We start from the raw sequence: 144,179 nt of genomic DNA, 5'->3' as shown, positions 1-144,179 counted from the left end.
GTCTATTACGTTATAGTTTCCCAGTTTAGTTTGTATGGTTTTGCTCTCCAGCAATAAAGCTGTGAATTTTGAGTTCATTCCTGTCTCTGTGAGTTTGCGATTGGGTCCTAAGAGTAGTGATGGCCAAATGAAGCTTTCCGAAGCACTGAAGCTTGTATTGAAAAACGGTTCATTACTCGAAGCTTTTCAACACAGTCCTCTCCGGTGACATCTGGTGGTGAAAATTTTGAAGAGCAGCTTGAATCTGCAAAATAAAACGGACTGCTCAATTATCACTGCTCACTCAAGAGTGGAGTTCTCTCTGATATTGGGCCACCGTTCCGTTGCTTTGAACATGTAATTGGTTTTGTTTTCTCGATTGGGGGGCTGAAAAAAATGTAATGCGTATCTGCGTAATACATTTTGATCAATAAACTTTCCCTATTTAAACATGCACTATGGTGGCCTTTCTTTGCTCATAACTCCTTGATGTTGGTAAATACAATAAGTGAGCAATATATATAATATACATATGAGAATGCACAGCACATTATGGAGTATGCCCCTGCTGTGAAGTCCTGCCTCCATCTACTTGTCGTTTAATCACTGGACAGCTGGACAGGTTCATACAAAATATTAGATGAGGCCAATTGTCCTATACATATTTTTGACCTAGGGGTGGGATTGATTGTGAACTGGAAAGGGAAAATGCTTAGGGAGCTGAGTACGGCTGCATCGTCACTGATTTGTAGAATCATTTTGATTCGATACAGGATCCGATTCAATTTGATTGGAATCTGGAAAGTTTTGCCTCAGTCAGAAATATTACAAGTCTGATCATTTAACAGTATATATCCATAATTTCGTATCTATTAAAAGAAAGCTGACACATGTGAGACTTAATTAGAGATGTAAACAGAGAGTTATGAAACCTGCAGCTGCAGAAGCCAGCGAAAAAAAAAGAGGCAAACACAGCGCGGACCCGACGACGCACCAAAATCTGACTCTGACGCGTCGGGTCCGCGCTCTGTGTTCACGTTTGTATGCAGAATCCGTAAACCTGCTCCCAGTTACTGTTTTAGCTGTATGGTGTTTGACGACATGTTGTGAGGTTTAACCTGAGATGCTGGCGTTTCAGGCATGATAACGTTAATTTACAAATCGACACGGGATTGTAATGAATCAATATCACTTTATTCAATTTAGCATGGATTGTAATCAGAAAGGCGATAATCAAAACCCACCCCTAATCAAGAACTTGCAAAGTAAAAACATGATCAATGTAAGGTAGCCCTTTTGTTATTTACATTTAAAAAGAGGATTAGTGTTACTGTGCGCTGGCTGAGTCTGTTTCTTTTCTTAGAAATAGTTTCTCCTGCCCTGGAGAAAATCCACTTGCATGGAACAGAAGAGGCTGTGGAGTGCAGGAACTACACTGCAAGTTGGTAGATATGCAGGTATTCCTGGGTCCTGCAGACTATCACCTAAAAACAATAAACAAAATGATTTTCTAAACTGTAGCAATGTAATGTACGTATAGTGCCAAATACATTGTTGTAGTCTTCATTAGCTTTAATTCACATGGAAGTGTTCCTAAAGTCATATGCTGTAATGATATTTCCATTATGAAAAAATGATTTTGGACATTTCAAGTTTTTCACTTCGGCAGATAAAATGAATTGAGCAAAATCAACTCAAAATATTCCCACACGCCAGAACGTCCTCTCTTCCTCGCTGGCTCCATATCTGTCAGTGGAATGATCACCTCGTCGCTATCTGTCACCATCAACACACTCCACGAATCCCGTGGATGATTCACTTCCTTATATCCGTTTGAATCAGGTACCGAAGCAGTTACGTGCGTAATGAAGCTTCGGACGTCACTGGTCACGTGACTTTTGCCAAATGAAGCAAGCCTCGACACAGTGCTTCTGAACCAGTGTGTTGTTTTTTTCGACACACGCTCCGGAGCGTCAGCTTCAAGCGGGCCATCACTACCTAAGAGTAATGTTCAAAGCAAATCTGCATCTGTCATTCATGCCTTTCTATCAGGATATGGAGTGTGTGATGCTTGGCGTACCCTAAATCCTCATGAAAGAGATTACTCCTATTTTTCACATGTGCACCATACATACTCAAGAATTGATTACTTTATCATTGACACTAATTATCTGCAGCAGGTCCACTCCTGTGCCTACCATAGCATAGTTATTTCAGATCACGCCCCTCTTACTCTCTCTTCCACATCCTCCTGTTAAAGCTGCACAGTGGCACTTCAACTCGACCCTTCTGTCAGATGAAAATTTTGTAAAGGATGAGATACGCTTTTACTTTGCCACCAGCTCTCCCCCAGAGACTTCCAGCCTTGTCGTATGGGATGCCTTTAAGGCGTATATCAGAGGCCAGATTATTGCTTATTCAGCAAGAATTAAAAAAACAGTCCACCTATGAAAAAAAAAAAAAAAGAGCTAATGCAGTGGTTCCCAAACTTTTTTTTTTGCTAGGCCCCTTTTTGTTTTACAAGAAAAATGTAAAACAAGAAAAATTGGAACGAATCCTGGCAGGATCAGCCTGATATTATTTGTATCCCGCTGTAACTTTACTGTATAAAGCGCAAACATCTCCAAAAAGTCAGGAGTAGTTGGTCATTACAAGAAGTGTTTGTGAACTAAAAATCAAGAATGTGGGATCCCGTTTGCCCGTGATTTGAACAGCCCAGCGCTGCTCCCGACGAAGGGAAAAGCAATTCTGCAGGGGAGACCTACCTCGGCACTTGTGCAGGTGAAACCAAAGGGAAGATTTGCTTCACCATATTTTCTAGTCTTTGGCTTAGAATGAAGTTGCTTTGGAAACATTCAGTGATGCTTCATCTCCTGCTTTGTGTTTGTGTGGGCGCCTGTGCTAGCAGTGTCCAAGCGTTGTTGTGTTTTTTTTTGTTTGTTTTTTTCCTTTTCATACCACACTCCCCCTGCAATGGCTTTGCCCCCCTCCCCCCTAGGGGGCGGGCCCCACACTTTGGGAAGCTCTGAGTCAACTTAAGGAGACTGATGAACAGTATGCTCTCAAACAGAATCATGAAATATTTTAAAAGCGCTAGTTCACTCTAGTACAAGGTACTAGACTGAATGCCTATTCATACATAAAATCCAATTTTTATGTGCATGGTGACAAACCCGATAAATTACTGCGGAGCCTTCCAAAAGGTTCTAGGGAAAGGCAAAGTATTCTTAAAATTCGACAAGATATCAACATAGTCACAGATCATGAAAAATAAATGAAGTATTCAGGGATCTTCTTTTTTTTACTCACAGCTTTACACCTCAGAGTCCCAAACTGACTCGCACTGAGAAACTGCTCTCTCTCTCTCTCTCTCTCTCTCTCTCTCTCTCTCTCTCTCTCTCTCTCTGTGTGTGTGTGTGTGTGTGTGTGTGTGTGTGTGTGTGTGTGTGTGTGTGTGTGTGTGTGTGTGTGTGTACTGACTACTAAGTACAATTTTCCATTGACACCACCAGATCTCTTCCTCAGTCATTCTGTGAAGCCTGTATTACACTTAATGAAAAGAAAGGAAAAGATCTGTTGGAATGTGCCTCCTATAGACCCATTTCTCTATTGAACACAAATGGTAAATGGCCTGTATTTGTATGGCGCTTTACTCAGTCCCTAAGGGACCCCAAAGCGCTTTACACCACATTCAGTCTTTCACCCATTCACACACACATTCACACACAAAGTGAGCTCTTCCCGTTAAGTAGCAAAGCAAGTATGTTAGACTTCACGAGTTTTCCCTTCAAATTTGAAAGGAAAAATGTACATATTTGGGAATCACAATGACAAAAAAAACAGAAACCTTTTCAAAGAAAATGTGAGTGCATTGCTGAACCAAGTGAAGCCGTCCCTCACCCACTGGACATCACTCTCTCTGTCTCTGGTAGGATGTATCAATTCAATTTTCAATGAGCTGGACTCTGTCATCTCATCTTACTTATGGCAGGGTAAACGTCCAAGGCGATCGTGGCTCAAGAGTTGGGAGTTCGCCTTGTAATCGGAAGGTTGCCGGTTTGAGCCCCGGCTTGGACAGTCTCTGTCGTTGTGTCCTTGGGCAAGACACTTCACCCATTGCCTACTGGTGGTGGTCAGAGGGCCCGGTGGCGCCAGTGTCCGGCAGCCTCGCCTCTGTCAGTGCGCCCCAGGGTGGCTGTGGCTACAATGTAGCTTGCCATCACCAGTGTGTGAATGTGTGCGTGAATGGGTGGATGACTGGATATGTAAAGCGCTTTGGGGTCCTTAGGGACTAGTAAAGCGCTATATAAATACAGGCCATTTACCATTTAATAAGGTGCATCTTCAAAAATCTAAAATTGAAGGTGGGTTTGCACGTCCCAACTTTCGTTTCTATTATTGGGCTGCTAACATACGATGTTTGGTGTTCTGGTATTTTTACCAAGATCGGAGTGGTTGTCCTGACTGGGTGACTATGGAATTGCATAGTGACAATATTATATCCTTACCAGCAGCACTTTGCTCTCCACTCTTATCCTCTTCATTCAACTCCATCCACAACCCTGTAATGGTATACTCATTAAAAATATGGGGCCAGTTTAGGAAATACTTTAAACGCTGTGACTTCTCCCTTCTCAGCCCCATTGCATCTAACTATCTCTTTAAACCTTCTATCCAGGACGCTGGGTTTGTGGCACAGAAGTGGAATAACTTGCTTCAAGACCTATTCATAGCCAACAAACTGGCATCATTTGAACAACTTGCCATTAAATATAGTCTACCACCATCACACTTTTTCAGATACTTGCAAGTCAAGCACTTTATTTGTTCCCAGACTTCAGGCTCAAGCCCTCCACCAGAGCCTACACTACTAGAAACTATCCTACAACTCTATCCAACCAACACAGGGCTGATTTCCCTGCTTTACAATAAAATGTTAAATTTGACACATACCTCTCCATCCAAGCTCAAGACAGTGTGGGAAGAAGACTTAAACATGACATTTTCTGACGAAACATGGGCCTCTATACTAAAACATGTCAACACAACATCATTATGTGCCCGCCACTGTTAAATCCAGTTCAAAGTGGTGCATAGAGCCCACTTCTCAAAATCCAGATTATCTATCCTGAAATCACTCCATATTGTGACAGATGCAAAACTGCTGAAGCCTCACTGATCCACATGTACTGGTCTTGTCCCAATCTCGTTCAGTTCTGGACAGACGTTTTTCATACCCTGTGCTGGACTCTGAGTGTGACGCTGGCCCCCTTCTTGCTGTGTTTGGCATCAGTGGGAATGATGTGCTTCTACTGGCCTCTAAAACAGGCATTATCATTCTGTTCCCTGTTGGCCAGGAGGGCAATCCTACTGAGGTAGTGGGATGCTGCCCCCCCCCCCCACTCTCAAACAGTGGTTATGTGACCTCATGGCGTGTCTAAAACTAGAAAAAAATAAGACACTCGCTCCAGAACTCTACTGGAAAGTGTGCAGGGTCCTTTCATTGATGCATTTCAAAATCTATAAGAATTTTTCAGCAAACTCTCTTATGTCAGATGTGGAAATACAGTGGACAGGTCTATGGCAGTGACCTGGGTGGGAATGAATGGGATTATTTTGCAGGGATTATGTTACCTTGGCAAATATCATACATATGTTTATATTTCGCTTTTTTTCTTCTCTTTATTTCCCTTTTTTCTCCCCCCCCCCCCTTTTATTTCAAAGCCTAAATGTACGGGCTACTTAAACCGAATGTACAGATCATCTGTAATCCTTCTCTTTTCTTTCTGTTTATATAAAAGGAAAAACATTTAATAAAAAGACATTGTTTAAAAATGCATGAAGGTTTACAGTGGGGCAAAAAAGTATTTAGTCAGCCACCGATTGTGCAAGTTCCCCCACTTAAAATGATGACAGAGGTCAGTAATTTGCACCAGAGGTACACTTCAACTGTGAGAGACAGAATGTGAAAGAAAAATCCATGAATCCACATGGTAGGATTTGTAAAGAATTTATTCGTAAATCAGGGTGGAAAATAAGTATTTGGTCAATAACAAAAATACAACTCAATACTTTGTAACATAACCTTTGTTGGCAATAACAGAGGTCAAACGTTTACTATAGGTCTTTACCAGGTTTGCACACACAGTAGCTGGTATTTTGGCCCATTCCTCCATGCAGATCTTCTCGAGAGCAGTGATGTTTTGGGGCTGTCGCCGAGCAACACGGACTTTCAACTCCCGCCACAGATTTTCTATGGGGTTGAGGTCTGGAGACTGGCTAGGCCACTCCAGGACTTTCAAATGCTTCTTACGGAGCCACTCCTTTGTTTCCCGGGCGGTGTGTTTTGGATCATTGTCATGTTGGAAGACCCAGCCTCGTTTCATCTTCAAAGTTCTCACTGATGGAAGGAGGTTTTGGCTCAAAATCTCACGATACATGGCCCCATTCATTCTGTCCTTAACACGGATCAGTCGTCCTGTCCCCTTGGCAGAAAAACAGCCCCATAGCATGATGTTTCCACCCCCATGCTTCACAGTAGGTATGGTGTTCTTGGGATGCAACTCAGTATTCTTCTTCCTCCAAACACGACGAGTTGAGTTTATACCAAAAAGTTCTACTTTGGTTTCATCTGACCACATGAAATTCTCCCAATCCTCTGCTGTATCATCCATGTGCTCTCTGGCAAACTTCAGACGGGCCTGGACATGCACTGGCTTCAGCAGCGGAACACGTCTGGCACTGCGGGATTTGATTCCCTGCCGTTGTAGTGTGTTACTGATGGTGACCTTTGTTACTTTGGTCCCAGCTCTCTGCAGGTCATTCACCAGGTCCCCCCGTGTGGTTCTGGGATCTTTGCTCACCGTTCTCATGATCATTTTGACCCCACGGGATGAGATCTTGCGTGGAGCCCCAGATCGAGGGAGATTATCAGTGGTCTTGTATGTCTTCCATTTTCTGATGATTGCTCCCACAGTTGATTTTTTCACACCAAGCTGCTTGCCTATTGTAGATTCACTCTTCCCAGTCTGGTGCAGGTCTACAATACTTTTCCTGGTGTCCTTCGAGAGCTCTTTGGTCTTGGCCATGGCGGAGTTTGGAGTCTGACTGTTTGAGGCTGTGGACAGGTGTCTTTTATACAGATGATGAGTTCAAACAGGTGCCATTCATACAGGTAACGAGTGGGGGACAGAAAAGCTTCTTACAGAAGACGTTACAGGTCTGTGAGAGCCAGAGATTTTCCTTGTTTGAGGTGACCAAATACTTATTTTCCACCCTAATTTACCAATAAATTCTTTACAAATCCTACCATGTGGATTCATGGATTTTTTTTTCACATTCTGTCTCTCACAGTTGAAGTGTACCTCTGGTGCAAATTACTGATCTCTGTCATCATTTTAGGTGGGGGAACTTGCACAATCGGTGGCTGACTAAATACTTTTTTGCCCCACTGTATGAGTGAAGTGTAAGGAGAAACTGTTATGGGAACCAAAGTGACCGGCGCTGAATTTTTCTTTTCCCCAATAGTAAGACGTAACATTACGCCTTTCAGTCCTGCTTACAATGTGACAGTAGTCCTAGATATTTGGATCTGATTAGCTGCACAGAAAGCAGCTGCAGCATGGAGGCACATATTCTCTAAAATCCACTCCAGGGGAGGAAAAGATTAAACAAACAAAAAAACCAAGCAGTGGTTAATAGCCACAGGACAGCCTGACAAACACTGATGAAAATGTGGTGGAGGAGGTGTCATATTTGTATGTACAGTACATGTGTAATTGGTTTTCAGTGTCTGTATTGGTTAGTGGAAATATTGGTCGGGCATGCTGCTAGCTAAGCAAATACCCATGCTCTCATTCTGGGGACTGAGGTGTTTTCCTGTATTGGAAAAGTCCCACCGATGCCAAGTGAGAGTGACCCAGTTATGAAAGTTTTAAGGGAACAGGCGGGGATTTTCTTTATCTCCCTTCCACTCTGTTCTTTCATGTCACAATACCACAAGTTTAGACAACTCTGAAGTGTCTTTTTCTGTGGAAGCCACAACTTGTATATAATATCTGAGCCTTTCCCCATGATTTTGGTTTCGTTTTGGATATGGAAAGTGTAGTTAGTCTTTTTTTCTTGTAAGAATTATGTGGTAGTTTGGATATTTTATCATATGGTGAGTAGTTCTGGTTAAACTCCAACCTCAAAGCTTCACTCATTTGACTTTCTGATTTTATTTTATTTTATTTTTTTTTACTATTTTCTCAGTGGGAGAGAAAATAATCATGGTGACAAACTTCCTTTCTGTAGCATACAGATCAAAGATCCAGTTACTTTACACCATTACATCATTACATGAAAACACCCCAGCTGTAGTCGAGCAACAATAAGTATCAGGTGATACCAGCATGTCATTTTCTGAGATAGTCTGTTGGCACACAGTCTTCATTTGGACTGGTACTTTTTTGCTGACATTCCTTTTAATCTAAAAATAAAATTTGAAATGCAAATGAAAAAGAATTATTACCAGCTTACCTATTTACAGGGTTTGGACACGGACAGAGTGTTAAAACCACAGTGGTTTTCTGAGATTTATTGAAAGAAAAACCCTTTTACAAAGGTTAATATGGCATGGATAAACAGGGGGAAAATAATGGCTCCTTTATATCCACTGTGTGGATTCTTTGTTTGTTGATAATGCAGAACAAAGTGTATCCTGACCTTTATTGTTGCCATTGCATCCCATTTTTGCACACATGCTCTTTGCACAGGATTTTACTTAGTCACAGTACACAGATGTTAGATTAGTCAAAACACACCTTCCTCTACATTTAATGTAGTACTGATATTGGTCCCTGAGTTTAGTATAATGAGGAGAAAAGTTCGCGTAGACATGTTTTTGTTTTGTTTTTTCTATGAGGGCCATACTATGCCTCACCTGTTCTGCAAGTCCCTGCTGTTTTCCCCACATTCCTAGTCTGTGGCAGCTTTCTGTTGTGCTCTTTTGATGTTAAAGATATGGTCTGGTTTCATATTCTGTCCAACTCTATCTTTAAAAATGGCTGTAGTTTATAACATATTACAGGTTTGATGTGCAGTGATTCCCTGCATCATTTAGCATTCAGCTTAAGCAAATCAGTTGATTTGCCAGCTAAACTCAGTGTCTGGGTTGTGTGATGCTGAGCAGTTCGCAAAGACCACCTGGTCTGAGCTGACCAGACCTGTTATTCTATAGGTCAGAGGAGGCTGCCATACAGTCATGTGTCTTTGCTGTAGATGGATCAGTGATACACAATATGGTACCAAAAGTCTTGAGTCGGAGTAGCTCACAAGGTCACATGAAGCTAGAATGTCTTTTTTGGCTGCTGATTCTGTTTTGGATGAGAACTACATCACTGGCCTTTGCTGTCGCCCCGTGCTCCAGTGATAAAACAGAGGCTACTTTCATCCACTGTCTGGGCCTATGATTTGCTAGGATTGATGATGGATAATCCATAACTTGGTGCAGTCTGCAGTGTCAGTTTTAGGTCTGTGAAAGCACGTGTCATTAGTCACATGTTGTCTGTTGTGTGCAGTTGGTCCACCTCCCATGTATCATTGTTGACAGTGGAGCCACTCACGTTGCATAGTTTGGTATGCATTTACAGCAAAATGTCGTGCAAAGAAATGTCATCATTGTCTGTTTGTGGTTTGGAATAGATTAAATCACAGCAGTCCTTCTTAGTGAGAGGGACTTGCCGTCTGACGTGATCACGTGTCCCAGGTGAATTTGGAGAGTCTGACCATGTGAACCCTGCTCAGTAAGCTGTTTCAGCAGCACTTTTGTGTTGTTCTCAAAGGTCTGCTTACCAGTCACAAAACTTCAATCATCAACGTGTTGCAACAATGTTGAACGTCCCTGAGGACTGAAACTTGACAGGTGTTCTGTTAGTGACTTTTCCAAAGCCCTGAGAGCAGTGAAGCCCATGGGGCATTGCATCCACGTGGAGTTTTTTGCATTAACCTTTATCATGCAATTAGCCAAATCACAGAGATGGATTTTCTACACCACAGAGATGAATACAGGAGTAATACCTCCAAGCTTTAGATTTCATTGGACTCTAATGACTTCACAAAAGGAGCAGTGCCCACAGGGACTCTGTGGTGTCACCATTTTCAGGAGCGTCTGGGGTCAGCTCTGTCAGTACAGAGAAGCCTTTGCTATTCTTACAACACATTTGGCTTCTGTCCTGCTTCCTCAACCAGCCTGTTGCAGTGTTTTAGATGGCTTATTTTAAACAGGTAATACAGGATGCATGATGTTGGTATAAGATATACAGAAACCCATGATGGTGTAAATAAATGTTTTAAGTGCAACAGGGAGTAGGTAGGCATTTAATGCTTTAAGACCTGGCCCTCATTGGGCTTTCTGTACTCTCATTAGCTATAAATTGTGTGCATACATCCAGATGAGTTGGGTGAGAACTCGACTGAACAGAAAAGGCAAATGCCTTATTTGCAGGATATACTGTAAGTCCAAAGTTTTATTGTCTCTGGTGTGTCATTTCATGTACTGGGTGAAAGTAGAGAGGACCGAGGACAGGGTGCATGCAATCTTGATGTGGCAGACCTCAATGATGTTTAAGTTTAAGCGTCAAATCTCCATCAACCAAAACACAGAAATCAGTGTTTTAATATGTCACTATTTAGTGTTTTCATATTGGGAATCTCTTGTGTATCATTCAGTGGAAATCCCCCTGCTCCTACAGTTTTGATATATATGCCAAGGTTTGGTTTTGGATTCTGTTTGTTATCACTGACTGAGAGGAGGGGCATTTGTAAGGAGTGCAGGAGTGCTTTGCATCAGCTTTGGCTTTCATATTTTTCAGTCTCCTTTTGTTTTCCCTTCTCTCTCTCTCTCTTCTCCGTGTGTGTCAAATCTCTCAACCTTAGTCTTGTCAAGTCCCTTCATGTGCATGTGTGTGTGCATGTGTTTGTACTTTTGCTTCCTTCACCCACATCCTCCTGTCTGCATGTAATGGAACTAAATACTTTCAATTTCACATTTGCCTTTTCCTTGGCTTCACTTTCTTTTTTCCAGTCATTGTTTAAATGCATTTCTTTTTTTTATTTTAGATTATATTTTTATTCAATTTTTCCTATTCTGGAAGATTATTTATGTGGCAGCTCAAGAGCTCCTACCTAACTGTGTACTAGTACATGGAGAAGATGCAAGAGATGTGGGAAGGGAAAAACAACTACAAAAACACAGACCACTGTGATTCCCTGAAAGAATGGATCAGGGAGAAAATCCAGAGGAAGGAAATGCTCTGTTTTTCGGGATATTGTCATTAGAATAAAAAAAGATCAGTGTTTATGCATTTATTCATCTATCTATCTATCTATCTATCTATCTATCTATCTATCTATCTATCTATCTATCTATCTATCTATCTATCTATCTATCTATCTATCTATCTATCTATCTATCTATCTATCTATCTATCTATCTATCTATCTATCTATCTATCTATCTATCTATCTATCTATAAGCTTGGGTTTCTTTTTTCTTTTCTTTTTTCCCCTGTATGCTCTAAAAATATCTCAGCAGGAAATGTAAAGGACATGAGAGCATGTCGTGTCAACTTTTTAGTTTTGTGAAATAAACTTCCCAGCACCTCCCCCCACCCTCCACCTGATAATGCTTACAGTTTTTCTCAGTCGCTTTGGTGCGTTCCTCAGAACACCATTAACATTTGCACAGCAGTTAGTGCATTTCCCAAAACAATTAGTGCAAACTGAAAAACCTAGTGGATAGCCTGCAAAAGCACGTCACATGCACAGAATTGATTATCCATACCTCAAAAGCAAGTATCCATGTCAATGAAACTGTCAGTGCCATCAAAATGAAAAGTCTTGACACCATCTTTATGAACAAGATAGTCAAATGGCATTGTCATGTTTCCACTTTGACAGTTTATAATTTCAGTGTTTCCCATTGCAAAAACAATTGGTGACACCTGAAAATGCTGACGACAGCACTATGGCCTACCTGTACAGCCATCTGAAATGTGCAGTAAAGTCACTGTAGATGTTATGGGAGTCTTGGGAGTAACTGAGACACTGAATACGTACGTTTCACATTTCCATTGTGTAGAAGTGTTTGTAATCCTACAGAATTGTGCAAAAGAAAAATATGCTACAGTCACTTGTTCACTGTAGAATACATGTAAACATAAAATCACCCATTTGGTAGAGCCTCCTCATGAGTGACAGCTGTAATTCACCTGAGATCAATTGTTCAATTTCGGAGACATTTCCAGGAAAAATGATACAGAAAGGTATAGGATTTGCTTGACAGATGGCCAATATTTGGCATGTGATAACTAGTTCAACAATTTTGTGTGTGATGACTTAAGCAATGGATGTATGACTATTCGTTTTATTGGGAATGACTATTCAGCATCCATAGGTATGATTACTTTTGACTGACATGACATAAGCAAATGGAAATGTCAGAAAGCAGCAGGGAAATGTATGGAAGCAACTGATTCATGTCCAAAATCATTTGCAGTTTGTTCAGAGAGAGGAGAAATTGCTACTATGATGTGCACAAATGACTGAGTGTTGTGGAGGTTGAACTAATAGTTATGAGAATTTCAATTCTGATCTGAGAAACGCACCAAAGCGACTGAGAAAAACTGTAATCGACTTCAATTTAATACACATGCATTAAATTGATTATGGATTTCTATTGATTTTTTTGATTTTTTTTATACGTTTTTTTCTCTTTTTTCTTCGTGCTTACAGTTCACAAAATGTTAACTGTAGTAATTGTTCACAATTAAATCTGTTGTGTTTAATTTTAAAAGCAAAAATAAAATATAAAGTAAATTAAAAAAAAATGCACATAAATAATTTTTCTACAATAATTAAATAGATTCAACATCTTTCTTTCTTCAACAGAATTGACTGCACAGATGGTATCTGCCCAAAGGAAAAAGTACTTTACTAGGTCATAAATTTGACTTAATATTTATTGTATACAATAATGGGTTTCTATACATTTTACATCAGATGAAAACTTTGGTTGTAAGATTCAGATAATTATTTATTAAAATTAGAAAGAAAAGTATGTCTTTGTGCCCCCCTTTCCATTGTTAATGCCCTATCGGCCCCCCTGGCTAAACTTTGCTAGACCCGCCCCTGCACAGTTACAGCTGTCAGCTACGTAGAAAAAGATCCTGGTGTAGAAAGTAATATTAAATAAATTCTAACAACAGCTGATCAAGCTTAAACGTGCTGCTGTTGTTCAGCCGCTGGTTTCCTCTTTCTGGTGCAAAGTGGGCGATAAACAAACAAGAGAGACGGACTCACGACAGAAAAGCCGATCAGCTGATCATTGATTAGTTTCATGATTGAAGTAGCAGCAGGAGAGAGAGGGATAACTAGATAATGTACATCTGGTGGCGTTGATACGAAACCTCGTGTCTTCACTGTCATGTCAGGTCACTGATGATGGTTATGGGGTTTCATGCATCATCGTGGGTGAAGATATGGTCAACTCCCACGTCTCTTCCAAATACTCCTGCAGTCAGACTGTAAGTAACGTCTCTGTGTCTTGAAGTTCAGAGTCCCAGTGTTATATAACGCACTGTTGTAGGTAAGCTTATTTACACCAGACAATCCTCTGGAGCTTTTCACAACTGGCATACTCTGGCCTATTAGGTACTACATTGGAAGCATTTCCTCCCTTGGTGGGAACAACATAATATTGTTTGCTTTTTGTGACTCGGTTTTCTTCACTTGGTCAGCTTTGCCCTAACTGATGCAATTAAATGATGCAATGATGAAAGCAGAAACTGTGAACGCAGAAAAACCAAATACTGACCCAGTAAAGTCAGGATGTTTATTTTGGCTCTGTCAATCTTAAAATGTTGGTCGTATCCTAACGAGTCTTTAAGAGTGTTTCTTGGCTCAGATGGCTCTTTGGATGAGTCACTACAGTACAATCGAGAAGTTTATCAGTGTAGTAAGACAGGTTACTCTGTAAATACTACCAAAACAGGGCCTGCTTCAGACTTTCATTTTAAGTCCTTTAAATTCCTGAAATTTCCTGTTTGAAGCCCCCTTGACTTTTGTGCACCGCACAGCTTAACATCACAAATCAGCAGGACCACAAACGGTGCAGGATTCTAAGTGTTTAGGGTGGAATTGTGGTTTTAAATGACACATAAATGTTGTTGAATTTTCCCTGAATTATTTCTTAATACAGGCTATAATGTCATGTGGACAAGATATGTGGCATAACCCTTGTTCCACGAAAGGACAGAATGTACTGTTTCACACATTTTCACTTCCATTTCAATCATCTGCTCTTCTTAGTAAACACATTCATCTAAAATTAAAAAATAAAAATTCTGAAAAAATGCCAAAGTCAGCCCTTTGATTTATCAGATGATCCTCTTAATTCTAAACCTCAATAGCTAATATTTTTACATACAAACAGCTAATCTTTGGAGTTGTTTCCAAGTTTGCAGAAAGTTTCGCTTTGTCAGCAGCAAGAAAATAGTTAGAAATCAAAGTAAAGATGAATTGTTTTTTCAGAGAAAAAACACATTTGATTTCCAGTAAAGTATTCATGTGAGCATCAGAAAGGGGAACAGTCTGCAAATTGATGACATCAGTTTAGCTACAGCATTACTAAGTTGCTGCTTGTTTATTTATCATCACTATAGACAATTTTATACATTTGGAAAAAAACACAGGCAGGCCTAAATGTTAGTTCCTCCTTGTCAGGATGCCTGGGTCGTTGACCCAGGGTTTTTGAGTTTATTATATTATTTATAATTTCTAGTCTTTGGGTTTTTGTTAGAGTCATGTCTTATGGTTTGTCTCTGTGTATTCCTTAGTTGCTGTCTCCCCTGTCTGCTACATCCCCATGTCCTGTCTGTGTCTGTGTCTGTCCTGGTCCCACGTCTCTGTTCCCTCTGTTGTAGTGCCTGCCTGTGAGTCTGTGTCTGTAAGTTCAGTCTGTGTTATGTTTCCTGTTTTATTTTGAAGGTCCACGTCTCATGTTAATGTATCTGGTTTTGCTTCCCCTGTGTTGTTAGGCCTGATTTGCCCCAGCTGTGTTTCCCTCCTGTCACTCATTCCCTGATTGCTCCCTCTGTGTATTTAAGCCCTGTGTTTTCTTCCATCATTGTCGCGATCTACTCTCGTCTTGCTGTGTCGTGCGTGCGTGCGTGCGTGCGTGCGTGCGTGCGTGCGTGCGTGCGTGCGTGCGTGCGTGCGTGCGTGCGTGCGTGCGTGCGTGCGTGCGTGCGTGCGTATCAGTTTTGAGTTTAGCATTAAAGCTGTTTTGAAGTACACTCTTGCCTCCGAGCGTCTGCACTTTGGGTCCTCCTTACCACCACTCCTGCTTGCACACAGCCCTAACCTGACACTCCTGGCTGAAAATGGGCCTTTAGGGCTGAGCATGTGTGCAAGCACAGCTAATACAAAAGTACAGACAATTTGTGTTACCTGGAATTAAGAAAAATCCTAGTTTTTGGCTTTTGTTCGTCAAATTGCAAAAAACAAAAATGTATTTTAAGTTTGCATCTAAGCTCAAATTAAACCCAACTCACATAAGAATAAAAATGCCAGAGTTGCATTTTTTTATTGCCAAGTTTCCTTTGAAAATTCAAAACTTTTTGACATTTACATTTTTGTTATTTTAGCTCTATATTTCCTCAAATGAGGCAAATACATCATGACACTGTAAAGATGAACTGAACTACATATTATTCAATGGCCCGCAGCAGAGCAGTGTAGGGTACTTCAATTCAATTCAGTTTTATTTATATAGCGCCAAATCACAACAAAAGTCACCTCAAGGCGCTTTATATTGTACTTACACCTGATAGTCATGCTGATAGACTAATTGGTGCTTTAATCGGTGCTGCCTTCATTGTAAATCTTGAGTGTGTTCTTGGAGCTCTGTGTGTTTTTAGCCAAAAATGACTCTTTTTGAAAAGAGATTGCAGGCCGCTGGTCTAGAGAATTTGAGTCTTAAGAATCATGAGATGATTCTTGCAACGATAACTTATCCAGCCTGCTGACAGGGAAACGAGAAGTGAGAAAAGTTGGGGACAACTATGTAAATAAGCTGACTGTGTATTTACTATGTACATAAGTTTTTGCATTCAAAAGCTAAACACAATTATAGCATGGTGTTTGAAAATACATGATGGTAAATAAAAACTAATTTTGTCCAGAGTGATTGTACTTTTATGTTCGTCAACAGCTCAGGAAGTCCTCAATCCACACTGACTTCATGGTTCATTACGGGTGAAATGTCAACTCAGGAAGGACACACACACACACACACACACACACACACACACACACAGGAAGAGAGAGTGAGATCATTAATACGAAGGATTGCAGCAGCTTTTGGATTTCATATTCAGTCATAAATTTCATTCCAAATTTTAACAGTTGCTTCTATTGAGATGTGTTTTTAATTCTACGATACCTTTCCTGTTCAAATAGTTTATTCACATAGTAAAGAAGTAGCTAAGCAGCTCAGTAAGTATGAACAAAATTAATTTAAGCACATTTTTCATCATCTGCAGTTCATGAAAAAAAGGTGCCACATTAAAAAAACAAATCAGTAGATCACCAAATGATGGATAAAGACTCTTCTCAGCTATTGAGGTACAGGTACACTTCATGTACTTATTAACATACAGTTCAAAGGCCTGCACTGGGGTGCATTGTTTACAACTGTACCAAATGACTCACGTTTTAAACACTGTTTGAATAATCAGCAGCGGCATCAGAAATCTCCACACCCACGCTCAGTTTCACAAATAAACAAAAAACTTGCACCAGCCACACTCTTCATAGTCACAGGAGAGACAATTGAAAACTTCCCAGAAATTGAAATAGTAATAATCACGCTAAAGCTGGCTTTTTATGCCATTTTGGAAAAGTCCAGAGCCTTTATACATAGCATATGCCAAGCAGACTCATTGGGAGATGAATAACATGTAGCCTAGAATTAAACATCTACAACTTAAAGAGACAGACAGGTCAGTACCTCACTATTGTCTCTAAACATTTAGATCCATAAAATATTCAGTTTCATTAACAGGAGCAAAGTTCTGAGGGCGGTGCACGCTCTCATTTCACATGTTGGCCTGTGTTTTCCCAGAAAGACAGAAAGGCCTCACAGTTCAAACCTGTGGAAAAGCTGATCAAAGAAAAAGATTCACACTTAAAACAAATCCAGCAAAGCTGCTTCTAACACACACATTTACCTTTCAGATCAGTGTCTTAAAAACAAACAAAAGAAAACATAAAAATAATTTTTTTAAAAATCCCATCCATCTGTGCAGTTTTAAAAAATATCTTCGTCCACATGTAAACGCCAAAAACCTGTGAAACATTGTTAAGAACAAGCCAAATCCCAGCCCTGTAGAAGTGTTGGCCAATTAGAAGTCTAGAAGCCTCGGAGGGAAAGATCCAACCCTTCAGTACTTATGAAAAGTTTTTGTTTTTCTGGAAAGGCAGCTAATTTTGTGTTACTTTTCAAGTGCCTTCATCATTTCAAATGTTAAAAACTGAAAACAGAGTTTTTTGGCTGATGTAGACTCTCAACTTAGGAATTAAAAAAATGCATACAGCATGCATAACTTTTAATTAAGAAAAAATACATTTATTCAAAACCAGGATTTTGGTTGTGAGAGCGTCTGTGTTGAACGGAGAAGTTCACTCTGACACCTCCAACTTTCTAAATGGAGGGACAGTAACTGCGTGTGAATATGTAAGCGCGTAAAAACTGCAGATAGATTAACAGCAACAGCATTTTGTCTCCGCGATTGTAGAAATGAATCTCATGTAAACATCATGCGGCACGCAGTGTCACGTCAAAAAAGGCGCACACCTTTGATGTTGCGTGAGTAAATCTCCATTTGAAAGCATGAAAGTCGTTTGAGTTTCAAAACAGAACAAAAAATGACTCTTACTCAAGAAAATGACACAATACTTCCTGTTTTTTCTGTGATTGTTTAGATTTGACTGATTCACTTTATGCAAAGATAAATGTAATAACAGACATTTTTGCATTTTCTGATAGTTTTTGGAAAGAGAGCTCGGTCCTATTTTAAAGCAGTCGTTTATGTCCTTGAGTTCATGGAGTTGAGCATATTTCAGCCCTATACGGACACTGTTTGATATGCCACACTTTCTGTATTTCAGTCCGGTCCTTGGCCAAAATGTTCCTCAGATGAGCCTCTGCTTTTGCAGAAAGCTGTCATTGTGCAGTCAGACTGGAATCTGGGGAAATTCAAATTTGAGAGTGGGTTAATACCTCACACGTTGTGTCCTGTTCTCAGAGCTTTTAATGGGTCTTTTGGTGGCAAGAGTGTATAGATGGGTCTAATGGTTTTTAAGAAGGGCCCACACGAATGCCTGAACCCAAGGCTTACACTGAATTTAATATATTTTAACGAGATGAATGTCTATAAATATTTTGTTCTTTTCATTTTGAAACTCTCCAAAAATCCCTTCTTCATTATAAAGAGGGGTTGACTTCTCACTTCTGTCCATGTTCTCTTTCTTCCCTCTTCTGTCTCTGTGGTTTTAATTGTCTTCCCAGTAACACATTTGTCTGCTTTTTACACTTCCCTTTCACTTCTCAATACTTACTTTTTCGTTTTTTCCCCTCCCAGGACTCTGGAGTTCAGATAAGTAAGGCTATGCAGGACATCATGGCTCTTCTCTCAGCTGATCCCAAAACCTCTTCGTCATCCGAAGGCACAGGCCATCCACAGTCCAAGAAGCTCCAGTAAAAACAAATGTCGGCCGAATATTTCTTTAATGATTCAGAACCCACAATGTTGAAAGCACAGCTCAACAAGACATTAATTGACAAAGTTAAAGTCAGAGGCAAACAACAGAGAGCTTGTTTCATAGATGCAGATGTACAGCAGCCTTTTACAGGCCAACACATAAACTACTGTTCTTTTTTTAAACCTCCCACTCAGTGACAAAAGATAAGCCTCAACGCTACCAAACCCCAGTTATTTGGAAGGCTGTTGTGCATCAGCACTCGGAAAATCTGTGTTCTTCAACATACATACTTAGAGTGAAAGTGAGACAAATGTCCCTGATAACTGGTGGAAAGCATTAAGACACCCTTAATCTCACTAAAAGTGAAGAGCGCACTGACACCATTCATTTCAATTTGATGTTGGAGGTTAGAGTGCATGTTGTATGGCTTCGCTAAAGTCAGTGTTCAGGAAAAAGGAAGTTCTGGCCAAATTGCACTCATTTATTTCTTTATGTGCCATTTGTGTTGACGGATGGAAGTGGTGTAGTCTCCATAAACCCGGTGTAATCGTTTGATCACCTGAACTCCAGACAAGAGCAGTACATCAGCCTGACTTAATAATTTACTTAGCTGGAGAGAGAACGTTGGCCACTGTTGTCAGGAATGACTTATGCATCCATAGGAAAGCAGGATGGCGTCATCATCACAGCCAGACTGTGGAATCTCCACTAGTGACCAACTGTTCAGCCATACATCGCTTTGCATGTGGATGAGTTTAAGGGAAGCCATCAAAGCCATGCAAAGCTGCATTTTAAAATGATTATCATCACATTTAAAATAACAAATGCTGTGTTTTTAGTTTATTTGCTAACTTTTGAGCTTTTTCTTCGCTCTCGTTGCTGATGCTTAGCCACACTCTGCTAAGGCTTGCGACGCGCTGCTCATAGTAGTGCAAGTAAGAGTCCTGCATTCAAAGAGTTGCACAAGTATTATCAGTAAATGTACCTAAACTGTCAAAGCAAGCCTTTCTGTTGTGCTTCTGGTGTTTAATATATGATTAACATGGAAGATTCATTTGAATCGTAGAATTCATTAAAGCGTGTAAAGTAGCGAGTAAATCTACTAGTAAAGTAAAGGAAGAACTGTGGCTCAGACCTCCAAGCAACAAGTTTCAAACGTCTCTTATCATTTGAAGCCTGTTTGAATTGTTAAATTGAAGTTTGACTCTCCTCACGTTCACAGGCCATCCACTCCAAGAAGCTCGAGTAAAACAGCAAAATAAAGTTGGACAAACATTATCCAAAAACGCAACTTGGGCAATGCAATGTAATTAGATCAAACATTACTGTGATGTATTTGGCCCAGCTGAAAGGTTGTGACTCAGTTCTCCTTTCTTTACTGGGAAACTGCTGAGAACGCCAGAAACAAACTGCACAACAGATGTAATAATGGATGAGATATCGCTGTGGATGACCTAGTGGTCATTTACCTGTTGCTCACAACATCAAGCTGCAGCTTTTACGTGTGTTTAAAATGGGAACAGAACAGTAACGTTCTTTTGTCGTGTGCTTAGTGCGGTGATTAAAAAGGGGAATCTTGTTTTTGATAAGTTTGTGTAGCAACAGTTGCTAAGGGGTTATGGAAAGGGGGGAATGGCAGTGTGATGTCCAGATGTTGGCAGCTGGGAATACAGCTGTGTTTGTTTTTTTGACTCATTACATTTGTAATTTTTTAAAAATTATTTATTGTTAATCTGTTTCATTTAATGTTGTCTCTTGCTCTGGGTAATGACTCGTTTGGGTACTTGGGTTCATGTCACTTCCAAAGTTGTATCTGTTGTCTGTACATGCCAGACATGAGCTGCTTACCAGTTAAGGGCAGAGTGAAGGAAGTATGAAGAGCCAACTTGTTGACATGCTTCTATTTTCCAGGGGCAATGAAGTGGTTCCTTCCCACAGAGCCACATGTGTCTGACATAAGTGCTCACCAAGAAAAAACTGTTTCAACGCTATTTTTTTATTTTATTTTTTTTTAATTGGTGCACTTCCTACAGCAAACCTTGCACGTGTGGCATGCCTGCTGACTTTTACAAAGTGTACGACTGTAGTGCAGCTGGCATCTGTTAAATGTGCCAGGATATGTTTACATGTCCAAAGCAAAAGTGCGTCTCTTATTATTGACAAAATATTCAGACAGACGTTTGCCGTGTTTCCACTGACTGTATTTCTAACTTCAAAGGCTGTAAAGATTCTGGTTTTGATATTGTAATGAGTTCAAACCGGAGTGGCCTCTGCTTCTGTTTAACTAGCTCATATTTCAGACTGCCGTCTGTCAGAGCAGCCTAGCTGTCCTCCTCTTTTCATGAAGCTGCATGTCCCTTTTACAGTTTAGTAAAATGCTTGCAATTTACAGCTACAATGTCTCTACCTCTCTATACTTATGGAAGTCATTCTAATAACTTCATAAATTATTTTCCAAACCAACAATAGAAAATGAAACCTTAAGGAGACAGCTTGGTGTCATCACTGGTTTCAGTTTCCTTTCTTGTTTTAAATGCTTTGTGGTTGATTCAATGAATTTACAAAAGAAAAAACAGTTTGTTTTTGCTTTCTAGAAACACTGAAACAAAAATATTTTTTAATTTTATAATAGGAATAGTTTCCATAAATGTATTTGGGGAAATGGGTAATGTTGGTATTTAGAGATCGCTTTGCTGCTGCAGCTTCTGTTAAATAAAACCAAACCTAAAGTTTGACGCCACAACCTGCCTGAAAATCCATCATCCGTGTGCCGTGATGACTTCGCTGCAGCATAGACAGAATTGGTCTTGTTTTAAGAAGTAATGTCGCTAGGAAAGAAAGGTTTTCGTTGTGGCCAGGCTTCTCACAGTTTGGATGACGATCCTGTAAAACGGAAAGCAAAGTCGTAGCAGTTGGCTTCCTGTTAGGATCAGAATACTTTTGTTTTCTTGTCTTGTTGGTTAGTGTGTGTGTGTGTGTGTGTGTGTGTGTGTAAACTGGTAAATGGTTCTGTCTCTACTCGTGTTGTTTCCTCAGTTTCTTGTGTTGCTGGAGGTTTGTTTTTGTTTTTTCTCGGTATGTTGTTTTCTTTCTAAAATTAATTTAAATCTAGCATGTGGACTCTGACGACCTTCAGCAGAAGGATGTGGTGTGTTGTGTAAAATAAAACATTTACTGTCCACACTGGTGTGTGTGTCTGTGTGTGATGTCTTAATATCATGAATGTATCATAAATGATCAAACTGCTTGCTCCCACCTGTTCTCTGGACAAGAAGCCCAGAATTGCTATAATTAGAACCAGGTGTTTATTACTCAGAAGTCACATGACATTTGATAAAGATTTAAACAGTAACTAGAGATGAAAGACCATCTCTACCAGCACAACACAAAGACCTGAAGTTGAAGGCAGAAGCTAATTCACTGTTGTGAACAAGTATTCTTATTGATTTTTAAACATTTCAGATCAGGCAAATTTTATTATTCAAGGGCATCCAAGTAAATACAAACGGCAGATTTTAAAACTATTATTTCATTTGTGAAATCAAACAAGTTCTGTACAAACATACCAGGTCGTATGTGGAAAAGTAGGTAACCCTCTAGATCAAAAAACAAAAACAAAGTTTCAGTGCGTTTTTGAAAAACTGATCAATCAGAAATGAGCTCATTAACCACATCTTTGGAAATCTCCGTTCAGTTTTGCCAATTCACGCCTGATTGCGTTTTTTTGGTATTCATTTTGCACAACGTATGCCACGTTATTGATAGGTATATTATTATTATTTTTATTGTATTCTATTTTATTCTATTCTTGTGCACTCTTTTTTCTTCTTTTCATCTTGCTGCTGTGAGCATGCTCATGATAAAAGAATTTCCCTCAAGATAAATAAAGTGGGCTAAAAAAGCCATTGTCATCCGTTTGCCTTTTCTGCGTCACACACACACACGGCAGGTGGAACCAAACTTATCAAACATACCATATATATTTGATGTTTTCAGTAAGTATCTACAATGTAGAAAGTAGTAAAAATAAAGAAAAAGCATTAAAAGAGAAGGTGTGTCCAAACATTTGACTGGTGGTGGTGGTGGTGTGTGTGTGTGTGTGTGTGTGTGTGTGTGTGTGAGAGAGAGAGAGCGAGAGAGAGAGAATTGTGAAGATAAAGGACCGAGGCACGTCCTTTATCTGTGCGCTTTTTACGGTCCAGTTTTCCAGCTGCACTCCCAGCTCAGAACCACACACTGCTCTCCTCTCTGGCCTCGGAAACAACCTCAGAAGGGGGAGACACTGGATGGAGGCCAGGTGTGTGGGTCAAGCTGCCCTGACACCAAACTTCTCACCCACTCCTCCGTCCCTCACTTGCAGCTGAGCAAATGACCAAATAAGCTGCATCTGGAGTGAATGGAAATGGATGTGGGCCAGCCTACATAAATAACTTCAAGAAGACATCAAAAAACTCACCAAGGAGGTCACAAAAGGAGGCTGGGGCAAACAATGGGAAGAAACCAACCATCCTAGTACTGATTATCCTGCAGGGACGTCTCATGGGAGTCTGGGGTAGTTTAAACACATCACCAAACGATCACAGGGAAACACCAGGGACACTTTTTAAAAATATTTCTTTTTAGCTTTTATTATTCTCGTCATCATCACATGGGCATTGTACAGTAAATTTGGAGCAGTGTATGTTTCAACTAGTGGATTAGCATAGACACACATTCTTAAGGTCTTTCCCTCATCATTCATTCCACAGAATCAAATAGAAAATATAATAAGATAGCAAGTATACTAAAAAGTACAGATTTATTCTGATTTTATTGTTTGTTTCTTACTGGCACAAATGTTCCTACATACATAAGGCTCAGCTCCTCCATGGAGGGAAGAGTGCACATTGCTGTGACATAAAGAATAACTAAAGGAGTCTTTGGGCCACATTAAGAAAAAATATCGATAATTTTTAGAATAAAGTCGAAACTTCGAGATTAAAGTCGTAATTTTATTTCAAAAAGAAGTTTGAAACGTTGAAGTAGTTGTTTCAAGACAAACTGCCACAGCTGCTCTGACTTGGCGAAATCATTCTTCAGAGTCTGTTTTAGTGACAAGGACACGTGAACACAGTGATAAACACAGATACGTTAAAAAGAGCTGCATCCAGAGCTGCATCTGGTCAGAAGGAAAAACACAAACTTGGAAGAGTTGATTTGTATAAAATCTCTAGTAGTGTTCGGGCCGTGATCTTATAGAGATGATGGAGCCAAGTAAGTATTTGGAAGTTCCATAACTTTCCAAAAGCTCATCCCCATTAACTGGTAAAAATAAATGTATACACACATAATTAGGTAGTCTATTTAAATAGACCCCGGGTAGTAGTGTGGAAACTCCGGAGGATGACGACATCTAAGACTACATAAGCTGAAAGTGAAAGTAAAGATGCCAGAATGGATCAGCACCTCTCCAAGGCGAGGTAGGCTGCAGAGAGCATTCTGCATTCTAAATGTGTGTTCACTGTGTGTCGCTGAAATGTGCCGTCTTTAGCTTTTCTGAGAAATCGCTTTTGCATGTCTTAGTTGGACTGTGGTGACAGAGGACAGAAATGTGCTTGATCTGTGGTACAGAGGTGCTGTCAAGTTATCTTGTGCTCAGCGTGACGGACCAAAGTAATGTGGAATTTGCGCAAAGGGGAGACTCAGACATACAATGTGTGCGCTGTCAGCAGACCATACCTGTGTTCAAGGTCAGCTGTTTCTCATGTATGACACACACACACGGGAGCGCGAGGAGCAGGGGAGCAGGAGGGGAAGGGGTAAATCCCGTTGCCGTTCACCGTCAATGATAGAAAACACGTAGAAAGGATATAGGCGGGTATCATGACTACCAGCATGATTATCGCTTCCCACGTGACGCACATACGTGGTGAACTTGGTCACCAGCATTCATGCTTCTGCTGCATGTTTCCCGTGTTCGAACAATCAGTTTGGGGTCATATCCAAGCGGTTAAAGCAGTAAAATCCTGGCACCTCAGCCCCGTTTGTGCCGCGAGTTTCCCCACGTCCTTTCCATTCTTGTTGTTTCGGTGGTCTCCCTGGAGGAATTTGCTGGCCGCTTTGAGTCCTCATGTCAAGACAATGATTAACAATCACTCAGTGATACATTAAATACGAGCAGGGAAAAGTACTTTTCTCTTGTTGCCGAAACTTGGTCATCAGCCAAATTGGTGGCATTGGTGGTGAAACTGGGTGCGATGGAGTTTGTCAAACGCATATCAACTGATTAGCTGCAGTCCCTTTGGCAATGAGAGTTACGGCCAGGAGCTCAAATTGCTAGGAACAGTAATAAAAACATATTCTTAGTGACCAAACAGGATTGGGTTGATTACAGTGTTGCACACAGAACAGGTATGATAACACAGAACAAACAATTGCGTTATTATTTATAATAATATTTATTTAACAGCTGATTTTTTTCCCTTTGTGAATGGAAATGATCTTTAGACAGATATCTGGCATGTCCAGGGTAACGTCCCCCCTCCTTTCGTTATGGTGCGGTCTGTGTCACACAGCACACAGTTTTTCTTCCTGTTGCAGCCTTGTAGGAACTGACTACTGCTGTTTACAGAGTGCTCTGCTGTAATTAACGTGCTAAGCATTTGAAGGAAGGCTCCTCGACTACTCTGCGTATATTCAATTATCTGTAGAAAAGCACAGTGAAGACCATTTTTAGTTATCAGCAAAAGGTCAAAATTCACCATATAGTAGAGCTGCAGGCTATGCTGGTGGGGAGGAAAAGGGATTTTTAGATTTCAGTCATTGCTTCTGAAATTTTTTTAAACGCCGTAACCAAGTAAGAAATTTCAAAATAAAGTACAGCTGTTGTGAAACAAGGTTTAATTTTAATATTCTGTCCCAAGTAAATTTTATGTAGGTGTAAATGAGGATTCTTCAGCTGATCTTTGCTTGTTTAAGAACAAAAGTTTATGTGATGATCGTTTAAAACCCCTCAAACCAAAGTTGGGACTGATCTTTGCCAGTTACCGATCTGATTTACACAACAGAACAAGGAAAAAAATGTTTAAACTGAGACATTTCACTCATTTTATTTATATAGAAAAAAGAGCTCATTTGGAAATCGATAACTACAGCGTGTCTCAAAATTGTTTGGACAGTGTCACATTTACCAGAGTATAGCATCTGCTCCTCTTGTAACAACAGGCTGGGAACAGAGGAAGCAGATGCTGGAGATGAATGTTTGAGGAGTCCTGGAGGATTCTAGCTGCTCAGGAGTCCTGGGTCTGCTTTTATACATTTTTGGTTTTATGACGCTTCAAATGTTTTGAGGTGGTAAAAAGTCTGGACTGCAGACAGGCTGTTCTTCTACTATGATGTCATGCTGCTGTAACAGATGCAGTGTGTGTGGTCTAGCATTATCTTGCTGAAATATTCAAAGCCTTCCCAGGCGTCACTGGATGGGAGGAGATGTTGTTCTGAAAACCTGCATATATAGCTTTCAGCATTTGTTCATTTATAAGGAACCCCATTAGCTTCCACAACAGTGGTTGCCAGTCTTCCTGGGGCCCAAGCCATGAAATAGAATCAAATAAAATATTAAGCAAAACAGTGGATGCAAAATATCCACATAATTTGGCTCTTACATCCACAGTGAGGTTTTACAATTTGGAAAATGTGAGCATATAAATATTAATAACTCTGAGACAAAATACACAAATTTCTATTACAAATCACATCTCCCTCTTACAATATTTACAACAATTAAAAGCTGCCTAAATAGGCTTTTAAGTGCCATCCATCCATCCATTCACTTCCACTTATCCTTTTCAGGGTCGCGGGGGGCGCTGGAGCCTATCCCAGCTGTCATAGGGCGAGAGGCGGGGTACACCCTGGATAGGTCGCCAGTCTGTCGCAGGGCTTTTAAGTGATTTTTGAAATTATGAATAGAAGCTAATTCTCTAATTGCATTAAATATAACAGAGTTTTTCAAAAAGTTGCTTTTAACTCGAGGAATTACTAAATTGCAGTTTGTTAATAATCAGTATGATTATGTATTTTATCTGGATGCTGCAACTGAGCAGAAAAAAATGTGGTGTGTTTAACAGTATTGCTTTCTTTAAAAATACAACTAAGCCACAGTATAATTTAGCTTGTACAGGAAGCCAGGAAAGTTTATCATGCATTTTATTTGATATTTGTATAGTATGAACACCTTAACACTAATCTGGTCGCCTTGTTCTCGACTAACTGAAGTCTGTTCAGATCTGTCTTATTAGCTGCTGACCAAATGATGGAACAGCTATGGAAAGATTTAGTTGTGGGCTGTTGACTAAGCGTAATCTACTTCCAATTAACATAGATTTGGATTTAGATACATTTAAGATCATGTTGTTTTTACTTATCCAGCCAAACACATTCAACAAATCTTCTTGTGATACGTCTATGGTGCCATTCAACCCCCACACCCCATCAGAGATGCAGACTCGTGATGTGTGGAGTGCAGAAACAATAAAAACAGCCTTTAGTCAAAACCCTGACAGTGAGGACATTTGTAGCACAGTAACACATTGATGCTAAGTAAAACAAACGCATTAACATTTAGTGGCGCGTGGTGCCGTGGATCCCAATAATGAATGCCTTGATTTACTCTGTCATTAATTTGTATGCAGTGATTTACCAGCACAGAGACAAACGTTAGAGCTGTTCATGAACTAATTAACACTGATGAAAGGGGGACATGGATCACCTTATTATACTGAGCACAGGGGCGGTCCTAGCCTTCAGTGAGAGACTGAGGCCGTATCCCAATTCAGGGTCTGCAGCCTTAAAGGCCGCATTTTAAGGCCGATTACGTCACAGCGACGCGACGAAGGCTGTCCCAATACAAAGGCTGCTCGAAATGCGTCCTTCATTTCTTTAGTCTCAGATGACTTTAGTCTCATGAACAACATTAGCTGATTGTTATTTACTAGCTAATCTTAAATGAGTGTTCAGTACAGAAATGAAGCCCAACAATCATGTTTACAGTCCTGTGGTCTCAGCCTCAGATACTTATCAAATCAAAGCTCATGTAGAAACAAACAAACAAATGAACAAAAGATTTTCTCCTTTATTTCTGTCAAACACAGCTGTATGAAACGTTTCCAGCTGTTAGTATCATGGTTGCTAGGCAACCTGGGCAGCGCGACGGAGGCTAGACCATCCCATTTCACAAGCCTCGCACTTCCGGCCTTAGTGGTCTTTGAGTACGCGGCCCTTGTGGACCGTCAAGGCTGCGTACTTTAAGGCTGCAGACCCTGAATTGGGATACAGCCAGAGATTACCACCGAACGACACAGGAAGTCATTCCTGCCCGTGGCCATCTCCCTGTACAGCTCCTCCATCTAACACACTGTAAACACTGCAATGGTTACATCCTTTTTACACACGCTCTTTTCTACTCTGTAATATTCTTGTCAATTTTCTTGATCTTTATTTATAATCCCCTCTGTTAATCCTTCATAATTATAATTGAGTTATCTGCGTATATTAGTGCTATTTCTTAAATGTGTAACATCTGTAACATAATGTATTGGTTGGAGTTCAGTCTGTTACTGTTACTATTTTTAGAATTTCTTCTTGGAGCAACTGTAACCCACATTATTTCCTTCGGGATTAATAAAGTATTCTGATTCTGATTGTTTCAGGATGACCTGCCATTATCTAATCACACATCTGCTTACCTGCATCTTTTGCTCGTTTCTCCTCCTCTTCTTTTCTCTTTTTTCTAAACTGAGCACCTGATGGCTTTGAACTTTTCTTGTCCATCTTCCATTGGTTTTAATTTTGCACTCCAGTATGAACACAAATCCCCCAACCCGAGGATCACCACAACATAACCTAACAACCCTACACCTTAGTTCACAGATTCACTTTGTCTTTATTTCTGGTATTTTGCACAAATCAGGATTCAAATCATGAATACATGATGGGCTTGGATTTACATTATAAATGAAATGTGCTCTGTTTGGAAGCAGCCGGCCCCTCCCCTTTCGACGGGTTGTGTGTGAGACTTTAAATCATCAAACTGTAAATTATAAATTTTAAATTGTTATTGATCCTTTACCCCGAGTCCTGAAGTATATATTTATTTTCTTACTCTTCTTATATTTATTGTTTGTTTACTTGCACTGCTGTAACTGGAGCCTCGTCGTCTCGTCTCTCTATATACTGGACTGTATGTAGCGGAGATGACAATAAAGTTTACTTTGACTTCAGCAGCGAGCAGGCACACCGAGGGTTGCCGATGCCTGTGATGCCGCCCTGGGCAACCGCCCATGTCGCCAATATCAAAAAGCACTACTGATTGAGCAAACTACAAGTAACCACAAGTATGTTTCACATATCTGCTTTTTTATGTGTGTAAAAACAAAGATAAACTATCATTATAAAGTGTTGTGAAAGCAAGAGTCCTGCCAGAGCGCGTCGGCTGCTTGGCAAAGTACTTAGAAGCCAGTCCTGTCATGTGACATAAAACAATGATAATAATGTACAGTCATGGCCAGAAGTTTTGAGAATGACACAAATATTAGTTTTCACAAAGTTTGCTGCTAAACTGCGTTTAGATCTTTGTTTCAGTTGTTTCTGTGATGTACTGAAATATAATTACAAGCACTTCATACGTTTCAAAGGCTTTTATCGACAATTACATGACATTTATGCAAAGAGTCAGTATTTGCAGTGTTGGCCCTTCTTTTTCAGGACCTCTGCAATTCGACTGGGCATGCTCTCAATCAACTTCTGGGCCAAATCCTGACTGATAGCAACCCATTCTTTCATAATCACTTCTTGGAGTTTGTCAGAATTCGTGGGTTTTTGTTTGTCCACCCGCCACTTGAGGATTGACCGCAAGTTCTCAATGGGATTAAGATCTGGGGAGTTTCCAGGCCATGGACCCAAAATTTCAATGTTCTGTTCCCTGAGCCACTTAGTTATCACCTTTGCCTTATGGCACGGTGCTCCACCGTGCTGGAAAATGCTTTGTTCTTCACCAAACTGTTGTTGGATGGTTGGAAGAAGTTGCTGTTGGAGGGTGTTTTGGTGCCATTCTTTATTCGTGGCTGTGTTTTTGGGCTCAAAAGCTCCAATGAGACCATGAGACCACAAGGTTTAATCCTGGGTGCGTTCTTTTTTTTGTCAACGTTATTCCTTCTGCTTTGATCCTTCAATCTTTTAATGACATTTTCTCATCATTTTTATGCAGACAACACTTAGTTACACGTCTTTTAAGCCTTGCCGGCTGGATTGGCTGTCCATTGTTGTCCACTTTTGCCATGTTTTAAACTCCAACAAGGCTGTGATTGTCGATCCTCCTGAATTACATACTAAAATCAATTTAGCACTTGCTTCTGTTTAGTCTACTGTTTGAAATCTTTAATAATATTTGAGTCCTCTTAGGCTTTGACTTGCATTTAAATTCTAAATTCTAAATGTCTTTCATATAAGGAAGGAGTGTAGACTTATTGGATAGTCTGTCCTCAGTCACTGTTCATCGCAAATGACTTTTGATTATCCTTTCAGCAGAAAAGGGCCTTTCATAAGATGCACTGCTGACAGGCAATGCCACAGTTAGGGGAGCTTGAACTGTTCGAACAACATGATCTGAAAAACTCCCACACTGTGGGAGAGCGGTAGGAACCATCACTCTTTGCAAGTCTGAGACTTGTCAGCTCTGAGGTATTTCAGATGTCAAGTTAGGAATAAGAGTAGAAGTAAGGAGGCAATCTTTAAGTTTTGTTGCTTCCTGCGTGGACTGTTTTGAGATGGCATGATACCACTTTTTAATGTCCGAAACCGATATCATAAATTTGGATGTCTGCCGATACCGATATAAATCCAATATAGCCTTTTTTATAATCAATAAAATGTTGTTGTTGTTTTTTAAATATCTTGCGGCACTTTGTATAAGTTCATACTGAAGATTAAAAAAACAAAACAAAACAAAACTAAAGCTTTTCTGTTATACCTGTATGCAAAAAACACACTGCACCCAAAATATTTCATAGTTCAGCAAAACTGATCAATCCAATAAACTTAAACCTGCTCCATCCTCCCTATTCTGGTATAGGGAGCCACCCTCCACCTCATAATGCTTAATTGACGTAATCAACTTTAATTTAATGCATGTGTAAAAAAATAAAAATAAAAAAATAAAAAATTCACAGAAATCAATCATTTTTCTACAATAATTCAACAGAATTGACTGCACAGATGGTACCTTCCCAAAGGAAAAAGTACTATCGCTTACTAGGTCATAAATTTGACTTAATATTTACTATATACAATAATGGACTTTTATACATTTTACATCAGATGAAAACTTTGGTTGTAAGATTCAGATAATTATGTATTAAAAGCTAGACATTTTAAATGAGAATAAGAAAGAAAAGTATGTCTTTGTGCCCCCCGTTCCCTGTTAATGCCCTATCGGCCCCCTTGGCAAAACTTTGCTAGATCCGCCCCTGCACAGTTACCAGCCGTCAGCTACGTAGAAAAAGATCCTGGTGTAGAAAGCAAATAAATTCTAACAACAGCTGATCAAGGTTAAACGTGCTGCTGTTGTTCAGCTGCTGGTTTCCTCTTTCTGGTGCAAAGTGGACCAAAAACAAAGAAGAGAGACGGACTCATGACAGAAAAGCCGATCAGCTGATCATTGATCAGTTTCACGACTGGGGCAGCAGTCGTGTGGTGTATTGAGAAAAAGGATCCAAAATGCAGGTACTGGCCAGGGTGCGAGTGAGTGTTTATTTACAGAAGTGACAAAGTGGCAAAAACAGGAAGAGCAGAGCGGGGAGTAAACAAACCTAAACTGGGGAAAACTAAAGACCTAACCTGAAACCAAACACACACGGGAGAAGGAGCAAAATGCACGGAGAATGTTGGCAGAGAGACGTGGAATAAATACCAGTTAACACAGAGGAAAGACACAGGTAGGGATGATAAAACACTAAACACCAAAACCAACCCACACATACAAAATCAGAATTAACACAAAACACAAGGCGATACAAAAGGAAACACAAACGCTGGGTCAAAATGACCATGACAGATCAGTTTCATGATTGAAGTAGCAACAGGAGACGGAGGGAGAGAGAGGCAGTCGCTCCATATATCGGTTGTTAAGCTTAACGTGGGAATGCTTTACAAACATTCAGAGATGAACTTACACACTCGCTTTACTTCTCTGGATTAGCTTTCTCCAAGATGAAATGCCGGTTTGGAAGCACGTAGCGAGGCTCCGTGGAGTGACCGCTGACAGGTCTCGCACGCCACAGCCGCTCTATCACGTGAGGCTGTTGCGTTGGGCTCTTTTAATAAAACTCCTCATTTAGGCGATAACGTGGAATCCCACCATCTTTATTCCAGCTCACTCTATGTTCATGACATAGCATCACCTCCTGTCTAGAAGGGTAAGTACTGCCCCCTAGTGGTGCATGATATTCACCAATATAGATTACACCACATCCCCCTTACTGAAGTCAGACTGGTACATTCTTTTGTTCTTCAAACAAAACATAACTGCATATAGCTTTTTCAATACAGGCATACCCCAACATTTCAGGAAACATAAAGTCAGTATTGTCATAAACACTTTTTCTTTTCCTCCTGTAACAGAATAAACACTTTCTCTTTTCTTTTCCTCCTGTAACAGAATAAACACTTTCTCTTTTCTTTTCAACCTGTAACAGAATAAACACTTTTTTTCTTTTCAACATGCTACTCTTAAAACCACAACTTAGCATTTGAAACACACTTTTCCGTTTTCAAACAATCAGCGTCACAGATCAAGTCTTTTCGGTTTAATCACCTCCCTACCAGACCGGGTTCTAACCACACCTGGTGTATGGGGTGCGCTTGGCTCAGAAACTGTCTCTGTAGGAGTAGCTTGGATCTGTGTGGCTTCGGTTTGAGCCTCTGTTTGCGGGATCGGCACAAGATGACTGCGGTTCCTTCTAATTGTCCCTTGGGGCCCACTGATGACGTACGATCGTGGAGTCGGGTGGACTGCTGTCACTGTGCCCTGTGCTCTTGCGTCCGTGATCCAGACTGGTTGTCCTGGCACCAATTTATCCAGTTCTCTTGTTCTATGTCTCTTGTTAAAACTTTCGGTTTGTCTCAGCCGTTTCTCTCTCTCCGAACAACTAACCTGCTGAAAATCAGGCAGACGGGGCTGTAAGGTTTCAGGAAGCATTGGCAAGGTAGTACGAAGCCTGCGCCCCATGAGAAGTTGAGCCGGGCTGTAGCCATTTGCCAGTGCTGTTGTTCTGTATGCCAGCAACGCCTTGTATGGATCGCTAGCCTTTTTGAGGAGATTCTTGACGGTCTGGACGCCTCTCTCCGCTTCGCCGTTGCTCTGCGGGTACCTGGGACTACTGGTAACATGCTCAAAACAGTAGTCCTTTGCAAAGTCTCTGATTTCTTGACATGCAAATTGTGGCCCATTATCGGTGATCAATACTTCAGGGATTCCATGGCGTGCAAATATTGACTTTAAATGCACAATCACATTGGCTGAACGAGTTGGACTGAGTTGAGCAATCTCGACATATCTCGAGAAGTAATCCACTACTAACAGATAGTTTTTGTCTTTTAGTGTGAACAGATCAGCTCCTAAGTTCTGCCATGGCCTCTCAGGTAAACGTGTGGGCATAAGAGGTTCCCTCACATTGACTCTCTCCTGAATGCACAGCCTGCACTTAAGGACAAGTTCACCGATCTGGTTACTCAGGCCTGGCCACCACACTGCTTGTCGCGCACGTTCTCTACACTTGACTACTCCTTGGTGTCCCTCGTGTATTTTGTCCAGAACTGCGTTTCGCATGTTTGCAGGTATGACCAACCTTGTACCTCTCAGTAGTAGTCCATTGTGTACACTCAAAACTGCTCTTTCAGACCAGTAGTGCTTTACCACTCCCTGCAGCTGGTTCCTGTCCGGCCAGCCCTCTGCACAGTACTTCATGACTTGCGAACAGACGCTGTCAGACTGCAGCTGCTCACGGAGATCTGAAAGGTATTTGCTGCTAGTAGGAAGGCCCTCCAGCACTGTGTCAACGTAGATATCAGTGTCCTCCATAAGGTCATTGTCTCTGGGAATCACGTTGCCTGCCAACGGCAACCGTGACAGCGTGTCGGCTGTGGTGAGGCTTTTGCCTGGAATGTGCCTTATAGTGTAAGAATACCTCATCAGGCGCATGCGGAATCTCTGTATCCGCGGTGGAAGCAAATCCAGGGCTTGTCCTCCGAGTAGGCTCACTAACACCTGTTATAATGAAGTGCTTTGAGAAACTGGTCCGACGTCACATCATGTCCTGCCTGCCACCCACACTCGACCCGCTCCAGTTTGCATACAGAGCTAACAGATCAACTGAAGATGCCATTGCTACAACGCTCCACACCACCATCTCTCACCTGGAAGTGCAGGGCCGTTACGCCAGGCTGCTCTTTGTTGACTTTAGCTCTGCTTTCAATACGATACTCCCGGACAGACTAATAGATAAACTGCTGGAAATTGGACTTCCTTCCACCACCTGCCGCTGGATCAGAGACTTCCTCTCAGACCGTGTACAGAGAGTTAGAGTGGGGCCTCATCTTTCCTCAGCCCTCAGCCTCAACACCGGCTCTCCACAAGGCTGTGTACTGAGTCCCCTACTGTACACTCTGTACACACATGACTGTGTTAGTTCCCACCCAGACAACACAGTCATCAAGTTTGCAGATGATACCACTGTGGTGGGGCTCATCTCAGGGGGAGATGAGACTGCATACAGAGCTGAAGTTCAGAGGCTGTCAGATTGGTGTGCAGACAACAACCTGGACCTCAATACCACCAAAACAAAAGAACTGGTAGTTGACTTCAGAAGGAGGAAGTCCGAGCTGCAGCCTGTCAGCATCAACGGGGAGTGCGTGGAAAGGGTCTCCAGTTTCAAGTTTCTGGGTGTGCACATAGACACAGACCTCCAATGGAGCTCTAACACCTCTGCGGTCTTAAAGAAGGCCCAACAGCGTCTCCACTTTCTGAGAATCCTCAGAAAAATGGACCTGAAGAAGGAGCTGCTGACCGTCTTCTACCGCTGCTCCATTGAAAGTGTGCTGACATATTGCATCGGTGTGTGGTTCTCCAGCTGCACCACAGCACACAGAAAGGCACTCCAGAGGGTCATCAACATGGCCCAAAAAATCATTGGACATCCTCTTCCCTCCCTGAAGGACCTGTACAGCACTCGCTGTCTCAAGAGGGCACGCAGCATCCTACGGGACTGCACACACCCAGGACACCGGGTGTTTAAGCTGCTGCCGTCTGGCAGGAGGTTCAGGCTGCTGAGGTCCCGAACAAATAGACTCAAGGACAGCTTTTACAACAGGGCAATAGCCCTGATCAATGTAAATAGCTGACCTGACTGGATACCTCCCTGGACTTTTTAGGGGGAGGTAACAATGTTTAAAACGATAACAATAATATTTATATTTATAACAAGGTGCAATAATAATTAATGTGCAATAATAACAGTGTGCAATACACATACACTTATTCTTCTTTTTTATACTAAGTTAATATACTGTGTTGTGTTGTTTGTTACGTTGTGATGTGTCATATCGTGTCGTGTTGTGTTATATGTAGTGCCGACGTAGGACAGTTTTTCCAATTTCATTGTACTACTGTACTATGTATGACTGTGCAATGACAATAAAGAGTTATCTTATCTTATCTTATCTTAGTGGCTTATGGTCGGTCTCAAGCTCAAAGTGTAGCCCTAGAATAAAGTCACTGAATCTTTCACAGGCCCAGGTGAGCGCTAGCGCTTCTTTTTCCAGCTGAGCATAGCGCTGCTCTGTGGCTGTCAATGATCGCGAGGCATACGCGACAGGTGACCACACGTCATTGTCTTTCTGTAGTAAGACTGCCCCCAACCCGTATGAAGAAGCATCTGCTGAGATCTTCTGGGGTTTGTTTGGGTTGTAGAGCTGTAGCACTGGTGCAGATGACAGTTCTTGTTTTAAACTGTTAAAGGCGTTTTGTTGCTCATGCCCCCAGTACCACATGTTTTTAGTTGAAAGCAAGTCTCTCAGTGGTTTGTCTTTTTCAGAAAGGTTTGGGATGAATTTCCCCAGCTGGTTCACCATTCCTAAGAAGCTCCTAAGCTCACTCACAGTGCTTGGCTCTTTCATCTTCTGCACCACGCTAGTTTTGTCAGGGTCGGGGCTCATGCCTTCAGATGACACAATGAATCCTAAGAATTTCACTGCTCTTTTGCCAAACTCACATTTTGACATGTTCAGGGTGACGCCTGCCTTCTCTGCACGGTCGAGGACAGCGTGGAGTCTCATGTCGTGCTCCTCTCTCGTAGATCCCCAGACCAGGATGTCGTCCATGTGGCATACGACTCCCGCGAGGCCGGCTGTCACTTCTGTCACCATCATGTTTTGGAAATGCTCTGGTGCACTGGAAATACCAAATGGCAGACGGTTGAAATGGTACCTCCCAAATGGCGTAATAAACGTGGTGAGGAGAGCAGATTCTTTGGACAGCGGTATTTGCCAAAAGCCCATGTTAGCATCGAGCTTGGAGAAATACTGCGCCCCTGTGAGCATGCCTAGTGTTTGGTCGACAGAGGGAAGAATATATCTTTCACGACACACCGACCCATTTAAAGGTGTCATGTCCACGCAGATGCGGACTGTCTCTTTGTCCTTTTTAGGGGCTACGACCATGCCGCAACACCAGTCTGTGGGCCCCTCCACACGACTGATCACCCCCAACTGTTCCATCCTCTGTAGCTCTGCTTTGACTTTGCCCAGTAGTGGGAGCGGAACACGCCTGGGCACTTTCAGTGAATAAGGTTTAGCGTCGGGCTTCAGCTTAATCGTGTACGGTTTTTGAACAAGCCCGAGCCCATCCCATAGCTTCGGGTACGCTTTCTTCACTGTCTCAAGGTCAACATTGTCCATTCGGGCAATTAGTTTCAGTCTCACAGAAGCTGTCCTGCTTAAGAGAGCTACACGCAGATTTCTGACTACATAGATTGTCTCTGCAGTGCTCCTGTCACTGTAGGAAATGTCCTCCTTTGTGGACCCAAGCACGGTCAGTGCTGCACCTCCTGGTCCATACAGTGGCTTTTCAGCTTTTTGCAGATGCTCATTTGGCTGCTTAATGTCTTTGAATGTCTCTTCTGAGATAGCTGTGACATCTGCCCCCGAGTCTAATTTGAAGGTCATGCTTTTGCCTCTCACGCAGATGTTAGCAAGCCACGGGTCTTCTCCTGAATCCAGTTCACCTAGGAAGAGTCCATCTGCACAGTCTGCCACCTCATGCACAGCTGTAGACCTACAAACTCTCCCGTAGTGTCCACGTTTCCCGCAGTTGTGGCATTCTGCATTTTTAGCTGGGCACTGTGCTGCTGGGTGCATCTGTGTTTTTCCACATTTAAAACACGTTTTATTTTCTTGTTTTGTTATTTGTGGTTTTCGTGGCTTGAACTGCTTTTGCTCTCTGCTTCTGAATTTATTGGGCTGTGACTTTCTGACATGCACGGCATCCATGGCTGTTTTGCCTGTGCTGCTTTCGCCTCTGAGGTCAGTTTGCTGTCTTTTTATTTCCTCAGATTGTCTCGCCATTGTGATAGCTTTGGTTAGCGTCAAATCTTTGTTGAGCTGCATTCTCTCCGACAGTGATGAATCTTTAAGACCCACAACGAGCCTATCCCTCAAAAGTTCATCGTGGAGTTCACCATATTCACAGTTTTCAGCGAGAGCATATAGAGCTGTTATGAAGGAGTCAACTGTTTCCGCTGGCTGTTGTACTCGCTTATTAAACTTTGCTCTTTCATAAATCACATTCTTTCTGGGGACAAAATGTCTGTCAAATGCGTTTCTGACCGCATCGTACTGCTGGCGCTGCCCGTCTGTTAGGTCTAGTCCCCTTAGCACGTCGTCAGCCTCGTCTCCCATGCAGTATACTAATGTGTTCACTTGGTTAGCATCAGTTGAACCATTCAGATTACTTGCCATTCTGAAACGCTCGAAACGTCTGATCCACTTCTCCCATTCTTGGGGCTTTGCGAAGTCGAACGGTTCCGGTGGCTTGATGGTGAAAGTAGCCGCTGGTGGAGCTGCCGTAACCGGGCCAGGAGTCGCCGGTAATGCTGCTGCTTGCTCCGTCATTTTCGTCACTAGCCGTTCGCCAAGCTGACGGTTATTTTTTTCCACTGTCTCTCTTCGCCGCTTAGAGCGAGTGCACTTCTGACACCATGTTGCGTTGGGCTCTTTTAATAAAACTCCTCATTTAGGCGATAACGTGGAATCCCACCATCTTTATTCCAGCTCACTCTATGTTCATGACATAGCATCACCTCCTGTCTAGAAGGGTAAGTACTGCCCCCTAGTGGCGCATGATATTCACCAATATAGATTACACCACAAGGCATCCTGCTCTGACGTGCTATGGTCATGAGCTTTTTGTTTTGTGAGGTTTTGTGAGGTGCTTTTGTGAAATTTAATGGATCAGTTTACATTTTTTATTTCTCTGTGATATCTGATCCAGTAATTTAGGTCAGTATCGGACAGATACCAATAGCTAATATCGGATCAGTCCATCTCTAGTGCCATGAGACGCCACTGTTTTCACTTCTGCACAATATCTGTCGGCAGATCATCAAAACAATGATAATTTTCTGTGTCTTGACACCCCCAGGAAACTCATGTATTGTATTAGTCTCTGCTCAGATTTACTGACCTTTAAACTGACTGATTCTTTATATGACCGAGTGAAAACTATATTTTCTGAAGAGGTCAAGACTAACATTTCTGAGATTGTGTTAATATTTATATATTGTGTTTGTTTACCTTAACTGTTGTGCAACCCTTTATATCGTCTATATTTTCTGTAAATTTTAGCCTTTGTGTACAGATATACTTCAACTATAAGTTAATAACATATAATGAAAAACTTAAAAACACATATTACCAAAAGGTGCTTCTTCAGTAGTCATGGTAAGCAGTGGGACTGATGAGGACGCTGAGTGAATATTAAGTTGGCCAGACTTTTAGAAGTTCCTTCATGTCACTTTAAAAACAAAGAGGTCACTTATCAGTTTATGTAGTTAGTTTTAAATCATGGGCCTGCTGGAAAATTGCAAAAGACATGTGGAATATGCTTTGAGGACACTGCATACTCACAGCCTACTGTCCAAGTGCATGGTGAATTCATTGATCCACTTCTGGAGTTGGAGATAAAGTCTCTCACGTTTATTTCCTGCTTCACCTCTGCAGTCTCAGATATTTTTGCACATGTGGCTACATTTTCCTGGGCGTGTACTATATTTATGTGGTACTGAACAAGAAAACAATCCATGATGCAAAATTAAACCAAAACATAATAAACTCAAAATACTGGGTCCAACAGGCCCAGAACCGTGACAATTAAGGCAAGGCAAGGCAAGGCAAGGCAAGTTTATTTGTATAGCACAATTCAACAACAAGGTGATTCAAAGTGCTTTACAGAGACATTAGAAACAAGAACAAATAAAAAGCATGATTTAAAATTGATTAAAACAAGCAAATAAACTAACTAATTAACAAACAAACAAACAAACAAACAAAACAGTATATAAAATCAAAACAGATAAAATCAGAACAGTAGATAAAATCAGTAGTTAAATGTAAGTTTTGAAATTTAAGCTTAAAGTGTGGATTTGGTGCTTTATTCAAATGCAGCTGAGAACAGGTGAGTCTTCAACCTGGATTTAAATAAACTGAGTGTTTCAGCTGATCTGAGGCTTTCTGGGAGTTTGTTCCAGATATAAGGAGCATAAAAGCTGAATGCAGCTTCTCCATGTCTGGTTCTGACTCTGGGAACTGATAAAAGACCGGATCCAGATGACCTGAGGGATCTGGATGGTTCATACTGGGTCAGGAGGTCATTGATGTATTTTGGTCCTAAACCATTCAGAGCTTTATAGGCCAGCATCAGAACTTTAAAGTCTATCCTCTGACGGACAGGCAGCCAGTGTAAAGACCTCAGAGCTGGACTGATGTGGTCCACTTTTTTGGTCTTAGTGAGGACTCGAGCAGCAGAGTTCTGAATGAGCTGTAGTTGTCTGACTGATTTTTTAGGTAGACCTGTAAAGATGCTGTTACAGTAATCAAGCCTACTAAAGATGAATGCATGGACTAGTTTTTCCAGGTCCTGTTGAGACATCAGATCTTTTATCCTTGAAATATTCTTGAGGTGATAGTAAGCTGATTTTGTTATTGTCTTAATGTGTTTTTCTAAGTTTAGGTCTGCATCCATCACTACACCCAAATTTCTCGCCTGGTTTGTGGTTTTTAGATGTATAGATTGAAGTTCTCTGGTGACCTGTAATCGTTTTTCTTTGGCGCCAAAGACTATTACCTCAGTTTTGTTTTTGTTTAGCTGGAGAAAATTGTGGCACAACCAGTCATTGATTTCCTCAATGCATTTACCAAGAGCCTGTACAGGGCCTCGGTCTCCTGGTGACATTGTGATATATATTTGTGTGTCATCTGCATAGCTGTGATAGTTTATTTTGTTGTTGTTTATAATCTGTGCCAGTGGGAGCATGTAGATGTTAAACAGAAGGGGTCCCAAGATGGAACCTTGGGGAACTCCACATGTGATACTTGTCTGCTCAGATGTGAAGTTACCTATTGATACAAAGTATTTCCTGTTTTCTAAGTATGTTTTGAACCAGTTTAGTACAGTTCCTGAAAGACCTGCCCAGTTCTCCAGTCGTTTGAGTAATATGTTGTGGTCAACTGTATCAAATGCTGCACTGAGATCCAGTAAAACTAAGACTGACATTTTTCCACTGTCTGTATTCAGACATATGTCATTAAACACTTTGGTCAGAGTGGTTTCAGTGCTGTGGTTCTGTCTAAAACCTGACTGGAAGGCATCGTAGCAATTATTCTGTTTTAAGAAGTAACTGAGCTGTTGACAAACTGCTTTTTCAATGATCTTACTTAAAAACGGGAGATTTGAGATCGGCCTGTAGTTGTTCATTTGTGTCTTGTCAAGATTGTCCTTTTTCAGTATAGGTTTGATTACAGCAGTTTTTAGTGGTTCTGGAAACACACCTGATAATAAAGAAAAGTTGACGATCTGTAACAGGTCTGACTCTAAAGTCTTTGAGACCTTTTTGAAAAAACTTGTTGGCAGGACATCTAAACAGCAGGAGGAGGAGTTCAGTTGACCTAAGATGTCCTCCAGGTCTTTGCTGTTAATAGGTTGAAACTGTTTCATGGTGTTTAAACAGTTTTTTGGTGGACACAGTACATATCCTGGATCTGCTGTTGATGTACCAATTGCTTGTCTAATTTTTTGGATTTTTTCAGTGAAAAATTTGGCAAAGTCATTGCAGGCCATGGTCGAATGAAGTTCAGCTGCCACTGACACAGGAGGGTTTGTTAGCCTGTCAACTGTAGAAAATAAGACCCGAGCATTATGGCTGTTTTTAGTGATGATGTCAGAGAAGTAGGACCTCCTTGCATTCCTCAGTTGTAAATTATAATTGTGAAGTTTCTCTTTATAAATGTCATAATGAACCTGGAGTTTTGTTTTTCTCCATCTGCGCTCAGCTTTCCTACACTCTCTTTTTTCTTTTTTCACCAGTGTGGAGTTTCTCCATGGAGACTTTTTCCTTCCAGAGATAACCTTCACCTTAATGGGAGCAATAGTGTCCATTACATTTAACATGTTAGCATTGAAGCTATTGACGAGCTCATTGACTGACCCTCTGGGCAGGTCAGGTGTTAATGGGAAGACCTGGTTAAAAATTGAATGGTAAATGGCCTGTATTTATATAGCGCTTTTCTAGTCCCTAAGGACCCCAAAGCACTTTACACAACCTGTCATCCACCCATTCACACACACACATTCACACACTGGTGATGGCAAGCTACAATGTAGCCACAGCCACCCTGGGGCGCACTGACAGAGGCGAGGCTGCCAGACACTGGCGCCACCGGGCCCTCTGACCACCACCAGTAGGCAACGGGTGAAGTGTCTTGCCCAAGGACACAACGACCGAGACTGTCCAAGCCGGGGCTCGAACCGGCAACCTTCCGATTACAAGGCGAACTCCCAACTCTTGAGCCACGATCGCCCCTTATGCCCCTTATTACATCAGGACTTAGTGTAGCACAGATAAGTCAAAAGATGTAGACCAAAAACAAACACCCATTACAGAGGACATAAATGAATTGGCTGGTTTTCAGGAGTCTATCCCACAAATCAAGTCAAAATAACTTTGAAGGCATCAAAGAAGAAAACACAAAAAAAGTCTTTACTCAGGTAATATTCATTCTGTGTGAACGCCGCTCATGCAGCTGTGCTGAATTTGTCTAAATGCACATACAAAAAAAATTGCATGAAGTTCAACAGTGCACTGGAAAAAAATCCTCTTTGCTAAATTAAATCTGATAAGCACAAGTTAGTTCATTGCATTTTTAAAGCGACATTGCTCAATACTCATTCAAAAGATTATTATCATTTTTACATGACACAGCATTTTCTTTTCCAACTTTTATTGAACTTCTGACATTTTAATATGGGTACCACTGGGAATAATCTCAGGGAAGTGTCTCCTCCCCTCTCTCGTCCTGGCTGTATCGTCTCTTTGGCTCAGGATTGTACGCCTGTTTCTTCTTCTTCTGCTTGCCTCGGTTCAACTTGGACTCCTTCTTTTGCCTTATCCCCTCTTCCTGGTACACCATCCATACTCACATCTGTCCAGCCTTCCTGATCACTCGTTCTTGGATAAATTCAGATTGAACATGTGTTTTATGCTTATATGATTAAATGATTATATGATTTAGTTTTGGATGTTAACCGCAGGTTTCAGCCTATACTACAGCCCAATACAACGTGAAATGATACACATGAACTGATTGTTTCTCTGCCCTTCATGTACATTTATGTAAATGCTATTTTTCATGATTTGTGGAGCTGACTACACTTACCTTTAAGCCATTCTCAGAGTGTGACAGTCAGCTGTCTGTGCTAAAACAAGAAATGCCTGCAGTGCATAGCTTTCACAGTGTATACTTAAAAGATGCTCTTGCAGAGCACTCAGAGTCACTTGCTGTTCACAAAAAGAGAACGCAGTTTGGAGAAAAGCTGTGTTGATAACATCATGGGACATATTTAGAGATCATATCAGTGTTATAGCTACTTGGTCAAAGCCCTAAGCTTTAGCTTCTTTTAATAAACAATATTTATCATGTCCAAGACCAGCGGAGATCCTCCCTGCGATGGGATGGTGGGAGAGGGAGAAGGCCTCAGATATTGTTGACCTGCCTGTTGATTGTGTCATCTGAGCTTTTGTCTATTAACTGCTGACATTTTACTTTCATGAAATCAGCATCCTCAAAGACAACTAGTTTTCATAATGGACTTCGTATGGCACATCAAATCCTACTTCTTCTCTCAACGACTTTCTAAATGGAAGTCGTTACAACACTGATCTAACCCTGAAGCCTTAACATGTCATCAAGATGATGTTTAAAATGTGAACACTTTGCTTTTGCAAAGCACTGGCCACGGAAACAAGTTTTATCGGTTTTGTTTTATTATTGTTTATTATTTAAATCTGTTTAAATCTTCTGTGCGTCTGTGTCCATAATATACCTTTCTCCTGCTTTTTTTTGTTTCACTGTAGTTTGCAAAGATCACAGAGGGCATCATGACGTCACACGGCTGTTTTCTCTGCCTGTTGCTTTTTAGTGTGAGTGTTCTCTTTGCAGTTTTACTCTATTTGCTTTTATATAAGTGCTGTAAAATGTGCTCTTGGTGATCCGAACTTAATAGTTTCGAGAGGAGCGCGAATGTTTTTAGTTTTAATGTTTTGTTGATTACTGTAACTTCTGGTTTTATTAAAAAGCTATGAGACCTAAAGTACTCATTAGTAATTTTTTTGGTAGCCTGTCCTCCTTAAATTTACATCTGCATTAGTTTAGTTTATATAGTGTTATACAAGTTATGTTCATTATATGGTGGTAATTCTGTCCGTCTAATTAAACAACCTTTTGTCTACCAGGTAATCCCGATCGAGCCATCAAAAGCAGGTTGTATGGACCACTTCACAAAAAAAGGATTGGTAAGAAAAAAACATGTTCTTTTCCCTAATTATTATAATTTCTTAATAGGCTGATCTCTAATGCTGGATGACAAGGCTGCTAAGATAAAAGGTAATATGAGGATGATATAAATCAGATTTGGGTTTTGGGATCAGGCTTTTGACAACCTGCAGCCCTCTGGGAGCCTCTAACCCCAGCAGATTTGTGTGTTTGTATATTTAACTCTCTTTGGACATGTTGCAGTTTTAGTTGTGATGATCACTCACTAATAATAAACAAATATATAACTAATGATGTCTTTTGCTTCTTTACCATCTCTCTGTACTTGGAAGGCAAACGCATCAAGTGAGCTGCCAGAGAATATTCCTGTCAAAATAATGAACAAGTCTGAGGTAACTTTGTGAAACATTGTTTAAAAACTAGAAAATGTCCAAATGTATTTAAGTTTATGTTGGAGTGACTTATATTTGGTTAATGATAAATGTGCCCTTCTTTCATTGCAGGACATCATTGTATGTAGTTTAACGGAAGCTGAAGACTGTGATAACAGCAAAACAGAAAATACCTGCTTTCTACGGGACTGTTTTAAGGACGAGAATAACATGGCAAGGAAAAAAATCTCTTCTTCTTCAAGTTTTGTTTGTTTTTTCCTGCTCAGGTTAAACAAGGATTATATCTGATAAACATGTTGTTTGTCCTGCAGGACTATAAACCGCCATGTAACGAGGCGGATGAGAACATCAGTGTCCCTTTCTACCACTTCATGTGCTTGACAAATATAGCCAAGGGTCTACGAGGTATCGCCTAATTTTGATACTTGTCTAACATTCAGCTGTGGTTAGTTTAAAGACTTGCTGCTTGAATGTCTTTGTGAGAAGCAACACTGTGACACCAACTGTTGTAACGAGCTTAGACGTTTTAGAAATTCAGAGAAAGAAAAGGAGCAGGTCTTCCTCAAACCGTAAAATGTGGATCTCCTACAATAAACCTAAAATGAACTTCTGGTTCTTACCGCTAACATTTTTCTTCTTTTCACCAAAGATAAAACAAAACCACCTGAAGTCTGTGAAGTGTACAGTAAGTACACACACACACACACACACACACACACACACACACACACACACACACACACACACACCATGAACAGAGACATTCAAAACATCAAGACTTTGTGTGTGGGTGTGTGTGATGTGTATCCATGCTGCTATTGTGTCTGTCAGTGTGGATGTGTGTACAGGTACTGAGACCTACATCCACATTTCCTCTTGTTTTGTTTCGGTGTGCTGATTTTAAAATTCACAACTTGTTGCTTGTATTTTTCTTTCTTTTTTTCTTTTTTTGTTTAGAAAAAGTCTGTGGGGAAGATTCTGCCACCCCAGGTAGGAAACACATTTTATTTATAGTTTTGTCACAGTTTTACTTTTCTCATTGTTTTTTACTGGAAAGCACTTTGGTCAAAGATGATTTTAAAGTGCTCCAGAAATAAAGTTGGCTTGGACTGGATATTAATGCTGAAACAGTACATGTTTGTGTTTTGCTTCTAGCTGATGTTAGATCTTATAAATCACGCCGACTGCCGCACTACTGCTGTTTCCCATCTTAAAATATACTTCAGCTCTTTTTGTGTAATAGCTTTTGCATCTTATTTATTTCCCCACTTTCTTGAATCAGGCTTTCACTCAACATTTTTTTGCTACTTCATGCATTCTCTCTGACTTCCACGTTGTGGACAGACTGCTGCTCTTAGTGCAGCTTTTCAAGTAAATATCACTTTAAAGGTACAGGACAGAAGATATACAGATATACAGAGAGATGTTTTCTCAAAGAAGTCAGGACAATTTACTTTACAAAAACAAAAAACGCCCAAATGACCCTCATATGGCCATAAATGTTAAATTCGACCAAGATTAGTCATTAAAAGCAGAAAAACTAAAACACATCTAAAAGAGGACACACATACACGTACAGTGCTACTGACTGTCAGGTTAAAATTGTTAAATAATGTCATTGTGTCACTTAAATTTGTAAGACTTAAATTTGTAAGTCTTAGTTCGAACTATATGATTAAAGGCATTCTCTTGTTTCTGACTCCCCCCCCCCCCCACACACACACACAGTTTTTTTAACCTTTTGTGACCATGGGGGGATTTACAATGGGTGTTTGTGTAAACTGTGTGTAACAGAATAAAAGGCTGCTATGGGGTGATGGTTCTTTGAAGTGGTCTGAGACTGAGGGCAGAAGGGCTGCTCTGAGATCCTTCCCTTACTAGCATGTGAAAAACCGGTTGAACTGTTCGTCTTGCTTCCTTACTTCGTTAACGGGAATAAGTTTCAAAACCAGTGGGGCCTGTGGAAGCGCAGACCAGACACTGACATTTTATTGCAAAAGACGAATATTTCACCTTTTTTTTCAGTGCTTGACAGCTGCTGTTGTCTTTCTATTCTTTGCCCAAAAATGAGATTAAACGCAGTCAGACTCCATCCATTCAAGAAAAATGTTTAAAGAAACCTCCAAGGGTTTTTTTTTTTCGTAAAAAATATTTTGACTTTAAAGAAGCTTTGAGTTTCACACATGGACAAAATACATATTTGATCATATTTACTAAGTATTATCTGTTCAGATTAACATTTCAATGACAATTCAAGTTTTGTTAGTAAGTTTTTCTTTGTTTTGTGCTAGAGAACACCAAACTGTTGTCAAATAGCTAAATAAGCATTTTGTAACAGAAAGTTCTAGTTTTTTAAGGATCTGGTCTCTTCGAGTGGACAACAGTCATTTGTAAAACAGTGTCATGTTTTAAATGTACTGGTCAGTGTGCAACCCTTCACAGAAGGGTCCTCTCTGTGATCCCTACAGACAGTTACAGTGGGGCAAAAAAGTATTTAGTCAGCCACCGATTGTGCAAGTTCCCCCACCTAAAATGATGACAGAGGTCAGTAATTTGCACCAGAGGTACACTTCAACTGTGAGAGACAGAATGTGAAAAAAAAATCCATGAATTCACATGGTAGGATTTGTAAAGAATTTATTCGTAAATTAGGGTGGAAAATAAGTATTTGGTCAATAACAAAAATACAACTCAATACTTTGTAACATAACCTTTGTTGGCAATAACAGAGGTCAAACGTTTACTATAGGTCTTTACCAGGTTTGCACACACAGTAGCTGGTATTTCGGCCCATTCCTCCATGCAGATCTTCTCGAGAGCAGTGATGTTTTGGGGCTGTCGCCGAGCAACATGGACTTTCAACTCCCGCCACAGATTTTCTATGGGGTTGAGGTCTGGAGACTGGCTAGGCCACTCCAGGACTTTCAAATGCTTCTTACGGAGCCACTCCTTTGTTGCCCGGGCGGTGTGTTTTGGATCATTGTCATGTTGGAAGACCCAGCCTCGTTTCATCTTCAAAGTTCTCACTGATGGAAGGAGGTTTTGGCTCAAAATCTCACGATACATGGCCCCATTCATTCTGTCCTTAACACGGGTCAGTCGTCCTGTCCCCTTGGCAGAAAAACAGCCCCATAGCATGATGTTTCCACCCCCATGCTTCACAGTAGGTATGGTGTTCTTGGGATGCAACTCAGTATTCTTCTTCCTCCAAACACGACGAGTTGAGTTTATACCAAAAAGTTCTACTTTGGTTTCATCTGACCACATGACATTCTCCCAATCCTCTGCTGTATCATCCATGTGCTCTCTGGCAAACTTCAGACGGGCCTGGACATGCACTGGCTTCAGCAGCGGAACACGTCTGGCACTGCGGGATTTGATTCCCTGCCGTTGTAGTGTGTTACTGATGGTGACCTTTGTTACTTTGGTCCCAGCTCTCTGCAGGTCATTCACCAGGTCCCCCCGTGTGGTTCTGGGATCTTTGCTCACCGTTCTCATGATCATTTTGACCCCACGGGATGAGATCTTGCGTGGAGCCCCAGATCGAGGGAGATTATCAGTGGTCTTGTATGTCTTCCATTTTCTGATGATTGCTCCCACAGTTGATTTTTTCACACCAAGCTGCTTGCCTATTGTAGATTCACTCTTCCCAGTCTGGTGCAGGTCTACAATACTTTTCCTGGTGTCCTTCGAAAGCTCTTTGGTCTTGGCCATGGTGGAGTTTGGAGTCTGACTGTTTGAGGCTGTGGACAGGTGTCTTTTATACAGATGATGAGTTCAAACAGGTGCCATTCATACAGGTAACGAGTGGGGGACAGAAAAGCTTCTTACAGAAGACGTTACAGGTCTGTGAGAGCCAGAGATTTTCCTTGTTTGAGGTGACCAAATACTTATTTTCCACCCTAATTTACGAATAAATTCTTTACAAATCCTACCATGTGGATTCATGGATTTTTTTTCACATTCTGTCTCTCACAGTTGAAGTGTACCTCTGGTGCAAATTACTGACCTCTGTCATCATTTTAAGTGGGGAAACTTGCACAATCGGTGGCTGACTAAATACTTTTTTGCCCCACTGTATAGATGCAAATCCCAGGAGATCAGCAGTTTCTGTAGTACTTACACCAGCCTTTTAAATTACCCTTCTATTCAAACTAAATATAAGTAGTGATATTGAATTTTAAATAATTAATTTGGAAACAGTCTAGAATTTCCCCAAAAATGTAATTTTATGACCGCTAACATAATTAACACATGAAAAAAAAATAGCTACAAACTCTTGTGTTTACTCAATCCACCTCCACCAACAGCACCACCAAAACCTTCACCGACAACACCAACCATTGAAGCAACACCATCAACAGCACCAGCCATTGAAGCAACACCATCAACAGCACCAGCCATTGAAGCAACACCATCAACAGCACCAACCATTGAAGCAACACCATCAATAGCACCAGCCATTGAAGCAACACCATCAACAGCACCAACCATTGAAGCAACACCATCAACACCACTGCCAACAACACCAACCACTAAAGCAACACCACCAACAGGACCAGCCATCGACGCAACATCATCAACAGCACCAGCCATCGAAGCAACACCAACCATTGAAGTAACAACAAAAAACCCAAGCACAGCATCAACAACAAAAACAACAGCACCATCAACGACATCGTCAACAACAAGTACAACAGCAGCATCATTCCTGGTGAATTCACGTAAGTTACGTTAATAGAACTTTATTTGATGTGTCATGGAAAATATATTGTAATAGTTTTAGTTCAAATAAATAACTTAAGTTTAACAATGATCCTGAAAAACTCTCCACATGCACGAGTAGAGAGTCTAATCTGATAGGCCAGCCACCTTTGGAGCAAGCTCATTACCACTGCTTGTATTCGGAGTCTCGATCTTCCAGTCACAATCCAAAGCTCATGACTGTAGGTGAGGGTAGGGACTTAGATTCGCTTTTGTGTTCAAGTCCTGGTCCAGGTTCTGGGTGCAAACTACACAGTGTTCAACAAGACTATTTTCTTTTTAACAGGCCTTGAAAAATAGTCAGTAATCACTGTTGGCCTCTGAGGTTTTATTACAACTATTCATCTGCAGCATGTTTTAAAGCTCCGTTTTTGAAACCTTAACGGCAGCTGAGGATCAGGAATTATATTATATCCAAAACCATGCAGCAGTATATTAATGACTAACCTCGTATTGTGGATAGATTATATCAGGTATTCTCCTGGCTGAAGTTTGGTCGTCTTTCATCCTTTTTCTGTTATGTGATTGGGATCAGGGACCCGATGTTTTGTATTGTTTTTTTCACTTTTATTGGGGGGGGATTGTTCATCCTCCAGCATTACTGTGATAATGTGTTTATATTATGCTATCCATAGGCTTGCTGGCATATAACGGTGGCTGGCTACAGAGCTAACTTCAGTAACCCTACAAACTTTACTGCTGTTTATTTTACTGTCTTTATATATGTCTGAAGCGACAGCAGAGCTGTACATTTTAATTTTTCAAAAATCCCTCAGTAAGAACCTGGTGTATCATCTTTAGATGGAAACTAACCATCTACCCTAACCCTAACTCCCTGCTAACTTCTAACTCTGTTAAATTTCATATTTCATAAATTTCATAAATCCTGTTTTTAAGGGATGCCTGGATGTTAAGCTTTATTGTTTCATCTAGTAGAGCAGCCACACTGATCATTATATTGAAGATGAAATAATTTAGACAGATTTTAACTCTCAGTGAAGCCCGCAGTATTTGTTTGAGTTTGGCAGCTGAAGAGAAGTTTGGACCTGGAAACATCTAATGATGTGAGATCTTATAGGAGGATATGATGATTAGTCTCCGGAGTGTCGGCCAGTGAGCACAGCGCCCACTAGAGAACTTCAAGCCACCCTCATGAAGTCTGTTCCTGATTTTGTGGTCAGAGACATTCACACCAGTGACCTGCTGGAGGTCATTTTGTAGCTCTGGCAGTGCTCATCTTGTTCTTCCTGGCACAAAGAAGCCGATACCTGCCCTGCTGATGAGTTAAGGATCTTCTCTGTCCCTGTCCAGCTCTTCTAGAGTAAAAACCTATCTCCCGGATTCTCCTCCATGCTCTTGAGATTGTGCTGGGACACAGCAAACCTTCTGACAATAACACGTATCCTGGATGAGATGAACTGCCTGTGCAACCTCTGTATCCATATCGCCTCATGCTACCAGCAGCCAAATGCAAAACTAGTGAACAAACAGTAAGAAAAGATGAGAAGGGAAAAGTGTCCCCCACATGTGAAACCATTATCTCTCATTGCTGCCCTTGTAGTGCACCAGTCGTCAATTTCTTTAACACTAAAGCAGATGAAACTGATCCACATCCCCCCTCTGGGACTTACAGCTGAACAGATCAGTTTAACTAACTTGATGCTGTACTCTGATTTAAAAACCGTTCCTTGCGATTGTACTCATAGTCTTTCCTTTCTCCCATAGGTTCACAGGGAGGAATTTGTAAGTTTTTTGAATATACTTTTGATACTGAAATTAAGAGTTACTTTAATTTGCAGTTGTACTTGTATAGTTTTATCCATCCATCCATCTTCATCCGCTTTGTCCGGGGCCGGGTCGCGGGGGCAGCAGCCTAAGCAAAGAGGCCCAGACCTCCCTCTCCCCAGCCACCTCCTCCAGCTTATCCGGGGGAACACCAAGGCGTTCCCAGGCCAGCCGAGAGATATAATCTCTCCAGCGTGTCCTGGGTCTGCCCCGGGGCCTCCTCCCGGTGGGACATGCCTGGAACACCTCACCCAGGAGGCGCCCAGGGGGAATCCTTGTCAGATGCCCGAACCACCTCAGCTGGCTCCTTTCGATGTGGAGCAGCAGCGGCTCTACTCTGAGCCCCTCCCGGATGGCCAAATTTCTCACCCTATCTCTAAGGGAGAGGCCAGCCACCCTTCGGAGGAAGCTCATTTCTGCCGCTTGTATCCGCGATCTCGTTCTTTCGGTCACTACCCACAGCTCGTGGCCATAGGTGATGGTAGGGACGTAGATCGACCGGTAAATTGAGAGCTTCGCTTTTACACTCAGCTCCCTCTTCACCACGACGGACCGGTGCAGCGTCCGCATTACTGCAGCTGCAGCCCCAATCCGTCTGTCAATCTCCGGCTCCCTTCTCCCATCACTTGCGAACAAGACCCCGAGATACTTGAACTCCTCCACTTGGGGCAGGAACTCACCCCCGACCCGGAGTGCTGATCCTCATTCCCGCTGCTTCACACTCGGCTGCGAACCACTCCAGTGCGAGCTGGAGGCCCTCACCCGATGAAGCCAACAGAACCACATCATCTGCAAAAATCAGAGATGAGATTCTGAGGCCACCAAAGCGAAAGCCCTCCGCCACTTGGCTGCGCCTAGAAATCCTGTCCATAAAAATTATGAACAGAACCGGAGACAAAGGGCAGCCCTGCCGGAGCCCATCACCCACCAGGAACGAGTCCGACTTATTGCCGGCAATGCGAACCAAGCTCTTGCAACGGTTGTATAGGGATCGAATGGCCCGTAGCAATGGGCCAGGCACACCATACTCCCGCAACACCTCCCACAGGACACCCCGAGGGACACGGTCGAATGCCTTCTCCAAGTCCACTTGTATAGTTTTAGTTCATTTTTATTGTTTATTAATATTTTAGTGTTTATTTGGGTTGATACAATTATATATATATATTAACAAGATTGCACTGGCATTATAATTAACATTCTATAACAAGCTATGTACTGAAAGAAACAAACCGCAATACTCTCGACACACGTTTAGTTTGCAGATGTTCTCATACAGTCTTTCCTGTTTTTTCATAGGTTCAGAAAAAGAAACGGGTAAGCTTGTGTTTTTTGTTTATTTATTTATTCTTTGCTTCAGTAAAATGTATATTGACAAGTTTGTTGTAGTACCGACATTCCAAAAGAGCCCAAGTCCTCATTTTCTTTTTCAGGTTCCAAAAACTGATAAAACAAATACAGAATTCAACATAATTGTTTTAAAACAACCATATAGCATGTACGATATTTATTAAATGTGTGAATCTTACAGATTGGCCACACTATAGAAAACAAGACAAAAATTAATAGTTCATGCACTTTAAAAACTTTATTCATGCATAAATATGTGTTATCAAGGGAGTGTTACTTTGAAAATTAATACATGTTCAACTTCTTCTCAAACAGGAAGTGACATCCAAAAGATTTTAATAGGAGTTCTTATCATGACGAACATCATTGTCCCCATGGCAATTTATCTGTACATGCGTAACCAGATTCAGCAGGTGAGTGGCAGCTCAGATGTGAATGTTGCTTAATGCAGGGATGTAAGGATGTTCAACTACACATTTAATTTAATACAATAAAGCAGGACAGCAAATGCTGATAAAAATAAATAAATGTGTAAAATTCCAGATAAAAGAGGGTAATTCCATAAATTTACCAACATTTCCTGTTTAAAAAAACAAAAAACAAAAAAACCCCACTGAAAAACAAAATGATTGAAGACTCCGGTTAGAGTCTTTGCCAGACTGATTCTGGGCCCTGGGCCGTGTGTGTGATACATGTGGCTTAAAGAATGGCGTAGCAGCATGTACCCAGACATATATGGGCTCACATTGTGGTCATAAATATTTTGTACTTGTAAATCACAATGTGTAGTTGTGGACTGAGTACTTTGTAAACCAAAATATCTGAAAATTTTATGTTTGTGATAGATGAGAATTTATGAGTTTGTAAAAACTATTTACACAAGTTACAAATATTTTTGTTGAGGTCTGGCTACAGATACAAAGCAAAAAACTATGTGTAAAACTCTGCTCTCAAGGCTGTGTGTGACTTTCAACTTGCAGTTATGAAGTTTGACCCGGTTCCTTTCAGCAGATCGGTCAATGTCATGTAACAAATTTAACAATCCAATCAGATAACAGATGGGTGGGCTTTACTTAGCCTCAGGCCCTTGAAGGGTAAATGCCCTTTCATGTGCCAGTGTTTTCCTTCATCACCACGAATGAAAACATTTTGTGCGTGTCTGAGTTCGGTAAATTTTTTGAGTCACAGGTTTATGTGTTTATACAGACCCAGAGCCTTTTCAACTGCTCAGTTCAGGGGGAGAGCAGTGCTGTGGAAACAACAGACTCCTCACTAGTCGGGACAGTTACAAAGCTTTCTTCATTATGAATGAGCGATACGTGTTTTATTGAACATTTCAACATAATACAACACAAATTCTTGTAGAGGATATAAAGTAAGAGAGGTACATGTTTTGAAACGACAAGGAGCAGGCGCATCTAGTACACGAAGAGCTGCTGCAAAAAAACGACAGCGGCCAGCGCAACAAATGTTGGATCCTTCACTCTTAGTTAGCGATGAGTGCAGCGCATGCCGTATCTGTTGTAAAAGGGCCTTTATGCTGCACCGTGTGACTCACAGCAAAGGTCCCGGGTGAGCCCTGACTTTGTGTTAACGTAATACTAAAGTAATAATGGTATTTCTGACTGGTATAGCACAACTTTATCTTTCCAACAGCTACCGAAAGTTAAGGGACCTAGCTTGTATGAGCCTCATGGGATATTAATATAGAGATCCTCCAGCTTCAAACTGTATCACCCTTCCAGGACCTGAAGCTCAGTAAAGCTGAGTAAGCCAAACTCATCTGATTTCTGATTGTCATGGCAACCACAAATTTAACAATCCAAAGACCAATCGACTTAAACGAATTTGTACTTGCAAGTTGAAAGTCACACGCAAGCGAGGGAACTTGAGAGTTTTACACGTAGATTTTTGATTTGAATCAGTTTCTGTGAGAACATGAGTATGACAGAGTGTTAAACCTTTTATGTAATAGCACAAATTTGTCACATTGATGCGGAAATGAAGGTTGACCATGGCTTCTGTTTCATTTCTGCTTCAGATTCCAAACTTGAGGGAAGAAGTAAGAATGACAGAGATGCAGGTATTTTTGTAGAATGTGGATGCTAACTCACTGTAACTGAAGCACAGAGGATTAGGATACAACTAAACTTGCAGTTATTTGATAGTCTTACTTAGATATTACATTTCATTAATAAGAACAACAGAAGTGATTTATCTGTTTCTTAACATTGGTAGAGAGTCAACTTTGTGTTAAACCCTGGTCTGCGTGTTTTTGCTTTAACAGTATTATTTTCTTCTCTTTTTAGCAAAACACATTTCCCAGGGATGTTGAAGAGGGTCCCATTTTATTAACGGTAATTTTTACTGTACTACTACTTTCATAAACGGTGCCTGTAAAAGACTTAATGTTTCAAACACGTGGTTTCCTTGACTGATGAGACCAGACAAGACCCGAATGGAAACACAGCCTTGACTGATTTGATATTTGTTCCCACTAAGTGTGCTTTTTTTTTTTTTTTTTGTCAGCAGAGGTCCAGCTGTAACTACAAAAATCTATTTTTCCAACAACTGTAGGTAAAAAAACAAAACAAAACAAAACAAAACTGTGTCTGCTTATGTGCTCGATACTGGACTTCTCTCAGCTGGGAAGAAACGCACAGATCACTGGGTTAAGTTTCCTTTGTGAGGAGCTGATTAAAAAAACGTTAGACAAAAGTAGCATTTTCTTATTTTTTGTGACTAACAATTTCATGTTGAAAAATAATCTACCTGTTTTATTTTGCATTATTGTGAAATTCAGCAATACACCATTCAGAAATTATCACCAGCTGACTTTTGCAAGTCTTTCTATTGAGTCTGTTCAAATATGGGTTTCTGCAGGAGTCCCCAAATTTCCACAACATCTTTGCCAACGACGTGAAAAAAGATTTAGGCCACATGACACAACACGGATATTTTGTTTGATGCGTGTCTTTTGGACTTCACATTCATTTTAACTGGCTTTTTATTTTTTTGTAACTTGACTCTCACCTCTGTTTCTATTGTAACTGGTCTTTAAGTGATGACATGATGAATCCTGCTAATGGGCCCAAACTACTCTGCATTTAATAAGGCTGTTGATCAGAGATGATCACAAGCTGACTTTTACTATTATTTTTTACTAGTGTCTGTTTAAATATCTTTCTTTTACATATTTTCAACTAGCAAGCACGCAGACATTTTTTTAAATGTCCCAAATTACAGATCCAGGTTTATTTTGATGGCAAGAAAGGCCACTGAAAATGTCAGTATGTAGTATGTAAAGTATGTGTGATATTTAAAGCTAAAATTCTACAGAATTTGACACGAATGACTCTACCAGTTTGGTCAAGGAGAGGGTTCAGATATCCAGCCATAAGACCGTTCTTGGCTATGAAAAGCACTTGGTTGATGTGGCTAAAGGACATTTACATTAATATTAATGAGGGTGGCTGATCTATATATTGGAGCACGCATGTATAATTCTGACACAGTGCGGATTAGAGAAAGTCCAAAATAAATTCAAACTTGTGCACCAAATACTTGTTTTCATAAAGTTATAAAAGATGTACGCTTTTATAACAGTCCAAAGAAATCACGGTGTGAAAAAGACTTTCAACGCAGTCATTTAGTTTGAAGCATGTCTTTTGGACTTTTTATTTTAAATGTACTTTCACTTACTGACTACCTCTATCTCTATTGTATTGTCTGATACATGGAGGTCTAAGCAAGAAAACTACTCAGGTTTTGGGAAAAGATCACAGTTCAAATACACAGCCCAGGATGCTCCATTTGAAAGCTTACCCAAAGATATGGACTACTCAGTCAGATCTTTGGGACTGATAAGAGCTGACTACAGTCACTCTGCCACAGAAACCTCCATTAAAAATTATCAGCCATGCGTTTCGCCAGTCAAGCACACACTTGACTAAGTGCTTTTCTCTTTCTCTTTGTCATACAGACGCCCGAGAGTTCCATCATCATAAATTCACCTGAAAACACCATAATTTAAAGCCCTTGCCCAAATAGAACACACCATTAGAAGTTCTGAGCTGCTGAGAATCTGGATAAATCTGGATACGAGGATCTGCCTTACACAGATCTGGACTTACACAGTCCAGGTGAAGTAAAGGTGGTCTGTGAAGGCCTCTGCGCCCAAAGGTGGATAAGCTTCCAATGTGAAGAAGAGTGGGACCAAACAAGCCGCAGCATGCCTGTTCATGTAACTGCTCTGCAGTCGCACATCAAGATTGTTTTCTGTCCGCCTCATGCAAAATGTTTTACTGCTGTGCTGGTTTTAAGTGCCCAAAGTCTTACCAGAAGAAGTGCACTGCAGAAAATCTGTTTTAACACGAACAATAACGAGTTGGTTTTTTGTCATATTTAGAATAATTTTAAACACAAAGACACAGATTATGCATGTAGTCAGTAAACATATATATGTGTGTGTCTCTGTGTGTTCAAGTGTTCCACTGTGCAGACTACTATATTTAGTGCGACTGCAAAAGAAAAAAGTTACGTTTTTATGGCTAATGGACTAATTGCCTCTGTTCATGTGTGCATATTTGGGGAAAGGTTTGGTGGCTTTTTTTCTATTCCTTGTATGTATTAAGTATGTTGTGATAAAGCTTCAGCTGAAAAGCTAAAAGTGCCTAAAAAAAATTAAATATTATTATTTTTTTATTGCACAATGCACATTAAGCGAAGCCACCATAAAAAATTGAACTTTTACCTTTTTCTAAGCCAGCTGTGCTAGCTTTACCCCTAAAATGTGATCTTATCTGTTAACAGTTGTTCTAGATAAGTTCTCACTGTACAGTCCTCATACATCCATCGAATGTGTTTGTGTTTCATGGAAGTATAAATAGAAAATTACCTACCGCAATGCTTTTATTATTTTCATAAATCACTGCAAAAACAAAGAGATGTGAAAAAAGCGGTCTTCTCTGCACGTTTTCATTTTCATACTGTCACGTTATTTCACTCTTATATATGGTAAATGGTCTGTATTTGTATAGCGCTTTACTTGGTCCACTCTTGTGTATGTGTAATTATCCCACATATCTGTCCCTCACATATGGAAGACTGTAGACATTGTTCTGTGTTTTCAGTTTTTGGCTTTTGATGCATTTGTGGAATATATTTTAGTTTTTGTTTATGTAAAAATTTTTATTTTTATATATTTTTTAAGCCAACAACTTTATTTATTGTGTTTGTAATAGAGACTGAGTAGGAGTTTTTTTGTTTTGTTTTTGAATGTGTAGATGTGAGTTTAGACAAGCATCTATGATTCCCATACATACTCCTTGGTGTGGAACAAAAATGTCCAGACTGAAAAGAGAAAAATGTAAGCAGATAATAGAACGGACCCGGTGAACATATCTGAGCACAGGAGCCAGACTTGTAAAGTGTATAAAAAGCTATATTTAAAACCAAGTAATAAATAAGAAATGAATAAAAAAGAAAAATCAAACAAAAACATTTCTTTAATTGAAACAGTCACATTAAGGATTCATCTACACCAGGGGTCCCCAAACCCCGTCCACAAGGGCCGGTGTCCCTGCAGGTTTTAATAATGATAATAATAATAATAATAATGGATTGGATTTATATAGCGCTTTTCAAGGCACCCAAAGCGCTTTACAATGCCACTATTCATTCATTCGCGCATTCACACACTGGTGGAGGCAGCTACGGTTGTAGCCACAGCTGCCCTGGGGCAGACTGACAGAAGCGAGGCTGCCATATCGCGCCATCGGCCCCTCTGGCCAACACCAGTAGGTGGCAGGTGAAGGACACAACGACCAGGACAGAGAGCCCGGGGATCGAACTGGCGACCTTCCGGTTACAGATGCGCTTCCCAAACCCCTGAGTTTTAGATCTCACCCTGGGTCAACACACCTGAATCACGTGATTAGTTCATTACCAGGCCTCTGGAGAACTTCAGGACATGTTGTCTGTATCCCAATTCAGGGTCTGCAGCCTTAAAGTACGCAGCCTTGACGGTCCACACGGGCCGCGTACTCAAAGACTGCTAAGGCTGGAAGTGCAAGGCTTCTGAAATGGGATGGTCTAGCCTCCGTTGCGCTGCCCAGGTTGCCTAGCAACCATGACACTAACTGCTGGAAACGTTTCATACAGCTTTGTTTGACAGAAATAAAGGAGAAAATCTTTTGTTCATTTGTTTGTTTGTTTCTACATGAGCTTTGATTTGATAAGTATCTGAGGCTGAGACCACAGGACTGTGAAATCATGATTATTGGGCTTCACTTCTGTACTGAACAATCATTTAAGATTAGCTAGTAAATAACAATTAGCTAATGTTGTTCATGAGACTAAAGTCATCTCACTTTGGTGATGCAAATATAATAAGTTATTATTTCAATCATTATTAGTTATTACAGCAGTGAATGAACTCTGTTTCAAATACTGAGCTTCAGTATTTATTTATATTTCCTGTCACCTTAAATCTTCATTCAAAGACAGGTTCCTTTGACACTGTATGTATAAATGTATTATATATAAGAGACTGTCAAGAGATGCATTCTTAAACACTTTTTCAGTTGAGAATCAGAGAGGAGAAACACAGTTTTACTTGTATACAAGGGCAGCACAGAGCACTCGCACTGAGAGTGAGGGCTCTGAGACTCGCAGCTCTGTGACTGCCCTGGTCTTTATTTATATATCGGTGGGTGTTTGTTCCTTACATTGGAATGGTTGGTTTCACCCAAATGTATCAGTAAGCCTAAATTTGGTCAATGGCTGCACTGCAAAAACAGCTATACTTGAAACACGCTAAATATTCTTAAATCTGACAAAATTTTCTTGTTTTGAGCAAAAAAAATCTGCCAATGGGGTAAGCAAAAGTTGCTTGACTAGAATTCTTAAAACTAGCAAATTAATCTAACTGCCATATGCCTTTTAACTAGACAAAATTGTCTAAAATGTATGCTTATTTGAAGAAAATGTGACTTATTATAAGTAAAAGACACTTTGATATTTAGAAAATATGTACCTAAAATGAGTATTATGCTTTCTTGAACAAGCTGTTTTCAAGAATTATTTGCTTACTTTAAGATTCTACACCTTAATTTAGATTTTTCACATAAAAAAAACACCTTACTATAGGACAAATTTTCTTAAAACTGAATTGTTTCTTTCTTGATTGAGCTAACTATAAGAATTATGTTTCGACTCTGAGAACAATAATCAGCAAAAATTCCTGAGAATAAGACACCATCTCTTCAAAAAGCTACTAAAAATAAGGGAATTCATCTTAAATTAAGACAGCAAAAGCACTCTTAGTTTTTGCGCTTTTATTGACACAGCAATGGGTCAGTAACTCACTGAGGTCTGTTCCAGGAGAATCATGTCTAAAATTATACATTTCAACAGGGTACTGTGTAACATGGCCAATATAAGAAGTGCATATTCCAGATACTCTTAACATGAATAATAACAGTATAACACACTCATGGCTGGTATCAAAAATAAATTTTGCTGAAGCTTAAAACAATCACTATTTCAAATCCTATATTACATAACATTTTAGAAGAACAAGTTTAACGACCACACAAACAAACATGTGTTTTACATTTGAACAACTTTTCTAAAGAAAAAAAAAACAACCTCACTGACTAACACTGAGTCTGATAAACAAGGCAGATGGAGTCTGTCATCTGAGAGACTCACTCAATGAATGACTTCCACTCACCAAGCGCCTTCTTGTAAGAAGGGGTTGAATCTCGGTCATGGATGGAGTCTTTGAGTATTTCAGTTTGCAAGACAGACAGCAGCGTGGAAATGCACTTTGGATATGTGAGGTGGAGGGCATAGTAATATGCCATCAGATAGAGCAGTCCCTCATTAAGATCCTTCCGGTCAAAAGTGCTCACCGGTGTGGTTCCAACAGCTATCATGCAGTTGCCTTCAGAGACAAGCAGAACTGGACAAGCCAGGGGTCGCTGACGCAGGTAACCTTCAGGGTCTTCTGAAGTCTACATGACAGAAAAAAAGAGGATTAGAACAAGACCGTAAGAAACACAATTTTTGAGTTGCATTAGAGTTTAAAATAGATCAACTTTTTTTGTAGGTTTTACTAACATCAACATGTTATGGGGATCTGAACTTTAAGAATATTTGACTGACTCCACAGTAAAATATATAAAATGAAAACATGAGTAACTGCAAAATTCAACAATATATACACATAGAATATTCCAGCCTTACCTTTAGGACATGGAAAAAAGCCTCACTACAGATGCCCAGCTTCTTAGGTGGTACTGTGCTGGAAGGGAAGGGAAAAGCACGGGAAGGGCTCTGAACACAGCTGCTGCATGTTCCACTGGTTTGAAAAAAGAAAAATAAGACAGGGCAACACCATTAAGCATTGCAAATAATGTAATCTGCAAAGCATAAATGTAGACAAATCAAGATACTGTAGCATTACCTCCATCCAAAGTTTTTGGCGGCTTCATAACTTTCTTCATGACACCATAAAACTGCACCTTCGAGTAGAAGATTTCCCATCTATCCTTCATCTCAGAAATGTATTTCAAGTTGGATGGTTGAATAATTCTCCGCAGCTCATCAAGGACCTGAAAAATACAGACAGAAACCCAACTGAGATAGATCTGTCTAGCTCTGTATCTGGTCTTGACAATAAGTGATAACAATTTAAACATGAGGGCCAGTATTTAAGAAATTTGAAAATCATATCAAAATGTCCCCAAAGGAATAACAGGATGGCTAAAAGAAATAAGTGCGGCTTACATGATCCAGTTCTCTGAAACAAGGATATGCCTCTAGTATCTTCACTGCTCTGTCCTGCTCCTTTATAGCATCAGAGTTAATGAATTGTCTTCTAGACTCAAACTCCAGGTTCAGCAGTTGGGTAACAGCAGCTTTGTTTGGTTTTTTGGGCTTGTATATTTCTTGAAGTGTATTGTAGTGTCTTGCCTGGGTCTTTTGGCTGTCAAAGAAGTCAGCTGAACCAGCTAAACACACAGAGCAGAGGTGTGCAAATCATTTATTGCCACAGTAAGGCTTTATATATATGTTATTGGTGCAAAACAATAAAACAAAAATACCAAAATATATCTGTAAATTAGATCAACAAATTAACTAACCACCTATCTTAAAATTGTTCATTAATCCTGTGAAGTTGTCACTATTAAATGGAACACAAAGACTCCAAGATAAACAGTGAAGTAATTGTGTTCCATTGTTAGCAGAATTTTTAACAAAAAAACAAAAAGTATCGTCCAAACCACATTTACACTCAGGCTGTAATAAGAGGGTGCATCATATTATACTTACATTCTTCATCACTGCCATCCTGGTGGTGCACTGGGGTGCCCATCGATCTAACTGGTGATTTATCTAGAATACTAGTTGATGCACTGGACTCCCCACTGCGGTCACTTTTTGCAACGCTTTCATTCCCATCCTTTCTTGGCTTCTTCGCAGGAGGTTTTTTGTCTTTCCTTGGACATTTGACATTGGAGAGTCTCTTCATTAGCTTTTTATCAACATGCTCCAAACAGGTACAAACGGTAAAAATTAAAAGATGATAAGATACATCACTCATGATTAACACAGAGTGATATTGAGCAAATGCTACTTACCCACTCACCACACGTTTCTTTAAGCATTGGGTAGTACTCCATTAATCGCTTTGCCATGGCATCAACCTCATGTTTGCTGGGGTATCTGGAGTCGTCAGCTGCTCTTGCTATCGAAATCATGTTTGTCATGGTGTTTCTTACGAGTCGACAAAAGAGTTCCTTTGACAAAGGTTCAGCACACTCTGTCCCCAGCCGCTTCTTTTCAAAGTAAGAATGTCGAGCTTGCTCAAGTTCACTGTCTGTGAAGACTATGTACTCTGGGTTGGACATAGTCACAAACTTAGAAGTGCTGGGTTCCTCTCTGGAGAAGTCACCATCTCCAGTAGTTGTTAGCGTTTTTTCAGCAGCAGTCTTGTTCTAAAATAGTGTACATGGGGCTAATTTCACATAAAATTGCACAAGAACTTTAGGTCTCTAAATATGAAAGAAAGTACAACAAAATATCAGTAAAGTGTTGAACAATAAAAAATATGTATATTTAACAAATGTGTAGGCCACTTGATTTAAATCAAAACTAAAGAAGATTCTACTGTCTATCTGTTAAGTGAGTATTGGTGGAATTACTTGAAACTGCATAAAACAAGCTGGTGTGTTCTCAGTTTTATCACACAGCGATAGGACAGAACTTACTTCTTCACATTTGTGCACTGCAAGCCATAGAGCCCGACGCCTGAGGAAATGTTCAGGACCAGGAAACAGATCTTTGATGTCATCTCGTGAAAGTGATGAGAGCAGGTCTTCTCCAACATTTGCTTCTGCAATAGGAGTTTCCAATTATCACTACATTGCATTACCCTCATGTGCAAGCCAGCTGACAGCTTTGCTTGGGTAACAAACAGGATACACAAGAAACATAATTTAATATTTACCATTTAAAAACAATACTCTATTCCATTATATTCCCTCCTGACTGCTCCACAGGTTCTAAATTACCTTCCTCCCATTGACTGGAAAAAGTATTATATTTGTGATTCGCTTGCACCTTCCGTCCACACATAAACGGCGTTTTTGGTCACTGAAAACGGAGATTTCTAAAAACGCTTGCCAGGGTGGATATTTTCGAAAACTCCGTTTTTGCATATACTGTAGGTGCGGATGAGAAAAACGGAGAAAACGTAGCGTCAAAGGTGTGGGCCTTTTTTGACGTCACACTGTGCGCTGCGTTATTGTTTCGGTGAAATGAATTTCTACAATACTGTTACTGTTAATTGTACTCTCTGCAGTGTTTAAATGCTTACATATACACACACAGTTACTGTCCCTACACACATAGGACTGGGTTCTGCTTCTATGCCCCATCTTTCTTTACTATTTCCCACCGAGGCTTCTAGACTTCTGATTGGCCAACATGAGAGTGAATGAGAGTGCGAGCTGAGCTCAATCAGCACTCCTCCCTCGTCACTGGACCTACTGATACCTGGTGAAACACCCCTTACACTCGTGAATCTCTGCTGGTCTGGGCTTCAAGCTCTGCTTTCTTGCAGTGGCTCTGATGAATCCAAAATGGTCTCTCTGCAATTTTACAGGCTGTGGGTGTAGTCAATGACACTTGATAAGAACCCAATCGCCTGGTTTCAACCTGCAAGAGACTGGAGAAGCGTCGCACGGCAGTTTATTGTTCAAAACAATATCCCTATTTTCTAGTAGTTTCGCCATCCATTCTGCCAGAGTTGTTTCTCTGACAGAGTTGTCTAGTGGTTCACACTTGCATCAATTCATGCATCTTTTCACTGAGTTCTGATTCAAACTATCTCACTTCTGATTCTTTCCAAAAATTATTTCACATGTAACAATTTGTGTATGTGTGTTTTCTATTCATTAATGTAATTGTTAGTTATTTTCTCTCTTTATTTTACCTTCTTTTTGTTTACCTCTTTGTTTGTGACGTGGACATCCCTAAACCATCCTGAGTTCCGGCTTCAATTTCAACCCAATTTTACCCTCTATTCTCGCAGTCGAACTCGTCTGGGCTTCACCTCTCACTGGTCCCTGTCCCTCTCTTCACAGTGTCCTGTGTGGCCGTCAAATCTCCAACAACACAGTCTGTTTCTTCTCTGTTTCTCTTCAGTATTTTCTTTTTAGATTAAGTCCCAGCCTGGAAAAATATCACATTCAGTGCCTTTAAACAGTTATGTCACACTGTTCTTACCAGCCTCCAGTTCACCGTGCATTTTCCATCACGCGGTTTCTTCCATCCTGCTGCTGGTATCGTCAGTTGCACTGTCTTTTTGTCTGCTGTTAATTCTTCAAGTCCACGATGTTCTGTCGGTCTTCATCAGGAGATTAACTGTCCTATGAGCTTCTTCTCAGGATCGGGACAAGTGGGAGGTCAAGCTGTAAAATTTTAAGCCAAAATCTGGCCTTGTCACGGACCCGGTTCCGGGGACTCGGGGTTCGTGAACAGTGTGGACCTTTATTGTTATTAGTGTATTGGATGTATGTTTGCTGCACTGTGCTCTTGTGTTCCATGCTGGTGTGTGTACACGTGTGTGTGTGTGTGTGTGTGTGTGTGTGTGTGTGGCTGGAGGATGAAGGACAGCCACCTGCAGGCTTGATGGGTGTGGCCCTGCCAGCTGCTGGTCACGCCTAGCTTCCCACACACCTGCTTTTGATCAGGATCGTCGGGGGAGCTACTTAACAGAGCGATGGAGCTTCCTCCGGTGCAGGATCGTTGAGTTAGACTCCACGTCAGTGTCTCTAGTGTTGTTAAGTGTATGCCTGCCGGAGTTGGTGCCATAACGGCTGTGTCTGTTTTTCCTCAGGAGGACAGCGGAACACAGGACTGCAAGACACACGGAGTGTGTGAAGGCACAGGGGCAGAGAGCACGGGATACCAGCACTTGGGAGAAGGCATGTCACGGGAGTCGAGGGAGCACTTTGGAGAATTATTGTGTGGTGTACATTTACCTCACTGTGAATAAACGCACTGCTTGAACTTTGAGCTCCGCGCCTGGGTCCTCCTTCCCCACATCCCCACGGTCTGCCAGCCAGACCGTGACAGACCTATTTTTCCTCCCAATTCTGTTAATCTTACACTGTTAATCTTTTGCCTCTGTACTCATGTTTTTAGGTTGAGAAGACTCCACCTGTATTGACACACTAAAACATGTAATTAATATCATTTTATTACTTTCTAAGACATTCAGTCTCTAATTCCTCTGTTTTCATCTTGCAACGTCTGTCACCAGCTCACAAGCTGTATTCAGACTTCCTGTTTGACACACACACACACACACACACACACACACACACACACACACACACACACACACACACACACACACACACACACACACACACACTCTCTCTCTCTCTCTCTCTCTCCCTCCCTCTCTCTCTCTCTCTCTCTTCTCTCAGACTTCCTCTTTTCCCAAGAGTATTTTATCAAACATACTTTGAAAAGTAACTTGTGGGGATAGGTTAATTGGATAATCCAAATTGCCACTAGGTGTGAATGTGTGAGTGAATGTGAGTGCGAATGGTTGTCTGTCCCTGTGTGTTAGCCCTGCGACAGACTGGCGACCTGTCCAGGGTGTACCCCGCCTCTCGCCCTATGACAGCTGGGATAGGCTCCAGCACCCCCCACGACCCTGAAAAGGATAAGCGGAAGCGAATGGATGGATGGATGGATGGATACTTTGAAAAGTGAAAGAAAAACAATTTAAGCCTCTAATAATTCTCACATCACACACCAAAATGGAAAACCTAAAACACACCAGCATTTATTGCTGAAGAGAGGTTACTATTGAAAGTAATATATTGGTCTTAGGTATGTACAGTGCACTCAATATATATCAAAACTCAGTCAATTACTATAAATATAATGCAAAACTCAAAACTTTATTTATAGCCCCCTAATAAACTTAAACGGCGTCTTAAATACACGCATTCAACAATGTTCACAGCACCATTTTTGAAACCAACGGTGGTTTAAGCAGTTCACAGCTTCCACATTTGCATTTTCACACACACTCTGAACATAGCATCAGTCCTTTCACTCACTGTCAGCTTACAGACTCCCTCCACATAAGAATCTCTTATATTATATTACAAGGACGTCCAGTAATTACAACAACAATTATCAGGCCTGACATACTTAATTCCGAAAACCTACACAATTTTGACTAATTTAAATTAACCATCCAACAGATAAAAGTCCAACTTTTTTGTGATCAATTAACCAGTATCAGTTCCAAACTGTCTCTGGCCTCATTTAAACCCTAAGTGAATTTAAAAGCGTCGAACGCCCAAGGTCCAACCTCTGCTGCCCAAAAAAGTGCATATACCGTTCCAAATGGCAAAGTGATCCAATCACTAGCTATTTTTAACCAAGGTCCCAAGTCATTGGCAGGTGCTACCTGGGATAATCCTCACGCCGGAGGGTCCTTTTACACGTCTGTAAAGATAAGATACTAAGATACTTTACTTTAATTTGAAACAACAATCAAAAGTCCACCAGAACTATTTGACCGATGCAGGTCCAACCTTATGATCAATAGGGACTCAAACACATAAAAATGACCAATTACCTAACATCCTAAACACACATTACTTCTTTTTCCTCTTTTACCATGAAATACCATATCCCTTTTAACCCAGTACTGTCATTCTCCAAGTTTCATTATCATTACTTCAAAGTTTCTCATTGCTTCAAAGTTTTACTTTATTCTCAAGAATTTAGTTTTACCACTACTGAGCCAATTTGATAGTTAAGATCATCTACTCAGCGAACAGATAATTTAGAATTCATCCAATATGCACAGATTTGCTTTTTCTCTGAACAGGTTTGTGCCTACCTTTAAATCTTTTTAGGCCAGTCTTCTGTTCGCCTCGTATCAGATCCAACCTTCGGCCACATTTGTTTTCTCTGTTACACGAAGAACCGGGCGGAAACACCAAATATTAACCCCGATTCTTTTGTCCCCATGATAGAAGAGAGAAAACCCGACTCATAGTGGTCAAAACATTTTATTTTTCTTTTTATTCAATCATCTTCCGGAAGAGAGAGACCCCTGCACAGCCCAAATGCCAGTTGCAGGATCTCTAACATTAGAATTTTTGTAAATAAATAACCTTTTCTGCTTTAAAAACTTTCCTTTTGTGATGTACTGGAGGAGAATGGTGGAGCAGTGCAGCGATGCAGCTTTTCAGGAGTGGAGACGTTACAGTTATTTTTATGGTACAAAACGGCGAGTGCACAATGGCACAGTGGAAACTGTCCGGTAACAACCACATTATACTGCTAACACAACTCCTTGCAAAGGATCTGCAGTGACCGCAGCTTATCACAAAGTTAGATAAGAACCCAGAGTAATGATAACACTGAATAACCCCAGCCCCACAACCAGACCCTGTTGTTTACTGGTGATTTAATGAGCTCAACTCCCACCATATTCTAGAACACAAATATGGCCTTCATCAAATCAGGGAAGATGTACAGAAGGAAGATCAGACGCCAACTAGGAAGAAGCAGAATAAAAGCAACATTGGCTTTCCTTCTGTAGTAGGTTTGTCCAAGGATCTCCTGAGTATGTTTAACAAGCATGGCATTCCAGTGCACTTCAAACCCAACGACAGCTGCAGGACAAGGTTCACCCCATGGAGTGGTGAAACTGAACTCTGCTTTCCAGCTTTCCAAAAAATGTGGTTAAATCACAATTCATATTAATTTGGGATTTAAGAAGATGGAGACTTACTTTTTCACATAGTTTCAGTTTTCAGTTTCAGTTCTATTTGTCATATGCAAGTTAGCACAGGGTCAACATCGCAATGAAATGTATTTGACGAGCAGAAGACAGTCACTCAGCAGAATGGTACAGTAGAAAAAAATAAAATAAATTAAAATAATAAAAAATAAATAGAAAAATAGTAAGAGCAAAATATTAATAAGATGTAGTAAAAGAAAAAAGAGATTTGTAGCCCTCACCTCAGTAGTGATGAAGTGCTTTGAACGCCTGGTCAGAGACTTCATCATTTCTTCACTACCAGACACACTGGACCCACTACAGTTCGCTTACCGTCCAAATCGTTCCACAGACGATGCCATCTCTCATCTCCTCCACACATCACTCACTCACTTGGACACTAGAAGGGGGAATTATGTTAAAATGCTCTTCATAGACTACAGCTCTGCAGTTAACACCATAATTCCCTCCACACTCACCACCAAGCTGGAGCATCTGGGACTCAGCTCATCTATGTGTCAGTGGATCTCCAACTTCCTAACTGGCAGACCACAGGCAGTAAGGATGGGCGGACATGTCTCAGCCTCCACCACTCTCAGCACTGGAGCCCCCCAGGGGTGTGTTCTGAGCCCCCTGCTGTACTCTTTGTACACATATGACTGTGTGGCCACTACCAGCTCCACCACCATCATCAAGTTTGCTGACGACACCGTCGTGGTGGGCCTGATCTCTGATAACAACGAGACGGCCTACCTGAAGGAGATTAGGAATCTGGAGAACTGGTGCCAGAGGAACAACCTCCTTCTAAACGTCAGTAAGACAAAGGAGCTGATAGTGGACTTCAGCACTAAGCAGGAGAGGAACTACCAGACCCCCGTCATCAACGAGTGCCCAGTGGAGAGAGTGGACAGCTTCAAATACCTCGGAGTTCACATCACGCAGGACCTGTCATGGTCCTGTCACATCAACACCGTGGTGAAAAAGGCCCGACAGCGTCTCTACCACCTCAGACGCTTGAGAGACTTCCAACTGCCCTCCAAGGTGCTCAGGAACTTTTACTCGTGCACCATAGAGAGCATCCTGGCGGGAAACATCTTAACCTGGTTCGGGAACAGCACCATGCAGGACAGACGAGCTCTACAGAGGGTTGTGCGGTCAGCTGAGCGCACCATCCGCTCCGAGCTCCCTGACCTGCACTCAATCTACAGCAGGCGGTGCTGGACCAAGGCCAGGAAGATCGTGAAGGACCTCAGCCATCCCAACAACAGACTGTTCTCTCTGTTGAGGTCAGGAAAGCGATTCCGCTCCCTGAAGACCAACACAGAGAGACTGAGGAGGAGCTTCTTCCCGCAGGCGATACGGTCTCTCAATCACACCACCACACAGTACTGACCCACACATATGGTTCTTACACACACACTGGACTTTCTGGACATTGTTTTTGCACACATTGTTTTTTTGCACAACACTGGTCACTATATTCTTCATTTCCGGTTAATACTTGTACAGCTGCTGTTATTGTGTATATATTTATTTATATTTATATTTCTTCATACATTCTTATATAGTTCTATATTGTGTATTGTGTATTTTGTTGTAGTTATTTTATTTTCAACTTTAATTTATATATTTATCTTTATCTTATTCTTCCCAGTTAAATTTACCCTTCATTCTAATTTGTGTTGTACAGTTATTTCATTTTTAACCTTAATTTATATTTTATTCCTTCCTAGTTAAATTTACCCTTTTTAATTTTTCATATTTATTTCCCATCTTATTCATAGCCTTTTCCTTTTTTGTTCTCTTTAGGTCACGAGCAGTTGTCCAAGCATTTCACTACATATCGTACTGTGTATGACTGTGTACGTGACAAATAAAATTTGAATTTGAATTTGAATTTGAATTTGAGATTTTCAGTTAACTGACTAAATATATATATATATCTACAAGGTGGGCCATTTATATGGATACACCGTAATAACATGGGAATGGTTGGTGATATTAAAGTCCTGTTCGTGGCACATTAGTATATGTGAGGGGGCAAACTCCTCAAGATGGGTGGTGACCATGGATTGTCTATGGTGTGAAGATACGAGATGTGCAGCACCTGAAACTACGGATACTGGATGCCTGTGCTGGCATTTCTCCTGCGGTGTTGCTATCAGTGTGTGAAGAGTGGGAGAAGAGGGTTGCATTGACAATCCAACACAATGGGCAGCACATTGAACACATTTTATAAGTGGTCAGAAACTTGTAAATAACTCATGAAAGAATAAAGTTACGTTGAAACCAAGCACACCATTGTTTTTCTTGTGACATTACCAATAAGTTTGATGTGTCACATGGCCCTCTTCCTATTGAAAAAACAAAAGTTTTGTCCAAGATGGCCGACTTCTAAATGGCCACCATGGTCACCACCCATCTTGAGGAGTTTGCCCCCTCACATATACTAATGTGCCACAAACAGGACTTTAATATCAGCAACCATTCCCATGTTATTACGGTGTATCCATATAAATGGCCCACCCTGTATATACAAATATATGTACACACTAGTGATTAAATAAAGAAAATCTTAAATAGGAATGTAAGGGGGGAGGGGGGCCAGATGGGATATTGCACAGGAATGAGCAGCAGTACAACTAAACAGTACAAAAGTCTTTCTTTTTTGTGGCAGTTGTTACAGTATTGCACTTTTTAAAAATATAAATATCAACAAAGTGGAGTGACCAGTGCAGATTATACCGAGTACTTGTGAAGGGTAGCTTCTGAGTGCGTCCTGTGGAGTGTGTGTGTGTGTGTTTAAGTGTTGTGGTTGAGGTGTTGTATGGCTTGGTGGTAAAAACTGTTTTTGAGTCTTGTAGTCTGAGCAGACAGGCTCCTGTAACGTCTGCCAAATGGTAACAAGGAGAAGAGCTGATGTGCGGGGTGGCTGTGGTCCTTGATGATGCTGTGTGCTTTACGGAGGCATCGCTGGAGATAAATGTCCTGAATGGCAGGAAGCCTCGTGCCAGTGATGTGCTCTGCTGCCTTCACCACCCTCTGTAGTGATTTACGGCTGCTGGCAGAGCAGCTTCCGTACCAAACTGTGATGCAGCTCGTCAGCAAGCTCTCGATTGCACACCTGTAGAAATTTGAGGTGATGTTGGCGTGCATGCCAAACTTCCTCAGCCTCCTCAGGAAGTAAAGCCGCTGGCGAGCTTTCCTGATAGCAGCGTCTGTGTGAAGGGTCCAGGAGAAGTCCTCAGTGATGTTGACTCCAAGGATCTTGAAGCTGCTGACCCTTTCGACCTTGACACCGTTGATATGGATGGGCTGGTGTTCTCTGACTGGGCGTTTCCGGTAGTCCACTATCATCTCTCTAGTTTTGCTGATGTTGAGAGTCAGGTTATTTTCCAGGCACCACTCGTACAGCGCCATCACCTCCTCTCTATAGGCCGTCTCATCATTGCCTGTGATGAGGCCTATGATGGTTGTGTCATCCGCAAACTTGATGATGATGTTGGACACGTGTTTAGCAACACAGTCATGTGTGAACAGGGAATATAGGAGGGGGCTAAGCACACAACCCTGTGGCGTACCTGTGTTCAGGATGAGTGATGAGGAGGTGTGCTTACCAACTCTCACCACCTGGGGCCTGTTTGTGAGGAAGTTTAGAATCCATCTGCAGATCGGTGTTCCCAGCCCAAGGTCGACGAGCTTCGTGGCAAGTTTTGAGGGGATGATGGTGTTAAATGCCGAGCTGTAGTCGATGAAGAGCATCCTTGCATATGTATTCCCTTTCTCCAGGTGAGTGAGGGTGGTGTGTGTTGCCAGGGCAATGGCATCCTCTGTGGCTCTGTTTGTCCGATAGGCAAACTGAAGAGGGTCCAGTGTGTCAGGGAGGGAGGAGCAGATGTGACCTTTGACCAGCCGCTCCAGGCACTTCATAATGTCAGTGCAACAGGACGGTAGTCATTCAGACAGGAGACCACTGATTTTTTGGGAACGGGAATGATGGTGGATGCTTTGAGGGACTCACAGAGCCCGGGACAGCCCACCCGAACCCACCACAGAGAAAACTGCACCCACCCCGTCATCCACTCATCTTCCAGACTACACAAGACAACAGACGCCCAGGCTGAGATCTTCCTCCACCTCTCCTATATCTCCCACTCCTGCAGAGAGTTCCTGAAGAGAGGAGACCTCCTGCAAGATGTGACAATCTCCCCCACCAGTTGAAGAGCCCCCCAGGTGGCTCGATGCACTGGCGGCACCCTGCGCCAGGGCTGGGTCCCCATACACCCACCCGCCCACAACCCTGGCGACACACCAACCAGGACCCAAGCCCCCAAGGCCCACCCAGGGCCCCAGCCCAGAGACGGAGCACCCCCTGAACCCCACGCCCATCCAGGACCCACCCAGGGGCAGCCAGGCTACCAGGTCAGTAACCCACGTCCGTCAGCACAGATCCTCCCCTAGCCCCGCTGCACGCAGCCACGAGGAAACCGTCACCTAAGAGCCAACAGAGCCCTTAAAGGGCCATGACCGCAACTAGGGCTGCACGATTAATTGTTAGAAAATCGCGATCTCGACTCATACTTATGTGCGATCTCATTTCCAAATGACAACAATTTAAAAAAAAAAGAAAAAGAAAAAAAGACGACGACTATTGTACTGCATTTTGATCCGGGACGTAATCTGCATGAAAACAAGCGCTCACTCTTCCTGCTCAACAAATGACAAGGGCGGAGCCTTATACCACGTGATACAGAAGCTGTGCCGTGTGATGCTAAAATTAGCAGGGAAAAAACAACGGAGAGCACGTCAGGGATGACGAGAAAGTGACAGGAGAAAATCCGTCCTGGTCAACCACCCAAACATCAATAACGGGAACCTTATACAGCGCTTCCCTATACCCGTCGAACTCCCACAGGCACAAAGAAATTACGGAGGCTATCACTTATCACCTGACCAAAGATATGGCTCCCATCAACACTGTGGGATTTAGGGATTTAGGAAAATGATCAACACCCTAGACAAACGCTACACAGTGCCGTCCCGCAACTATTTTTCTATTGTTGCACTACCTGCTCTATACACGCAGCGTCGAGCAACGGTGGAGACGGAATTTCAAGCAGTACAACATTTTGCGGCAACAACAAAACGTGAGACATTTGTTGTTTTTATGTTTATTTATTGTTTTTATGGTCAGTCTCAACTGTTACGAAGTTGATGTGCAGTTAATAAGTGCAATAAATATTTATACTGGAAAAGAAAATCGTGAGAGAATCGTGATCTCAATTCTAAGCCAAAAAATTGTGATTCTCATTTTATGCAAAATCGTGCAGCCCTAACCGCAACCCCGGGTTGAGTCCCCCAAGGAAAATGCTCCTGGGAACCCCCCGACGCCCCAAGCCTGTCCCTACCCCCACACCAATCACAACAGCGAAGGTGGGACCAAACTATGACCCCCCACCCCCACTAGGTGATGGATGATCTGATGTGGTGGCAGAGGCTGTATCAAGACTAATGTAATCTAATAGATAAAAATAATCTTAATTCTAGAAATTATTTTTCCAGTTCATGAGGACTGTTTTCTTGGCTATGCATAGGGCAGTGAAAACCATATGGGCGATATTCTTTTCTGTAGTGACATTATCTAAGCTGCCCAACAAACACACTAAGGGGGAAGTTGGAATGTTACATTTCAGACACTTCGATAAGTCTTCACATATCTCGCGCCAAAACTTCTGAACTGGTGGACAGAACCAAAGAGCGTGGATGTAATTGTCCGGTGAATTGGTTTGGCAGTGTGAGCAGTTGTTGGTAGACGTAAAGCCCATCTTGAACATCCGATGACCTGTATAGTGCACTCTATGTAATATTTTGTATTGAATTAATTGAAGACTGGGATTTCTAATTAGATGAAAGGTTTTTAAGCAAATCTGAGACCAGAAGTTTAGGTCTAAGTTAACTGATAAATCCGCTTCCCATTTTGCAATAGGAAGTGATATTGATTCATCTGTTTTAGAAAGCATTCTGTATATTTTGGATAGTAATTTGGGGGTTTTAAGAGTAAGAAATTGAACCACACTTGGTGGTGTTTGTAGTTCAACTTGACCCGGTTTAAATTTCTTTTTTACTATGGATTTAATTTGTTGATATTCTAAAAATCTTTTCTTGTTGATCCCATATTGTGTAACTAGTCCGTCAAATGAGATAAATTCTGTTCCTTCTAGTATATGTTCTAAATATTTGATTCCTTTATCACTCCAATCTGAAAAGTTTATCATATTATTGTTTTGTGATTTGTCAGGGTTGTTCCAGATAGGTGTACGTTTGCATGGGATTAATGAAGACGCCGTCAATTTTAGAAACTCCCACCATGCTGTCAGAGAAGAGCTGATGTTGATGCTTTTAAAGCATTCATGTCGTTGGATGTTTGAGCTGATAAATGGTAGGTCTGAGATCTCTAGATTATTGCAAAGTGCTTGTTCTACATCTAGCCAAGGTTCATCTAAGAGGGTGTGTTTTAGCCATCCTGAGATAAACTGAAGCCTGTTGGCTAAGAAGTAGTGCTGAAAGTTAGGCAGTTCTAATCCTCCTTTATCCTTGGTCTTTTGTAGTGTTTTTAAGCTTATACGTGGGGGTTTATTTTTCCTTGCCATTTTTTCTCTCTAACGTGAAACCCATCTCTCCATGTGCCGCCTGACAACGGAGGTAGTTTTTCCTCAAGGTGACTTCTGGGGGAAGCCCATTGAAAATAAGGAGGAAACAACTCATAGGTAGGAGTGTTGGGGTTGAATTCAGAAAGGTACACAGCACCTCACCACCAACTGAGCATATCTCATAACAGGAAGCTACATTTCTGAGGAATTATGAGAAGTCAGTAAAGTTTCCATTTCAACAACATTATTAGAAATTATGTGAAAACTGATGCCCAGATAAGCTGTGTTTTTTATAATAACAACAACAACAACAACAACTTTCAAAAACTGTCCAAATACTTTTGGAAGGTAGTGTAACCTGCTAGACTTGTCATTTCTAACAGTGCAGCGATGTATTGTGTAATTTCTGTCATGGACAGATTTATACATGGAGTGTACAAAAGGATTACTGAACTAATAATCACTGATAACGTAACCTTGCATAGACTCAAACTCCATTATTTGCTTAGACTGTAATGACAATTCGTTGCTTACATTCTGAACCAGAGTCAGAGGTCAATATTTGCTGAGTGAGGAGTTTTCATGCAGACAGAAAGCTGGTTTCACGTAGCTTTCTCCATCTGTGCCTCCATTAGAACAGAGAATAGTTATACAAGCAGCCCAAAGCAGGACAACCATACACGCGTACAGTAAGGGGACAGCCACACACAGATGTGTGTGCTCCACACCATTATACACATATACTGACACTGGGCCCCTCGTCAAACTGAGTGTACAGTGTGTATGATACTGGATGCTTCACCAGCATCCAGATCAAAACAGAGAGCAGAGCCGCCAGGCAGAAAGATGAGAAAGGAGGAGAGGCAGGAGAGCCAAAGGATGGGCGGATCATTTGGCCCTCCTAACGGGAACAAGAAGAAAACAAGCAGTACATGCCTGGAACAAGAAACAGAGGTAAGGATGAGGAGGACGAGGGGGAAAATAGAGTGGACGTAGATATAAAATGTATATGAATTAGCTGGAGAGGTTCTTCTAATGGTTGCATAGCAACTATTTGAAAACAGAGCTCAAGCTGCCAAAAGGGGAATAACATACAGCTCTCCTTTCCAAACGCTCAAAGGCAAAATAATTCTCCCAAATGTGCAACACACACACACACACACACACACACACGTTAGCTTGCACATGCAAATCCTACAATGCTTCCAGATGTGGATGAAGACAAAAAACATATTATGACCATCTACCAAATATTGTTTCTTTGTAGACTGGAATTTTTCTTTTGGAAAGTGAAAAGATGCTCAGTTGGATTGAGATCTGGGAATTTGGAAGTGAAGTCAACACCTCAAACTCGTTGCTCTGCTCCTAAAACCATTCCTGAACATTTTTGCTCTGTGTCAGGGTCCCTTTACTGCTGAAAGAGGCCACAGCCATGAGGAAATACAATATGCATGAAAGGTTGCACATCACCTACAACAACACTAGGTGCTAGGTGGTAACAAAGCAACATCCACAATTCTGTGTTATTGTCGAAAAAATATATTGTTTTTGTGCTTTAAAGTGGTATAAAAATTTGATCCAGACATACAAGGAAATTACAAAAAGGGTAAGTATGAACTAAAGCTGTACTACTTTAAAGGGTTGCTCACTCACCTTTATACTACAACTGCTACTACCAGTACTGATTCATTTCTCATATCCATTGACCTGTTCAGACCTCATACTTCCCGGCTGAATGCTGGGATGACCTTTCCAGGTAGCTTTGGGCTTAAGGGGTTAAGGCGTGTACGAAAAGTTATCTCATTTAGCTCTGAGGCAACATCAATGACGTTTTATTAAATGCAAATATGCCCTTCTGTAATTTACCAAGTGGAACGTGGCTGTGATCCTCTCGAGAGCCAAGGCTGAGTTCCACTCAGCCAGTCATTTTCTCTCCACAGCATAAATAATGGCAAGGAGCGGGTGCCACATCAGTCTCGTTTGTGGAACATTTTTTGCTTTAAATGGGTTTTTAAAGTGCCGTCGCTTTGGTGTGAAGAAAAAAAAAATGCATAAAGGGAGCAGTTAGAAGCCCTCAGAAAGAGGCGGCTTTTTGACATGCCCGAGATAATGAGACTGCACTTTGTAGGGTGGGAGCACTTCATCTCTGTCTGCTTCTTAAGTGTCACTCTGACACTCACACAGCCGAGGGGAAAAAACAGCCACAAAAAGTCTCACGTCGAGCCATGATGAAAGCGCTTTTAGAACAATCGCTCATCAGATCTGTTCCCATTTTCCGAACGGATCAAGCCACACTGAAATCCATTTTATTTTCCTTGTTCTGCGCTCGGTGAAGCATTCTCTCCACAGGAAGCTCATTGAAGTCACACAAGGTGTCAAAGCAGTGTCACTATGAAAGCTCGCTGCTCCTGGTTAAGCCATCATTTAAAAAGAAACATAAAAAGGAAAAATATAACCTTAACTTACCCTTTCTTACCCTGAACAAAAAAACAAACTATCAGATTCTTGAATCGTGCACACCGGCCAATTTTGTTCTTGCTGCTGTTATGAAACAGAATGACTCCGCTCTTACTCTGTATAGAGAAACATGCTTAGCTCCGAGTGGATGATGGAAATAAGCAGGAGACATTGTGACTACAGAAACTGAAACAATAATCTCAGTCTTCGATTGGAGCCGTGCTGGGGGCGGAGTCTGTGAATTTACTCTGTTGGTGTCATAGCCCCTGTAGGAGTTCAGAGTTAAGAGGTCAGGAGTTAATGTTTCCATTGTAACACCTCCAGATTTGACAGAGAAACACTCATTTTTAACACTCGATTTTAACTACTATCATTTTACACCTCAGAGTTACATTAAAAGAATGTGACTCTACTTAGAGTAAAATTAACTCTACTTTTGCAAGAAGACTATTAACACCAAAACATTTAACACTTTTGAATTTGCTGTGTACCCTCCATAAAGGATCAAGATCAAGGCAGCACAGAGTTTAGTTAGCCCACTATCGGAGCTTCAGAAAGGTATGATGAATAAAGATATGCCTAAGAAGTACAGCAAGCTGGCCATACTTGAGGCCTTGGAACACTCAGTGTTGGGGAGTAACGGAGAGCATTTACCAGCATTACACATTTAAAATACAAAATATGTTCAGTTACCGTTACCGTTTAAAAAGGTGGTATTCATAATACAGTTACTTTGTTGAAATAAATGGATTACATGGCAGTCCTTTCCTGTTTCATATGTTAGGCTATGCCCTCTCTACTTGTGATAGACAAACAAAACAGGCATTAAGAGGCTCTAATGCCTGGGTCTCAATCTCCCGGCCCATGTCACCCCTACTTGTGGCCCACATAATGACATGAAGAAACATTTTTAAGAATTATTATTCAAAAAATGATTTAATATGAAGGCAACAGGCAGAGTGCTACAGTCCTAAAGAATGTAGCCTCATGGGCAGTGTAGTCCGTGCTGCAGGGAGAATGGACTGCCATACCTGTTATGTGTCTTTGAGCGCGAGGAGGGAGAAAAAGGAGAGTGGAAAAGTACGAGCTGTCTCCGAGCAGAAACGGGAGCTGCAGCAAAATCGCTGGTGTGAAATTAACACTGTGAGTGTTAAATTTAACACTAGAAAAGTGTCTATATCTGTCCACTCTTTTGAGTTTTAAATTAACACTTTTCAAAGTGTTATATTTCTAACATCTACCCATTACAAAGAAATACAAGACATTAACATTCCAAAATACTTTGTATTCAGATACACCACAAGTAAACAAGTTATACAAAATAACAGTATGGGACAATGTACATTTTGTCATCAGTGCCATTTGAAAATCGCCTATCATAAGGTCTATAGTACACCAGATCATCTACAGAGATCAGTGCAAAGACATCTAATCCATCCTCAATAACAAATGCATTTAAGTGATCATTGAAATATATATAAATATACTGTTGAGACCTTACAAGTTAGAAGATAAGCATTGAAATCTCTAACAATTATATTGACAATCTTACTGAACAAAGGCATCTCATTTTCAACACCAGAACAAACATACATCCCAACGTGATATTCTGTACCATAACTTTTGACCCAGGAAGCTGTATAAACACTAGAAGAAACGTCAAACGTTTTATTCAGTGCTTCACTGCGTTTAAGCTGCTGGCCAAGACTTCATTAATGGAGCCAAACTGTAATCTTTTAAATAAAAATTTTCAAAATGAAAGGCTAATTGATTCTGATGTTTTTTTACTAGTGTTTTTGTGATATTTTTTAAAGTTCTTTACAGATCTTTTGAAGAATTTGTGCTTTGCTTCAAATCTCATGCACCACATATGTATGAGTGGCCCAATTTTTCTAATGCAGCGTGGGTAATGGATCATTAGGTGGTGCTTTGGAATCAAACTCCGTTCTGGAAAAAGAGATTTGAAAGCCTTGTGATGATCGGCAATCAGATGTTTCAAATAGCAAGTCATGCCATGAGTTATAATGGGTGAAAAAACAATGTTCACAATTTGAACTAACAAAAGTAGCAAGTTCCAATGTCCATCATTTCTGCAAACGATATCACCAAAAATCAATGGGCTATTCCGCAAAAGACACCATGACTGCACAGCATTAAGCCCAAGATCTTTGCTGTTGTCATCCAGTTTTAGCCCACCTGGCCTGTTCCTTCTCTGTGCATATCCGTAGTTAAAGCTTATAATTCTCTGTGACAATGAATTCAAGGATATCAAAGAGGTCTTAATCAAGTACTGAAACACAAGCTTTAACTCATACTGCACCACTCCCTCTAGTAGATCATGCATTATGTCTACAGCATAGTTGTCTGAAATATGGACCAGCTGAAGTGAATTGAGTAAACAATTTCTTTTTACACCAAATGTTGAGACCAAAGCAGGATTTCCTTGAATGGCACCACAGTGTTTGTAATGAAGTTCTTTGTAACGCAGTGTTAAGCCTACATGATCTTCACTAAAAACTGACTGCAACTCTGTCTTATCAGTTAAACAAAATCTACAACAATAGTTTGCACTAAATCTTCTTCTTCTTCCTAGCGGTTTATATCTCGCGACGCAGGGTCCGCTATCTTGCATGCCTTCCTCCACTTCTTCCTATCAAGGGTGTCTAGTTTGCACTAAATGATTCAACAAAACCAGAAATGCTATGTAAAGCCAAGTTGTCACCTGTAATCTGAAAAAGCGAACCTCTCACAGGTGTGGCTGAAAAGGGCATTCCTTCAGTCTCTAAAATCTTTAGATCATCAACAAGTGGCTTTAGGATAGGATCAAACCCATATTTTTTTAAGTCTTCTGAATGAAAAAGGGCTACAAGATGAATGTTCATCAACACAGAACTTAACTCTGGTGGCAAATTTCTCAAAACAAAATAAATACAACCAAGTTTGTGCACTCCCCTTTTTGAGCCTAGAGGATTAGCAGTTTCAAAATCGTCATAGTAGAGCTGGATCTGGAGAGCATGTTCTTGTTGTGAGAATAAACTGTGATTTTTGAAGTAGGAGCCGTCATTTAAATCTCTGTAAAATCCCTCCATGTTTAGTTTTGTTTTTTGGAAACTGCTACAAAGTTCACTGTTTCGAAACATAGATGAAAGGGATCTGTCAATGGAAAATTTTACTTAGTAGTCAGTATAATCTTTTAATGATATGAGTTTACATATGGTAGAATACTGCATGTAATCATTTGTGTTTAGAAGTATATAGTTGGTGGCATATTGAAAGAATGTCTCATCCTAGGAGGTCTGTAACATTCCAGGGTGTTCTGGCTTCACCAGGTCATACCTTGTCTTATTGTTTTACGGTAGGATTAACGTAGCTATGTCTGTTCTAGTCTAAGTGCTTTTTGTTTAGATGAACTGCTGGACTGGAAGTCCAGCAGGTTTAGGGAAGTCGTTTATGGGGACACACACACACACACACACACACACACACACACACACACACACACACACACACACACACACACACACACACACACACACAGGCACCCACTGAAGTATAAATAAAGACCGGGGCAGTTTCTCAGTGCGAGTCTCAGTTTCTGGAGGCTGCCCTTGCTAGCAAGAAATTCTGCGTGTTTCTCTTCTCTGATTCTCTACTGAAGAAGTGTTTTAGAGTATATCTCTTAACAGGATCCCATGATAGGAACGTACATGAATTTATCATTGACAGGAATTTGCCTGTATGTCCCTGTTGTTCTATCTTTGCGCACATCAAAACGCACACCAAGAACATGCTCTATGGCATAGGTGTTAAACTCTGGCCCGCGGGCCAAATTTGGCAAAGCCATAGCAAATGACTATTAGAGCTGGCCTACTGGTATTATACAGCTAATGTATATATTGTTTAGTATTAAGCTTTGCTTGTTCCATATTCAGTTTTTCAGCAAAACGTGTTTGAGTCCATAAGAAAAGATTCATTCTTTTTTATAATTCAAGTATTTATTAGATTTTGCATTTTATAACAGCAAATACAGAGATGCAACAACCAAAAGCAAGAAGCAAACAAACAAAAACAAACAAACAAAATAAATAACTGAAATAAATAAATAAATAAAAAAATGAAAAAAAACACAACGAAACAAAACAAAACAAGTGAGGTTTTAACATATGTTGTCTTAAACTCAAATGTCCAAGTCAGGTAGACATGTAGGTGCAAAAATTGTCCCACTGTTCCAGCGCAGCTTCTGTCACATGATGTATTTTTCCCAGCATCTTTTCGCACACAACATTCCCAATCATTCTGTCTTTCCACATTTTAAGCGTTGGAATATGAGAGTCCTTCCAGTGTTCCAAAATGACACGGGCACAAGTTACCAATGCAGTACTTAACACTCTAAACTGGTGTTTACTTAATTGCGGCACCTCTCCTTTGTCTCCTAGTAAACATAATTTAGGTGATCTGGGTAGGTTACAAAGTGTCCACCCCTGCAAATAATTCAGTACAGTGTTCCAAACTGGAAAAACCAGCGGGCATTCCCAGAGGGCATGTATCAGAGTACCTTTGGCTTTTTGGCATTTCCAACACAAGTCATCTCTACCAATCCCCATTCTATACAGCCTTGAAGGAGTATAATAGTATCTGCTAAGAATTTTGTATTGAATAAATTTTCCCCTGGCTTCCCTAATGTATAATCCATTGTTCGACAATATAGAATCCCATGTATCTTCATCCATTGTACGCCCTAGATCCCTTTCCCATACTTTTTTCAGGCTCTTATTTATATTGTTTTTAATCCATGGGCAAATATTATACCATTTCGCAGCTGTACACAGAAATGGGGGTAGTAGCATGAAATTCTCTATCGAGTTACTTTCACATGTTATTGTAACTCCTCCTTTTAAACAGTTTCTTATTTGCAAATACTTCCAGAAATGACTGTTACCCTCTAAACAAAACTTTTTTTAATATCCTCATACGACATGAAAACACCCCCTTCAAATAGGTCACTAACAGTTCTGATACCTCTTCTCAGCCATTGTGTCCAGTAAACAGTCTGCTTACCAATTTTAATTTTAGGATTATACCACAAGGGGGCATACTTCTGTACATATGGCACAAGTTTATATTTCTTATGCACCTCCAACCATACCATTTTCGAAAATTTCAAAATAGGGTTTTGCGTCTTACCGTGATTATTCACTTTTTGTGATAAAATATCAATTGGTGTGAATGGAGATGCAAGCTCTTGTTCTATTAAAATCCAGTCTATATTATTTTTCCCTGCCCAATGTTTGCCTAATCTAGCCATTTCAAAAGAGATACTATAATACTCTATATTGGGCAGGGCTAGTCCCCCTTCTTTCTTAGATTGGGACAGTCGATTTATGTTAATACGGGGTTTACCACCCTTCCAAAGAAAATCTTTTATCATATTATTGTAGCTTTACAACATCCGTCGCGGGATACACATAGGCAGCATTCCTGTATAATAGTTGATGAGCGGTGCCACAACCATTTTAACTGTGTTCACTTTTCCCCACAATGTCAAATTTAGTTTACTCCATTTACTCAAGTTTTTATTGATCTTGTTTAATAATTTTCCCATACTGTTAGCCATAATATCCTCAATATTGGGGTCCAATTCAATTCCAAAATATTTCATTCCCTTGTCCACCCACTTAAAGTTAAAGCCCGATATTAAGTTATGACTGCAAGCCTGGGAAACTGGCATCGCCTCTGATTTATGCCAATTAATTTTGTACCCCGAAAACATTGAGTATGTATTAATCACCTCTAATAGTTTTGTGATAGAATTAGTTGGGTCTTGGTTTAATATCAGCACATCATCTGCATACAGGAATAATTTGTGTTCTCTGCCTCCCCCAAATACACCTTTAATCTCTGCATTTTCTCTGATTTGAATAGCTAATGGCTCTAAAAATATTATAAATAGCAATGGGCTTAAATTGCATCCTTGACGTGTTGATCTGGAAATACTAAAAAAAGGAGAAAGTACCCCATTTGTAAATACAGCTGCTTCTGGACCAGAATACATGGTTCTAATCCATCTGCAAAAATTGTCACCTATTCCAAACTTTTCCAGGGCTGTGAACAGAAAGTTCCACTCCACCCTATCAAAAGCTTTCTGTGCATCTAAAGATATAGCCAATACAGGATTTGTGTTATTTCTATTCAGCCACAGCAGGTGTAGTAATGTCCTCATATTATCAGAAACAGATCTATTCTTGATAAACCCTACTTGATCTTGATGAATAATTTGTGGTATTACAACCTCCAACCTTGTTGCTAAAACTTTGGATAGAATTTTGCAATCCACATTGATTAAACTTATTGGTCTGTAATTACCTGGATCAGTTAAATCCTTGTCGCCTTTTGGAATTAGTGATATTACTGCCTGATTAAAACTTGCAGGGAGTCGTCCAAATTCAAAGGCTTCATGTACTACTTCAGTTAGAAAAGGACATAGCAAATCTATAAATTTATGGTAAAATTCTGCTGGGAATCCATCTATTCCTGGTGACTTCCCAGCTTTCATTGCACGGATAGCTTCTTTTACTTCTACCTCAGTTAGTGGAGTTTCCAATTTGTCCCTACCCTCTTGTGAGATTTTTGGTATTTTCATTTTATCAAAGTATGGACTCAGCAGATCCATACTTACTTTGTTATCGGACGTGTATAAATCTTGATAAAATATTTTAAAAATTGTGTTAATCTCTGAAGAAGATGTAACTAATTTATCATCCTTTTTAACTGCCGTAATAACATTCTGATTGTCCATTTGCTTAAGTTGTCTGGCTAATAGCCTGCCTGTCTTCTCACCATTCTCATAGAAATTAGTTTTAAGACGAAAGAGGGCATGCTCTGCTTTTTTGTTATAAATTTTATGAAGATCATATTTAAGCTGGCAAATCTCTTTAAATTTATTATCATCAAATTTTCCTGCTAATTGTTTTTCCAATTTACTTATATTTTCCTCCAAAGTTTTTGTCTTTTCCTTATCTTCTCTATTTTTCTTAGAACTATAGCCTATGCACTTTCCACGAATAAATGCCTTCAAAGCATCCCATACAATAGCCAGCCTGTTCGTAGATCCAACATTCACCTCTAAAAAATATCTTATATCCTCTTTTAGCAATATGCTGCTAAAAAATGAAAAATAAGTATTTGCAAAATATCTGCATGAATACTTATTTTACGTGGTTAATGTGTGTGGCAGGGCGTAGTCTGCAGTGCCGCTTCAGGGGAGGTGGACGCACCTGAGCGGCATCTGCAATCAAGCCTCGCCGGCTTAAATTCTGTGCTCTCTCTGCTGTTGTGTTGGTATGTATCAGGCTGTGAGCTGTAAAACTACAGCTGGCTGTGTGAAAAGTAGTCAATAAAGGAAAAAAGCATGTTCATGCGAACATCGTCGGGTCTGCCGTGGTATGTTGACAAGGGGACTTCTGCTCCCGACCTACTGCGCACAGCGTCTGCAGACCGGGGCTGTACGAAGTCACTAGTAAGCTGTCATCTGTGAGGTGTGAGCGGTGTTTGTTTTTACCACTTGGCCTACCTGGGGTTGAAAGTCTTGATAAATGCACAGCATTTCAGCGGGTATGGTTTATGCGAGTGTGACGCTTATTTTGAGCGATGAAAAATAATAACATAGTTTTATTTTTATATTTCAAGATCACAATAATCTTCCAATTTAGAACTACAAGTTTAAAAAGAACTAACGCAAATAAAATACACTTCAGTTAAATACTTATAATTTTTTTCCAAACCACGTGGAGCCGCAGTATAAGGACTAAAGAACCGCATGTCGGTTGCCGACCCCTGGTGTAGGGACTAACGCGTTATTAAGTAACGCGTTATTAAGTAACGCGTTACAGTAACTACGTTATTATTGTGGTAACGAGCACGGTAACTAGTTATTATGCCAAAATCAGGAACGCGTTACTTGTTACTGGGATTTAGATAGGGTCGTTACTCGTTACTTCGTGTGGTGGCTATCGCGGAGCTTCCACAGATTCAGTAACATTAGCAAGTGGTGGAGGCCAGCAGGTGGATGAAGGAAAAGGGAGGCAAGAGGAGAGACCCGAGGCGGGCGCCGGTCCGAGTGTCAGGTGAACTGAACTTCAGGTAAGAAGTTATGACCTGCAGTCTCTCTGGGTCAGATATGAACCAAGTTTAGGTGGAGTTCATTTTTGTTATGCTGACTTTTTCGTGCTGCGTGCTAGCTAGCATGATGGAGTTTCTATACAGCTGGGTGGTGCTATGTTACTGATGTTGAACTTTATTTTGTTCATAAGTTATTAGAGTTGCCAACCGTCCCGTCTGGTATTCAGAGAAAATATTACGCATTTCTTGTTGAGGTGAAAAGGAACAGTTTGTTCCGGACTTCAGCTACAATGAAAAAGACACAAAGCTGGAGTTATTCTGTCTTTGATGCACAGCTGCCTCTTCTTCTCTCATTCTCTCCCCTGCCTCTCCCGTTTCTACTTCAATCATGAAACTGATCAATGATCAGCTGATCGTCTCTCTTGTTTGTTTATCGCCCACTTTGCGCCGAAAGAGGAAACCAGCGGATGTAGCGCTAAACAACAGCAGCACGTTTAAGCTTGATCAGCTGTTGTTAGAATTTATTTAATATTAATTTCTAGTATTAGCTGATGTTTGCTGGAGCCACAGCTGTAAAGCTGCTGGTCATGATGTCGGTTTGGATATGTGGTGAGAGGGAAACATGAAGATGAAACCAGGAGATGTCCTTACTGAATCATCAGAGCTGAACAGGTGATGGAGGAACAGGTTTACCTTTTAGGTGACATGAATGAGTTGAAGGGAAGTTATGAACTGTTTCTGAGAGACAAATAACACCAGGATCCTTTTCTAAGTAGCTGACAGCTGGTAACTGTGCAGGGGCGGGTCTAGCAAAGTGTTGCCAGGGGGGCAAGTAGGGCATTAACAGGGAAAGGGGGGCACAAAGAAATACTTTTCTTTCTTATTCTCATTTAAAATGTCTCACTTTTAAAAAATAATTATCTGAATCTTACAACCAACGATTGATAGATAATAATAATGGATTGGATTTTATATAGCGCTTTTCAAGGCACCCAAAGCGCTTTACAATGCCACTATTCATTCACTCTCACATTCATACACTGGTGGAGGCAGCTACAGTTGTAGCCACAGCTGCCCTGGGGCAGACTGACAGAAGCGAGGCTGCCATATCGCGCCATCGGCCCCTCTGGCCAACACCAGTAGGCAAGTAGGGTAAAGTGTCTTGCCCAAGGACACAACGACCAGGACAGAGAGCCCGGGGATCGAACCGGCGACCTTCCGGTTACAGATGCGATTCCCAACCCCCTGAGCCACGGTCGCCCATTGATGCATCTATACCATCAGAACAGTGTACATCACTATCACAACAGTGTTTATTTTCATTCAAAGGCTTTATGATTTTTCCTATAATGGCGGTCGGTCTCTAGTCAAAATGCCCGGGACGATTTTTTGTCCCAGTCCAGCCCTGTATGCAGCTCATCTGCAGTCTGGTGTTGCCTACATCTTCCTGTTCAGAAGGCAGAATTTCTGAGTTCTGAGTACAATTGAAAGCACCACGACTGCAGTTTTTGTGTTGGATGTAAAAGGCGCACATGACGCTGTGACGTAGGCTAGAATCATAGCGGCGGTCAACGGGGATCCAGGCGTGGGATTTCTCTCGTGGAAATGTGCACATTATCTTTTCCTTTCTATTGGTAGGTGGCACAGTGCACTTGTGGCAAGTAAGCAAGCTAGAAGACTGGCAAAGTTATGGAAGAAACACATTAACAAGAGAATTCTGAGTAAAACCAAAGTTACTTTCCCTAGTAACTAGTTACTCTGAAAGTAACGAGTAACTTGAAGTAACTGAGTTACTTTTCAGAGAAGTAACTAGTAATGTAACTAAGTTACTATTTACCCAACAGTGGTGTGTGTGTGAGTGTGTGTGTGTGTGCATATTCTGGCGCTCTTATCTTTTGGGACATTGATGAGAGTTTCCACTTTGTAAATATTTAGAGAGAAGCTGTGAAGGGAGTATTCAGTATTGGGATCAGTGTGCCAGGAGTCTGAAATACTCTGCTGTGGAGGTCACGTTTTGGAACTGTTGTTTGTTTTATTACTCAGGAGATTCTATGCTTAAAATACGGAGCCCCGCAAGGGACATGGGAGAAAAAAAAATTACGATGAACTTTTGGGAGATCTCGCAAAACAAACTTGGGATCTCGCAAAACTTTTGCGAGATCTCGCAAATGTTGAATTCCAACAATGGCGGCAGCTACTTAGTTGTAATATTACTCTTTCTGGGTCACAAAATACACTTTTAAGATATTTAGAAATAGAAATGTGGCTTGACAGAAAAAAACTGAGCTGAACAAAAAATGGATTTTAGTTTTAGATTGTGACTGTTGATGAATTTGGAGGCAGTTTTTAAGCAGAACCTCAAGGTGTTTTTCAACTATAAAAATGTAATGTGGCTGTGCTGATGACAATATGTGTATTCAGGAAATTCTTGATAAAGTGATGCCAGTTTTTAAAAAAAAGACACTTTTATAAACTTCAATAGTGTGCATCTCTATAAAAAATATTTTTTCACCTTCAACAAATATATCACAGTTACTGCTATTACCCATAACCTGAGCAGAGAGCATAGCCCTGAACACTTTAGAATTCATTCTGCTACTTCCATTAGCAGCCACATGATCCCCAGTGGCTGGTGTGAGTCATTGGCATGATGTGCCAAAGGCATCAGATTATCTTAGATAAGCAACTGTTGTCGGTCATCAGTTTGGAAAAAGATCTTCAGGCCATTTTCAAATACTATGAACTCTACACTGAGAACACTTCTACATGTTGAAAGAATTAAAAACAGCTGCAAGTTTCCCAGAGAATGGACGCCCCAGCAAATTCTCCCCAGTGTCAGACTGAGCAATGCTCAAACTGGACCAAAGGTTTGTAGATTTGTGGTCATAAACATGTCCTATATGTAAAGCGATCGTGGCTCAAGAGTTGTGGGGGCGCCGATGGCACAATATGGCAGCCTCGCTTCTGTCAGTCTGCCCCAGGGCAGCTGTGGCTACAACTGTAGCTGCCTCCACCAGTGTGTGAATGTGAGAAGTGAATGAATAGTGGAATTGTACAGTGCTTTGAGGGGTCCCGAAAAGCGCTATATAAATGCAATCCATTATTATTAAAGCAGTCGAACTTTGTCATAAGCTGAAGCCCACCTGGAAATGCAGACATCCAGAGTAAATGTACAGCACATTTATTTGTTTACACTAATGTTTTAGAGTCACTAAAGTCTGCATTATTTTTTATTTATTTTATTATTATGTTTTGCTGCGAAAAGCAGCCTTTATTTGTAAAGATGGTTTTCTATCCACAGACCTGTGTGGAGAGGCAGAGACCCAAAAAGGAAAGTGTATGAGGAAGTAATGATCAAGAAAGACGAGAGGAAAGGAAAGTTTGAAATCAATCAGAATCAGAATACTTTATTGATCCCTGGGGGAAATTATTTAAATACAAAACAATACAATTTTATTTATATAGCACATGTAAAAACAAGATGTATGCCAAAGTGCTTCACAGAAAGCAAATAAGAGCAATAATAAATACAAGTAAATAAAATAATAATATAAGCACAAATAGAATATACTAACAGGTGGGAGCCATAACGAACCAATGATACCAGGCATAGTAGGCACAAGTCAAAAGGCTAAGGTTAAAACATAACAACATTAATAAAAGCAAAAAAAGATAAGTTACAGTACAGTTAAAAATGCAGGGTCTAGGAGGCAGGGAAGGCAAGGCTAAATAAATACGTTTTTAATCGAGATTTAAAAGATTGAATTGAATCAGCTTGGGGAAGATTATTCCAGAGGTAGGGTGCATTAGAGGCAAATGCGCGGCCACCTCCGGTCTTAAGGCGGGATCTAGGTCGCACCAGGAGCCTTTGGCCTGCTGATCTAAGCGCTCTCCCAGGGGTATAAAAGCTGAGGAGACCCTTAAGATAGCTGGGCGCGGTGTTATTTATGATTTTAAAAGTGAGCAATACAATTTTAAAATCAATACGAAATTTAACAGGGAGCCAGTGCAGGTCGGAGAGAACTGGAGTAATAGACTCACACCTACCAGTTCCGGTTAAGAGACGTGCAGCAGTGTTTTGAACGAGCTGCAGTTTGTGAATAAGGGCAGAATGGAGACCAGTATAAAGGGAATTACAGTAAATCTAATCTTGATGTAACAAAGGCATGGATACGTTTTTCCAGGTCCTTACGTGGTATGTAGGGCTTGGTCTGAGAGTTTAGACGTAATTGATAGAAACCAGATATAACTACAGAGGACACATGTTTGTCCAACTTGAAGGAACTGTAATACCAGTTAGTTCAGCCCGAGGGATGGGAGTATCAAAGATTACAATTTCTGTCTTCTTATCATTTAAAATGAGGTAATTGCTCAGTAAACAGTTTTCAACTTCACTCAAAATCAAATAAAGAAAAATTCAATCAAAAAAGTGTTGCAACGACGACGTGACATCCTCAGCAAGTTCAAAATAGATTTGAATGTCATCCGTGTAAAAATGAAAGGAAATATTGTATTAGTCAAAGATTCGGCCCAAGGGTAACAAGTATAAAGAGAACAGCAAAGGATTGTGACTGTGATCCGTAATGACAGCCGACAGGAAACCTGCCTTATGCAACCTAACAGATTTCTGGAATTCCAGGCGGGTCCTGCAAAGGAGGTCAAAAGACACCTGGAGCTTATCTTTTTTCCACCGTCTTTCAGCTTGGCGGCAAATGCGCCGTAGAGCACGTAAAGAGTCATTTAACCATGGTTGAGGGCAGCTTCTAAGCTGTTTTACCTTTATAGGGGCCACAACGTCCACTCATAATTCTTACTCTCATGTATATATGTTTGGCACTGATCACCACCTGCACTCATGTATATATCTTTCTACGTAGCACTCATAATTCTTATTCTCATGTATATATCTCATGTATATCTCATGCACATATCTTTCTTTCTACATAGCACTTTAATTCTTATTGTCTGCACTGAAGCACCGCAGCAATTTCCTAATGTTGTAAACCTCAACATCTGGCAATAAACCCATTCTGATTCTGATTCTGATTCTAAAGAAGAACATGTATAGAGGAAGGAGTTGGCAAAATCATCAACTGGAGAGGGTGTAGAACGATCAATGTCAGGAAGAACAGATTTGGAGAAAGCAGCCGAAAATTCAGCCACAGTCACAGGATTGATTATGCGAACAAGACGTCGAGGACCCTCAAAGCCAAACAAACCCACAGGATGAGATTAAAAGAGGCTAAAAAATCCTTGGCAAACACATCATCTTTACAACAAATGTGAATGTTAAAACCGCCAGTGATAAGAACACGATCACAATTTAAATAAAGAGATGCGAAAAAGTCAGCAAAATCCTCAATGAGAGTCTTATTATATTTTGGGGGACGGTAAATGACAACACAGAGCTAGGGAACATAAGACAAGTTTCTTGACTGTAATCAATGACTCAATATAGAAATATGTGTGTGAAATCCTACACCTCATCTGTCAGAGAAAGAAGAGTTTTTATGCAGTTTTGCTGAGAATGGCTGATTTCCTGAAGCTGATTAAACCCAGCTGTGAAAGCTGGGTTTAATCAGTCCCTGACAGAAAGCACACTGTTCAGTGCCAGCTCTTCGTCACTGACTCAAACATGTTGCTCGCTCATCATTTTCTGTGCGTGTCTGTGCGGGCGTTTGCGTTTATATTTCTGCTTGCATCAGTCAGAGATCATTCAGCGTTCTCTGATGAAAGATTTATCCTTGCATGCCTCTAGGCTGTTTAGAAATTACTTGTGTTTGTTTTTTATTTTGTTTTATTTGTATTTATTCTATTTTATTTGTTTTGCTATGAAAAGCTGCCTTTATTTGTAAAGACAGGTTTCTATCCACAGACCTGTGAGGAGAGGCAGAGACCCAAGAAGGAAAGTTATTTGAAGTAGACCTGTGTTTTATTCATCTGTCTGCCATGCTGCTCTCTGCCAAGAAAGAAGCTATCAAAACAACTATCTTTATACAAGCCTTTAAATATCACGGTAGTTGCAGGCAAGTCACAGCCTGCCTGCAGCTACTGTGACTGTAAATCAGCTGTAAGATTTATTACAGTCAGTGCGCCCCAGGTGGCTGTAGCTACAATGTAGCTGCCATCACCAGTGTGTGAATGTGTGTGAATGGGTGGATGACTGGTTGTGTAAAGCGCTTTGGGGTCCTGAGGGACTAGAAAAGCACTATACAAATACAGGCCATTTACCAATTCAGTAAATCAATTTTCTTTTGATGTGTGAGAAAGTATCAAAAGATTACGTTTCCACAAATCATTCTTTTTCTTTTAGACAATCTAAATCGGATTTTTGTGGGGTTTTTTTTTTTTACTTCTGTAAGAATATGAAACTGAGTATGTGCCATGATCACAATTTCACACCGCTGAGTACTGAAACTTCCTTTGTGCATGAATTGAAACCCGGGAATGTCCAGAAAGCTTGGTTGCTATAATCTCATGCCACAGACTAGTAGTGTCAAACACAAAGACACATGTATGCTGTCCTGTGAAGTCCAAGCAGAATTCAGTCATTCGCGGGACTTCAGTATCAGTGCCAAGGAATTAGTTGATCTTTAAAAAGAGACAGAAAGTGGCACAGAAGTCCTCTTTTGACTGATTAAAATGTGCAATTGGAGGATTATATAGGGTGATATCAGAGTTGGCCACTGAGTCAAGTGTCTCAAGCAAGCTGAGGTCAGACAAGTAATGAGGCTGTCATATGCAGAAAGTAAATGCTAGAGGTGCTGGGACATTAGTAGGGTACTCGTGTCGTGAGAATAAAAGACAAAAACACAAATCTGGCTGCAGTTGCTTCACTGAATCTTTCTGTTCATGTTTAGAGAGGGCCTTGGGCAAAACATGAAACCATGACCCTCATCAAGTTTCGGACAAAACGAATTAAAGTGGCAGACTGCTAGTGTGGCTGGTTAAAAAATGTGTCCTGTTTTTCTTCCTGACTGTGAGACCACACACACACAATAATGGAAATACTGCAGTCATGCAAAACTCATGGGGAAATATAAAAGAGTTGCTCAGCAGTTTTAACAGAGGTCAACTCTTCCAAATTGTAATGTAACATGTTCAATTTGTCTTCCCACTATTCATATATCAGATACTGTTCGCATCTTTGCTTTCACAATGAAAGGCAAAACAAAACTTTATTCTTGGACAGAGCCACTTCTAAAGCGTTGTTGTTTTTGTTATTGTCACCCTTCTCTAAGAACTAGGCACAGTTTTATGTCCCAGCACTGACTTTTGAAAGTTCAGCTAATTAAAAAGTGTTTCAACATAACTGACCAAATAAGTTCCTGGGCGTGTCAGCAGGAGAGTTCCTGGGTGGATAGACTTTTTATGCTACAATTAAGTGTACATTTCATTTTTACAGCTATCATTTAGCAATTTCAGCACTGACCACTTTCATACACTGCCACATTTCCTTTTAATTTATGCAAAACAGTCAACGGGCTCTATGATTTATTTTGCAGAAACTGTGGTAGATTTAGATTTTTTTTTTGTGCTGTCCAATTAAATGTCAGGTTTTGCTATTCATACCAACACTGCGATGTGTCTTTTTGTGTATAAGTTTCAGCATTATTTGTCCAATAATCATTAAAACATTAAAAGCATTTCACCCATTAATATACATTATTCGCTTTGTGTGTGACCTCTGCCAGCATGTTACCCACTGGCAAAACCTCTGTAACACAGTAACAGTTTGCCCTAAAGTTGCAGGGTATTTCTATAAATACATAGAAAATGCCATTCACATGACACTTTTAGAAAGGATTAATGTAGCTGATTTAAATCAAATCAAATCACTTTTATTGTCACATCACATGTGCAGGTACACTAGTACAGTACATGTGAGTGAAATTCTTGTGTGTGAGCTTCACAAGCAACAGAGTTGTGCAAAATACAATAATGTAAAACAAGCAAAATATAAGAATGGCTAAATCTGAGACTAATAAATATATGTACAATATATAATAGTATATGCATTACTGGATGTGTATACTAGATTTTTTTTACTACTTACTACGTGTGCGTGTGCGTGTGTGTGTGTGTGTGTGTGTGTGTATATTTTACAAATTAAATAGAGTAAACAATAAAATAAAATATATAAAATATACAGAGGTGTGTAGTTGGATATTGTGCAAAACCGTGGCATTAATGTACAGTATGTAGTGCAGTGTAAAACTTCTGCAGTGTAACTTACACCAAATGATTTCACGCTGAGTAGACTTCATCACTATATTAAAGGAGCCTTTGCTTTTCTGCATCTTCTATATCATCGGCAGTAGGAATTGTGTCAACGTTTGTAGTGATTTCAGGAAGTGATTTGAGGCAGGAAGGATGGATTATTTTTGGATGTGGTTAAGTGGTTTCCTGCTGACATTATGTAATTTGATCCTGAGTGATTAAGGCTGTAAAACTGCAAAGTGCCTCTTTTAAATCTTTACACTCATGGTGATACTGCTGCAGTCTTACATACACTATTTTCTGGTGCTGCTGATTCTGAGAGAAGGGCTTCTTATTTTATATTCAACATATATGCTTCTATACACGCAAAAAGAGAGAATAAAATGCCTTTAACAAAGATCTTTTCTCCTAATGTATCATTCCGAAACCTGTTGGCTGAACTTCAATAACAATGATTGGAACTTTATCATCAACTACTACCTTATAAAAGATGCTTGTTAATATCTACAAAACTCTTAATTATGCTAAAGTCAGTGCGGTTCACGCCACATCTGTCATGGTCCTGGGTCTGCAGTGTTTATGTTTGGTTTTCCTTTGATTTTATGTTTTCCAGAGTTTAGTCTTTTGTGTTTCTAGCTTTGTGATTCTCAGTGATTTGATAAGTGATCTGATTGCCCCAGCTGTGTCTCCATCTGTTCCCCATTCTCTTGTTGTCCTGCTGTGTATTTAAGCCTGTTTGTTGCCACCTGTTTGTTGCTGATTCGTCATCCTCCATGTTGCTACTGCATTTCCTCCTCAGTGTTTCATGGCTCGGGCTCCTGGTTTCAGGTGTTTGTTAGGGTTTTCATTGTTCATCATGTTCTTTTGTGTAGCTTCACCCAGTTTAGTTTTGTTAGTGTTTTCAGTTCATCCCTTCATTCATTGCTGTGAAGTGTTTTTTGTACAGCCACCAAAATAAAGGCTCGCTTTCAGTTAAAAATTCATCCTGCATCTGGATGAGGCCGATGGGTGGTTGTTACATTCTACTAAAGTATGGAGGACCACAACAGCCACGTTCATCGAAATAAAGAATTCTGCGCTTAAATAATGAATTGTAGAATAAATTCTCCATTTGTAAATTCATTTCTGAATTCCAATTTAATAAACTGATTTTTAAAATGCTTTTTAAAAACTTCATTTCAAAAAACATTTTTCAATTCTAATTTAATAAACTTCATTTCCAACCCCTTTTCCCAATTGCACTTTAATAAACTGCATTTCAAATTCCTTTTCCTATTTGCTCAGGGATTAACTTTTGGATTAGCTGTTGATCCAACCAATCAGAGAGCTCCTTACATTCCACGGTGTGGCTAATTTGAATAGCTGCAGGATTTTTAAAATAAGGTTGTTAATCCAGCAGCTAATCCAGCAGCTAATCCAAAAATTTATCCCTGAAATTAATCCTATTTAAATAGGTTTAAATGTTAAACAAATTTCTTCCAGTCAGAGAATGGTGCATATAACTTAATTTTTGCTTGATGCATAAAGTTAAAAGATTAAAACTAATAAAACAAGTTAAAAAAAAGAGACGTTTCCATTTGATTACATTTTGTATGATGGATTATGCAGAAAAAGTAGAATTGGGCTGAAAGATCTATCGCTTTATCACCTATTCAGGTTGTAAATCGTGTTTTTAAAAAGTAACTAAGTAATTAATTACTTTTGAAAATAAGTAATCAGTAAAGTAACGGGATTACCTTTTTGGGGAGGTAATCAGTAATTAGTTACTGATTACTTTTTTCAAGTAACTTGACCAACCCTGCTGACGACACAGCCGTAGTTGGACTCATCAGCAGCAACGACGAGTCAGCACACAGAGATGAGGTTCAGTAGATGCCGTTCTAGTGCAGCAAAAACAATCTGTCACTGAACGTGGACAAAACCAAGGAGATGATCGTTGACTTCAGGAAGACTCGCTCCACCCACAGACCACTCAGCATCCATGGTTCCATGGTAGAGACTGTTAACAGCATCAAGAGGAATTCACATCTCAGACGTCCTCACCTGGACCACCAACACCACCTCCATCACCAAAAAGGCCCAGCAGTGCCTACACTTCTTGTGACCCCTGAAGCGGGCCAACCTTCCTCCTCCCATCCTCACCACGTTCTACAGAGGCACCATAGAGAGCGTTCTGACCAGCTGCATTTCCGTGTGATACAGGAAATCTTCCAAAACCGCTGCATCAGTAAGGCTGCAGGCATCGTGCTTGACCCACCAGACTCCTGAACTCACTATCAGCCCTCCCTCTCTCCCCACCACACACACCCATACAATCTGTGATCTGACTTTTTTGCACTTTACACAGCACTACCCCTGTAAGACACGCTGACCTATGGACAATTGATGCTGCTCTATGGACAATCTTCTTTACTCCGGGTTTACAAGCTGCTACACCAGTCACCTTAAACCACACCAAAGTGTAAATTCTAATTGTAACTCTTATGCATAAATTTATTTATTTTCTTCTCCTTTTTATATCGATTTATTAGCTTGTTTTTGCACTGATGTAAACTGAGCCTCATTGTCTCTCTGTATACTGCACTGGATATAGCAGAGATGACAATAAAGTTTACTTTGACTTTTGAAAAGCCACTATCACCTTTAAAAGAAAGGAAATAACAAAACCCAGAAGTTGGTCACTAAACTTAAAGGTTTGTCAGTACGGCTAAAAAACCAAACACACACACACACACACACCTCCACAGAGCAGGAGCATGCAGTAGTGATGTGCGATACCACTGATTTCCTTTCCGATCTGATACTAAGTACAATTCAGGGTGGTATCGACGATACCGATACTTTGTACAAAAACGTAATGTTTTTGCGACACATTTACACTGCCGTAAGGTGGAAGACGAAGTAATTCCTTTAAGGTTAGATGATCCGAATGATATAGTTTCTTTCCACTGTGTTCCTGTATGATAAACTACAAATTTACTCCAAATTACTAAAATATCGATATTTTAATATGAGAATCAATTCTAGAACATAAATAACTTGTACTGGAGGAATCAATATTTCAATATTTCGCCTGCAACACCGCCTTTAGGTCAGGAGATGCACACGCCTACAGCACAGCCAGGGCTAATCTAAAGAAGGGCATCAAAAAAGCCAAACACCATTACAAAAAGAAGGTAGAAGAACACTTCTCCAACTCCAACCCCGACGCATGTGGCAAGGACTCCAGACCATCAGACTACAGGACCACCAAACCCTCCCCCGCATCCTCTGATGTCTCCTTTCTCAACGAGCTCAGCAACTTTTATGCTCGTTTTGAGCGAGGGAACCCCACAACCACAACCAAAGCAGACGTGACACCAGACCACCAACCTCTGACTCTCTCCCCCACCAATGTAGGAGCGGTGCTGAGCAGGATTAATGTCCACAAGGCTGCAGGTCCTGATGGCATCCCCGGGCGTGTTCTCTGAGCGTGTTCTGGGGAGCTTGCAGGAGTGCTGACAGACATATTCAGTCTGTCCTTGGCCCACGCTGTGGTACCGGCCTGCTTCAAATCCACCTCCATCGTCCCGATACCCAAAAACTCCAACCCATCTTGCCTCAATGATTACTGCCCAGTAGCACTCACCCCCATCATCACTAAGTGCTTAGAGCAGCTGGTCCTAGCACACTTCAAATCCTGTCTCCCCCCCACCCTGGACCCCCACCAATTCGCATACTGCCAGAACAGGAGCACAGAGGATGCAGTCTCCATCGCACTGCACTCTGTCTGTCTCACACCTGGACAACAAAAACACCTACGCCAGAATGCTGTTTATAGACTTCAGTTCAGCATTCAATACAATCCACCCCTCACAACTCATCAGGAAACTGACAGACCTGGGCATCAGTTCCCTCATCTGCAAATGGTTACTGGACTTCCTGACCAACCGCCCCCAACATGTCCGGCTGGATAACCGCTGCTCATCTACAATCACGATGAACACCGGTGTACCACAAGGCTGTGTGATGAGCCCTTTCCTCTACTCCCTCTTCACCCACGACTGCAGACCTGCTGATGGTTCCAACACCATCATTAAGTTTGCAGATGACACCACGGTGATTGGCCTCATCAGTGACAACGATGAGGCCGCCTACAGGGAGGAGGTGGATCGTCTGGCTGAGTGGTGCGACACAAACAACCTGCTGCTTAACACCGAGAAGACCAAGGAGCTCATCGTGGACTACAGGAGGAATGCTGACCCACATCCACCCATCCGCATTAAGGGGACGGCTGTGGAGCGTGTGAGCAGCTTCAAGTTCCTGGGAGTCCACATCTCCGAGGATCTCATCTGGACGACCAACTGCTCCAAGCTGGTCAAGAAGGCTCACCAGCGCCTCTTCTTCTTGAGGACTCTGAGGAAGAACCACCTGTCCTCAGACATCCTGGTGAACTTCTATCGTTGCACCATCGAGAGCATCCTGACCAACTGTATAACAGTCTGGTACGGGAACTGCTCTGCCTTGGACCGGAAGGCGTTGCAGAGGGTCGTGAAAACTACCCAGCGCATCGCCGGAGCACCACTTCCTGCCATAAAAGACATCTACAGGAAGTGGTGTCTGAAAAGGGCTGGGAAAATCAGCAAAGACCCCAGTCACCCATCACATGGACTCTTCACCCTCCTGCCTACTGGGAGGCGCCACAGGAGCCTCCGGACTAAGACCACCAGGTACCGGAACAGCTTTTTCCCCACAGCTGTCAGACTCCTGAACTCTGCCTCCTGACATCTGACCCAAGTTAACACATGGACTGAACATACACACACCCACAATGGACAACCGTACCCTCAAACACACAATAATAACATGGACTGACTCACAACCACCAGCACTTTATATAGCCTCTGTAGAATTATCCACATATCTCACTTATCTTAACTGTCTGAGGTAGTCTGAGGTACACCTGTGCACTACTCATGATGTCAGATCAGCATCCTGATGTGGCACACCTGTGAGGTGGGATGGATTATCTCAATATAGCAGATGTGCCCACTACCACACATTTGGACTGATGTGTGACCACTGTTTGGGAGGGATGGTTATATTGTGCATCTGGAATGAATTTTAGGTCTCTACGTCCATCCCATGGGGAATGGGAGCAGTAACAAAAGTGTTGCGTTTATATTTTTGTTGAGTGTAAATAAACTTGTAGTACCATATCACCCTATTAGAGCACTTCGCTCTCACACTGCAGGCCTACTTGTTGTTCCTAGAGTATTTCAAAGTAGAATGGGAGGCAGAGCCTTCAGTTTTCAGGCCCCTCTTCTGTGGAACCAGCTTCCAGTTTGGATTCAGGAGACAGACACTATCTCTACTTTCAAGATTAGGCTTCAAACTTTCCTTTTTGCTAAAGCATATAGTTAGGGCTGGACCAGGTGACCCTGGATCCTCCCTTAGTTATGCTGCAATAGACGCAGGCTGCCGGGGGATTCCCATGATGCATTGAGTTTTTCCTTTCCAGTCACCTTTCTCACTCACTATGTATTAACAGACCTCTCTGCATTGAATCATATCTGTTATTAACCTCTGTCTCTCTTCCACAGCATGTCTTTATCCTGTCTTCCTTCTCTCACCCCAACCGGTCGCAGCAGATGGCCCCGCCCCTCCCTGAGCCTGGTTCTGCTGGAGGTTTCTTCCTGTTAAAAGAGGGTTTTTCCTTCCCACTGTCGCCAAAGTGCTGCTCATAGGGGGTCATATGATTGTTGGGTTTTTCTCTGTATCTACAGTACAATATGAAGCGCCTTTTGTTGTGATTTGGTGCTATATAAATAAAATTGAATTGAACTCTTAAAAAAACGAATGCCACCTTTGTCCGGGAACCACACAGTACTGAGGGTAATGCTGCTGACTGGAAGAGACGGGTTCATGTCAGGGAGTGAGTGGAGCAGCAGTCTTTAGCAGATTCTACAGGATAACGAGGGCATATTGAGGTCCTTAAAAATAAAAAGTCCGCTTTAGTGAATCTGCTGGTCGTGTCTGGTAGGGTTGCTGTGGTACGCAGTAGGTTTCAGAATGTCACCCTGATGGATGCTCCTTCTCACCTTTTCTTTTTTTGAATTGGAGAGGAGAATCGGGCAGAGGAAGATAATTGATTCCTGCTGCTGGTTTCTGTAAAACTTTCTTCCAATCGGAGTATACAGGGGACTCTGATTTCCTAAATTCTTTTCTCACTGAACTGCCAAAAGTGTCACCAGGTATGGCTGCTGAGCTGGAAAGTATGAACAGGTCATTGCCCTGCAATTCCTGCAGAATGGAAAGACTCTACTCCAGACTGTTTTGCAAGAAAAACAGGAGCTATCTGTTTCTTGATTTACATACAAGGCAAAGAAAAAACCTAGATAGGTTCACATAGCTGATGTCCTTTTTCAGGAAGGAAATCTCCAGACTGCTCTTCCTGAAGAGAAGTTGCTTCCTGAGTGACGTTACTTACTTTTGGCCAGGTTTCTCTCTCACCGCAATATTCAAATGAGACTGTGAACTCAACTCTTCACCCTTTGGATGTAAAAATATCATTGCGACAAAAGTTCGTCCTGTTAGACATTTCTATTATTTTTTGACAGCTTGTGAATTCTTGAGCTACTGCCAACAACTTATTTTCTGTGTTTTTAGTGATCCTTGAACTTTTGTCATCCACAGCACGTAGGCATGAAAAGAAGCAATAGTGACTGTCACACATGGCAACACACAACAGCAATGAGCCACAACATGGATTTAATGCTATTTTAATAATTAGCAATTAAAGTAGAAATACATTTATTAAACAGTGAAGCAGTGCATATTTGAAAATGTTAACACATATTATTAGTATGAAATAATATTGTAAGAAATGACATCATGCAGTACTGAATTTTAAACACACTGGGTTTATGTTTTGCTATTACGTGTTTCATCGAGCTTATTACTTGAAATCATGCAAGTGAAGTGAATATGAAATGCAGGTAAAATAGATATTCTGTACTATGAAATTTGAATATACTTAAAAATAAAAATATTTAGTTTTTAGTTGAATATCCTGAGTATATACAGTATATCTGGTACTTTTGCTTGTTCATCCTAGGTCAGCCCCTGTCTCCTCCTAGTGCGTGTGTCATTTGTGTCATACGAGTATTTTGGTCTTCAGTGTGAATTTATACAAACTGTAGGGGAGAGTGGGGTGAGTTTTTACTTAAAGTGACTTTAAAGTGAGGCCATGACAGTAAAGCTTCCAACCAAAACTTCCCGGGAAACAATCACTATGGATCTGAAATATAGTTTTTAAGAAATGTAGCTTCCTGAAAAAAAGTGGTCTTGCGGCACAACTTGCCCCGGTGCAGGGTAAGTTGTGCCATTGATTATGAAAGTAAAACTCTTTTTCATCTCAAAAATTGTAATGCTGTATAAAAGGCTAAATGGTAAATGGCCTGTATTTGTATAGCGCTTTACTAGTCCCTAAGGACCCCAAAGCGCTTTACACAACCTGTCATCCATCCATTCACACACAGGTGATGGCAGCTACATTGTAGCCACAGCCACCCTGACAGAGGCAAGGCTGCCGGACATTGGCGCCACTGGGCCCTCTGACCAACAGGTGAAGTGGCTTGCCCAAGGACACAACGACTGAGACTGTCCAAGCCGGGGCTCAAACCGGCAACCTTCCGATTACAAGGCGAACTCCCAACTCTTGAGCCACGCTCGCCCTATCGTATAAGGTGGATGCGTGATTGAATTGCTAAATCGCTATTAGTTTCAATGACCTTAAGTGTTTTTTGTGATGTTTCCTTTTTTATTATTAAATAGTTAAAATCCAGTTGTAGAGGCTAAGCCTACGCTTGAAGCCACTGAGGTGGTCGTTAACGGGGATGACGCGATGTCACTGGTATGCATGAATTAAGTTCACAGTCCAATAAATCCAGCAGTATGTATCTTGTCCTTTTTGGTCTTTATTCCGTATCGACATAGCATAACAGCACAACGGTCACAAACTGTTTGCCTTCTCAATGACACACCTGACGCCGATTACGTGCGTCTACCTTAAATACCTTTACATTACATAATCAAAACACAAAAAGGTGACCTCTAGTGACCACATAAGGTATTAACCCAAGAATGGCTCCTACACCCCGGCCCCTAATTGAAATGGCTATCAGACATGGCAATTCTAATCACAAAGAAAATAAGGAGCCACTAATACAGTCTACTTTAGACCTATACATTCACATAAATAAACATAAATAACACACTTTTAGATTACAGTCTCATGTAACAAGCAAAGTTTAGTTACAGGTCTTTCCAGAATATTAGTCTTTGTTTTTAAACGTGCAGATCGCACAAGTCCTTTTTGTCACGAATGGCTTCCAGAACTCTTCCAAGTGGCCAGGAACCACGTGGTGCAGAAGAATCCATTATAATGACTATATCTCCAGGTTTTAGATTCTTCTTCTTTTGGTTCCATTTTTGTCTCTCCTGTAACAAAGGCAGGTATTCACGTATCCATCGTTTCCAAAAAAGATCTGAGATGTACTGAGCCTGTTTCCATCTTCTCTTCAGATACATATCCTGAGGGTCAAATAGTCCGGGTGGTAAAGATGGTTTTCCTTTCATCAGGAGGATGTGATTTGGTGTAAGTGGCTCTAGGTCTTTTGGATCATCAGAAAGCTTTGTGATGGGTCTGTCATTTAAAATTGCTTCAATTTCACATAGAACCATATTTAATCCATCGTCGTCCAACTGTTGTTGCTGAAGAACGGATCTCAGAATCTTTCTGATCATACGAATTATCCGTTCCCAAATTCCACCATGATGTGATGCTCCAGGCGGATTAAAACTCCATCTTATTCCAATGTGTCGCAAAGCATCTGCTATTTGGGTATGTTTCAGCGATTCAAGAGCCTCCCTTAACTCTCTGTCTGCTCCGACAAAGTTGGTTCCATTGTCCGATTGGATGTGAGCGACTTGACCTCTTCGACTCACAAAACGGCGCAAAGCATTAATGCAGGCATCTTTGTTTAGAGAGCTAGCCACTTCCAAGTGCACTGCTCGGCTGGCTAAACAGGTGAAAATGACTCCATAGCGTTTAGCTGTACCTCGTCCTCTTTTTACTTCAATAGGTCCGAAGTAATCAACTCCGACATTGGTGAATGGTGGGTTATCTGGCAAAATTCTTTCCTTGGGTAAATCTGCCATCTTTTGCTCCAAGGCTTTTCCATGATATTTCCTGCAAAAATTACATTCTGCGATAACCTTCCTCACAGCTGAGTTGGCCTTTGTGATCCAGTATCTTCTCCTTAGTGTGGATAAGGTGTGGTTACGACCGCTATGACCAAGCTGTTGATGAATGTGCTTTAGGATGAGATTTGCTACATGTTGATCTTTTGCAAGAACAAGGGGATGCTTCGTTTCTTCTGGTAAGGAGCCCTTTGTCAGTCGTCCCCCAACTCTTAAGAGGCCTTCATCGTCAAGATAAGGATCTAATCTATAAATTGAGCTGTGCCTGCTCACAGAACTTTTCCCACTTGACAACGTAGCAATCTCCTCTCCAAATCGTTGTTGCTGGCAAAATCTAATAATGGCAAGCTCAGCTTCCAGAAGATCCTTTGAAGATAGTCTGTACAGCTGCGGTTTCTTTACTTTCTCCTTTGTAGTACTTTTACAAATTGGGTTATCTGAGTAAGGTTGCGGTCTTTTTTTCTTATCTCTCATTGAACGAAGGATTGCCTTCAGTCTAAGGAACCAAGCAACAGCAACCTTGAGCCTTCTCCAGTCTGAGAAGTACACCATCAATTGACATGTAGCATCAAGCAAGTCTTTTACCTGAGTAACATTTACTGTGGCCTCACCTTTGACTTCAGGGTCCTCTGGTTCTAAGGAGCATTCCATTAAATTGGTTGGCCAATCACTTTCTGGCTTCTGCAGAAAGCTTGGTCCTTCGATCCAGCGGCTGCTATGAACAACGTTCCCAGCCTTGAGCCCTCTTGTAGCATCATCTGCTGGATTTTCCTTTGAGCTTACATATCTCCATTGTGATTGTTTAGTTGCAGTTGTAATGAATGAGACTCGGTTTGCCACAAAGGTAAGGAATCGTTTATCCTCATTCATTATATATTTGAGTACGGATGTACTATCTGTCCAAAATATAGATTGCTCGAGTTTCATTCTCAACTGAGCCCTTAACATGAGATCCACTCGGACGGCAACTACAGCAGCTGTTAGTTCCAGACGTGGAATAGTGACAGGTTTTAGAGGTGTTACTCTTGCCTTGCCCATCAAGAATGCGACGTGGATGGATTTCCTATTATCTTGCATGCGCAGATATGACACGGTTCCATATCCAGATTCACCAGCATCTGAAAAATGGTGTAGCTGTGCATGTGAGAGAGGTCCAAACCCTCTTGGTTGTATACACCTTTTAACCTTGAAATGGGAAAGCCTTTGCAAATCACTGAGCCAACCTTTCCACCTTTGCAACATGGTTTGGGGTATTGGTTCATCCCATCCCAGTTTCCTTTTGCAAAGCTCCTGCTGCATTCCTTTGGCAGGCAGCAGGACTGGTGCAAGAAATCCCAATGGATCGTAAATGGAACTTGATATTGATAACATTCCACGCCTAGTACAGGATTTTTGAGGGATATCCATTTTGAAGTTGAATGTATCAGTTTCCACACACCACTGCAAGCCCAGAGCTCTTTCTACTGGAAGTTTGTCTCTGTCAAGATTTAATTCTTTCAAGTCTTTAGCCCTTTGCTCCTCAGAGATACTTTGCAACAGGGTGCGATTGTTACTGACCCACTTGGTCAGTGTAAATCCTCCCCTTTGACAGAGTGCTGAAAGATCTTTGACCAAATCAACAGCATCTGAGGTGGAGGCCACACTCTTTAAACAGTCGTCCACATAGAAGTTCTCTTTCAGCGTTACACATACCTTGTCTAGGAATTCAGTTTGATTGTCCTCAGCTGTTTTTCTCAAAGCGAAACTGGCGCAGCTTGGGGAAGATACTGCACCGAACAGATGAACAGTCATGCGAAACTCAATTATGTCCTTGCTCAGATCTCCATCTGGCCACCATAAAAAACGCAGAAAGTCTCTGTCCTCTTTGGCAACTTTAACTTGATAAAACATTGCCTTTATGTCACCCATAAATGCAACTGGATCCTGTCGAAATCTAAGCAAAACCCCAAGCAATGTGCTTGTGAGATTAGGACCTTGTAAGAGCTGCTTGTTTAATGATGTCCCCTGGAATGATGCCCCACAGTCAAATACAATTCTTATAGATCGTTTTCTGGGATGGTAAACTGCGTGATGAGGAATGTACCACTTCTTTCCATTTTCGCAAGACAGCTGCTGTGAAGGTATTTGCTCTGCATATCCATTACTTATCATCTCGTCCATAAAGGTTTTATATTCTTTATGCAACTGTTCATTGTTGAGAAGTTTTCGTTGTAGACTTTGCAATCTTTGTTTAACTATGGAAAAATTGTTTGGCATCTTTATGTTATCCTTTTTAAAAGGTAACTTCAAACAGTAGTGTCCATCTTCCATTGTTGCAGATTTTTCCATGATCTTCATGAACTTAAGGTCCTCCCTTGACAAACCCTTTTCCTCTGTAACCCTTTCATTAAAGTCATAGTTATATTGACTTTTCAACATCTCCTCCAGCTTACAAACAGATATCCTATTTACAACTGTTGGTGGGTGCTCGCTGTCCAAGTTGCTTTTATCATCTTCCATGGGCCCATTTATGACCCAACCCAATGCTGTTCTTATAGCATATGGGCCATTCCCCTGGCTATGAATGACCTCCCATGGTTCCAATAACTTGGGAGCGTTGCATCCAATCAACGGGTCCACATTAGCCATTATGTGGGGAATTTGAACCTTTGACAGATATGGCCACCTGATCAGATCTTCTTCCTTTACGAAGTTATTCGTGGTGACAGGCATCCTTTCCTGTGTTAGAATTTCTGGAAGTTCATAGAAGGCATTGCTGCCTAAACCAGAAACTTCAAGACCAGTAAGTGAGTGGGCAGAGACGACCTTTTCTTGACCCATCGTTTGTAACAGGAATTGAGTTCTTTTGCCCACAAGATTTAGCTTTTGCATGAGGTGCTCTGAACAGAAGCTAGCTGAACTGCCAGGATCTAAAAAAGCATATGTCTGTATGACATTAGTACCTTTAACAGACTTTATTTGAACTGGCAGAATGGAAAGCAAACCGCTTTCTCTTCCGGCCCCTGTATGACCACAAGTTTTTACATTCTTTGAAGAGGAGGGCTCTCCATAGCATTCAGGGATTACACCATTGTTATCAATATGGAGGACAGTGGGATGACCTTTACCACACGTTCTACATATCAAACGCTTAGCACAGTCCTTGCTTATGTGCCCAGCACCTAAGCAACCAAAACACAGCCCTTTCTCCTTTAGAAAAAGCATTTTGTCTCTGTGCTTCTTCCGCTGAAACTGTTGACACTACTCCAGTGTGTGTCGTTGAGTACAGCAGACACAAGATGGCTTTACTGTAAAGTCATGGCTTGTTGTAGTAATCAGCCTTTCCGTGCTGTAGGTTTTATTCATGTTCATGGGTGTGGCTGTAGCAGCAAAGCTGTTCCCTTTAATTTGTTTGCTTGGTTGTGACTTCAGTCTGTTGTCAGCCTTTGAGACAGGGATTGTTGACGTTACATTCTGAATGTCCCCAAACAAAGGATCCGAAAGAATTTTCACCTGCCTTTCAATAAATGCAACCAAATCTTGAAACCGAGCTCTGTGTTTAGAGGTTTCCAATATATCATATGCAAACGCTCGCCATTTCTCTCTCATTTTATATGGCAACTTGCACAAAATGATTTTCATGTTCACTGGCATGTCCAGTTCCTGCATATGTTGCAATGTTTTCATGACATTACAACTCCCACATAAGAAAAGGGAATATGCTTGCAATGATTTCACATCTTCATTTTTAATTGCAGGCCAAGATAACGCCTTGTCAATGTAAGCAGTTGCAATCTTATATTCATTTCCGAAGTGTTCTTTGAGCAGTTGCTTTGCTTGTATATAGCCTTGTCCTGCAGCCATATGTTGACAACTGCGTACCAGCTCTCTCGGCTGTCCTGTTGTAAACTGCTCCAAATAATACAAGCAGTCCCTCTTATTGGCCTTTTCTTCCACTCCTTGTTCAAACGCATTAATGAAAGAGATGTACTGAAGAGGATCACCATCAAATACAGGTATTTTCCTGGATGGTAATGACGATGCACGCTGATGCTGAACAAGGGTTGCAGTTATTTCGTTTTGTCTTTGTAAAATGGTACAAATGTCCTCCGACCGTCCTTCTGCCGCTGTAGGAATGGACCTGGGCGATGGAGGATCCACATTGTGAAATTGCGTTGTGATGACCGTTTGAGCTTGTGGCTCACTTTCAATTTCCGTTCCTGGCAGGATCATTGCAGATATGTTGCTTTCAGTCTGTACTATTTGCACTGCAGGTTTATCTTCATTGACTGGTGTACTAGGCTTGACTGTGGCTGAAACAGCTGTTTTCTTGGTTTCCCTTTCATAATATGAATTCATAGCATTGGACGATATGTTAGATATACTTTGAACTTCAGCAGCTTGGAGAACAGCTAACTTTGCAGAAGAGGCAGAAAGCAACGCTTCAAGCTCAAGCTGTTCACGTTTCCTCCTTAGCTTTAGCTCTTGCTCCTCCAAAGCATGCTTCTCTTTTAGGACTGCCATACGAGCGAGTAATGCTGCCTTTTCTGCTTTTGCTTTGATTTTGGCAGAAGAAGTTGTGCTCACTTTACCACTAGATGAGCTTTTAGTGACTGAAGATTTACCAGCAACATTTGAAACACTGTCCTCTGGCTTAACACCATCATCGACACCATGATCACCCTTTAAATGTAAATGTTCGCAACCTGACAACCATTCTTTCACTTCATAAGTGAACTCATCATAATGCATTGTTTTTGCTTTAAACCATGTTTCATGCTTTTCTTTTTCATCATCTGGTAACAAACACATCAATGAACCATGAATTGTTTTTGCTTCATTACACAAACCAACAAAATCATTGAATGATGCTTGAACCATAGAAGTTTCATTTTTTTCCATTGAGACCCTTATACTCTCTTTTAAATTATTAGCTTTATTTAATTTAGCTTTTCTATCACGTTGCAGTCTGTCTAGTCTCTCTGCAAGTGCCTTAGCAGTCAATTTCACCACTCGTTTTTCCTTTTCTGGATGTGTCCCAGCCTTGCTGGCGTTGCTACTTTGCACAGCTGATTCTGCAGCAGGCTCCGGGGGCCTGTCAGCAGCTTTATTTGTGTCCATAGTTCAAATGTTCCAAAACTCAAATATTTATCAAGTATTGAGGGTTTATGCGCACATGCGAAAGTTTGTTTATAAATCAGTTTTATTTGGGTTGACCACCAATGCATTGGAATTACGTCTTCTTAAATAAGTGTGCACACTTTTATAAATGGCCATTTATTAGTAGCGCTACTCATACCTTGCGTTGGGCGCCGTACTGATTCCGATGAAGAATTCTGAGTCCTCTCCAACATCCACGGAACAATCGCCAAGCATTCCACGTCGTCAGCTGACAGACCGCTAGTCCAGCTGTCCGCTCCTCGTGAAACCTCCACGGTAACCTTTCCAAACGGCATTCAGCTCTCCGCGGCGATCGATCACTCAGACTTTAATTTTCCTGTTTGCGCAGAGTCTCCAAAACACCGCGGCGAAGTTGGCACAAACTTTTCCCCAAAGAAAAAGAAGTTTTGTGACTCTATTGTAGAGGCTAAGCCTACGCTTGAAGCCACTGAGGTGGTCGTTAACGGGGATGACGCGATGTCACTGGTATGCATGAATTAAGTTCACAGTCCAATAAATCCAGCAGTATGTATCTTGTCCTTTTTGGTCTTTATTCCGTATCGACATAGCATAACAGCACAACGGTCACAAACTGTTTGCCTTCTCAATGACACACCTGACGCCGATTACGTGCGTCTACCTTAAATACCTTTACATTACATAATCAAAACACAAAAAGGTGACCTCTAGTGACCACATAAGGTATTAACCCAAGAATGGCTCCTACACCAGTACATAATTAGGAGAAATCATTTATTGATAATTAAATTTAAAAAATGCTTTATTATTGTGGCAGGTCGTGGTCTGCAATCAGGTCTCGCCGGCTTAAAACCTGTGCGCTGTCTGTGCTGTTGTTGTTTTTGTGTTGATGGGTAACGCTGGCAGCAGGAGAGCTGCAGCTTTACTGTTACAGCAACCGTGTGATTATTGTAAGGGTAGACAGTGTGCGGCTTGGCGTGAGCCGGAGGCTGGCGCATCAGTCAGGGCTGGTTTGGGACAAAAAATCAGCCCAGGCATTTTGACTAGTGACCGGCCCACCAGGTATTATAGGAAAAGCCATAAAGCCTTTATAATAGCCACGACCAAAACCACGATTGAACATTTTAAACCCTGAATATGTATTCAGTGCTTTCATAAAGGCCTTACTTTTATAGATTTACTAGTTGGAAGAACACACATGTGGTTTGAGGCCTGGAAAGTTTGAAACCTTTACGGATCACATTAACGCCACATTCTCCTCCTGAAGGCCTGCAACACCGCCTTCAGGTCAGGAGATGCACACGCCTACTGTACAGCCTAAGCTAAAGAGGGGTATGAAAAAAGCCAAACACCATTACAAAAAGAAGGTAGAAGAACACTTCTCCAACTCCAACCCCCGACGCATGTGGCAAGGACTCCAGACCATCACAGACTACAGGACCACCAAACCCTCCCCCGCATCCTCCTTCCTCAACAAGCTCAACAACTTTTATACTCATTTTGAGCGAGGGAATCCAACAACTACAACCAAAGCAGAAGTGACGCCGGACCACCAACCACTGACTCTCTCCCCCACCGACGTAGGAGCGGTGCTGAGCAGGATTAATGTCCACAAGGCTGCAGGCCCTGATGGCATCCCCGGGCGTGTTCTCAGAGCGTGTTCTGGGGAGCTTGCAGGAGTGCTGACAGACATATTCAATCTGTCCTTGGCCCACGCTGTGGTACCGGCCTGCTTCAAATCCACCTCCATCGTCCCCATGCCCAAAAACTCCAACCCATCAAGCCTAAACGACTACTGCCCAGTAGCCCTCACCACCATCATTACAAAGTGCTTAGAGCAGCTGGTCCTAGCACATTACAAATCCTGTACCACAAGGTACCGGAACAGCTTCTTCCCCACAGCTGTCAGACTCCTGAACTCCTGACATCTGACCAACATTAAACTCATGGACTGAACATACACACACCCACAACCACCTACACACACACAACAGACAAAACAAACAAATGGACAACTGTACCCTCATACACACAACAATTAATCCTTATGAATAATAATAATAATAATGATAATAATCATTATTAGAATCAGAATACTTTATTGATCCCTGGGGGAAATTATTTTTTTGTTACAGTGCTCCATTATAAACCAACATTAACAAGACAGACAATACGCTAACTAAGAATAGTACAATACATACATAGATATAAGTCACTCATAAATAAATAGCTGGAAAAGAAACATGTGTAGTTGTAGCAGTAAACAATGTGTTAAGTGGATGCGTTGTACAGGGAGCCACAGACAGGAAAGATTTCCTGTGTCGTTCAGTGGTGCTTTTCGGTAATCTCAGTCTCTCACTGAACGAGCTCCTGTGACTGACCAGCATGTCATGGAGTGGGTGGGAGGTGTTATCCAACATTGTCTTTATCTTGGACAGCATCCGCCTCTCCGACACCACCTTGAGGGAGTCAAGCATTATGAAGTGCTTGTAACGCATCAAATCAAATAATCTCTTTTCCCCAACCTGGATCCATTTGAGTTCGCATACCGGTCAAAACGCTCAACCGATGATGCAATTTCAACTGCCCTTCACTCAGCCCTCACACATCTGGACACTATAGACTCATACGTTAGAATGCCGTTCATGAACTTCAGTTCAGCTTTCAACACCATCATTCACAAACTGGATCTGCAGAATCAACCTTTTGGGATTTACTTATCTGGATGATTAAGCCCGCATTAAGACATTCATTTATTAATATTTTTAAAATGATAGCAGCACAAACAAAAATTTTTGCAGCACAAACGTTTGACATCAATTTTGTTTGATTTGGGTGATGTGGGTGGTCGATCTTTTGACCATTAATATCTTTAAAACAGAAGCAGCACAAACGACAATTTTAGCACAAACCAGCACAAACGTAGCACAGTTGATTGACACCAGTTTTGTTTGATTTAATTAACATGGGGGGGCTGGTTTGACCTCTGATGACCTCTAGAAATTTTTATTAATATCTTTAAAATGAAAGCGGCACAAACGAAAATCTTTGAAGCACAAACGTGGCACAAACGTTTGATACCACTTTTGTTAGATTTGAAGAAGGTGGGGGGGCAACTTCACTCACATAAAGCAAATATAGTGGCTGGTGAGTAGGGTTGCCAACTCCCTGAAAAATAAATAAGGGACACCTCGTGGCCAGGGCCGGGCAACCCAGTTGTCTTCACCCTTCCCAGTGTGGTAGCTCTTTTTTTGTGTGTGTGAAATTATTTTTTAACCATTTGACTTGAATTTGATTTAAGCAGATGCATATTCTTTGTGATATGACCATATGGGAAACAAATGATCATTTAGCCATTTATTTTTAGCTCAAAATGACAACATTAACACAATAAAACAGGTCTCTTTCTTAAACAGAAGCCTGTCATGCTTAACTTTTGAGAATATAAGTAAATCTTTCTTTAAAAGAACTCTGTCCTCCTTAACTTAAAATTATATAAATTAATAGAAAACAATAGAACGAAAAATATTCTTGTAACAGTGCACATATAGTGCATATAGTACAATTGGCTTCAGTTGAGGTATTATTTCAGCTTTTCTAATGCTAATCAGCTGCTCCTGTTTGTAAACCCGCTTGTTCCCATGATTACGCATCTTAACTCATCATCATTATTCATCTATGTATTACTTTTATGTATTAGTCATCAATTTGTTGTAATCATCTATCCTTGCAGTTGTTTATTACACAAAATAAATTATATTATCACACTTCTGGCCACATAGCGCTGATATTCACTGCACATGCCCATATTAACCTTAACCAGAGGGTTTAAAAAATAAACCAGTGTTTACATACCATATCTGCTTCTGCCGTGGCCTGGTGGACAAAAAATTGGTTAAGGGTTCCCCGAGCTTTCACGCCCCTCATGTTCTTCTTGTGCCACCATTAGAAGCATGCCTATGGAAAAAGTGCGCCGGCACACAGTGAAGTGCGCTTTATAGGTGTTATCGTGCACTTTCCCAGCCAGGTGTTTTCCTTTTCCCAGTCCTCCCTGTACTTTTGCAGCCTTTTTTTTCTTTCTCTGAGGGGAACAAACATTGCTGCTCTAATGCTGGGCTTACACCGTGCGGTTTTAGGCCCATTTTGAGCCGATTTTTGAGTGATCGGACCGATTTTGGCCTTCATCGTGCGTCGTGTAGTATACGTGGGGTAACGAGAAGCGATTAACACCTCACGACCAGCTCCCGATCATCAATCGCTCGTGAGGGTGTCACCACAGCCGCTCACACTGCTCATGCGCAAACACGTAAACATCGGTGAAAAAGACGGCGCAGCACGGCTGTGCAGCGTGTGATCTGGACACAAGTGATGGAGGCACTTGTAGAACTTTGGAAAGCTCATCCGAGCCTTTTCGATGTGGCATCACAAAATTATCACGACCACAACAACCGTGAAAACAGTTGGATTTACATGCTGCTCAGTCACAGCTGATCATGTTTTTCATTAGCAATTTAGCAAAGTTGATGGTGGTGGTGTGTCTGTGTGAGTGAAAGACAGAGAGAGCGACAGATTTTCTGTTATAACCTTCATGTTATGGAGGCACAGTGTGAGCACTCAGGTCGCATCAGAGCATCGGGCCGTATAGTGTGAGACCTGCATCGTGACCTACCAACTGCGAGTCAATCGTGCAGTTTGAGCAAGAGCTGAATAACGTGACTGAAAAAAATCGCACAGTGTCTGCCCAGCTTTAGGTGTACTGTCGTCCGAGACTTGCACCGCAGTGTCGGCGTTTGTTTCCCTGTTGGCCATGCTTCTTGTTGTGGTCATTTGTTGTCTTCCGGTATTTTCTCCGCAAGCGACCTTTCCTCGACCAATGAGATGAGCGGTAATCTGAATTGTCATACTCGAATTGTCATAAGTGTGCTGTCAGCTCATTGGTCACAAAGCAGGAGAGGGGCTGGGAATTATGTTTTCAAACAAAGCGTTAATTCCATAAACATTTATAGACTACTTTTGATTCTCACTGTATTACGGGACAAAGTGCGTCCCTTATTAGCTCAATACGGGACGTGTACTTTTGTTTCGAAATACGGGACGATTCCGTTTTTTAAGGGACGGTTGGCAACCCTACTGGTGAGTGCATACGATTAGTTTGCCATATATTTTGTGCTGGAACAGTGAAAATAATACAGCAAATATTTATGATGAATGGCTGAATTTCGACCTCTCTACCTAAGAAATTTCTCAATTTACACAGTAGCAGCAAGGCTATGTTTACAAATGAATCGCTTCAGCCCATTTGTAGGAAGTTGTTTTCGGTCAGTTCAGTTTATGGATGATTTTATTCTGAAATTTCTGGTTCGGAAGTTGCCATTGGAACGCTGTGACGTCTAACAACTGCGCGACATCTAATAGCGATTACGGGCACGAGAAACAAGGTAAACAGACATCTATTTACGCACCTTGTAAACATAATAAATTGCATAACAGAAGTGAAAATGACAGGAAACGGAAAGCTAAAAGGAGAGGTTTTCGGCTGGTAAGCTAGTAAACTAAGGCTAAGCTAACGTGTTTATACGGGTAGCAACATGGACAAACATGTGCATAAACAAGTAGTTACGATCTAGCCAGTAGTTTTATGTTGCGCTTTGGGAACATGAAAGAGTTCATATTCGCCAGTTTGGCTGTACACCTAATAGTGTCAGTTTTGCTACTAATATTATTATTGTGTTCACTTTAATTCTCTGATGCTCATCTGATGTTTTATTTGGTATAAACTGGTAAAATTCTGGAGACATTCTTCAAAGATTTTGCTATATCCAAATAAAATTGAATTGAATTGAACATATTGGCATGATATATACTTGTAAATGCACCATGGGGGGCTGTGTTTCCAGTGTACCGGAAACAGAATTCCGGTACACTGTACACTGTGTATGTTACTGTATTGAGAACAAAGCTCTTGAATCTTGAATAACATCATGCAATGCTTTTTCACACAGGGCCAGGGAGGTATGAATAGCTTTTTGACCTTAATAAATAAAAATTATCATTTAAAAACTGATTTTAGTGTTTACTCTGTTAATCTGTATAATATTTAAAATTACTATGATGATCTAAAACCTTTAGGTGTGACATATGCAAAAAGCTAAGCCAAATACTTTTTCACAGCACTGTGTATGGGTCAGATCAGAGGTGTAGCGCTACTTGTTTAAATAGGAGACTTCATTGGTCATGCACGCGTCCATGTGCACAAGCACCTTTGTCTTGTAGCTTTTACCACATTCAACTCTAACTGAGCAAAAGTGATCAGCTGTCAGACTGAGTGTAATAACATGACATCATCTCTCTGGCCGTCTTCATCAGTTCTTACATGCTGCGTGCAGCTCTCCACTTCCTGGATGTCTTCTCTCTCTTTTTCTTTGTTTCCTGTGGGATTGATGCCTGCTCTCTTTCGCCCAGGCCTGATTTAGACTTCAGTGGGCAATCTTTGTCAAGCCTATAATGTAACTTATATAAATGGCCAGTGGCATCCTTGGTATTTATGCTTGTCTGTGGTGCATTATGCGTTAATGGCCGTGTGGTCATGACCTGATGTTTTATACGTGATGCCAGCCAATAAAGACCAATAAAATGCTGATAATTCTTTTGCTCTTTGGTGCTCACTCTTGGTTGTGGTATCTTTTTTTCATATTTGTTTCTTTTTTTATCCTTCACGTTCATTCTGATAGTTTCATCTTCTGTGAATTCAGTGCTTGTGTTTCTCTGGTGTAGATCTGCTACCTGTGTTGTTCTTAATGTGTGATCTGTGGTACACAGGTAGGACACTACCATACACTTTTCTGCATGAAATTTTATACCTTGCACATGACACATAATTATGCCCATGAACTGATCCATAAGTGAAATTATTTTTTTTTATTCAATTTTATTTATGTATTTATTTATACAGCTCCAAATTATGAGAACAGTTGCCTCAAGGCTCTTTATTTTGTAAGGTAGGCCCTACAATAATACATACATGAGAAAAACTTAACAGTCATACAAACCCCTATGAGCAAGCGCTTTGGCTACAGTGGGAGAAAAACTCATACAATCATTATCTTTGAATGCAGTAGCTCCATGCAGGAGCATGCACCGATTAGTACAATGTTTTTTCATCCTTGAGCTCTAAAAGGCTGATGGAGTAGTTTGTGAATGCCATGACTTTCAAAATGACACCATAGATGCATCTACTAAAAATCTCAGACTAGTTTGAACCTCGATAATCTTGACCTCAAGGTCAGAGGTCAACATCTACTGAAAGGAGATGCACCTGCTATTGCTATTCAGAGGTAGCAATGGCGGAAACTAGTATTTTGTGCATTATTAAACGTTTTAACACGCTTTGGTGACGTGATTGTGCAGCACTTTGCTGATGGCTATCAAAAGCGTCTGGTTGAGGAGCAACTTGCTAAGAGACACTGAACCAAGTATTAGTGGGGATATGTAGATATTTGAGGTTGTATTCACATTTTACATTACACATCCATTTTATCTTATTAAAGATGTATACTGCACAATCATTCCACCCTGGAAAAAACAATTAAGGATTAAAAAGCCCAAATTACCAGACCTTCATGCGGCTGAATGTCCACTGATGATGAAGATGATGAGTGTGCATAAATTTCTGACCACAGCTTTACGCTTCTGCCTGTAAATCTGCCTCTTGAAACTGGTTGTTTTGGTTGTCAGTGTTTTGTAAAGTTTATGAGAATAGCTGCAAGCATGAGCAAATTTAGTAACATTGTTATTATTAGAAATGAGTCAATTAAACAATTGATTTCTTATATGATTGTAGGAGTTGCTGAATGATGACGGACTCGTCGCTTCTTAACTCTGAGCTGGACTTACAGCAACAGGAAGAGTTGTATCAGCAACTACTGTTACAGGTAAGTTTGCTTTTATGTTAACTGTGATCACATGGTAACGCATTTACAGTGGAACCCCCACTTATGAAATTAATTCGTTCCCGAGGGTCTTTCGTAAGTCAAAAATTTTCGTAACTCGAAGCACCCATCGCACCTTTTGAGTGAACGATAGGCTACAGGCTAATTGCTAACTTCAACAACAATATGTCGTTCAAGTGGAACGAAGTGCAAGTACCAAAGCCAAGGGGGTTGGCACATGATTCGGAACGCATTGTGGGCATTTCTGGGCTCAGCCAATCAGAGCCAGCGGATTTCGTTATGCAGGCATTTTGCCGTAACACGGGCAGAAATATTGCCGTTAAGTGCCTTCGTAACTTGAATTTTTCACTAAACAGGATATTCGTAAGTGGGGGTTCCACTGTACTTGGCAAGTGGTCAGCAGTTCGATCCTAGCTGGAGACAGAAATCCCCACAGGGTGTTAAATAGTAAAACACAATAAAGGAACAAAGGTGAATTGTTTTGAGGTAAAGCTGGCCCTCTGACTTAGTCGTGCTACATGAGAAACAAAAATCTGACAAAATGTTACATTTGGTCATGGAGGAAAATTTGTTTCATATGTGTGGGTGAAATGCAATGGAAGCATTTGCAGTAACTGCTAGTCAGCCCTGAAAGACTCATTTTAATTTTTTTCCCATCAGCCTCTCGTCAAAGATGCGTTACAGGCTGAGATGTGTTGTCTTGCTGCATCAGCCAAACTCTGTTGTTTACAAACAGATGTTCTGTTATTTTCTTGTGATATGCTGCTATCATTCACAGCTCTTTGTTTCACAATGATAATGCAGCTGCACCATTATGAGCTCACTATTATGACTCATATATGAGATAAACGTGGAATGTGTTTTCTTTTTTTCATTGTCAACAAAAAAATTTTGATCTCATCGTTTTTTTTGTTGAGAATGTTGGTCTCATCTGTCCCTAAAACTCTGTTTTCATAGTAGGACTGACTGACTATGTCAAAAATCCTAATCACAGTTGTGTTTTTGCTACTAAGATTAAAGTTATATTTATTAAACTTAAAGCACTCATGTTAAACGGTGGGTTTCTTGAACAGTAAATATAGGGTCCTGTACAGAAGTCTTGAGCAACCCCGTGTTTCTTAATATTTTGATAGAAAAATAGGAAACTGTATAAACATTGAAAGATTCCTGCCTTCATCAGTTCTTACATGCTGCATACAGCTCTCTCCTCCCTGGATGTCTTCTCTCTCTTTTTCATTGTTTCCTGTGATTTAGACTTCAGTGGGCAATCTTTGTCAAGTCTATAATATAACCTAGATAAATGGGCCAATGGCGTCCCAGGTATTTATGCTTGTGCCTGCCAATAAAGACCAATAATATGCTGATAGTTCTCTCCCCCCTTGGTGCTCACTCTTGGTTGTGGTATGTGTTTTTCATCTATTTCCAGATTTTGTTCATCCTTCATATTCATTCTGATAGTTTCATCTTCTGTGAATTCAGTCTTGAATCAACTTGAATCTTTACTGAAGCTCAGTATTTGAAACAGAGTTCAAGCTCACTGCTGTGATAAATCATAATTAATATAATAATAAATATAATATTGGCCATATTATATTTACATTACCAAAGTGTAATACACTAGTCTCATGAGTGACATCAAGGAACATTCATAAAAAAACAAATGAACAAAAACATTTTTTTCCTTCATTTCTGTCAAACAATGCTTATGAAACCTTTCTAGCGGTTATTTTCATGGTTGCTAGGCAACCTGAGCAGCACGACAGAGGCTAGATCGTCCCATTTCACAAGCCTCGCACTTCCGCCCTCCTCGCTCTTCGGAGTACCCGGCCCATATAGACCACGAAGCCCGGGTCCTACGAAGTGTGCGGCCCCTGAATTGGGACACAGCTAGTAACATACCTCGCTCACTTACAATAACTTAAATGCACATGGACCAATCGCATGATATGCACAAGTCACTTTGCAGGCCCACATGGGGTTTTGAGAGATATCACCCTCCAGCCTTCCGCAGATCCAGAAAATGTACGGTGCATTCAAGTCCCAGTGGGAAAACTGGGACATCTGGGTTTCCTCTGTATTTTCTTCTCCAAATAAAGCAGGTGTTTCTTTTTCTAAATAAACAGAAGAGCTCATCACTGCTCGAGTAGAAAGCACAGACATTGTTGGCATATATGCATTCCAGATGATGACTACACGTCATGTAGAACCATCTGCAGCTAAAATCAAAAGTCATAGCTGTGCTGAATATTGCGACGTTCATGTAAACTTTAAGATAGACATGTGAACGGAAGCCTACCCATAAACAGAGCTGGCCTGTGACATTTAAAGTGCACTCAGAAAACTTGCATTGTTTATATTGTCCTCTGTTCGATCTTGGGAAAATAAATTTGTACAGAAAATGTTATTGAAAAATCTCCATGCACAAAAACTGTGAGAATCACAGATGACATTTGATGTTACAGGTGTTTTTTTTCTTTGCTGTGAGTTTGCCAAACAATAAATAATATGTGTAATATTTGTTTAGACCCTTGGACAGATCAACAGTGAAAGTCCAGACTCCAAAGTAATCCGACCGGAGCCTGGTGAGCTATGTCACAGATAGATAGTATATATAATCTTTACATTTTGGAACAATACTCTAAGTTTGCTCATTAATACAAAAATTTCTTTTTGTGTGTTTTTCCCTTTGCCTTTCCTGTCCCACGTGTCAGGCATGTGTGTGAAGACTTTCTCAGAGTCAAACAAGGAGAAGGTATTTATAAACGTCTGTCAGTCGAACTCAGTCCCGCCTCCTCCAGAACTCTCCAGAGAGAAGCTTGTGGAGCTGCTCCAATCAGACGATCCTAGCGGCTTTCGAGTTCCCATGAGTCTTGGCGAGCCACACACAGAAATAGACAATAGTACGTAACCGCCAAACATGTGATTTTGTATGTCAATGCTTTTGCATTCTTTCAGAAATGTAGCTGGGTAATTATGTCATTGGCATCGGTGAGCCACTGTCAATACAGTGGGGCAAAAAAGTATTTAGTCAGCCACCGATTGTGCAAGTTCCCCCACTTAAAATGATGACAGAGGTCAGTAATTTGCACCAGAGGTACACTTCAACTGTGAGAGACAGAATGTGAAAAAAAATCCATGAATCCACATGGTAGGATTTGTAAAGAATTTATTGGTAAATCAGGGTGGAAAATAAGTATTTGGGTCAATAACAAAAATACAACTCAATACTTTGTAACATAACCTTTGTTGGCAATAACAGAGGTCAAACGTTTACTATAGGTCTTTACCAGGTTTGCACACACAGTAGCTGGTATTTTGGCCCATTCCTCCATGCAGATCTTCTCGAGAGCAGTGATGTTTTGGGGCTGTCGCCGAGCAACACGGACTTTCAACTCCCGCCACAGATTTTCTATGGGGTTGAGGTCTGGAGACTGGCTAGGCCACTGCAGGACTTTCAAATGCTTCTTACGGAGCCACTCCTTTGTTGCCCGGGCGGTGTGTTTTGGATCATTGTCATGTTGGAAGACCCAGCCTCGTTTCATCTTCAAAGTTCTCACTGATGGAAGGAGGTTTTGGCTCAAAATCTCACGATACATGGCCCCATTCATTCTGTCCTTAACACGGATCAGTCGTCCTGTCCCCTTGGCAGAAAAACAGCCCCATAGCATGATGTTTCCACCCCCATGCTTCACAGTAGGTATGGTGTTCTTGGGATGCAACTCAGTATTCTTCTTCCTCCAAACACGACGAGTTGAGTTTATACCAAAAAGTTCTACTTTGGTTTCATCTGACCACATGACATTCTCCCAATCCTCTGCTGTATCATCCATGTGCTCTCTGGCAAACTTCAGACGGGCCTGGACATGCACTGGCTTCAGCAGCAGAACACGTCTGGCACTGCGGGATTTGATTCCCTGCCGTTGTAGTGTGTTACTGATGGTGACCTTTGTTACTTTGGTCCCAGCTCTCTGCAGGTCATTCACCAGGTCCCCCCGTGTGGTTCTGGGATCTTTGCTCACCGTTCTCATGATCATTTTGACCCCACGGGATGAGATCTTGCGTGGAGCCCCAGATCGAGGGAGATTATCAGTGGTCTTGTATGTCTTCCATTTTCTGATGATTGCTCCCACAGTTGATTTTTTCACACCAAGCTGCTTGCCTATTGTAGATTCACTCTTCCCAGTCTGGTGCAGGTCTACAATACTTTTCCTGGTGTCCTTCGAAAGCTCTTTGGTCTTGGCCATGGCGGAGTTTGGAGTCTGACTGTTTGAGGCTGTGGACAGGTGTCTTTTATACAGATGATGAGTTCAAACAGGTGCCATTCATACAGGTAACGAGTGGGGGACAGAAAAGCTTCTTACAGAAGACGTTACAGGTCTGTGAGAGCCAGAGATTTTCCTTGTTTGAGGTGACCAAATACTTATTTTCCACCCTGATTTACGAATAAATTCTTTACAAATCCTACCATGTGGATTCATGGATTTTTTTTTCACATTCTGTCTCTCACAGTTGAAGTGTACCTCTGGTGCAAATTACTGACCTCTGTCATCATTTTAAGTGGGGGAACTTGCACAATCGGTGGCTGACTAAATACTTTTTTGCCCCACTGTATGTGACATATTGAAATCGCGTTTGAATTTGCGCTTGTTTTTTTGCTTTCACTTTGCAATCGTGCGAACTGTGTATAGAGAGCGACAGCACTGATCTGTGAGTGATGATAATTTGCGCACCAATTCCTCTGACATCGTCTTATTAATCGTTAGCTTACTATGCAAACATGACAAGTGAAATCTCCCGCAGCTTAAACATGTGAGAGGTTGATTGCGCAGAGAATCGCTGAGCTTATGTGAGTGTGTGTGTAAAAGCAGCAGGATATATATTTTAGTTCTGCTGAGCCAAATAAGACAGGTCAGGGTGAAGAAGTGACAGCCAAAGAAAAGCTTACCACGAAACGGAAAAGTTATGACAAATAATAATAATAATAATAATAATAATAATGGATTGGATTTTATATAGCGCTTTTCAAGGCACCCAAAGCGCTTTACAATGCCACTATTCATTCACTCTCACATTCATACACTGGTGGAGGCAGCTACAGTTGTAGCCACAGCTGCCCTGGGGCAGACTGACAGAAGCGAGGCTGCCATATCACGCCATCGGCCCCTCTGGCCAACACCAGTAGGCAAGTAGGGTAAAGTGTCTTGCCCAAGGACACAACGACCAGGACAGAGAGCCCAGGGATCGAACCGGCGACCTTCCGGTTACAGATGCGATTCCCAACCCCCTGAGCCACGGCCGCCCAAATCAGGCTATAAGGCAAAAAGAAAGTGCAGCTTTATGGTTTCATGGACAAAAGAATTTCTGTGGCTGCAATATGACGAGCTAAATAACCAGGGCTGCACATAAGTGGTCCGCAGGTGCGCATTCGCTGTCAAAAAAAAAAACGCGCACAAGATATGAAGTTGCAACGCGTGTTTGCGTACATAAGATTTTCAGGAGGAGGACAGACATTTGTTTAGAACTCTTAAAGATGTCGAAGAAGCTCCTTTAAGCAATTACTTTGGTGTTCCTCTACCTCCAAAGAAATGTCAGAAGGAGTCCGGACCACAAAAGAAGCGCGTATTCTCGGAAAAGTGGTTGCAGGAGGTGAGCTGGCTTCAAACAAATGATGAACGCACAGAGATGTGGTGCAGAATGTGCCGTGAAAATCCCACTCTAGGACAAAAACAGTGCTTTTTATATGGACGCAAACGCGCGTTGCAACTTCTTATCTGGTGTGTCTTTTATTTTGACAGCGAATGCGCACATGCGGACCACTTATGTGCACCCGTGTAAATAACATAATGTTCTGCCGGGTGTGTTGTTGGTTTTCTCTCGATTTCTGAGTCGACAAGCGCCTTTGTTACTGGGACCAGTCATTTTAAGAAAGGCCCCCATTAGAACCCATGAGAAATGCAACAAATGCATTATTGCTCAGTCTGACTACTATGTAGTCTTCCTCTTTGCCCAGTATATCCAATAGCCCTCCTCTGCACATGTCAGTCTTGCCTCAAACTGCTTAACCTGAGCTGTTGGTCACTTCTATGTTCCAGCACGGATGGGCACATTTGCAGGATCATAAGTTACATTTTAGTCCACTGCCTGGATTTATTAAAATTGTCTTTATTTGGGGAGTTCCTGAATGAGGCTTCCTCTGTTAAAATCACCAAGAACAATAACTAAGAAGTCTGCGATTCTTTGGCAAGTGAGCACTGAGCCTGGTGTATATACGATGGTGTACACACACCGACCAGAATGAATGAAGGCCAATGGTTAATTTAAAGGTTAATGAAACAGTGTTTCTGAATAACGATAACATTGTAACACTGTAACAATGTACGGTACGTGTTGTTTACCTCATCTCTCAGTTGTGTATTTTAATGTTGTGACTGACTGGTCTAAGGTCTACACAACATCAGTCTGTATTCATCGTCTTTCCTGATTCAATTTGCCGACAGGATGGAAGCGTTTCAGCTTCCTGTGTTGTGGTGAAAATATTTTTAATGTTTCTTTGTCTGTTTCAGGCTCTCAGGGTTGCACAGCTTATGACGTTGTCATTAACCAGGACTTCTTCCAGAAGTGTCAGGTGTGTTCATGTGCCTGTGGTTGTTTTCCTTTTGCAATCAAAAAGGAATTTTTTATTTTATATTCCTTTGACTCCTCCTCATTGCACTGACCTTCATTAACTTTCTTAATTTATAAACTCTGCATAAAAAGTGTTGTATGATTTTTGTCTTGCAGAAGGATCCCTTATTCCAGCAGTTTGTTATCCTCGTGTCTGTAGAGGGTTTAGAAAACAAATACAATCTGGAGCTGAGTAGAGGTTAGTGTGTCTGTGTGTGTCTGTGTTAATAATTCTTGTTCTGGACGTACCCCGCGCTTGTTGTTAGGGGTGGGTTTCGATGATCGCGTTTCTAATTAAAATCGAGTCTAGCTTAAATAACGCCATATTATCAGATTCATTAAAATCCTGAATCGATTTTTAAATATAAATTTATTTTGCCCGAAACGCCAGAATCTCAGGTTAAACCTCACAAAATTTCAACAACCACTAAACAGCTAAAACAGCAAACCAGAGCATGTAAGCAGATTCTGCACAAAGACATAAACACAAAGCGCGGACCGCCGACGCATCAGAATCAGTGAGATGTCGCCTTTCTCACCTGACGACACGAACACGGACACGGTCGGGCTGAAAGCCGCCGGCGCACTGATGTTGATGTTTCGGGGGGTCCATGCTGTGTGTTTACGTCCTTTTTGCATTTGATTCTGAAGCTGCAGGTTTTATCTCTCCAAACAATATTGACTGAACCAGCAGCAAAAGAAGATCCAAACTAAACTTCACATTTCGCTTCACACAAACATCGTCATGAATTCACTCTGACTTTTGCTGTTTTGCTTCCACCACGATAAAATCACACGTCATGCACAGCTCTCTCTCTCTCTCTCTCTCTCATGAACAGTTTCCCATCTAAAAATCTGTTTTCTGCATTATTTGCTTGCTTATCACCCACCAGTCTACCGTTGCTCACAGCGCTGTCGGCCGCTGTGTTTTTTACTTCTGACAAGAAAGCCTCATTTCTGCTGTTTAATCGGCTACTAAATAGATTTAAACTTTTTAAAATTATGCAAAGTTGCAAAATGCTTAACTGTGTCTCTAATAAAACCTCTGTAACTTTGCTCTGCTTCACTTCAGCAGCATCAGGTAATGTTCACATGCTGATTCATGGTTTTCTTCTGTTTTTGATCTACTGCAGAATATTTTTAAGGTCATCTGCTATAAAATCCCAGGCCAGGAAAATCTCCTTCACGTTTTTCTGTGTTTTATCCTCAGTTACTTTGACACAAAGGCCTCTGCTGTGATGCTCACACCTTTGATAAAGTCTCAGAAGTGTCAGCTTTTTTTTTATAGATATAAAAATATGGAAATGTACTGATAAATGATAAGAATTATAATATTTCTGACTGTTCAAGGCAAAATTTCCACGATTGGAATCGAATCAGGACCTTGTGAATCGAATCGATTCTAGAAATCCGTGACGATACCCAGCCCTACTTGTTGTGTGTGTTTTTGCAGAGTGGAAGGTCCTGAAAAACAGAAAGTTTTTGGGTTCTGTCAGTGAGCAGAATATCCGCACAAAGAGCAGGCCGGTCATTGAAGAGCTGCAGCCTCCGTATGTACCCCCACTGTGCTCAACAGAAAACACACTGACACACATCATTGCACTCGGCTTACTCAATAAAGATGCAGGCCAATTTGCATCACTGCTGTAGTGATGCAAATTGGCCTGCATCACAGGAATCTGTTTCTGTATAATTTGCAACACATGTTGAAATTTCTTTGGCTTTCTTTCATCCCGCAGGGAGAAGTCACCCGCAACCACTAAGAGGTGAACCTTTGTTCATTGTCCTGTTTGTCTCATTTTCCACGAAAAGCAACGTGATCTGAAATGTCAACCCTTTCCTCAGTTTGCGCAGACCAGAGTTCACGATGATTGTTGAGCCTCCTGCTGGTGAACCAGAGTATCTGATTGCAGAGATAAAGCTTCCCGGAGTGGTGAGATATTAAACAAACACACATAATTAACCACACATTTATTTCAGTCCTCTCTGCCTACCTGTTTCTTTCAGGGTAGACGTCATCCTCAAATACAGGCTGGTTTATTTTAGCTTTACTTTGCTGTTAGGGAAAATGAGATGAGATTAAAAATGTTTTGAAGGTCATTTTTTGTTGTTGCTGTCACAGAGCTGAGGTGTCTTAGCAAGGCACTGGTGTGTGTATATATCTAAGTGTTAGGGTTTGCGTTTACCTTGAGCTTTACCCCAGCCTAGAGAAAACATAGAGGAGGAGCAGTACGTCTGTCCAAAACACACTGATATATTTGTCTTTGAATATATCAGAAACAAGAAACAACCTGAGTGGTTAACTTACACTTCAGTGTGGAAACCACTCTCCATTTAACAAAGTCCAGCATAAAGTTAAAAATATGCCTATCTTGTTGTTTAAATATTTACACCAAGCTTACAATAGTCACATGTACCTGATGGCCTCCACAAACAGCTGGAGAGGTCTGTGCCAGTTGGCTAAAATTAAAAAGTTGCTTTCTTAGTTATTCTTGCTCAAAACCATCTTAAAAGTAGAGATCAACAGCTCTGCTCTTAAACACGATGATACGATATGTTGATGTCTCCTGCACAGGGGTCGTCTCTCTCTCTGGTTCTGGATGTGGGGGAGGATCGACTGGTGTTAACGGCTCGGCCCTCGCTCTTCCATCTTGACATCTTCCACCCCTTCCTGGTTGACCAGGAGAACAGCGTGGCACAGTACAACAGCAGCACACAGGTACAGAAAATATACACCCTGTTCTTGGACCCTGTCACATACAGGATTGTGTTCGATGCCCATTGTTGTTTTTGGGATTTATACACGAGCTTCTTACCAAGCAGTGCCACCAGCAACAGCAAGCTTGCTGAGGTCAGCATCACTTTAAGTGTGGCTATGTTTCTGGAAACTGCGGCGTAGGACTAAATGTGCTCTGAGGTCATTCTGTAAAACCTTTTAACCCATCATGCACATCCTTTCACTCTGGAGAGAAAACAGAGCAGTTGAAGAAAATTCAAACGGGCACAAGAAGAACGTGCAAGCTTCAGACTACAAGCTGTGCCATGTCATGTCGACTGCAGTAACACCAGTTTAAATATTAATGTGCTATAGAAATGTTATACAGCAATATCATTGCTATTGCAACACATTCCTTAGTGCAAGAGCAGTGTGTCAGCCTCAGAAACTTGAGACAAAAACACACTGTGTGGGCCTTATTCCAGGAAGCTGGTTGGTTAGTTTGTTTAACCTTCACATTAGGGAAACTCTGGTTTTCTGTTCTGGAAAGAGAGTAAACTCATCTTACCGGGGTAAGAGAGTGAGCAGGTTCAGTTCAAGAGCAAGTTGATCTGTAAAAGTTTATGTTTTTACAGTCACTGAAATCCCAGTCAGATGTTAATTTGTAACTTTGTGTCCTTAACACGAGCACTTTAATAGTTGTTCAGTCCTTGAACTATAAGAAGACAGCACAGATTTAATATCGTCTCAGAAAAAGATCTCTGCTCTGCATCTTTGTAACTCTGAGACTCTGAGACAGTGATGATGTCCACAGTAGGGCTGCCACAAATAGTCTAGACTATTAAAATCGTCGACGACTAAGTTAATAGTCGACGCGTCGTTTGAAGCTTTGCAAGATCCTGAAAGACGCAGGAATAAGTAGTAGGATTTAAGAGTGTAATAACGGACTGAAACAGAAGATGGCAGCACTGCATGTACAAGGATGCCAGCTGCTGTTAAGCCCAAAGAAGAAGAAGCTGTGTCCGGTATCGTAGTTGTGTCCAAATTTAGGGGCCGCATCCTTCGGAGGTCGCATTTGTAGGCCGATTACTTTACAGTGTCGCGATGAAGGGTGTCCAAATTCGAAGACTCCTCCAAATGCGGCCTTCATTTCCCTGGATTTGAAGGATTGGTCGGGTGTATCCTTTGTGGCCCAACCTATCCCAGAATTCATAGCGCGGCCCAGCCAGTTCCAGTTTCCAACAATGGTAGCAGCTATTTATTTTCATATTACTCTGATTATTCTTTCTCGGTCACAAAATAAACTTTTAAGATATTTTCAGGTGAGAATGTAGCTGTGTAAACTCCAAATATCTGCTCAGTTTATCAAGACATCACATATTTGCAAAAGCGCTCCGACGTTTTCGGACACGTCTGTTACCCACCAGCTCGTAGCTAGCCGGGGTTCGAGGCTCACGAGAACTGGCGAGAACAACGAACTCCCTGCACATCCTTTTCGCTACTCAGGTTAAACATATAAGTCACTTTGATAACTTAAAAATGTTATTGTTTGGCTTTTTTCAGTATTTTATTTGTTCCTGAGTAAATCGGTTTGGCTGAGATTAAAGTTATAGTTTTTACACAGCTGAATAAACATCAAGCAGACAAATGATTAAACAGAAGTGTGAGATGGTAGCGCTAGTCCACAGAGACTGTCAGTTTCCCCTTTATAATATGCTACACACTGATCAGTGATCAATCGTTAGATGTATAAGTGATCACACTGATGGGAAAATATGGCGTTGTTTTAGTGCCTCTATTCTGAGCACACGTAAAAAAAATGTTGTGTGTTGAGGAGAAAATGATTTTGAGCGAACAAATTAATTTCTGCATGTAAGAAATGTATTTCAGTGTTTGCTAGTATCCACACACTCACAATAGCAGCCCCTCTCGCTCAGTTGTTGGCATTTGCTCTTGCTCAGATCTCTGCGGACCTGCTCTCAGTGTGTCGTTCGCGCTCACAACATTTCTGCTTCATGTGCGCTCAACTCTTTCTGTACACCGTTAGAAGTGTGTCACAAAACCAACCAATCACAGACTTGGATGCAAAAAAAATCTAACTGGCTGTTTTGCTAGCTACTGTAGCCAAACCCAGGCAAATATCCCAGAATGCATTTCTTCCAAACCTCAAATGAGGCAGCGGCGGAGGAACGCAGAGTGGCGGAGTTTAAAATATTACTCTTTCTGGATCACAAAATAAACTTTTAACATACAAAAGTATTGGGCCCCCTTGAACTTTCCCACATTTTGTCACATTACAGCCACAAACACGAAACAGTTTTATTGGAATTCCAGATGAAAGACCAACACAAAGTGGTGCACACGAGAGAAGTGGAACGAAAATCATACATGATTCCAAACATTTTTTACAAATAAATAACTGCAAAGTGGGGTGTGCGTAATTATTCAGCCCCTGAGTCAATACTTTGTAGAACCAGCTTTTGCTGCAGTTCCAGCTGCCAGTCTTTTAGGGTCTGTCTCTACCAGCTTTGCACATCTACAGACTGAATCTTTGCCCATTCTTCTTTGTAAAACAGCTCCAGCTCAGTCAGATTAGATGGACAGCGTTTGTGAACAGCAGTTTTCAGATCTTGCCACAGATTCTGGATTGGATTTAGATCTGGACTTTGACTGGGTCATTCTAACACATGGATATGTTTTGTTTTAAACCACTCCATTGTTGCCCTGGCTTTATGTTCAGGGTCGTTGTCCTGCTGGAAGGTGAAGCTCGTGGCTCATGGCTTGTGGCAAACTGCAAACGGGACTTCTTATGGTTTCTGTTAACAATGGCTTTCTTCTTGCCACTCTTCCATAAAGGCCAACTTTGTGCAGTGCATGACTAATAGTTGTCCTATGGACAGATTCCCCCACCTGAGCTGTAGATCTCTGCAGCTCGTCCAGAGTCACCATGGGCCTCTTGGCTGCATTTCTGATCAGCGCTCTCCTTGTTCGGCCTGAGAGTTTAGGTGGACGGCCTTGTCTTGGTAGGTTTACAGTTGTGCCAGACTCCTTCCATTTCTGGATGATTGCTTGAAAAGTGCTCCGGGGGATGTTCAAGGCTTGGGAAATCTTTGTGTAGCCTAAGCCTGCTTTAAATGTCTCAATAACTTTATCCCTGACCTGTCTGGTGTGTTCTTTGGACTTCATGGTGTTGTTGTTGCTCCCAATATTCTCTTAGACAACCTCTGAGGCCGTCACGGAGCAGCTGTATTTGTACTGACATTAGGTTACACACAGGTGCACTCTATTTAGTCATTAGCACTCATCAGGCAACGTCTATGTGCAACTGACTGCACTCAGACCAAAGGGGGCTGAATAATTACGCACACCCCACTTTGCAGTTATTTGTAAAACATGTTTGGAATCATGTCTGATTTTCGTTCCTCTTCTCACGTGTGCACCACTTTGTGTTGGTCTTTCACCTGGAATTCCAATAAAAGTGATTCATGTTTGTGGCTGTAATGTGACAAAATGTGGGAAAGTTCAAACTTTTGCAAGCCACTGTATTTTCAGGCGAGAATGTTGTTGTGTAAACTTCAAATACCTGCTCGATTTATCAAGACGTCACATATTTGCATAAGTGTTCTAACGTTTTCCGAGATGCCTGTTACCCACCAGCTGACCGCACAGCTGGACTGGCCATCGGGCACACCCGGTGGGCCGATGGTGATTTTTTCTTTTTATGTTTATTTGTTGTTTTTGTAACGGTATAAACAATGAAAGGTGGTGGATTAGCCAATTGGTCATGATCGACTCTGGGCTGGACCAAGTACAATACATCTGTATTGAGGTGAAGTGTTAAAACATTCTTTTAAATGCAGCTGCCCTGCATTTTTTCAGCTAAACGTGAAACGACTACAGAGCTCTGGTTATCACAGAAACTCAGTAAAGCATCCCTGCTGTGGCTGTTAGAGAGCCAACATCTATCAGTGAAGGCTGACATTAGATCAGATTAGAAAACTGTGGAGCATTAAAGCAAGGTTTGCTGTGAATGTCATTAATCATTTTTATCTAATAATTCAGAAATAATGAAACGAGGTTGATAAATATCATGGTCAGCCCTCCATTTACCTGTTGCCATGGTGAATCCTGATCTCAAAGTTGCATTGCTGGATGCTTTCTTTCCCTACTGATGTAGGAGTACTCAGGATAAACACTCGGATGTTTTGGAGTTTTCTGCTCGAGAACACCCGAGTTGCGAGTTGATCCGTTACAGTTTGTTGGACATGCTTTCTGGAATAAGAGGAGGAGATGCTAGCAGGTGGTGATGTACGACCCAAATCTGCAAGTGCCAAATGATGAACAGTCAAAATAAATCTGAAATAAGTATAAAAATGAGTGAATTAGCAGACTGCACAACGTGAGATGACGAGTAACAGTTCAGAATTCAAATGACGCAGCAGCCACAGGAACCACACCAGCAAAGAACAGCTTAACGTTGCAGCAAACATACACACACACACAACTCAGTCAAATTCAGTCTTTTAACCTGCTGTACGATGTGTTTCTGTTTTCTTTCCCCCAGATCCTCACAGTCACCATGCCCGTAGTGTCTTCATGAAACTGCAGAAGTCTTGTTCAGTTTGTGATGTTTCTTTAAAAAATAATACTGCAGCAATAAAAGTGTTATTCATAAAGTCGTTTAGTGTTGTTTTTCCATTAATCCTCAGTTATCACAAGGATAATCTGGAGGGCCTGAAGTCTGTAAAACCTGTTTGAAAGTTTTCTCAGGCTATTGCCTCACAGTTCATGTTTATTTTTCTTTTCTAAAGCAGATGTTTCAGCAGTTGTTAGACCTGTCAGTGCTTTGACATTTTGAAATATTCACACACCATGTAGTAATTACAGGTAAGTTTCACGTGTCGATGACATATGTTATAACAGGGAAATCGCTCGAAGGTGGAAAAGAAAATATTAATAACACTTCACATTTTGCTAATCCTGTAGCAAAGCCTCTAATCTCTGTGAAACTCCTGCTTAATGAGCACCTGTGGCGCGATTTACCTGTCTGAACTGCTTTCCAGGCTTGGCTCCATTTGCTGCCAGCTGCTGGTTCTTTGTGTCTGGTGGGAAATTTATATGTTTTCAAAACTTGGAAAGATTTCAGTTTTATCTGTGAAGCAATCTTGATGTTGGATAGGTGAAGATTCTGTAACTGAAAGCTCAGAGGTAATCAGCTTGGAGTAAAAACATGGTGTTGTCAGATATGTTTGCGACGATTAATGAAATTACCCACAAGTATCTGTGAAAGCGCTGGAGGATCCTTTACGACAGGAAGCTCTCAACATGACTGACAAATCACAGATCTTGGAAAAATTAGTGTTTTTTCTTTTTAAAGGCATGGCATGATCTGCTGATATGTTCTCAGGCTGCACAGGCTGTTACACCCTCGGCTCATCAATGAATGTTATTACCCAAGCATCAAACAGGCCGCCTGGAATTATTTTGCAATTTTGGCTGTAAAATTACACAATACTTCTGATCTTTCAGAAACAATTTGGAATTTCCCAAACATTCATCTCTCAATCAGGAATTGTCCCGCACACATTTCCTCACCCATTCTGATCTGCTCAACGGCACCCTCCCCTGTGTTCGTATCACTCTTATAACTCAGCAGTTTCAGAATCAGCTCCTTCAACACAAACATTCACGTCTGTGTCCACACAAGCCGTTTAAAACAAGTAGGTCTCTGTAGTTTGTTTGTTTGTTGATTTGATTCGACTGCACTTCTTTTAAAGCAGTTTATCAGCCCACAGTCGCCTTCAAATGAAAGAAAAAAACTAAATAGTAAAACTTGTGTTTTTACATCTTTTTCTGCTGATACCAATTAATGACCATTAATACTACAAAGTAAATAAATGAAAGATGAACAAATCACATTTTTCTAGTATTTTACAAACAAATTTCTTACAATTTAAGCACAAACAGTCATGCAGAAGGGGAGTTCACTTCTCATCATCAAAGTGAACTGTATGTTGTAAATTGAGTTTTATATTCCAGGTATCCTGGGAATATCCATCCATCCATTTTCTTTCACTTAATGACTTCAATGCCACAAGGCGAGAAGCAGAATAGTGTTGATATAATGTTTCCTTACCATGCATGTGTATGCGTCACCAGAACAGGTGGCTTTGCTTGTTCATGTGTTCATTATTTGAATTGTTTCTTTTATTGATTTTAGTCACCGTGAATGATCAAAAGCTGTCTCGGGTCTTGGGGAGGAAGCCGTAACATTAAAAACAGTTTTGATTTAGTTATTATTTCCAGTTTACTCCGGGATGGGGCTGGATATCTGGTGTCCTACACTACCCATGTGATCCAAGTCTTCAAAGAATGAACTCTTATCCAAGAATCTCAAAATAACCTTTGAATATCAGTTGTGTGTTCACAGCAGATCACCAGACTGTTCCATACATTTTCCTAATACTCGCCGAACTGTCCCAGGTAGCACAACAATCACCATTATTGCTTGTTTTAGCTTTAGCGCTGAAGGTCTGATAAAGCTCATCAATTTATGTGCACAGAACTGATGACCTTTAGCTTTTGAATCTGATTGACTACATTTTATTAGACTGTGTAATTGTCCTAGAAGACGTTAGCGTGAAGCAGTATGGCCTCTATAGAGGTTTCGCAGATAGTCCAGCCACTCGAGGATGGCATTGCCAGAAGGTTTACTGTTTCCCAGCATGCTCTTAAGAGCATGGAGGAGATTCTAGGAGACAGGAAGTTACCCTACGAGATCTGGACAGGGACGTAGAAGATCCATAACCCATCAGCAGGACTGTTACCTGCTCCTCTATGCAAGACAGAACAAGATGAGCCATGCCAGAGCTACAAAATGACCCTCAGGTGGCCACTGGTGTGAATCAGGAACAGACTTCATGAGTTTAGCCTGAGGTCCTCTAGTGGGTCCTGTGCTCACTACCATGGAGCATGATTGGCATTTGCCATAGAATACCAGAAATGACACGTTCACCACTGGCACCCTGTGCTTTTGTCATTAGGTTGTCTTTTGAGTTTCCTCATAGGTTACATTTAAGTCCTGGAGTTTTCTCCTTTTTAAGCCTCCCCTTTATTCCCTGTGTCCTGGTGTTAGTCTTAGGGTGTATTCCAATAGCCAAGAGAAGTGACCTGGAAGTATCTGCGTGGCCACCACAATAAGAGCTGTTCTAATTTTCCAAAAACAAAGGAAAAACTCTTGAGTGCTTCCTTTATTGCACAGGAAACACTGGAACCATCTTTTAAGAAAGAATAGGAGAGACTGTCATGCCATAATTCATCGCGGCGAACTATTCGACGAACAGTCAACATCATAAACAAAGTGGTGGAGATCATATAAATGTTAGCTGTAGCTGGATTTTCCATTTCATTATAAGCTGAACTGATCAAAGTGTGTTTAAGGTTCTGTAAAATCAAAAAGAAAAGTTTGTTGAAATTAATTTTTACTGTCCTTTTCAAATTTTCAGCTGGAAGCTTAGGGAGGAGGGAAAGGGGAGCAAAGGAGTTGCACCGGATAACAAGAAAATATTCTGGTTTAGTAAGATTTAGTAAGAGGACAACTAACAGAAACCTCTTTTATCAGAATCAGAATCAGAAACTTTATTGTCATTGTCATGAGAACAACGAAATTAAGAATGGTCCCCGATCATTGCATCATCCCTAGCAATATCAAAATATAAATAAAACAATAAAATTCAATAAATAAAATAGATAGAATACTTAAAATACTAATAAGATATAACAGTAAAACATTCACATACATTCCCACACACATGCTTCAGACCGTGCATAGATTAACACAAGAGTGGCGTGATGGACATTTTTTTGTAGTATTCAGATGTGTTATTGCAGTTGGATAACAGCTGTGTTTGAGTCTATTAGTCCTTGCTCTGATTGCCCTGTACTGTCTGCCTGAGGGCAACAGTTCAAACAGGGAGTGGCCAGGATGTGAGGTGTCTTTTATGATGTTTTGGGCCTTTTTAAAACAGTGGGCGTTGTGTAGAACTTCCAGTGTGGGGAGAGGGCAGCCAGTGATCTTTTGGGCGGTGTTAATGATCCCTTGGAGTGCTTTCCTCTGAGCCCCTGTGCAGCTAGTGTACCAAATACATATGCAGTAAGTTAGAACACTCTCAATGGTGGCTCTGTAGAAGGACACCAGCAGTCTCTGTGTGATGTTATTCCTCCTGAGAATTCTCAGGAAGTACAGTCTCTGTTGGGCCTTTTTCAGCAGCTCGGAGGTGTTCACACTCCAGGAAAGGTTCTCCTCTATATTGACTCCCAGGAAGCGGAAGCTTGCCACCCTTTCTACACAGTCCCCATTTATGAATAGTGGTTGGATCTCTGCCTTTTTCCTTCTGAAGTCTATTATGAGTTCTTTGGTTTTTGAAGTGTTGAGGAGGAGGTTATTGGCCTTACACCATGACGTCAGCTGCTCCACCTCGTCTCTGTACGTAGACTCGTCTCCCTTGGAAATGAGCCCCACCACTGTGGTGTCATCTGCAAATTTCACAAAGATGTTGCTGTGGTGGCGAGGAGTGCAGTCGTGTGTGTAGAGAGAGTAGAGCAGTGGACTGAGCACACAGCCCTGGGGTGAGCCAGTGCTGAGACTCAGGGCTGAGGATGTGTGATGGCCAACTCTGACTCTCTGTCTACGGCCCGAGAGGAAGCTGTTGATCCACATGCAGGTGCTGTATGGAAGCCCCAGGTCTTGTAGCTTGGCCACCAGTTTGTGTGGAAGGATGGTGTTAAAAGCTGAGCAGTAATCCACGAAGAGCATCCGCACATAGCTACCATGCTCTTCCAGGTGAGTTAATGCAGCATGGAGTGCTGTGGCTACAGCGTCTTCCGTGGATCGGTTTGCTCTGTAGGCAAACTGGTGTGGATCCAGGCTGCGGGGCAGGGCTGCTGTGATGTGTCCCGCAGCCTGGATCCACACCAGTTTGCCTACAGAGCAAACCGGTGTGGATCCAGGCATGCGGGACATTATCAGGGCTGTGTAGTGTACTCACTTGGTGTACATTAAAAGTTGTTGGTGCACTTGTACTTTTTCATATTCTAGTAAGTTGCTTGATTGCTTTTGTTTGTTTATATATAAACAGTCCTCTGAAACAAACAACACACTTTTGTTTGTCTCAGAGGACTGAGACTCAGATTCAGACTGAGACTCACTGTTGTGAAATCTGTTTATGTTGTCCTAGTAAGGCTACCATGAGGGCAGCCACTAGAGGTCGCTAGCAGACCGGTGTGTATATGTGTTTTTCCAGAAATTGATGTAGCCACGTACACTGCTGCTACAATTCAATAAAAAGTGGTTCGTGCTTGAGAACCCTGCGTCTTATTGCCTCCGAACATGACATCGTGCCAGAATGGAGGACTTCACGCCAAGTTACGCGAAGAAATGGCTAAATTTGGACCTCCGGAGCCGTTCGACTTTACACAGCCGGCAGAGTGGCCGATATGGCAGCAGAGATTCTCCCGTTTTCGAGTGGCGTCCAAGCTAGGGATGGAGAGCGGCGAAGTGCAGGTGAACTCGCTTCTTTACTCCATGGGTAGAGATGCCGAACCAATATATGGCTCGTTTGTGTTTCCTGCTGCTACGCAGGCCAGGCCAAGTCCGCAGTTTGAGTATGATCTGGTTATACAAAAGTTCGATGAGCACTTTGTCCCAAAGAGAAACGTTATCCACGACCGTGCCTGTTTTCACAAACGGAGCCAGAGGGCCGGGGAGACGGTCGAGGCTTTCGTGCGGAGCCTGTACGAGCTCGCGCAGCACTGCGAGTTCGGCGGCAGTAAAGACGAGCAGATCCGGGATCGTATCGTCATTGGATTAATTGACAAAGATGTTTCACAAAAACTCCAGCTCGAGGCGGACTTAACTTTGGATAGAGCCATTCAACTAGCACGCCAGAGTGAACAAGTCAAACAGCAAAGTGCAGACCGAGTGGAAAGCACGGTGAATGAGGTGAAACAGAGGCATTATAACAGCATGAGAAGGAGTTACTACCAACCTCATCAGGTACGTGAGCAACAACATGGTGAGAGTAAACCAAAATGCCAAAGATGCAACAGGGTGCATGACAAAAGAGAAAACTGCCCAGCCCGCAATAAAAGATGCAGAAAGTGCAATAAGTTGGGACACTTTGAAGTTGTATGCAAAACCAAAATGCTAAAAGAGGTCAGGGCTGAGGCTGTAGAGGACTCAGATGAGGATTCATTCTTCATAGGGGAGCTTTTCCTGGGAGCAGTAATTGAGCCAAAAACAACAGTCATTGAGGAGTCAGGCTCAGATGGCGACTGGGACATTGAGCTATTGGTAAATGGCAGTCCAGTTGATTTCAAAATTGATACAGGCGCAGACACCACTGTTATGACAGAAACGACCCTTAATAAGCTACAGCAGAGACCCAAACTTATCCAGTGTAAGCCAACTGTGTACAGCCCTGGTGGAAAAGTCAAGTGCATGGGTAAATTCCTTGCTACTACAGAGTACAAAAGCCAAAAGTACCAGTACTGGATTACAGTTATAAAAGGGCAATATGCAAGTAACCTACTGGGGAAGACAGTGGCAAAGCGCATGGGATTAGTCACTAGAGTTAACAAAATCAGTAGTGACTTAAAAGAGGATGTGTTCGGAGAAATTGGCCTGCTGAACTGTGAACCTGTAAAAATCGAGCTGACCGAAGATGCAGTGCCGTACAGTGTAACCACCCCACGCCGGGTGCCTTTTCCTCTCCTCCCAAAAGTGGAAAAGGAAATAAAGCGCATGCTCAAACTTGGCATCATTGAGGAAGTCACCGAGCCAACAGACTGGTGTGCACCAATGGTGCCTGCTCCAAAGCGCAACAAGGATGAGGTCAGGGTGTGTGTGGACTTAAAACGTCTGAATAAGGGAGTAAAGCGTGAACGGTACATCTTGCCCACATTGGATGACATAACTCCTAAGTTAGCAGGGGCTAAAGTTTTCTCCACTTTGGATGCCTCCAGTGGGTTCTGGCAAATACCACTGGATCCCAGCTGCCAAAAACTAACCACGTTCATAACTCCCATGGGCAGGTTTTGCTTCAGACGCCTGCCATTTGGCATAACTTCAGCACCCGAGATCTTCCAGCGGCTCATGAGCACCTTGCTCAAGGGCCTAGAGGGGACTGTCGTCGTGATGGACGACATATTGGTTTTCGGGGCTAACAAAGAGGAACATGACCAACGCTTAGGTGCAGTATTACAGACAATCAAAGCATCAGGACTTAAGCTCAACAGGTCCAAGTGCCACTTTGGAAAGAATGAACTACAGTTCTTCGGTCACATCATCAGTGCGGATGGTGTGAAACCTGATGGTGGCAAGGTGGAGGCTATTGCCAGGATGCCCAGCCCCACCAATGTAGAACAACTCAGGCAGGTACTCGGATTAATAAACTATGTTGGAAAATTCCTGCCAGGCCTGTCCACGGTGCTGCACCCCCTCTCCAATCTACTCAAAAAAGAGACTGTATGGGTGTGGGGTGAGCCTCAGGAGCAAGCATTCAACAAAGCAAAAGCAATGCTCGTGGCTGCACCAGCACTTTGTTATTATGATGCAGGCCGACCAACAGTTGTCAGTGCGGATGCCAGCAGCTATGGCCTGGGTGCTGCACTGTTACAGGACAATGACGGGGAGTTACGGCCTGTTGCCTTTTGTTCTTGCACGCTCACAGACGCAGAGAAAAGATATTCGCAGATCGAAAAAGAGTGTTTAGCATCTGTCTGGGCCTGCGAACGTTTTACCCGCTACATCCAAGGCATGGGTCATGTACGTCTACAAACTGACCATAAGCCCTTGGTGCCTTTGATCAACTCATACGACCTTGATAAAACGCCACTGAGATGTCAGAGATTGCTGATGCGACTGATGCGATTCAATGTCACTGCTGAGCATGTTCCCGGTAAACAGTTAGTGGTGGCGGACGCACTCTCCAGACATCCACTGCATGGATGCTACCCGTCCGAGACAGACAGCCATGTCAAGGCATATGTGAGCAACGTAGTGACAAGCAAACCTATCAAGTCACATAAGTTGGAGGAAATTCGTAGAGCTACACAGAGGGACCCAGAGCTTCAAAAAGCAATCATCTTCATCAGACAAGGGTGGCCTCGGAAAATGGCAAAGAGCTCACCACTGCAAGGCTTTTATGCAGCCAGAAGCCACCTTTCAGAATCAGATGGTCTAGTGCTCTACCACGATCGCATCGTAATTCCCACAGCACTTAGACCCAGTGTCCTTGACCGATTACATGAAGGCCACCAAGGACTAACTAAATGTAGAGAGCGCGCAAGATCAACAGTGTGGTGGCCCAACATTGGACTTCAAATAACACATAAGGTGAGGTCATGCAACTTTTGCAGAGAGCACAAGCCTACACAGCGACGGGAACCTCTCGTGACTACTCCTCTGCCCAATGGCCCCTGGCAAAAGATTGCAGCTGATCTTTGCGAGCTTGAGGGTAAGAACTTTCTTGTCGTTGTTGACTATTTTTCAAGAGACATTGAGATTGCTTCCCTCACTACAACAACCAGCAGACAGGTCATTAACAAGCTTAAACACATGTTCGTTAGATGGGGCATCCCGTTAGAACTGGTCAGTGATAATGGGACGCAGTTCACATCATCAGAGTTCCAAAACTTCAAACTGAGTTATGGCTTCACCCACACTACGTCGAGCCCTCATTACCCCCAGTCAAATGGAGCTGCTGAAAGAGCTGTCCAAACGGCCAAGTACATTCTCAAACAGCCTGACCCCTGCTTAGCCTTAATGAGTTACCGCTCTACACCAATTGCAGCAACCGGTGCAAGCCCAGCTCAACTTATGACAGGACGTCAAATCCGCACCACCGTCCCAGTACTCGAAAAGACATTGCTGCCCAGTCCAGTCAATAGGGACACAGTGTGCCAAAGAGATGCTGCAGCTAAGGACTCTTACAGATTCTTCTACAACCGCAGACATTCAGCTCGTCCACTTCCTGAGCTTCTCCCAGGCCAGGATGTTGTAGTGAAGCTTGACGGGGAAAAGGGGTGGACGACTCCAGCCAAGGTCATCAGTAAGTCTAAGGAGCCGAGATCCTACTTGGTGGAGATGGCGAATGGGAACGTGACTCGCCGCAACAGACGACACCTTCAGCCTGTCCCAGGCACCGCTGATCCTGAGGAGCAGCAGCAGAGCACTGTTCCAGCTACACCGACTACTCCAACTAAAGGGGCGGCCGCTTCCCGAGAACCACTAGTAAGGCAGACATTGCCAATCCCTGTCCCGGGGTCTCCTCTCCACCCTACCACACCTGTGAGAGTGACTTCCAGGGGGCGGGAGATTAAAGTACCTCTCAGATTCAGAGACTGAGGACTATCTCCTTTCTATGTTCTAAGGGCAGAATAATCCCTTATCAGGACTGAGGGTAGTCTACCCCCGTGATGTCCTGCGTTCTGACAACACTGTTTTATGTTTAAAGTACTTTTGTTAAAGGGGGAGATGTTGTGAAATCTGTTTATGTTGTCCTAGTAAGGCTACCATGAGGGCAGCCACTAGAGGTCGCTAGCAGACCGGTGTGTATATGTGTTTTTCCAGAAATTGATGTAGCCACGTACACTGCTGCTACAATTCAATAAAAAGTGGTTCGTGCTTGAGAACCCTGCGTCTTATTGCCTCCGAACATGACACTCACGCTTATGCTTCAAGCAAAGAGAGGAGGCTGAAGGAGAATCAGTATGTTTTTGATATTATGGAAAACTTCTGATAAGGTAAGTGAGGTAAGTGACGGAAGTGACGGACAAGGTAAGCGACTCATGTTGTAACTGACGTCAGACGCCGGAGATTTTGGCGGAAAATTAAAGCAAATGGTAGTTTAGATCTGAACAAATTCATTTAAGCTTCAGTATTACCAAATACACTTATCAATTGTCTTATAACTAACACTATTTGTCTAAATAATCTCCAACACCCTGGAGAACAACGAGGAGAGTTTAGAGACTCTCCAAGATTATATTGATCAGTGCTTTCAGGATCTCGTGATGAAGAAGACCCAGTGTGCAGCTCCCCCGGCCAAACCTGAGACGCCGTCGTCGAAAAGACAACGCCCGGCAGATTCCCCCAGCTCAACATCGCCAGCCGGCAAAGATATTGCCGACATATTGGAGTCAATCGACAAGCGATTGTCCAGTTTCGACGCAAGGCTGTCCTTGGTGGAGATTCTTCACCGAGAATTTAAATGCTTGCGAGAATCCCTGGAGTACAGCCAGCAGCAGGTGGAAACGCTTGCTGCTGAAAATGCCACGCTAAGGGAGTCGGTGAAATGTCTCACAGATAATGTTACCCAGCTCAATAGAGAAAATAAAAAAATAAAAGAAACAGTTATCGATCTACAAGCTCGTAGCATGCGTGATAATCTGGTATTTTCTGGTATTCCAGAAGCCGCTGGAGACGACGCGGAGACCACGGTAAAAAGCTTCATCAAAACCCACCTGAAGCTGCCGGAGGACACTGTGAAGAACATCGTCTTCGATCGGGTACATCGCCTCGGCCCCATTCGGGCTACGGCCGGGAGACCACGTCCTATCGTGGCCAAATTCGGCCACTTCAAACAAAAGCAACATGTGAAAAGCCGCGACAGGGAATTAAAAGGAACGGACTTCAGCGTGAACGACCAGTTCCCCAAAGAGATCTCGGAACGACGCAGGGTCCTCTTCCCAATCCGACGCGGCTTCATCCAGAAGGGCTCCCGCGCTGTCATCGCTGTGGACCGGCTGTACGTGGACGGACAGCTCCACCGCGACCCCAACATCACTCCGTGGCTGTATTAACCTCACACCAGATAAGAATCAGCTGCACCCTTTCCTTATCCACTCACACTAACTTGCATTAACATCTGTTTAACTTACCAGCATCAAATCGCATCTTAAAGTGTGATTTCATAGCAGAATTAACACCGTCACTCTCCGTCAGTGATTTAATTGGAATGTTTACGTTTTGTTTCTGTTTTTTTTCTTCTCGTTTTTTTTCCCTCTCTTTTCCCCCTCTTGGTTTTATGCTGCTCACCCCTGTCCTTGGTTTCTTTCTTTATTCCTTTCACTGCCTCGATCACCTGCTTCGACACTCATCCGCAAACATCCTTTATTTCGACACATACGCACCATGCGCTCAATGGCAGCACATTTACATCAGTCAGACAGCGCACACAGTCATATAAGATACACACACACTTAAGCCAAGCCTACTCATATTAGTAACTATGCATACACAAAGTCAGACTCAGGGAGCATCTCGCCACAGATTTTTTCTCTCTCTCCTTCTCTTTATTTATGAACAAGTGACGTATTCTCTCCACCTGGCTAAGCGACGCACACAGCATACATCCCTAGTTATACACAAACATCTATGGGTACACTGAGGTTCATTACATGGAATATAAATGGAGCTGGCTCCAGAGTAAAGAGGTTAAAAATATTTAACCAACTCAAAAAACTACAGGCGGATGTTGTCCTATTACAAGAGACCCACAGACCTCTTAGAGGTTCGAATGAACTTAAAACACCTGAGTTTCCCAATGTGTTCTCAGCTTGTTATAATTCTAGACAAAGGGGAGCAGCAATTTTAATACATAAAAATATTAATTTCACAGTACTCGATACAGTTATAGATCCAGAGGGCAGATTCTTAATCATTAAAATATCTATACTTGATAAAAAGCTATGTATTGCAAGTGTATATGGTCCAAATGTTGATGATCCCTCATTCTTTCACGGTTTTTTCAGTGCACTCTCTGAACACTTAGATGGCACACTTGTTCTTGGAGGCGACCTCAACCTTGGACTAAATGAAGACATGGATAGGCTCAATACAGCGGGAACTCAGCGTAATTGGCAGTCCACAAATATAATCAAACAGTATATGAGCGACTTTGGTCTTTGCGATGCATGGCGCTCCCTTCACCCCACCAGTAAGGAATATACTTTTTTCTCACATGTCCATCACTCCTACTCTCGTCTGGATTATTTTTTGGTCAGCAGCTCACTGCTGAACGACATTTCAGACACTGAGATTCATCCTATAGCTGTCAGCGATCATGGTCCTGTATCTTTAACACTAATGCACAAGAATAATACTACGCCAAGAAAAAACTGGAGATTTAATATATCACTACTTAAAGATGAAGACTTTATTAAATATTTTAAAAAAGAGTGGACTTCATATTTGGACTATAATGACACTCCCGAAACATCAGCTTCTGTTCTATGGGAAGCAGGGAAAGCTGTGATGAGAGGTAAAATAATTTCTTTCTCATCACATAAAAAGAAAAAAGAAAACAAAAATATTCAGGAATTAGAAAAAAACATCAAATCACTAGAAGAAGCCTACGCGTCCCACCAAGATCAAGAAATAATGAACAAAATACGCAAAACAAAACTAGAATTAAATGAGATAATTGATAAAAAAACAAAATTCTTAGTACAAAGACTACGCCTACAAAATTATGAACATGGTAATAAATCCGGTCAATTTCTAGCAAACCAGCTAAAAATAAATAAAGAAAAAACAACTATATGTGCTGTTCAAGATTCATCTGGGAACACATTATATGAACCGATACAAATAAACAACATTTTCAGGGATTTCTATAAAACGTTTTGTTCACCACAAATAAACCCATCTAAAAAAGAAATTGATCAGTTTTTGGACAACATAACTCTTCCAAAATTATTGGACACTCAAGCAATGGCACTGGATTCACCACTGACACCAGGTGAACTCCAGGAAGCCCTGATAAGTATGCACAATAATAAGGCTCCAGGTCCAGATGGCTTTCCTGCAGAATTCTACAAAGAATTCTGGTCGATTCTAGCACCAGTTTTCTACAGAACGTTGTTGGAAATTAAAGAAAAGGGCAGACTTCCATCAAATATGAATTCTGCAAACATTAATCTCCTGCTAAAACCAGGCAAAGACCCTGTATATCCCTCAAGCTATCGTCCAATATCCCTTATAAATGTAGACCTTAAAATAATCTGCAAAGCTCTCTCAAAGAGACTGGAGAAAATAACCCCCCTCTTAATTCATCCTGACCAAACTGGTTTCATAAAAGGTAGGCACTCATCAACAAATACACGTAGATTACTTAATTTGATAGACTACTCATACAGTAAAAACCTAGAAACTACAATATTCTCTTTAGACGCAGAAAAAGCATTCGACAGAGTTAACTGGAAATTTCTATTTGCAACTTTACACAAATTTGGTTTTGGATCCTCTTTCATAAACTGGTTAAAAATATTATATAATTCCCCAACAGCTTGTGTTAGAACAAATGACCAGACATCCTCCAGCTTCTGTCTCTTGAGGGGCACCAGGCAGGGATGCCCACTCTCCCCTTCACTGTTTGCAATTTTTATTGAACCACTAGCAGCAGCAATTAGACAGAATTCAGTAATTAAGGGCATAAAATGCAAGAACGTGGAACATAAAATCAGCCTTTATGCGGATGATGTGTTACTCTTTCTCCAAAATTCACAAACCAATATCTCTGGGGTGATTGAATTGATAAACTCTTTTGCAAGAATATCAGATTACTCAATTAACTGGTCAAAATCTACAGTTCTACTGATTAATTGCTCCCTCCATAATTCCTCTTCTACACCACTGCAATCGGGAAATATAAAATATTTAGGTATTAATGTTTCTCCCAAGCTTGCAGATCTAACTAAATTAAACCATATCCCACTTTTAAAGAAGGTAGAAGATGATCTGGCTAGATGGAAATGTCTACCCATATCACTTATGGGAAGGGTTGCCGCTATAAAAATGATGGTCTTACCAAAAATAAATTATTTATTCTCAATGATCCCAACTAAACCGCCACAAGATTGGTTCAGATCTCTAGATTCATGTATGTCCAAATTCCTTTGGAAAAATAAACCCCCACGTATAAGCTTAAAAACACTACAAAAGACCAAGGATAAAGGAGGACTAGAACTGCCTAACTTTCAGCACTACTTCTTAGCCAACAGGCTTCAGTTTATCTCAGGATGGCTAAAACATACCCTCTTAGATGAACCTTGGCTAGATGTAGAACAAGCACTTTGCAATAATCTAGAGATTTCAGATCTACCATTTATCAGCTCAAACATCCAACGACATGAATGCTTTAAAAGCATCAACATCAGCTCTTCTCTGACAGCATGGTGGGAGTTTCTAAAATTGACGGCGTCTTCATTAATCCCATGCAAACGTACACCTATCTGGAACAACCCTGACATATTACAAAGCAATAATATGATAAACTTTTCAGATTGGAGTGGTAAAGGAATCAAATATTTAGAACATATACTAGAAGGAACAGAATTTATTTCATTTGACGGAGTAGTTACACAATATGGGATCAACAAGAAAAGATTTTTAGAATATCAACAAATTAAATCCATAGTAAAAAAGAAATTTAAACCGGGTCAAGTTGAACTACAAACACCACCAAGTGTGGTTCAATTTCTTACTCTTAAACCCCCCAAATTACTATCAAAAATATACAGAATGCTTTCTAAAACAGATGAATCAATATCACTTCCTATTGCAAAATGGGAAGCGGATTTATCAGTTAACTTAGACCTAAACTTCTGGTCTCAGACTTGCTTAAAAACCTTTCATCTAATTAGAAATCCCAGTCTTCAATTAATTCAATACAAAATACTACATAGAGTGCACTATACAGGTCATCGGATGTTCAAGATGGGCTTTTTGTCTACCAACAACTGCTCACACTGCCAAACCAATTCACCGGACAATTATATCCATGCTCTTTGGTTCTGTCCACCAGTTCAGAAGTTTTGGCGCGAGATATGTGAAGACTTATCAAAGTGTCTGAAATGTAACATTCCAACCTCCCCCTTAGTGCGGGGGAGCTGGCCCCAGGGAGGGGTCACCTGCCCCTCCCTTCCTTCCCTCCCCATCTCCAGCTGCCTCCCTCTTCCCGCTCCACCACAACCACCCACACATGCAGGACCTTGGAGTGGGGGTATGTCACCAGGGTGCAGAGGAGGCCACCCCCCCCCCCCCCCCCCCCCCCGTCCCCTTCTGGCTGCCTCTGCCTCAATTTTATCCCACAACTTAGACACTCACATTACTCACACTCTCATTACACATACATATAGGATCTTGGGGGTGGGCACGATACACGGAATCCAAAGTACCATCAGGGTGTACACCCCACCCCTGGCGTCGTTGCCCACCTCTCAAGGTTAAATACACGTAGACATTGAGGGCCAGCAGGAGGGACTATGCGCTTACCTGCTGCTCCTTGGCAGGTAGCTCCATGCCCTCCTGGGTTTTAAATGCACCTTAGAACACACATGCATCAACACTACAATGAGCGGGTGGAGGGAGGTTTGGAGTCTTCTCTCACCCCCGTTCTCTGCGACCTGCTGGAGCGGGGGGGCTAGGAGGAGGAGTTGGCCGTCCGA

The 144,179-nt window shown here is 41.4% G+C and overlaps 2 protein-coding genes and 1 pseudogene across 6 annotated transcripts; 2 read left to right on the top strand and 1 right to left on the bottom strand.

Annotated features, from left to right (window-relative positions):
- Positions 1–24,196: 24,196 nt before the first annotated feature.
- Positions 24,197–58,406, top strand: LOC146575403 (uncharacterized). Of its 2 annotated transcripts, none has more exons than XM_085270106.1 (14): positions 24,197–24,242; positions 43,497–43,562; positions 43,875–43,934; positions 44,247–44,306; positions 44,418–44,519; positions 44,618–44,711; positions 44,956–44,991; positions 45,264–45,296; positions 48,617–49,030; positions 52,155–52,172; positions 52,521–52,618; positions 54,247–54,288; positions 54,515–54,562; positions 56,188–58,406. In XM_085270106.1, the coding sequence occupies exons 2-14, from the start codon at positions 43,521–43,523 to the stop codon at positions 56,236–56,238; spliced, it is 1,098 nt and encodes a 365-aa protein (XP_085126232.1). In that variant the 5' UTR covers positions 24,197–24,242; positions 43,497–43,520; the 3' UTR covers positions 56,239–58,406. The 2 variants fall into 2 exon arrangements, with proteins under 2 accessions (XP_085126232.1, XP_085126233.1); XM_085270107.1 differs by lacking the exon at positions 24,197–24,242 and adding an exon at positions 29,061–29,153.
- Positions 58,407–59,542: 1,136 nt separating this feature from the next.
- Positions 59,543–112,181, bottom strand: LOC146575402 (uncharacterized; annotated as a pseudogene). Its single transcript, XR_014892118.1, has 8 exons — positions 111,198–112,181; positions 62,483–63,947; positions 61,853–62,209; positions 61,545–61,761; positions 60,999–61,222; positions 60,676–60,823; positions 60,456–60,570; positions 59,543–60,223 (listed from the first exon to the last, which is right to left on the bottom strand). The product of XR_014892118.1 is annotated as an uncharacterized LOC146575402 (transcript).
- On the top strand, positions 112,180–129,347 carry pih1d1 (PIH1 domain containing 1). 3 transcript variants are annotated; one of them, XM_085270105.1, is made up of 11 exons: positions 112,180–112,475; positions 115,183–115,273; positions 117,816–117,873; positions 118,003–118,191; positions 121,855–121,916; positions 122,072–122,153; positions 123,408–123,504; positions 123,694–123,720; positions 123,800–123,887; positions 124,530–124,673; positions 129,235–129,347. In XM_085270105.1, exons 2-11 carry the CDS (start codon positions 115,193–115,195, stop codon positions 129,268–129,270), a joined length of 864 nt encoding a protein of 287 aa, XP_085126231.1. In that variant the 5' UTR covers positions 112,180–112,475; positions 115,183–115,192; the 3' UTR covers positions 129,271–129,347. The 3 variants fall into 3 exon arrangements, with proteins under 3 accessions (XP_085126231.1, XP_085126229.1, XP_085126230.1); XM_085270103.1 differs by lacking the exon at positions 112,180–112,475 and adding an exon at positions 112,689–112,780; XM_085270104.1 differs by lacking the exon at positions 112,180–112,475 and adding an exon at positions 112,782–112,881.
- The last annotated feature ends 14,832 nt before the right edge of the window (positions 129,348–144,179 follow it).

This window comes from Mchenga conophoros, linkage group LG4, assembly GCF_057382185.1.
Source record: "Mchenga conophoros isolate Kocher_MC1m ecotype Shallow Benthic linkage group LG4, M_conophoros_male_GT1.1, whole genome shotgun sequence".
Classification (NCBI taxonomy): Eukaryota; Metazoa; Chordata; class Actinopteri; order Cichliformes; family Cichlidae; genus Mchenga; species Mchenga conophoros.
Note: the sequence above shows the minus strand (reverse complement) of the source record. Positions and strands in the feature narration are given on the sequence as shown.

Coding starts and splice junctions, on each gene's coding strand:
- LOC146575403 (XM_085270106.1), top strand. CDS start 43,521: ATGACGTCACACGGCTGTTTTCTCTGCCTGTTGCTTTTTAGT. Junction 54,289..54,514: donor TAAGAATGACAGAGATGCAG/GTATTTTTGTAG, acceptor TTCTCTTTTTAG/CAAAACACATTTCCCAGGGA. Junction 54,563..56,187: donor AGGGTCCCATTTTATTAACG/GTAATTTTTACT, acceptor TTTGTCATACAG/ACGCCCGAGAGTTCCATCAT.
- pih1d1 (XM_085270105.1), top strand. CDS start 115,193: ATGATGACGGACTCGTCGCTTCTTAACTCTGAGCTGGACTTACAGCAA. Junction 117,874..118,002: donor AGTAATCCGACCGGAGCCTG/GTGAGCTATGTC, acceptor CCCACGTGTCAG/GCATGTGTGTGAAGACTTTC. Junction 122,154..123,407: donor CAATCTGGAGCTGAGTAGAG/GTTAGTGTGTCT, acceptor GTGTTTTTGCAG/AGTGGAAGGTCCTGAAAAAC.